This window comes from Schistocerca gregaria, chromosome 8, assembly GCF_023897955.1.
Source record: "Schistocerca gregaria isolate iqSchGreg1 chromosome 8, iqSchGreg1.2, whole genome shotgun sequence".
Classification (NCBI taxonomy): Eukaryota; Metazoa; Arthropoda; class Insecta; order Orthoptera; family Acrididae; genus Schistocerca; species Schistocerca gregaria.
Window position 1 is genome coordinate 99495310 of NC_064927.1, and position 139981 is coordinate 99635290.

The following is a 139981-nucleotide window of genomic DNA, read 5'->3' on the forward strand; positions in this document are numbered from 1 at the left end:
ACCCAAGGACGTGGTAGACCTTCTGGAGGTCAACAGGCGTCTGGAGATAGAGGCGGTACAAGTTTTCGCCAATCGTCTTCACTCGGAAATCGGAGTCAGTGACGTGAATGAGCAGGTCGTGCAGGGATTTGTAGGACTCCGCATATTCGATTGTGAGGGGAGGGGGACGGGTAGGATTGGGGTGGGGAGTTGTGGATGGGGGTGGAGGGGGTGGAGAGGAGTCCGCCGCACCGTCGGAAAGCGCCGCAAATTGATTGTGCACCGGGAGGACCGGCGTCTTGACAATGCGGCGGCGGGGTGCCGTCTTCCTGGGGACGGCGAAGCCCTCAGCGTCGGCGGCGGCCTTCTGCTTCTTCCCACGAGCGACCTCGGAGGGGGCAGCTTCGGAGTCGGAAGAGGCGGCCGCTGGTTTCCTCTTACGCGACTCCATCTCGCATTGCATGGCGTCGCCGTCGGCGTCAGCGGCAGCGGCGTTAGGGAAGAGAATCCGCGCCCGCAGAGCGGGGTCACAGGGCAGTCCCTCCTCTTCCGCGGCGTCGCGGAGGGCGATAAGACTCTCTTCTAGGCCCTCCGCGATGTCGCTGTCGTCGATGTAGCCAGTGACGGAGTCACTGTCCGACTCAGAGACGCAGACGGCATCGGAAATGTCTGGCATATCGAGTGGGGCGGGCGAGGGGCGGGGGACACTCGTGGAACACTGCCTTTGCCTCGGCGCGCGCGGGCTGGTCCCACGTGAAGGGGGCCCTGACGCGCCATTTGCCCTATCTAACTCCCTAAGGGCGGCTTCATCGATTCCTGAATCGATGCCGCATCGCCCAGTTGTGACGTCCAGTGTAGGCTGCGACGGCGGCAGTTCGCCGCCGGGGGACGCAGCACTTCCTTCTGCAGCTGGAAGAACCGGAGAATCGTCCAATTCGTGAGCCGGGTGAATGCGCCGGGTTGTCTTCAGTGGGGGGCCGGATGGGGCCGCCGACGAAGCAAGCTCCGCCTGGCGGCGATCCGCCACACCCTCAGCTCCTGTACATGCGTTCGATTGGTTCGACATCGCAGCTCGGAATCGGGGCCCGCGCGCCCCGGTGCTGCGCTTATATGCCCTCGGTGCGCGGTGGTGGGGTGAGGGGAGGGCGGGCCGCGGGGCCCCAGAGTCTATATAGGGGGGCGGCGCGCGCGCTGGGCGCCACAACCGTAGCCGACTCGCTAGCGCCGGGTGAGGAGCTTGCCTTGCTTTCTGTTTTTTATATTATTGTGGTTGAGACGCTTGAAGAAGAAGAATGACAGGCCGCGGCAAGGGAGGAAAGGGGCTCGGCAAGGGTGGCGCCAAGCGGCACCGCAAGGTGTTGCGCGACAACATCCAGGGCATCACGAAGCCCGCGATCCGCCGCCTGGCGCGTATACAGGCAGGGGTACCCCAAGGAAGCATCCTAGGGCCCTTACTGTTTAACCTCTACATTAACGACCTCCCAGATACACATAACACGACGATGGCAATCTACGCGGATGACACTGCCATCCTAGCGCAAGATTGGAAGCCGTCTAACATTAACTCACGACTACAGACCGCACTCAGAACGGCAGAGCCCTGGTTGGTGAAGTGGCGTGTCAGAGTAAACGTCGACAAGTGCGAAGCCGTTCTGTTCACCAGAAGACCGAAACAACTGCGCAAACATCAACACTGCAATCAAATAACACTACACGCACGCCCAATACGTTTCCGGGAGAAGGTCAAATACCTCGGTGTCTGGCTGGACCGGAAACTACTCTGGGGGGACCACATCCAACACGTGACCAACAAAGCAAACGCGAGGCTCAAACAACTCTACCCTATGCTTAACAGGCGTAGCACACTGAATAGGAGGGTGTCCAGGTCCATGTACACCACACTTATCAGACCTCTGATGACGTATGCTGCTCCCGTCTGGGGATACGCTGCGCCCACACGTGTGCGCCGTCTGCAGCTCATACAGAACAAAGTACTCAGAATCATAAGCAACGCTCCGCGCTACACGCGCACCGCGGACCTTCACCGGGAATATCGGCTAGATACTATCTTGCAGGTATTCCAAAAACTCTCCACACGACTCTACAGGAACACAAGACAGTCGCATAACCCGTTTATTCTTTCTCTGGGTAACTACGACCACAACCATAGATGGAAACATAATAGACCAAAAACACTATTAGCACGAAACTAAACATCTATGGTCCATAGCACGCTAACATGACAGTACTGGCGAGCCCCTGCAACTCAGCTACTACTGGCAACCCCAGATGATTAACCCGCCGAAATACCGGCAACCGCAGGGAAACCGTACTGCACACAGCACGCAAACCAGCCACACACACCCCCCACACTGTGAGCTGATCTATGACCGATCGCCCACTAATATATGATGACAATGTCATGTTTCAGGGACGCAGCAGCAGCAGATCCTGGAACGAACGCCAGCAACGACAACGGTAACGATGAACGATACCTCGCACTAACATAACCACACCTTGCATGCGCTGTCGCAGCTAGTAATCCGCTACTGCCCTTACTACCCGTCCTACTATCGCAGAGGTTTTTTTCCCTTGGCGCTTGCCTTGGCACTTTTTTCCCTCTGCCCTTAAAAACCGCTACCCTTCAATCGCTTTCGACCACTTCTATCTCCTGATGGACCATGTAAATGAGTAATCTTACCCAGACGCATGGATAACATCACAGCCTGCATCCTGTGACTCTTGATTCTAAAAACTAACATGTTATACGGAGGTGACAGTAGAACTTTTGGTTTGGTCACCACGTTGATGCGGGCGTGGAGGGGCCCCATCCTATTGCAAAAAGCGCGCTGGGCGCCACAACCGTAGCCGACTCGCTAGCGCCGGGTGAGGAGCTTGCCTTGCTTTCTGTTTTTTATATTATTGTGGTTGAGACGCTTGAAGAAGAAGAATGACAGGCCGCGGCAAGGGAGGAAAGGGGCTCGGCAAGGGTGGCGCCAAGCGGCACCGCAAGGTGTTGCGCGACAACATCCAGGGCATCACGAAGCCCGCGATCCGCCGCCTGGCGCGCAGGGGCGGCGTGAAGCGCATCTCTGGTCTGATCTACGAGGAGACGCGCGGAGTGCTGAAGGTGTTCCTGGAGAACGTGATCCGCGACGCGGTGACGTACACTGAGCACGCCAAGCGCAAGACTGTGACGGCCATGGACGTGGTGTACGCCCTGAAGAGGCAGGGGCGCACCCTGTACGGTTTCGGCGGTTAGGCGGTGTGAGACCGAAGGAAGGAAAGAGAGATTGAAAAACGGCCCTTTTCAGGGCCACCACAGTGTTCGGAAGTTGAAAAGTGCGAAAGAGTCTGTGTTGCTGTTTTTTTTTTTTTCTTTTCCTTTTTAGTCTACTTGGCCTTTTAGTTTTGTTTGGAGTTTTTTTGACGTGGTGTGCGGTGCGGTTGGGAGGGAAGGAAGCGTGCCCTTGCGTTGTGTGAGCTCCTTCCTTCCTTCCTTCCTTCCTTCCTTCCTTCCTTCCTTCCTTCCTTCCCCTCCCTCTTTGCTTGTATGCTTCTTGTCGGTGGATGGGCTGTGTGTTGCGGCGCGGCTGAGTGCCGAGGGGTTATTTTTGAGGTGTGTTGTTGTGCGCCACGTGTGCTGGTTAATGGTCGCGAGACTGTGCGTGCGTGGAGTGGAGTGGAGGAGGTGGCCAAGTACGTGTGTACAAGATGGCGGCGCCTGTGTGTGTAAGAAGGAAAAAAAAAACCGTACACAGAAAGAGAGAGAGAGAGAGAGAGAGAGAGAGAGAGAGAGAAAAGTGGTGCGACGAACGACTGGAATTCTGCTTTGGACGTAGGTTTGTGTGGTGGCCCTGAAAAGGGCCGATTGTGTTTTGTTTTTGAGCCGAGGCGGCAAATGGCGCGCTGCGTGCCAAGGGAGCACGCGGCGGTTGCCGATTGCGCTGTCTCTCTTTTAGGCCTTCTTCTCGGTCTTCTTTGGCAGCAGGACGGCCTGGATGTTGGGCAGGACACCTCCCTGTGCGATGGTGACGCCCGACAAGAGCTTGTTGAGCTCCTCGTCGTTGCGTATGGCGAGCTGCAGGTGGCGCGGGATGATGCGCGTCTTCTTGTTGTCGCGGGCCGCGTTTCCGGCCAGCTCGAGCACCTCAGCCGCGAGGTACTCCATGACGGCGGCGAGGTAGACGGGCGCCCCGGCGCCGACGCGCTCGGCGTAATTTCCCTTGCGCAGGAGGCGGTGGATTCTGCCGACCGGGAACTGGAGCCCAGCCCTGCTTGAGCGGGACTTTGACTTGCCCTTGACTTTGCCTCCCTTTCCGCGTCCGGACATGGCGATGGGCTAGTTTCGAAAGAAGCGAGAAAGAAAAGCACAACGCCCCAAACGGTGCGAGCCGCAGCGAGTCGAGCAGCGGAGTGCGTGCCGGCGCCGGCGGGGTGGGGGTCCTTTATGGGCTCGGGTGCGGCGGCCGGTTGCGCGCGCGCCCCATTGGTCGGCGGCCGCAGCAGGGCGAGCTGGTAAAGGTGCGGCGGCGGCGTGCGGCGGGTGCCACTGTGTGGGGAGACGCTGACTGGAGCGGAGCGCCTGACTGACTGACTGACTGCGCGTGCCTGCCTGCCTGTTTGTTCGTGATGCCGCCCAAGACTAGCGGGAAAGCCGCCAAGAAGGCTGGCAAGGCGCAGAAGAACATTTCGAAGGGCGACAAGAAGAAGAAGCGCAAGAGGAAGGAGAGCTATGCCATCTACATCTACAAGGTGCTGAAGCAGGTGCACCCTGACACGGGCATCTCTTCGAAGGCGATGAGCATCATGAACAGCTTCGTGAACGACATTTTCGAGCGCATTGCGGCCGAGGCTTCTCGCCTGGCGCACTACAACAAGCGCTCGACCATCACGTCCCGCGAGATCCAGACCGCTGTGCGGCTCTTGCTGCCTGGCGAGCTGGCCAAGCACGCGGTGAGCGAGGGCACGAAGGCGGTGACCAAGTACACGAGCTCCAAGTAAGGAGGTGGCTCTTGGAAATAGGAGGCTCGTCCGCGGCCCGGCGAAGAAAAGAAAAAACGGCCCTTTTCAGGGCCTCCAAAATCCCTTTGCGGGAAGGGCGGAATTGTTGTTGTTGTTGTTGTTGTTGTGAGCGGGTGGACGGCGGCACAGCTGTAGCTGTAGCTTGTGGTGTGGTGCGGCGCCGGCGCCTTTGGTTTTGGTGTGACGTTGGGATACGCACTTTAGCCACAGCCGGGTCGTGGGCGTGGGTGTTTCGAGACGTGTTGGTGTTAGGGGGGCGGATCGCTGGAATTGGCTTGTTTGATATATTTTTTTTTTTGTCCCCTTTGTATGGTATGGCCGGAGGTGTGGAACGGAAAGCAAACCGCGATTGTCGGATGTCACACCGTTGGTGGCGAGGGTGAGAAACACGTTGCCGCCTACAGCTGCTTCTACGCCGAGCGGGTGGGTTAAGTTAGTTGGTTGGTTGGGCGACGTAAAAGTGGAGCGTGGAGGTGTGTGTGAACGTGAGGAGACACGCATTGCATTGTATTTGTACGCGCGAGGTGAGTTAGGAGACCACGCGCCACGACGTACGGTGCCCTCTTTCTACCTGACGTCTGACGTCTGGTTTTTGTTTGTGGAGGCGGTGTCGTCATTCTGGATGTACGTGTATTTTCCGCTCAGTTGAGTGAGGTGACGCGAGACGACGGCGTCGGTGGTGTTTTTTTTTTTTTTTTGTTTTGTTGTTGGCGCCCCGGGGATGAAGAGGGGCACCCGACGGTAACGAGAGGTTGCACTTTGTGATCGGTCGAATGTCCGGGGAGCGAGGAATAGGGTGGGGGGTTGAAAAGAAACGCCCAGTGTAGGGCAACGGGACGGTGAACGTTCCCGTGGTGTCGGTGGTGTGCAGTGGGGGGGGGGGGGAGGAAAAAAAAAAAAAGCGCGTGACGGCGCGGCTGCCGTGGTGGAAACGTTCTCTCCAACTTTGGTGGTGTCCCCTGTGTGTTTTGTTGTTCTCTATATCGTGTGTCCCCTCGCACAAGACGCTCTCTGGGCGGGTTTGATTCATTCATTTTTGCATAGTCACGTAGCGTAGAATGGAATGCGCAAGAGTTGAGTGAGACTGGCGACGGTATATGGTCTGAGCAGCGTCAGCTGCACTGCACTCCCCGGAAAAGAATCTTGGATGCCGTGCTAACTGAAATTTGGTGGACGGGGTTCTCAAGGCTGTTTTCCTATTTTGTTGTTTGTCTCTAGTTAAGATGGTGAAATGACGTCGAAGAAGCAGTATTGTGCTCACAGAAACGGAAACAAACTGTTATGGAAATGCCCTAGTTTGATGAAAGGAAATGTGTGTTGAATACAGGATGGTAAAGACCAAGTGCGTTGAAAGAATCGTTGTGAAGGAACGAACGTTCCCTGAATTGGTTTCTTTTTGTTCCCGAGTTGTGTACAATGGACGACGGTTGTGCCATATCGCAGCATTGCATCATCCCCAGGTTTTATTTCAATTGAGCGATAAAAAAAGGAAAAAGAGAAGAACAAGAACACTATCGAAATGGTCTATGGTGTGTGACCCACAATTGTTGTCTTTAAATCACTTACCCAACCATGTCGTAAAAATATTTTTTTTTTTTTTTTTTTTACAGTGGCTGCCCAATGACCTAGATATAACAGAGAGAGAGAAACACATGGCGTGTCAGATGTTTGTTTTGTTTTCTTTTCCCCCCCGTCAAGTGGCAAATGCGAACACCGTGAGCTGTAATTGACGATCGACACTAGTATGGCGCGAAAAGGGGGTGCGACCTGTGCAGTTGTGGGTGAAACTTTGGGTGATGGGCTGTCATGCGGCATCGCGTGCGTTCATTACCCCTCGGCGGCGGCGGCGCCGCAGCTCCGTCCAGCTCGCGCTCTCGGAAACAACCCTCTCGTAATGCCGCGTCTCCGTCACTGCAATTTTCAAAGGGAAACCTGTGTGGCCGGTGGGGGTGTGTCAACCGTTGGCCTCAAGCTCCGCCGACAAAAAGTGTTGAGTGTATCCAGTGTGAGAGAGGTTGACGCTTTTCGTGGTGTGTGTGTGTGTGTGTGTGTGTGGCAATGTTTTGAAAAGTTTGCAACGTACGTTAAGAAGTGTTGACGCTGAAACTTGCGGGCTGTGTGGCCCTGGTGGTTGGCTGGCTGGAGACGCGGGCGTGTCCAGTCGGTCGGTTGTTGTGGCTGAAAGGTACGTATACGGTTCCGCCGTCCCGTCGGAACTGCGTCTGTCTGGAAGGTATGACGTGACGTGCAGTTTTTATTAGGTCAGCCTTGTTGTGTATTGTTCCATTTGTTGCTCACTCGTCACCCGTATTTGGTGTGGCGATGTATGTGGGCGTACTGCTGGATCAGTGTCAGGGTTTCCGTGGGAGGTGTTGGTTGGGTTGGATTTGCCTGACACGGCTGAGTCCGCAATTGGCCTGCCGTTCATTGATGCGATATGTGGGTTCTGAGGAAGAATGTGTACGAGATAGTTGCCCCTGCCCTGCCCTGCCCTTTCTTTCGCGTTCGTGTGTGCCCCCCTTGTTGTGTAGTGTGGGTTGAACATGGTTCTTTACCGAGTGGGGGGGAATGGGATGGACGGATCCGTTGCTGTTGCTGTCACCGTCAAGACAACGCACGCACGCACGCACGCACGCACGCACGCACCCCTGTCCTACGAGAAGGTGTGTCAACCGGGGTTTCGGTAGTCGTGTGTGTAGGGGACGGGGAGAAGCAAAGTGGAGAGTGCGGCACGGGCAGAGAGTGGAATTGGGGCGCGTTGATGTTGGGAAACATCCCCCAAGGGTTGCGGGATGATGTGGCGGTGAGAGCGGGGGGCGGGGGAGAAAAGAAAAGCGAAAAAGAACTAAGGAAGAGGAGGAGGCGTGCGTGTGCGCAGTGGCGGGGCCCCAAAGACCTGTCGTGTGGTGTCGGCCGAACGCGAGCGCGAACGCGAACGCGTGTGCGGGGCAGCGTCGGCACGGAGAAGCGAGGAGGAGAGAGAGAGAGAGAGAGAGAGAGAGAGAGCTGGTCTGATGGGTATTTTTTACCCCCTGTACTCGAAGGACCGGATCTGTCCTTGATCCCTGCCTTCTGTCTGATTATGTTGGGTAACAAAATGATGGGATGATAGGGTCTCTTGGGTGTGTGTAGATGTTTGTTGTTTGAGTGAGTGTTATGGTGTTTGTATTTTATTTTTGTTTATCATGGTATGTTGTAGTTTGTGGTGTTTTGTCGTGATGGGAAATGTCGTTCTTGGGTCGGGTGGATTTTGTCCCAGATTTCTGATGAGTGGGTGGTTCGAATCCGTGGTTTGGTGGAAAAAAAAAAAAACTTTATGGATTTTTCTTTGGATGATTTCCGGGATTTTGAGTATGTTATGGTTTGTGTATATGTCTCGGTTTGTCTGGTACCGGCCGGCATCAGCAGTAATTCTGAAGTATTTGTTCTGCACCCTTTTTTACTCTTGTTATGTTGGTGTCTGCGGCCATTGACCAGATTTTCAGAGCCGTAAATGATGGCTGGTTCCTATGACGGTTTTGAAGATTTTCTTTTTGGCGCGCATATTTATTCTGTTTCCTTTGATGATTGGGTACAGTCTGAATATTGCTGCTGCAGCCTTGTTACAAACGTGTGTAACATGGTCTCTAAATGTCAACCTCTTGTCCAGCTTGATGCCTAGATACTTTATTGTGCCTGACCATGGAAGATTGTTATTTCTGAGGCGTATATGCAGGTTAGGAGGTATTCTTTTTGAATGTGAATCGTATTGTATTGCTTGGGTTTTCTCCGCGTTTATTGTTTTTTTTTTTTTTTTTGTTTCCATTGGTTAGCCCATTTCTGGATGGATTGTAGGTGTTGCTCTATTTTTGTGACTCTATATTGCAGGTTAGAACTGCTGCGGTAGACTGCAGTGTCGTCTGCAAATAGTGACAAGTGTCCTCCCAGCTGTTTGTTTGTGTATATTGAGTAGAGAATGGGCCCCAGCACTGAGCCTTGCGGGACTCCAGCCTCTATGGATCTAGTGTTACTTGCCGCTCCTGGTACATGGACATAGAATGCTCTGTTGCGGAGAAAAGAAGCAATAATGTGGATGGGGCAGTTGTACTGGTGGAGCTTGTAGATAAGGCGTTATCCGAATGCTTTTCCAATGTCAAGCAGGACTGCTCCAGTACTGTGTCTAATGTTTCTGGCCTGACATATGTGCTCGACTAGTCTGGTCACCTGGTGGGTGGTGCTGTGTTCTTCGCGGAATCGGAATTGTTGTGGGATGATTATGTTGTTATCGTTTAAGAATTGAATTTCTTCAGTTCAGTTTGAATGAGCTTTCCGAGAACCTTTCCAAGGAAGTTGGCCTATAGTTTTGCGGAAATAATAAGTCCTTGTTTGGCTTTGGTAATGTGATGACTCGGGCCTGTTTCCAAGTAGTTTAGTCTGAAGCAAGCATTATATATTGATGTTAGATAGATAATTGATAGTTGCTGGAGGTAGGTGATGTAGTAGTTGCGGTTTGATGGAATCTGGGCCTGATGCCTTCTTAGGATGTGTGTATGTTTGTGATGTGATAAGATATGGGGTTTCTGCGTTTATTGGATTGTGAAAGATGTTCTGGTCGGGGCACTTAGGATGCGGTTTTACCCTTCTGAGTACCATTTCCTGGTGGTCATCAGTTTCGTCATCTACCGCTTCTGGTGCTTGGAATTGCCTTTCTAGTGAATCCGCCAGTGCTTCAGCTCGGTCTGTGGGGTCGTTCCTTCCCCATGTAGATGTAGATGTTTCGTGTTTAGTTTACGAGTTTTAAGAAATTTCCAGAATTTTTCCTGGTCCCTTTCTGCTTCTCGTAACGTTTCCTCCCACGCCTCGCTACGGTGGTTTTCGGAGCTCTCTTTTTGATCCTCCCGGCCAATTGCTCTGATTTTCGTCGGTCGGCTGGGTCCCTGTAGTTTTGCCATCTCTTTCTGGCGCGCGCGGGCTGCGGTTGGCGCCTTTGGTGGCAACGGCCGGGGCAAGCAGCGGTGTGTGGTGTGGTGCGGGGCGGGCAGGGGCAGGGGCAGGGGCAGTGGCAGTGGTGGTTGACGGATGGCCTGGGGGCCGAAAAACGGGCCGGCCGGCGGACGGCGGACGGCGGACGGCGGACGGATGTTGAGAGAGGCGGCGCGCACGCGTCTCGCGCGGACACAGGCGCCACAGCGTTGATTGGAAGGAGGTGCGGTGCGGGGATGGGCCCAGGAAAAAAGACGGTCGTGGCCCCTGTCTTGGGTGCGTGTCGACGTCAGCACCGTCGGTGTGGTGTGGTGTGGGCAGGGAGGGGGGGAAAAGCGGGCTGCGGCCTGCGGAGGGAATGGTGGTGGGGAGTAGGCACACATGTGGGCGGGCGCAAAATCGGCCGGTGCCCGTAAACCGCGGCGGGATATTGGGTGGAAAAGAGGGAAATTGTAGAAAGGAAAACAAGCGGAGGGGGCGAATGTGGTGGGGTGGGGGGACGGGCGGGGGCGAGGCGACAGCTTGCTTTTTCTTTTTTATTTTATTTTGTTGTAGTGTTTTTGTTTTTTTGTTTTTTTTGCGTGTGTGTGGCCTTGGAGAGGCTGGTCTTGTCTGGCTTACGCTTTGGGTGCGTGTGTTGGTACTTTTTCGTTTTTTCTTGTTCTGCAGAGCAGGGGCGGGGCGGTGGGAACGGCTGGCTGGCTGTGCCCAGAGGAGGAGGAGACGCTGGCGGCGGGCCCGGCTCCTGGGGCTGCTGTTGCATGCGCTGTGCAAAGAAAGGAAGAGTGGGTTTGTTTGGCTGGTGAAGTGCATTATTTAAGTGTGGGCTTGCCGGCCTGGCTCCGATGCGCAGGTAGATAGATGCCGGCGGCGACCGCAGGCAGGCGCGTTGTGTGTACAGAGGGACGAGCCATGTGTTTTGCAAGCAGGACGTGGCGTGCCGAGTGGAGAGGAGGCGGCGGCTCGGCTCGGTTCGGCCCGGCCCGGCGGTGCCGCGCTGTTGTCGCGGACGTGAGCGCCCCCTGGCGGGCGGGTGGTTGGCGGCGGCGTGGTGGACGCGTGTGGCAGTTGTGTGCACGGGTTGCTTGGGCGAGTGAGCAGTGGCTGGCGGTGTTGGCGCGTCGTCGGGGAGGTATGTGTTGCGGCCGCGTCTGCTGCGCGCTGCGTCGTTGTGTCGACTGTGTGTGGGCGTGGGCACGTGTGCTCTGCCGAGGGCGTCGTAAAAAAGTGGGTCGCGGTGTGCGTGCGTAGCCCGTGATGATGTATTGTGCGTCGCGTCGTTGTGTGCGAAACGGATGCCGAGAGGTGTGTGGTAAGTGCGAAGCGCGAATGTGCGGCGTTTGGCGGTTTCGGTGTGTTTTCTGTTTTTGCGGCGTGAGAGTGGGGCTGGCTGGCTGGCTGGCTGGCTGGCTGGCTGGCTGGCTGTTGTTGGTTGCCTTGTGTGTGTAGGTTGATGGCGCGACGCGGAGGGGACGCCGTTTGCTGCGTGCCTTGCCTCGCGTGTGTTGGCGCGCCGTGCATGTGTTTGGGTCGTGGGGGCGGTGTTTTTGTTTGTATTTGGATTTTCATTTTTTGGCGTGTTGTGTCGTGTATGGCAAGGGCGAGAGGAGTAGTGCGGTAGTGGTAGTGCAGTAGTGTCGTTGCGGCACGGGCGTCTGGTGGGGCTGTGCGTCGTGGCGTGGAAGGTGTGTAGGTTGCGGCGATGCGGCGAGCCCAGCCCGTCGTTTGACGGTGTGCCGGGTGAGTTGCGCTGCGAATCGAGTGTGGCGGGAAGGGAGCTGCGTGGCGCCTGCGTCCGTTGGCAGCAGGGGCTGTGCTTTTGAGAGTTTGTTTGATTTCGGGACGACGACGACGACGACGACGACGACTGGTTGGTTGGTTGGTTGGTTGGTGGGTGGGGTGGCGTGCGCGTTTGTCGTACTGGGCGAGTCGATTGCCTGCCGGCTGGCGAAAGGTGCGCCGCCGCCCGTCTCGCGCTCTGTGTTGTTTTTTTTTTTTTTTTTCTGTGTGTGTCGGCTGCGTTTTGTTTGCGGTGCGCGCGAAAACGGTGGTGCCGAAAGTGTGCCGGCGTGGCGTTGCGACCGCGACCGCGACGAGCCGCGGGCGCGCCATTTGGCTGGTGTTGCGTGAAGAGCGGCTGTGTACGGGTAGTGGCTGTAGCCGTACGTGTACGTGCATCCGGCCCGGCCGCCAGCCCAGCCCAGCCGAGTCGGGTGAGCGGAGGCCGACACGTGGTGGTGCTGTGCTCTCTCGGCTCGGGGGGGTTTGTGTGTGTGCGTGCGTGTGTGTCTCGTTCGCTCTCCGGAATCTGCTCGTTCTGCTGATCCCCGCCTGTCGGCGTCGTTTATTTTTACTTATTTATTTTTTACCTGTTGTTTGTTTTTCGACGTCGTCTTGCAGTTTTGTCCTTTGCGGCGTGCCGACGACCCGCCGCGCGACCTTATGAAACCCCAAAGCGTGGCGTGGCGTGGCGTGGCGTGGCCGAGCCGCAGCAGCTAAGGGGGTGCGGCCGCCTCGACGCCTTAACCTCCTAAACTTCTTTAAGCCCCTTAACGCAGCCACCTAAACTAACGTAACCTAACCTAAGCTCTTAGGCCAACCCCCAAGTCGCCTTAACCTAACGTACGTGACCGCAACCTTAGCTTAACGCCTACGTTAAGACGTGACGTCACGTCAACGCTTAACCTAACCCTGACGCCTTCTTAGCCTAACCTGACGTAACCTAAGGTAAGGTAACCGTTGAAAGAAAGAAACCACCTTTGTTTTGACGTTGAGGCGTGTAAGGTCGGCTGTGAGGGCAGATTCGGTGTGTCTGTAGTTGGGGCTGGCTGGTAATTTATTTTGTTTGTTTGTTTATCGTTGTTTTGTTTTGTTTTGTTTTGTTTTCGCCTGTGGCGGGGGGGTTGGCGCTCCGTCGGCCGGTGCCATGTTGCGCAGGCGGCGATCGTAAAAAAGTAAAAAAAAAAAAGAAAAAAGAAAAAAAAATGTGTTGGAAGGGCTGTGGGTGTTGGCGGGCGAGGCGAGAGGAGGAGGACGGCCCGCGGCCGTGGCCCGACGGCTGCGGGCCGATCGGGAAAACGGCGGAAGGCGATGGGGCGGCGGAGGTGCGTTTGTGCACGGCCGTCATCGCCGCACGACTCGGCTCGTGTGGCTGTGGCGCCGGCCGCGGTGGCCGGGCTGCCGCGGCGACGGTGTGGGAGTTTTGACGAAGGTTTGGCCATTGTGGCGGGTCGTCGGCTGGGGCTGTGGGGGCGGCATTTGGGCGGGGGCGGCGATTCTCGGCGGGCCGACCCAGGCTGTGGCGCGCGGTGGCTGCAGTTTGGCCGTGGTTTGCGGCGCCGCCGCGGCGACTGGTTGGCGACCGTGGTGTCGGTGTGTGTAGCCCCATCCTCGGTGGTTTGAATGGCGCGGGTGGTTGCGGCGCAGGTTGGGGGCTGCTCCGCGCAGGCTGTCGGACGTTGGGCGGTAGCAAGCGCGGGAGGCGCGGCGCGGCGGCGCGGCGGCGCGCCGAGTGGCGGCCGCTCTCTCGGCCGTCCGCGCCCGCCCGCGACACTGGCTGGGCCAGGCGCGTGCGCGGCTATTCTCTGCTGCGCGCCCCTCGCTGTTGTGCGTCGTCGAAGGAGAGAAGGAAGCGAAACCAAGGGGAAAAAAGAAAAGAGAACAAGCAAAAGATGGCAGACCAGGCGTCTACGAACGAGACTGCCGCGGCACCCGCCGCCACCGGCACTACGAAGAAGGCCAAGTCTGCGTCGTCTGCGAAGAAGCCGCGCGCCAAGCCTGCGCACCCGCGCACCTCTGAGATGGTGACGGCCGCCATCAAGAGTCTGAAGGAGCGCGGCGGGTCGTCGCTGCAGGCGATCAAGAAGTACATTGCCGCGCACTACAAGCTGGACGTGGAGAAGCTGGCGCCCTTTATCAAGAAGTACCTCAAGTCGGCCGTCGTGGCTGGCGAGCTGGTGCAGACGAAGGGGAAGGGCGCGTCGGGCTCTTTCAAGCTTGCCGGCGCCGGCGGCGGGGCGGCCGAGGGCGGCAAGGCTCGTGGTGGCGGCGGTGGTGCGAAGAAGAAGCGCGCCGCTCCGGCCAGCAAGGAGAAGAAGGGGGCCCGTGCGGCCGGCGCAAAGAAGGCTGGCGGCGTGAAGGCGGCGACCGGTCGGAAGGCGGGCGCCGCCAAGAAGGCGTCTGCGGCGTCGGCCGCTCCCGCGGGTGCGAAGAAGGCGGCTGCGGCCAAGCCGGCCAAGGCCAAGTCGCCGTCGAAGGCGAAGAAGGCCGCCAAGGTTCCGACGAAGAAGCCGAAGGCGCCGCGCCCGAAGAAGGCGACGGCGACGCCGTCTAAGGCGAAGGCTTCGCCCAAGAAGAAGAAGTAAAAAGGGCAGGGAAGGGTTGGCGGTTGACACCGTCGCCTGGTGGCCGGCGCGCAACCAGAGGCTGTCGCGCGGTCCCGGACAAAAACAAAAACGGCCCTTCTCAGGGCCATCAAAGCATGTCGGGAAGGTGTTGATTGTCGTGTCGTGGTCGGTCGGTTGCCTTGTTGTCTGTCTGTCTGTCTGTCTTGCTTGCTGGCGTTTGTTTGTTTCATGTGTGGATGGTGTTTGCGTGCCGCGGTGGTTGGATTGTGGGGTCGTTGGCGGGCGTGGGCGGCGGCGCGCGGTTGGTGTTACATAAAGTGTATTTTACTTTTATTATTTTTACCTATTTATTTTGCGCCGCGTTTGTTTGTTTGTCTTGGTGGTGGTTTTGGAATAGTCTTTTTTGGCTTTGCTTTCCGGGCGTCACGTTTTGTGCCGTGGCCTGTGTGGGTGGCGCTATTGACGCTTGCGACTTGGCTCGGCCGGTGCGGTGCTTTTTTTTTTTTTTTTTTTGGAAACGGCGGCGCCGGGCCGTGGGTGGGACGACTGGACTGGAGAGTGAGTGGGGAACTAGTCGTTGCGACCGACAAAGTTTTGCTCGCGACGGAGAGACGTTAGTGGCCCTGAAAAGGGCCGTTTTGTTTGTTTGGCGGTGTGCGGGTTTAGGCGCGCTCGCCGCGGATGCGGCGCGCGAGCTGGATGTCCTTGGGCATGATGGTGACTCGCTTGGCGTGGATTGCGCACAGGTTGGTGTCTTCGAAGAGGCCGACGAGGTAGGCCTCGCTGGCCTCCTGCAGGGCCATGACTGCGGAGCTCTGGAAGCGCAGGTCGGTCTTGAAGTCCTGGGCGATCTCGCGCACTAGGCGCTGGAATGGCAGCTTGCGGATGAGCAGCTCTGTGCTCTTCTGGTAGCGCCTGATTTCTCGCAGGGCGACGGTGCCCGGCCTGTAGCGGTGGGGCTTCTTGACGCCGCCGGTGGCGGGCGCGCTCTTCCTCGCCGCCTTGGTGGCGAGCTGTTTGCGCGGCGCCTTTCCGCCGGTGGACTTGCGGGCCGTTTGCTTTGTCCGGGCCATGGCTACTGCGGATGCGGATGCGGCGTGGATATGCGTGCGCGACGGCGTCCGGTGCTGCCTTGACAACGGGCCCGCGCGCCCCGGTGCTGCGCTTATATGCCCTCGGTGCGCGGTGGTGGGAGGAGGGGAGGGCGGGCCGCGGGGCCCCAGAGTCTATATAGGGGGGCGGCGCGCGCGCTGGGCGCCACACACCACACGCACGCGACGCACTCCGCGCTGAGCCGTCGTAGCGAGAGGACGCACTGGCTCCGCGCTGCGCTTTGTCTCGCTTGCGCCTTTGTTCACGCGTGCCTTTGTCCGCGCGCCTTTGTTAAGGCCCGCGCGTCGACGGCGGCCACGTGGCAAAAGCTGCAGCGAACTGCTCCAGCTAACAACTCGCTCGCGAGTGTGGTTAGCGGCAAAATTGCGTGTTTACTTGGCTGCGAATCAAATCGATTCAGAAATCGATTTGTGCCGCGCCTAGGGACCGTTAGGGCAAGCCGTGAGTCAGGACCCCCTTCACGTGGGACCAGTCCGCGCTCACTCGACTAGCTTTTTCCCCTATTTTTCCTACCTCGTGATGGAAGCAGGTAACGGCGCCCCACCTATGACGAACCGGCTACCGACCACTGACAATGACGGAACACACTCTCACAGCAATGACTTGCACTCTCGTGACAGAGCGTTCATCCTTATGAACAAGCTCGCTCACGGGGGTTTCTACCAAGGGAGAGAGGCGGATGAGGAGGCCATACTTGCCTTCTGCAACATACGCAAAGTTGCGATTTCGCACACGAGGCAAGAAGAATCAGGTGTGCCACCGAGAGCCCCGCCGGTCGCACTGCAAGAGTTTGCGGTCCCGGCGGCGGCGGCCTCGGCGGGTGTTGCGCAGCTGGCCTCGACCACGCAAGAGGTCGATGTGCCCCCGGTTGCCCCACTGGCCCCACTGACACGTGAAGAGCCCGTGGCTGCGCTTGTCTCTGCCCCGTCCTGCGCTGGTGTAGCACCCGCGGTCTGGACGGAGACGCAGTCAACAGGACAGACCACCGAAATGGACACAGTCGACCTGCCAGACGCGAACCTAGCCGAGGCCATAGCCGAGGCGGAACGTCGCGACACTGACACAGACGCTACCCGCGCGCCCAGAAAGCGCCGGGCACTGACTACCGACGACTCGGACGCAACATCACAGGCATCTGACGCTGCGAGACCGCGGAAGAAGGCCCCTAGAGCCTCCCGCGTCCCTGCCGCCGTGTCTGGGAACACCGCTGCGGGCTCCTCCCGGAGCACCGCCAACCAGAGACCGAAGAAGAAAACACAGCGACCCCCAAGTTCGTCAGCTGCCTCACGGCTGCCTGACGCGGAGGGCTTTGTTGCCCCACCTAGGCGGCACACTGCCAGGGCCGCTGCACTGCAGCAAACGGAGCCGTTGCCGACGGCCAACATGTTCGCGGCCGCCAACATTGATGACGAAGATGAGGGCGACGCGCCGCCGGCGCCGCCCCAGAAGAAACCGCCGCCTATTGTTGTCCAATGGGACGGCAACTACAAAGAATTCCAAAACAAACTTGACAGAGTGGCCACGACCACGACTGTCAAGAACGCCGGACGTGACCTTTACAAGGTCACGGTCGCCACAAATGAAGAGTACCGCGCGGTGATGGACACCGTCTGCAAGGACGGCCTCCCGTGCTATACGCACCCCTCCGAGCCACTCAAACTCCTGAAGGTGGTATTCCGCCACCTTCCCCTCAAGTTCGGAGCGGACTATCTTCGTGAGGAGCTCGAAGACATGGGCTTCGGCGTCAGGTCCACGGGCCTGATGAAATCGCCGCGCACCCACCGCGACATGCCGCTGTACCAGGTTGTCCTTGTTGACAACCTGGAAAATCGAAAGATTTTCCAAGTGCAGCGTGTGGGTCGAGTGCAAGTGACGGTGGAACCACTTCGGGCCAAAGGCAAGAGATGCCAGTGTTTCTCCTGCCAGCGGCTCGACCACGTCTCCCGCTACTGCTCCATGTTGCCCCGCTGCGTCAAGTGCGCGGGACAGCATGAGAGCAAATCTTGCGGGCTGAGCAGAGAGGAGAAGCCGACGTGCTGCAACTGTGGTGGGCCGCATGTTGCCAGCTACAGAGGCTGTTCGGCCTTTAAAAGGGGTCGAGCGCAACAGAGAAGAGGAACTGCTCCTTCCCGCAAGACGCGCCCGTCAACGAGCTTTGCCGCCGCCACCAAGGGCGGTCCACCAGCCGCCTCCACCCGCCGACCGGAGCAGGACACGGGCGAGAAGCAGCAGCCGACTGCGTCGTCCACGGCTTCGCCTGCGGGGGTGGCAAACCCCGCACCCACGCCTGGGGAGCGGGATGCCGCCCCGCGCAGGCGTCGCCGGCGCACGGCCCGAGCCTCCCCAGCCGCCACGCAACGACCTGCCGCCGACACCTTGCCGCAGCAGACGTCAGCAGATCGTGCTGAGCCGCGACCGCGACCGACCGCCGATGCTCCACGACGGTCGTCAACCCCGGAGCAGCTGCAGCCAGCTGCTCCAGTGGCGGAGGCCGCCCCAGCGGCCCCCACCGCCTCCATTGCTCCCGATGCAGCTGAACTCCGGTCGCTTCTGCGGTCGTTGAGCCAGCTGCTCGAGCAACTGCCGGTGCTCGTCACCGCAGTCACGACGGCCCTCCAGGCCGGCGCTGTCACCGGAGCAGGCCATGGATATTAATCACCATATCCATGGCCTCACCGTTTGCGTCTTCAACGCGAACAGCTTGGTTCCTCAACAGGGAGAATTCAGGGAGTTCTTGCGCGACGAGGCGGTCGACATCTGCCTCGTGTGCGAGACCTTCCTGAAACCAGGAGTCCACGTTAAGGCGGCCAACTATCGGTGCTATCGCACAGATAGGTTGACCCACGGCGGAGGGACGGCCGTCTACGTCAAGTCGTCCTTAAAACATCATGAGGTGCAGCTTCCGCCCCTTGCAGCGGTGGAGGCCACTGGGGTGGCTGTTACCACCACTGCGGGGGTCATCACCTTCGTTGCGGCATACAGGTCGCCGAGGGGACTGCTTCAGGAGGCTGACCTCGACGCCCTGCTCGTGGTACGCGGGAATGTTTTCATTGCGGGTGACTTTAATGCAAAGCACACACAGTGGAACTCCCGCATCACCAACACCAGCGGCCGCCGCCTCCTACGCGCCACGCAGCGGCATGGCGCTATCGTACTGGGGCCCTATGAGCACACCGTTTTCCCCAACAGAGGCCAGTCCGACGTGCTGGACATCGCCGTGATCAAAGGCGTCGGGCACTTCACGTCGGCCACCGTCAGACACGCCATGTCGTCTGATCACCTCCCGGTGATCTTCGACATGGATGTCATCGGTGCCTCGATGCCACCCGACCGCCGCAACTACCGCGGCATCGACGAGGCGCGCTTCTGCGCCGAGATCGTGGACCGCCTCGCGGGCGCTCCCGACCCAGCTGTGCATGGGGCAGAGGAAGCTCTGGAGTTCTTCACTCGGCACACACTGGGTGCGGCGGAGGTGGCCACCCCCAGACGGCCGGGACGGCCACGTGAGATGTCGCGGCAACTCCCGCCGCACATACTTGAGGCGATCACTGACAAGAACCACCTCTTTCGTGAGTGGCAGCTCACACGCCTGCCCGAGACGAAGCGCCGCCTCAACAGGGCGCGGCGCGAAATCCGGGCAGCCATCGAGGAGCACAGAAATCGGGACTGGGCTGGTCTTGTGGCCACCCTCACAACGACGGACGGCAGTGCTTGGCGGACGGCCAAGCGCTTCCTTCGTCGCCGCCAGCGTGTCCCGCCACTACACATGGGCGCGAACGTCGTCTGCGAGCCGGACGCCAAAGCCGGTATCCTCGCGGACACGTTTGCCGAGAATTTTCAGCCTGCCCCTGGCGTGGTGGATGCCGCCCACGTCCGTCTGGTTGAGGAGCGACTACCAGTCTTCCTGGCGGCCAGAGAGGAGGACGATGTCATAGAGGAGATTACGGCTGCAGAAGTGGACCTGCAGCTACGTCGACTCCACCCCCAAAAGGCGGGTGGCACGGATGGAGTCACAAATCGCCTGTTGAGGATGCTGCCGCCAGAGGTACACCAGTCTCTGGCGGACATCTTCAACGCCATACTCCGCTCTGGGACCTTCCCTTCCGCGTGGAAACACGCGGAAGTGGTTGCCATCCCCAAGAGCGGCAAGGACCCGAGGCTCGCAGCCAACTACCGGCCGATTAGCCTGCTCCCCTCACTCTCAAAGGTTTTTGAGAGGCTGTACGCGGTGCGCCTACTCCGCCACGTGTCTGAGAACAACCTCATCCCCGAGGAACAGTTCGGGTTCCGGAGCGGCCACTCCACCACACAGCAGCTGTTGCGCCTCGTGGAACAGGCGATGCGAGCGCTGGAGACGCGGGAGTACCTCGGGGCGGTGCTCCTCGACGTCTCCAAGGCCTTCGACTGCGTGTGGCATGACGGCCTCGTGTACAAACTTTTTGCGCACGGGGTACCGACGTCGCACGCAGTCCTGCTGCGCTCGTACCTCACGGAACGCTCATTCCACGTCCGAGCAGACGGAGGCACCTCCACCGACCGGCGAATCCGTGCGGGAGTGCCGCAGGGATCGGTCCTCGGTCCCCTGTTGTACTCCCTGTACACCGCCGATGCGCCGCGGGTGGCACGCGTGGAGTTAGCGCTTTACGCGGATGACACGGCGTTGTACACCCGCAGCATGAACGCGGCCGAGATGCGCCGCCGCCTCCAGCTCGGATGTGATGTCCTGGGCGCCTGGTCCACGAAATGGCGCCTGAAGTTTAACGCTGCTAAGAGCCAGGCTGTGGTTTTCAGCAGGAAGAGGCTACCTCCGGACCTGCCGCCGGTCACGATCATGGGAGGCCCCATCCCATGGTCGCGGACCGGCAAATACCTCGGGGTCACCTTGGACCATCACCTGACGTGGCTGCCCCACGTCCGAGATGTCAGAGGAAGAGCAGTGGGGCGTCTTAGGGCGCTGTACCCACTGCTCAATCCCTCGACCACCCTCCCACCACGCCACGGTCTCACCATGTACCTCGCCTTGGTACGGCCGGTACTGGAATACGCGGCCGTGGTATGGGGAAACGCCGCCGAGACGCATATTGCGTCTCTACAACGATTACAGAATAGGGCGCTACGTCTAGCGCTACATAAGCCGCCTCGCTACCCGACGAGGCTGCTTCACGAGGAAGCGGGCATCCCGTACCTCCGGGATCGGTTTCGCCACACTGCCAGAGTGTTCTACAACAAGGCAGAACACTCTGGCAACCGCCTAATACGTGGGCTGGGCCGTCAGGCTCATCACAGGCAGACTACACGTTGGCCTGACCTACTGCGGGACTAGTGAAGTCTCGCGGTCCCGATGACGGCGAACAGAGCGTCCTTACCCCAAGAGACGCTCAGTGAGGTCAGCTCGAAACGTGAGGACCCACAAATCAAGAAAATAGGTACTCGCAGGAACAGCAGCTCCGCTGCTTAACCTGCCTATACACCTGGCATATGCCGCCAGTGTTTGAAAGAAGGAAGGAAGCTGGGCGCCACAACCGTAGCCGACTCGCTAGCGCCGGGTGAGGAGCTTGCCTTGCTTTCTGTTTTTTATATTATTGTGGTTGAGACGCTTGAAGAAGAAGAATGACAGGCCGCGGCAAGGGAGGAAAGGGGCTCGGCAAGGGTGGCGCCAAGCGGCACCGCAAGGTGTTGCGCGACAACATCCAGGGCATCACGAAGCCCGCGATCCGCCGCCTGGCGCGCAGGGGCGGCGTGAAGCGCATCTCTGGTCTGATCTACGAGGAGACGCGCGGAGTGCTGAAGGTGTTCCTGGAGAACGTGATCCGCGACGCGGTGACGTACACTGAGCACGCCAAGCGCAAGACTGTGACGGCCATGGACGTGGTGTACGCCCTGAAGAGGCAGGGGCGCACCCTGTACGGTTTCGGCGGTTAGGCGGTGTGAGACCGAAGGAAGGAAAGAGAGATTGAAAAACGGCCCTTTTCAGGGCCACCACAGTGTTCGGAAGTTGAAAAGTGCGAAAGAGTCTGTGTTGCTGTTTTTTTTTTTTCTTTTCCTTTTTAGTCTACTTGGCCTTTTAGTTTTGTTTGGAGTTTTTTTGACGTGGTGTGCGGTGCGGTTGGGAGGGAAGGAAGCGTGCCCTTGCGTTGTGTGAGCTCCTTCCTTCCTTCCTTCCTTCCTTCCTTCCTTCCTTCCTTCCTTCCTTCCCCTCCCTCTTTGCTTGTATGCTTCTTGTCGGTGGATGGGCTGTGTGTTGCGGCGCGGCTGAGTGCCGAGGGGTTATTTTTGAGGTGTGTTGTTGTGCGCCACGTGTGCTGGTTAATGGTCGCGAGACTGTGCGTGCGTGGAGTGGAGTGGAGGAGGTGGCCAAGTACGTGTGTACAAGATGGCGGCGCCTGTGTGTGTAAGAAGGAAAAAAAAAAACCGTACACAGAAAGAGAGAGAGAGAGAGAGAGAGAGAGAGAGAGAGAGAAAAGTGGTGCGACGAACGACTGGAATTCTGCTTTGGACGTAGGTTTGTGTGGTGGCCCTGAAAAGGGCCGATTGTGTTTTGTTTTTGAGCCGAGGCGGCAAATGGCGCGCTGCGTGCCAAGGGAGCACGCGGCGGTTGCCGATTGCGCTGTCTCTCTTTTAGGCCTTCTTCTCGGTCTTCTTTGGCAGCAGGACGGCCTGGATGTTGGGCAGGACACCTCCCTGTGCGATGGTGACGCCCGACAAGAGCTTGTTGAGCTCCTCGTCGTTGCGTATGGCGAGCTGCAGGTGGCGCGGGATGATGCGCGTCTTCTTGTTGTCGCGGGCCGCGTTTCCGGCCAGCTCGAGCACCTCAGCCGCGAGGTACTCCATGACGGCGGCGAGGTAGACGGGCGCCCCGGCGCCGACGCGCTCGGCGTAGTTTCCCTTGCGCAGGAGGCGGTGGATTCTGCCGACCGGGAACTGGAGCCCAGCCCTGCTTGAGCGGGACTTTGACTTGCCCTTGACTTTGCCTCCCTTTCCGCGTCCGGACATGGCGATGGGCTAGTTTCGAAAGAAGCGAGAAAGAAAAGCACAACGCCCCAAACGGTGCGAGCCGCAGCGAGTCGAGCAGCGGAGTGCGTGCCGGCGCCGGCGGGGTGGGGGTCCTTTATGGGCTCGGGTGCGGCGGCCGGTTGCGCGCGCGCCCCATTGGTCGGCGGCCGCAGCAGGGCGAGCTGGTAAAGGTGCGGCGGCGGCGTGCGGCGGGTGCCACTGTGTGGGGAGACGCTGACTGGAGCGGAGCGCCTGACTGACTGACTGACTGCGCGTGCCTGCCTGCCTGTTTGTTCGTGATGCCGCCCAAGACTAGCGGGAAAGCCGCCAAGAAGGCTGGCAAGGCGCAGAAGAACATTTCGAAGGGCGACAAGAAGAAGAAGCGCAAGAGGAAGGAGAGCTATGCCATCTACATCTACAAGGTGCTGAAGCAGGTGCACCCTGACACGGGCATCTCTTCGAAGGCGATGAGCATCATGAACAGCTTCGTGAACGACATTTTCGAGCGCATTGCGGCCGAGGCTTCTCGCCTGGCGCACTACAACAAGCGCTCGACCATCACGTCCCGCGAGATCCAGACCGCTGTGCGGCTCTTGCTGCCTGGCGAGCTGGCCAAGCACGCGGTGAGCGAGGGCACGAAGGCGGTGACCAAGTACACGAGCTCCAAGTAAGGAGGTGGCTCTTGGAAATAGGAGGCTCGTCCGCGGCGCGGCGAAGAAAAGAAAAAACGGCCCTTTTCAGGGCCACCAAAATGCCTTTGCGGGAAGGGCGGAATTGTTGTTGTTGTTGTTGTTGTTGTGAGCGGGTGGACGGCGGCACAGCTGTAGCTGTAGCTTGTGGTGTGGTGCGGCGCCGGCGCCTTTGGTTTTGGTGTGACGTTGGGATACGCACTTTAGCCACAGCCGGGTCGTGGGCGTGGGTGTTTCGAGACGTGTTGGTGTTAGGGGGGCGGATCGCTGGAGTTGGCTTGTTTGATATATTTTTTTTTGTCCCCTTTGTATGGTATGGCCGGAGGTGTGGAACGGAAAGCAAACCGCGATTGTCGGATGTCACACCGTTGGTGGCGAGGGTGAGAAACACGTTGCCACCTACAGCTGCTTCTACGCCGAGCGGGTGGGTTAAGTTAGTTGGTTGGTTGGGCGACGTAAAAGTGGAGCGTGGAGGTGTGTGTGAACGTGAGGAGACACGCATTGCATTGTATTTGTACGCGCGAGGTGAGTTAGGAGACCACGCGCCACGACGTACGGTGCCCTCTTTCGACCTGACGTCTGACGTCTGGTTTTTGTTTGTGGAGGCGGTGTCGTCATTCTGGATGTACGTGTATTTTCCGCTCAGTTGAGTGAGGTGACGCGAGACGACGGCGTCGGTGGTGTTTTTTTTTTTTTTTTTTTGTTTTGTTGTTGGCGCCCCGGGGATGAAGAGGGGCACCCGACGGTAACGAGAGGTTGCACTTTGTGATCGGTCGAATGTCCGGGGAGCGAGGAATAGGGTGGGGGGTTGAAAAGAAACGCCCAGTGTAGGGCAACGGGACGGTGAACGTTCCCGTGGTGTCGGAGGTGTGCAGTGGGGGGGGGAGGAAAAAAAAAAAGCGCGTGACGGCGCGGCTGCCGTGGTGGAAACGTTCTCTCCAACTTTGGTGGTGTCCCCTGTGTGTTTTGTTGTTCTCTATATCGTGTGTCCCCTCGCACAAGACGCTCTCTGGGCGGGTTTGATTCATTCATTTTTGCATAGTCACGTAGCGTAGAATGGAATGCGCAAGAGTTGAGTGAGACTGGCGACGGTATATGGTCTGAGCAGCGTCAGCTGCACTGCACTCCCCGGAAAAGAATCTTGGATGCCGTGCTAACTGAAATTTGGTGGACGGGGTTCTCAAGGCTGTTTTCCTATTTTGTTGTTTGTCTCTAGTTAAGATGGTGAAATGACGTCGAAGAAGCAGTATTGTGCTCACAGAAACGGAAACAAACTGTTATGGAAATGCCCTAGTTTGATGAAAGGAAATGTGTGTTGAATACAGGATGGTAAAGACCAAGTGCGTTGAAAGAAACGTTGTGAAGGAACGAACGTTCCCTGAATTGGTTTCTTTTTGTTCCCGAGTTGTGTACAATGGACGACGGTTGTGCCATATCGCAGCATTGCATCATCCCCAGGTTTTATTTCAATTGAGCGATAAAAAAAGGAAAAAGAGAAGAACAAGAACACTATCGAAATGGTCTATGGTGTGTGACCCACAATTGTTGTCTTTAAATCACTTACCCAACCATGTCGTAAAAATATTTTTTTTTTTTTTTTTTTACAGTGGCTGCCCAATGACCTAGATATAACAGAGAGAGAGAAACACATGGCGTGTCAGATGTTTGTTTTGTTTTCTTTTCCCCCCCGTCAAGTGGCAAATGCGAACACCGTGAGCTGTAATTGACGATCGACACTAGTATGGCGCGAAAAGGGGGTGCGACCTGTGCAGTTGTGGGTGAAACTTTGGGTGATGGGCTGTCATGCGGCATCGCGTGCGTTCATTACCCCTCGGCGGCGGCGGCGCCGCAGCTCCGTCCAGCTCGCGCTCTCGGAAACAACCCTCTCGTAATGCCGCGTCTCCGTCACTGCAATTTTCAAAGGGAAACCTGTGTGGCCGGTGGGGGTGTGTCAACCGTTGGCCTCAAGCTCCGCCGACAAAAAGTGTTGAGTGTATCCAGTGTGAGAGAGGTTGACGCTTTTCGTGGTGTGTGTGTGTGTGTGTGTGTGTGGCAATGTTTTGAAAAGTTTGCAACGTACGTTAAGAAGTGTTGACGCTGAAACTTGCGGGCTGTGTGGCCCTGGTGGTTGGCTGGCTGGAGACGCGGGCGTGTCCAGTCGGTCGGTTGTTGTGGCTGAAAGGTACGTATACGGTTCCGCCGTCCCGTCGGAACTGCGTCTGTCTGGAAGGTATGACGTGACGTGCAGTTTTTATTAGGTCAGCCTTGTTGTGTATTGTTCCATTTGTTGCTCACTCGTCACCCGTATTTGGTGTGGCGATGTATGTGGACGTACTGCTGGATCAGTGTCAGGGTTTCCGTGGGAGGTGTTGGTTGGGTTGGATTTGCCTGACACGGCTGAGTCCGCAATTGGCCTGCCGTTCGTTGATGCGATATGTGGGTTCTGAGGAAGAATGTGTACGAGATAGTTGCCCCTGCCCTGCCCTGCCCTTTCTTTCGCGTTCGTGTGTGCCCCCCTTGTTGTGTAGTGTGGGTTGAACATGGTTCTTTACCGAGTGGGGGGGAATGGGATGGACGGATCCGTTGCTGTTGCTGTCACCGTCAAGACAACGCACTCACGCACGCACGCACGCACGCACGCACGCTCGCACCCCTGTCCTACGAGAAGGTGTGTCAACCGGGGTTTCGGTAGTCGTGTGTGTAGGGGACGGGGAGAAGCAAAGTGGAGAGTGCGGCACGGGCAGAGAGTGGAATTGGGGCGCGTTGATGTTGGGAAACATCCCCCAAGGGTTGCGGGATGATGTGGCGGTGAGAGCGGGGGCCGGGGGAGAAAAGAAAAGCGAAAAAGACCTAAGGAAGAGGAGGAGGCGTGCGTGTGCGCAGTGGCGGGGCCCCAAAGACCTGTCGTGTGGTGTCGGCCGAACGCGAGCGCGAACGCGAACGCGTGTGCGGGGCAGCGTCGGCACGGAGAAGCGAGGAGGAGAGAGAGAGAGAGAGAGAGAGAGAGAGCTGGTCTGATGGGTATTTTTTACCCCCTGTACTCGAAGGACCGGATCTGTCCTTGATCCCTGCCTTCTGTCTGATTATGTTGGGTAACAAAATGATGGGATGATAGGGTCTCTTGGGTGTGTGTAGATGTTTGTTGTTTGAGTGAGTGTTATGGTGTTTGTATTTTATTTTTGTTTATCATGGTATGTCGTAGTTTGTGGTGTTTTGTCGTGATGGGAAATGTCGTTCTTGGGTCGGGTGGATTTTGTCCCAGATTTCTGATGAGTGGGTGGTTCGAATCCGTGGTTTGGTGGAAAAAAAAAACTTTATGGATTTTTCTTTGGATGATTTCCGGGATTTTGAGTATGTTATGGTTTGTGTATATGTCTCGGTTTGTCTGGTACCGGCCGGCATCAGCAGTAATTCTGAAGTATTTGTTCTGCACCCTTTTTTACTCTTGTTATGTTGGTGTCTGCGGCCATTGACCAGATTTTCAGAGCCGTAAGTGATGGCTGGTTCCTATGACGGTTTTGAAGATTTTCTTTTTGGCGCGCATATTTATTCTGTTTCCTTTGATGATTGGGTACAGTCTGAATATTGCTGCTGCAGCCTTGTTACAAACGTGTGTAACATGGTCTCTAAATGTCAACCTCTTGTCCAGCTTGATGCCTAGATACTTTATTGTGCCTGACCATGGAAGATTGTTATTTCTGAGGCGTATATGCAGGTTAGGAGGTATTCTTTTTGAATGTGAATCGTATTGTATTGCTTGGGTTTTCTCCGCGTTTATTGTTTTTTTTTTTTTGTTTCCATTGGTTAGCCCATTTCTGGATGGATTGTAGGTGTTGCTCTATTTTTGTGACTCTATATTGCAGGTTAGAACTGCTGCGGTAGACTGCAGTGTCGTCTGCAAATAGTGACAAGTGTCCTCCCAGCTGTTTGTTTGTGTATATTGAGTAGAGAATGGGCCCCAGCACTGAGCCTTGCGGGACTCCAGCCTCTATGGATCTAGTGTTACTTGCCGCTCCTGGTACATGGACATAGAATGCTCTGTTGCGGAGAAAAGAAGCAATAATGTGGATGGGGCAGTTGTACTGGTGGAGCTTGTAGATAAGGCGTTATCCGAATGCTTTTCCAATGTCAAGCAGGACTGCTCCAGTACTGTGTCTAATGTTTCTGGCCTGACATATGTGCTCGACTAGTCTGGTCACCTGGTGGGTGGTGCTGTGTTCTTCGCGGAATCGGAATTGTTGTGGGATGATTATGTTGTTATCGTTTAAGAATTGAATTTCTTCAGTTCAGTTTGAATGAGCTTTCCGAGAACCTTTCCAAGGAAGTTGGCCTATAGTTTTGCGGAAATAATAAGTCCTTGTTTGGCTTTGGTAATGTGATGACTCGGGCCTGTTTCCAAGTAGTTTAGTCTGAAGCAAGCATTATATATTGATGTTAGATAGATAATTGATAGTTGCTGGAGGTAGGTGATGTAGTAGTTGCGGTTTGATGGAATCTGGGCCTGATGCCTTCTTAGGATGTGTGTATGTTTGTGATGTGATAAGATATGGGGTTTCTGCGTTTATTGGATTGTGAAAGATGTTCTGGTCGGGGCACTTAGGATGCGGTTTTACCCTTCTGAGTACCATTTCCTGGTGGTCATCAGTTTCGTCATCTACCGCTTCTGGTGCTTGGAATTGCCTTTCTAGTGAATCCGCCAGTGCTTCAGCTCGGTCTGTGGGGTCGTTCCTTCCCCATGTAGATGTAGATGTTTCGTGTTTAGTTTACGAGTTTTAAGAAATTTCCAGAATTTTTCCTGGTCCCTTTCTGCTTCTCGTAACGTTTCCTCCCACGCCTCGCTACGGTGGTTTTCGGAGCTCTCTTTTTGATCCTCCCGGCCAATTGCTCTGATTTTCGTCGGTCGGCTGGGTCCCTGTAGTTTTGCCATCTCTTTCTGGCGCGCGCGGGCTGCGGTTGGCGCCTTTGGTGGCAACGGCCGGGGCAAGCAGCGGTGTGTGGTGTGGTGCGGGGCGGGCAGGGGCAGGGGCAGGGGCAGTGGCAGTGGTGGTTGACGGATGGCCTGGGGGCCGAAAAACGGGCCGGCCGGCGGACGGCGGACGGCGGACGGCGGACGGATGTTGAGAGAGGCGGCGCGCACGCGTCTCGCGCGGACACAGGCGCCACAGCGTTGATTGGAAGGAGGTGCGGTGCGGGGATGGGCCCAGGAAAAAAGACGGTCGTGGCCCCTGTCTTGGGTGCGTGTCGACGTCAGCACCGTCGGTGTGGTGTGGTGTGGGCAGGGAGGGGGGGAAAAGCGGGCTGCGGGCTGCGGAGGGAATGGTGGTGGGGAGTAGGCACACATGTGGGCGGGCGCAAAATCGGCCGGTGCCCGTAAACCGCGGCGGGATATTGGGTGGAAAAGAGGGAAATTGTAGAAAGGAAAACAAGCGGAGGGGGCGAATGTGGTGGGGTGGGGGGACGGGCGGGGGCGAGGCGACAGCTTGCTTTTTCTTTTTTATTTTATTTTGTTGTAGTGTTTTTGTTTTTTTGTTTTTTTTGCGTGTGTGTGGCCTTGGAGAGGCTGGTCTTGTCTGGCTTACGCTTTGGGTGCGTGTGTTGGTACTTTTTCGTTTTTTCTTGTTCTGCAGAGCAGGGGCGGGGCGGTGGGAACGGCTGGCTGGCTGTGCCCAGAGGAGGAGGAGACGCTGGCGGCGGGCCCGGCTCCTGGGGCTACTGTTGCATGCGCTGTGCAAAGAAAGGAAGAGTGGGTTTGTTTGGCTGGTGAAGTGCATTATTTAAGTGTGGGCTTGCCGGCCTGGCTCCGATGCGCAGGTAGATAGATGCCGGCGGCGACCGCAGGCAGGCGCGTTGTGTGTACAGAGGGACGAGCCATGTGTTTTGCAAGCAGGACGTGGCGTGCCGAGTGGAGAGGAGGCGGCGGCTCGGCTCGGTTCGGCCCGGCCCGGCGGTGCCGCGCTGTTGTCGCGGACGTGAGCGCCCCCTGGCGGGCGGGTGGTTGGCGGCGGCGTGGTGGACGCGTGTGGCAGTTGTGTGCACGGGTTGCTTGGGCGAGTGAGCAGTGGCTGGCGGTGTTGGCGCGTCGTCGGGGAGGTATGTGTTGCGGCCGCGTCTGCTGCGCGCTGCGTCGTTGTGTCGACTGTGTGTGGGCGTGGGCACGTGTGCTCTGCCGAGGGCGTCGTAAAAAAGTGGGTCGCGGTGTGCGTGCGTAGCCCGTGATGATGTATTGTGCGTCGCGTCGTTGTGTGCGAAACGGATGCCGAGAGGTGTGTGGTAAGTGCGAAGCGCGAATGTGCGGCGTTTGGCGGTTTCGGTGTGTTTTCTGTTTTTGCGGCGTGAGAGTGGGGCTGGCTGGCTGGCTGGCTGGCTGGCTGGCTGGCTGGCTGGCTGTTGTTGGTTGCCTTGTGTGTGTAGGTTGATGGCGCGACGCGGAGGGGACGCCGTTTGCTGCGTGCCTTGCCTCGCGTGTGTTGGCGCGCCGTGCATGTGTTTGGGTCGTGGGGGCGGTGTTTTTGTTTGTATTTGGATTTTCATTTTTTGGCGTGTTGTGTCGTGTATGGCAAGGGCGAGAGGAGTAGTGCGGTAGTGGTAGTGCAGTAGTGTCGTTGCGGCACGGGCGTCTGGTGGGGCTGTGCGTCGTGGCGTGGAAGGTGTGTAGGTTGCGGCGATGCGGCGAGCCCAGCCCGTCGTTTGACGGTGTGCCGGGTGAGTTGCGCTGCGAATCGAGTGTGGCGGGAAGGGAGCTGCGTGGCGCCTGCGTCCGTTGGCAGCAGGGGCTGTGCTTTTGAGAGTTTGTTTGATTTCGGGACGACGACGACGACGACGACTGGTTGGTTGGTTGGTTGGTTGGTGGGTGGGGTGGCGTGCGCGTTTGTCGTACTGGGCGAGTCGATTGCCTGCCGGCTGGCGAAAGGTGCGCCGCCGCCCGTCTCGCGCTCTGTGTTGTTTTTTTTTTTTTTTTTCTGTGTGTGTCGGCTGCGTTTTGTTTGCGGTGCGCGCGAAAACGGTGGTGCCGAAAGTGTGCCGGCGTGGCGTTGCGACCGCGACCGCGACGAGCCGCGGGCGCGCCATTTGGCTGGTGTTGCGTGAAGAGCGGCTGTGTACGGGTAGTGGCTGTAGCCGTACGTGTACGTGCATCCGGCCCGGCCGCCAGCCCAGCCCAGCCGAGTCGGGTGAGCGGAGGCCGACACGTGGTGGTGCTGTGCTCTCTCGGCTCGGGGGGGTTTGTGTGTGTGCGTGCGTGTGTGTCTCGTTCGCTCTCCGGAATCTGCTCGTTCTGCTGATCCCCGCCTGTCGGCGTCGTTTATTTTTACTTATTTATTTTTTACCTGTTGTTTGTTTTTCAACGTCGTCTTGCAGTTTTGTCCTTTGCGGCGTGCCGACGACCCGCCGCGCGACCTTATGAAACCCCAAAGCGTGGCGTGGCGTGGCGTGGCGTGGCCGAGCCGCAGCAGCTAAGGGGGTGCGGCCGCCTCGACGCCTTAACCTCCTAAACTTCTTTAAGCCCCTTAACGCAGCCACCTAAACTAACGTAACCTAACCTAAGCTCTTAGGCCAACCCCCAAGTCGCCTTAACCTAACGTACGTGACCGCAACCTTAGCTTAACGCCTACGTTAAGACGTGACGTCACGTCAACGCTTAACCTAACCCTGACGCCTTCTTAGCCTAACCTGACGTAACCTAAGGTAAGGTAACCGTTGAAAGAAAGAAACCACCTTTGTTTTGACGTTGAGGCGTGTAAGGTCGGCTGTGAGGGCAGATTCGGTGTGTCTGTAGTTGGGGCTGGCTGGTAATTTATTTTGTTTGTTTGTTTATCGTTGTTTTGTTTTGTTTTGTTTTGTTTTCGCCTGTGGCGGGGGGGTTGGCGCTCCGTCGGCCGGTGCCATGTTGCGCAGGCGGCGATCGTAAAAAAGTAAAAAAAAAAGAAAAAAGAAAAAAAAAATGTGTTGGAAGGGCTGTGGGTGTTGGCGGGCGAGGCGAGAGGAGGAGGACGGCCCGCGGCCGTGGCCCGACGGCTGCGGGCCGATCGGGAAAACGGCGGAAGGCGATGGGGCGGCGGAGGTGCGTTTGTGCACGGCCGTCATCGCCGCACGACTCGGCTCGTGTGGCTGTGGCGCCGGCCGCGGTGGCCGGGCTGCCGCGGCGATGGTGTGGGAGTTTTGACGAAGGTTTGGCCATTGTGGCGGGTCGTCGGCTGGGGCTGTGGGGGCGGCATTTGGGCGGGGGCGGCGATTCTCGGCGGGCCGACCCAGGCTGTGGCGCGCGGTGGCTGCAGTTTGGCCGTGGTTTGCGGCGCCGCCGCGGCGACTGGTTGGCGACCGTGGTGTCGGTGTGTGTAGCCCCATCCTCGGTGGTTTGAATGGCGCGGGTGGTTGCGGCGCAGGTTGGGGGCTGCTCCGCGCAGGCTGTCGGACGTTGGGCGGTAGCAAGCGCGGGAGGCGCGGCGCGGCGGCGCGGCGGCGCGCCGAGTGGCGGCCGCTCTCTCGGCCGTCCGCGCCCGCCCGCGACACTGGCTGGGCCAGGCGCGTGCGCGGCTATTCTCTGCTGCGCGCCCCTCGCTGTTGTGCGTCGTCGAAGGAGAGAAGGAAGCGAAACCAAGGGGAAAAAAGAAAAGAGAACAAGCAAAAGATGGCAGACCAGGCGGCTACGAACGAGACTGCCGCGGCACCCGCCGCCACCGGCACTACGAAGAAGGCCAAGTCTGCGTCGTCTGCGAAGAAGCCGCGCGCCAAGCCTGCGCACCCGCGCACCTCTGAGATGGTGACGGCCGCCATCAAGAGTCTGAAGGAGCGCGGCGGGTCGTCGCTGCAGGCGATCAAGAAGTACATTGCCGCGCACTACAAGCTGGACGCGGAGAAGCTGGCGCCCTTTATCAAGAAGTACCTCAAGTCGGCCGTCGTGGCTGGCGAGCTGGTGCAGACGAAGGGGAAGGGCGCGTCGGGCTCTTTCAAGCTTGCCGGCGCCGGCGGCGGGGCGGCCGAGGGCGGCAAGGCTCGTGGTGGCGGCGGTGGTGCGAAGAAGAAGCGCGCCGCTCCGGCCAGCAAGGAGAAGAAGGGGGCCCGTGCGGCCGGCGCAAAGAAGGCTGGCGGCGTGAAGGCGGCGACCGGTCGGAAGGCGGGCGCCGCCAAGAAGGCGTCTGCGGCGTCGGCCGCTCCCGCGGGTGCGAAGAAGGCGGCTGCGGCCAAGCCGGCCAAGGCCAAGTCGCCGTCGAAGGCGAAGAAGGCCGCCAAGGTTCCGACGAAGAAGCCGAAGGCGCCGCGCCCGAAGAAGGCGACGGCGACGCCGTCTAAGGCGAAGGCTTCGCCCAAGAAGAAGAAGTAAAAAGGGCAGGGAAGGGTTGGCGGTTGACACCGTCGCCTGGTGGCCGGCGCGCAACCAGAGGCTGTCGCGCGGTCCCGGACAAAAACAAAAACGGCCCTTCTCAGGGCCATCAAAGCACGTCGGGAAGGTGTTGATTGTCGTGTCGTGGTCGGTCGGTTGCCTTGTTGTCTGTCTGTCTGTCTGTCTTGCTTGCTGGCGTTTGTTTGTTTCATGTGTGGATGGTGTTTGCGTGCCGCGGTGGTTGGATTGTGGGGTCGTTGGCGGGCGTGGGCGGCGGCGCGCGGTTGGTGTTACATAAAGTGTATTTTACTTTTATTATTTTTACCTATTTATTTTGCGCCGCGTTTGTTTGTTTGTCTTGGTGGTGGTTTTGGAATAGTCTTTTTTGGCTTTGCTTTCCGGGCGTCACGTTTTGTGCCGTGGCCTGTGTGGGTGGCGCTATTGACGCTTGCGACTTGGCTCGGCCGGTGCGGTGCTTTTTTTTTTTTTTTTTTTTTTTTTTGGAAACGGCGGCGCCGGGCCGGGGGTGGGACGACTGGACTGGAGAGTGAGTGGGGAACTAGTCGTTGCGACCGACAAAGTTTTGCTCGCGACGGAGAGACGTTAGTGGCCCTGAAAAGGGCCGTTTTGTTTGTTTGGCGGTGTGCGGGTTTAGGCGCGCTCGCCGCGGATGCGGCGCGCGAGCTGGATGTCCTTGGGCATGATGGTGACTCGCTTGGCGTGGATTGCGCACAGGTTGGTGTCTTCGAAGAGGCCAACGAGGTAGGCCTCGCTGGCCTCCTGCAGGGCCATGACTGCGGAGCTCTGGAAGCGCAGGTCGGTCTTGAAGTCCTGGGCGATCTCGCGCACTAGGCACTGGAATGGCAGCTTGCGGATGAGCAGCTCTGTGCTCTTCTGGTAGCGCCTGATTTCTCGCAGGGCGACGGTGCCCGGCCTGTAGCGGTGGGGCTTCTTGACGCCGCCGGTGGCGGGCGCGCTCTTCCTCGCCGCCTTGGTGGCGAGCTGTTTGCGCGGCGCCTTTCCGCCGGTGGACTTGCGGGCCGTTTGCTTTGTCCGGGCCATGGCTACTGCGGATGCGGATGCGGCGTGGATATGCGTGCGCGACGGCGTCCGGTGCTGCCTTGACAACGGGCCCGCGCGCCACGCCACGCCACGCCACGCTGCACAGGAGAGGGTGGTCCCTCGACTCGTGTAGGAAGTACTAGCGCTGGCGCGCTTCGCCTTCCTCTTGACGGGTGGTGAAGAAGTGGACTTGGCGGGATGGTTTGCTTGACGTTGTGCATTTTGGGTTTTTTTTTTTTTTTTTTTTTTTTTTTTAATAAGATGAAAGAATAGTGAGAGGGATAGTTAGAGAAGCAGGAAAACGAAAGGCCCAATTGACTGGCCGTTGCACGGTAATTAACAGTAACAGGTGACAGAACAGTAAAAGGAATAGTGAGAGATAGAGGAAAACGAACGGCTCCATTGACTAGCCGGAAAAGAAACGTTGAGTGACAGACGAAAGAATAGTGAAAGATGACAGGAAGAGGATGAAGAAAACGAAAGGCCTTCGTCCTGGCCAGATCTTCTTGGCGACGGCGATGACGGTGGCGGCAGATATTTCAGGATGGGGTGACAAAAAAGGAGAAGTGGTAGGAAGAGGAAGAAGTAACAGGACGGGGGGGGGGTGGATGGGAGGTGTCAGGGGGGGCGGGAAAGGAGGTCGGGCCAGCGAGTGGTGGCCAGGCGATGGAGGCGGGTGCCAAGAGAGACAATGAGTGGATTGGGGGAATGACAGGATTGGTCATAGAAGGAGATGGCGGAGGATCGGACACGGTCTTGAAGGAGGGGGATATTGGCAAGGAGGTGAAGTTCACGGGTTGGGAAACGGTAAGGGAGGCGAAGGGCAATTCGAAGGGCACGATTCTGTACCGTCTGCAGGCGGTGGAGATGCGTAGGCGCGGCATTGCCCCACACAACCGAGGCATACTCCAGGAGGGGGCGGATGAGGGATGTGTAGAGGAGGAGGGCAAGAGGAATGGGAAGGGTAGAGGTAGGGTTCATAAAAGGGTAGAGTTGGCCGATGCGCCCCAAGGCCTTCCGCCGGATGGCCTCTATGTGGGGACGCCAGGTGAGGGCCCTATCCAGGGTGACCCCCAGGTACATAGCTGTTCTGGCCCAGGGGGCGGGGGTGCCGAGCACAGTGACAGGGGGATAGGCGACCGGCCACCGCCGCCGACAAATGATGAGTGCCTGCGTCTTTGCCGGGTTGAAGGCCAGGCGCCAACGTTTGGCATAATCGACAACAGAGTCGATGGCCTGTTGTAGTTTCTGCCGGAGGAGCGCCTTGCTCCGGGAGCGAGCAAAAACCGCGGTATCATCCGCATACAGGGCGAGATGCACACGAGGCACGGTGGGCGTGTCAGCTGTGAACAGACTGTATAGAACAGGGCCGAGCACGCTCCCCTGTGGAACACCCGCCCTGATACGACGCCTGGTGGAGGTACCTCCCGGGATCCGGACATGGAATGTACGACCTTCTAAGTAGGTGGCGATGAGGCGCACATGGGAGATGGAGAAGCCGTGCCCGAAGAGCTTGTAAAGTAGCCCCTCGTGCCAGACAGAATCGAACGCCCGGGAGACATCGAGGAAGACGGCCCCGAAGTACTCCCGACGCTCAATGGCCTCCAGTGCTTCCTCAACAAGACGGAGGAGTTGGTGGGTGGTGGAGTGTCCTCGCCGGAAGCCAAACTGAACGTCGGGGAGTACCCGCTCCCGAGCGACGTGGATCAGGACACGTTTGAGATACAGCCTCTCAAACAGCTTGGAGAGGGCGGGAAGGAGGCTGATGGGACGATAGCTGGAAGGGGATCGAGGGTCTTTCCCAGGTTTGGGGATGGCAATCACCTCCGCGTGTTTCCACACGGAAGGAAACTGCCTAGAGGAGAGGATGGAATTGAAAGTAGAAGTAAGGACGGGAACAGAGGCTGGGGGAAGCTGCTTGAGAAGCTGATTGGTGAGTCTGTCTGGGCCACCGGCTTTTCGGGAGTGGAGGGACTTAAGCTCCCGGGCAATCTCCTCATCCGTGACGGGGGTGATATGGTCTTCTGGATCCTGGGCGGTGAGGAACTGGTGGACTCGTGCGGTGACCATTTGGATATGGTCGGGGTCAACGGGGTCGGTGACAGGGGTGAAGCTGCGTGCGAACACATCAGCCAAGGCATTGGCCTTAGCATCAGGATCGCACACAGCCTCAGCGCCGACCAGGAGGGGGGGAATTTGCGGGCGTTTGTGGATGATGCGGGAGACCAGGCGCCATGCGGATGCATCGCTCAGGTCAAGGGCGGAGATTTTTCGCTCCCAGTCCTGACTGCGGTGGGTCCGAATGGCAGCACGGATCTCCCGCTGCATGCGATTTATCCGGCGCTTAGTGGCAGGGTCTCGTGTTCTTTGCCATTCGCGGATGACCCTGTTTTTCTCGGTGATGAGTGCGCGAAGGGCTAGGGGGAGAGGGCGCACATGGGTCGGAGGGCGCGGGGGATGTGGAGGCGTTGCTGCAACTGCAGCAGTGATGGCGGCGTCCGTGAACTGTGCGAGGGTGAGGTCAGCCCCCACCCTGGCGGCGTCAGGTATGGTAGGGAGTGCTGCCTCGACCCGTCTCCGATAAGACGCCCAGTCGATGCCACGGAGGTCCAAGGTGTCACGTGGTGGCACTAGGGAGCCGACAAGGTCGACCGTGCAAATTACTGGGACGTGGTCGGAGGCAAGGGCAGCACGGGTAGTGGCAGTGATAGGGAGGGGGAGTCCTTTAACCAATGCAATGTCAAGGACGTCAGGAGGGCCATTTGTCGGGAAGATGGTGGGGTCGAAGGGGGCAACAACATGGGCGGCGTGGGCTTCCACCACACGGAGGAGGCGACGGCCATCGTTGTTGGTTAGGCGACTGTGCCAGGCGGCATGCTTGGCATTACAGTCGCCCCCAACGAAGAGGGAGTGGCCAAGTGACAGGACCTGAGCAAAGTCAGGGCCGTGGAGAACGCCGCGGTGGGGCGGCCTGTAAAGCGCCACAAAGGTGATGGGGCCACGCACGGTGTGCACCACGACACCAGTGGCCTCTATTGTGGCAAGGGCAGGGAGGGTGTCGGGGTGGTGGCGGAGGGAGGCACGTACGTATACTGCCGTGCCGCCTCGTGCTGTCGGCCGGTCTGACCGGTAGCAGCAGAAGTTTGGTACCCTGGCGTTCACCCCAGGTTTAAGGTGGGTTTCGGCAACAAGACAGATGTCTACCCCCTCATCAAGGAGGAACTGCCGAAACTCACCTTGCTGGCGGTAGATGCCATTGGCATTCCAGATTAGTACGGTAAGGCCATGGAGTCTAATGGCCATGTTGGGTGGTGGGGAGGGCGGTGGTGATGGGGGAGATGGAATGGGAAAGGGCAGTAGCAATCTGCTGGGGAATGGAGGTGAGGATGGTGTCTAGTGCCCCAGTGAGTGCAGAGGTCAATGCCTCCACAACACTGGAAATGAGGTCACCAAAGACCGGGTGGACAGGGGAGGAGGGTGGAGGGTGCGGGGAAGGACCGGGATGGACGTGAGGAAGGAGGGGAGGGGGTGGGGGGGGGAATTGGGGTGGATACGGAGTGTTGGGGGTAGGGACAGGGGGTGTGGGAGTCAGGAGGGGGGATGGGGATAGAGAGGAGTGGGGGCGGGGCAGGGTGGTATGATCGTGGGAAACGGGGGGGGGCGGGGGGTATGGGCGGGAGAGGGTTCCGACCGACCAAGGGCAGTCGCATAAGTAAGTCCACGACGCTCCATCGTTGGAGGGGCGACGGAGCGACGCAGATTGGCGCGGTGGGCTTTGACTGCCGGACAACCCAAGTAGTTGCCCGTGTGCGCCCCATTACAGCGAGCACAGGTAGGGGGGACCTCGCGGGGTTTGACGCAAGTGGAGGAGGCGTGGCCGCCGGCGCACTTGACACAGCGCACCGCACGAGTACAATTACTCGCAAAGTGCGCCAGGCCCTGGCACCGGTAGCATATTAGAATGAGGCGCCTGGAACGGGGCTTCTCCATGGTGACCGTGCAATTGTCAATGGAGGTCAGGTGCATAAGGACTTGGTTGGCTGGGGTATCGTCGGCTGAGACGAAGAAAAGGGGGGTGGGGAGTTTAGTGCGGGGGGAGACTACTCGGGAAATGACAGCAGGAGTAATATTGAGAGCTGTCAGCGCTTCCCAGAGGTCGTCGTCCGTATATTTAAAGGGGAGCCCGCGGACGACGACCCTAATCCGTTTGGACCTCTCAGGGGGGGTGCTGTAGCCGATGCTGTGGGACCCAAGGACGTGGTAGACCTTCTGGAGGTCAACAGGCGTCTGGAGATAGAGGCGGTACAAGTTTTCGCCAATCGTCTTCACTCGGAAATCGGAGTCAGTGACGTGAATGAGCAGGTCGTGCAGGGATTTGTAGGACTCCGCATATTCGATTGTGAGGGGAGGGGGACGGGTAGGATTGGGGTGGGGAGTTGTGGATGGGGGTGGAGGGGGTGGAGAGGAGTCCGCCGCACCGTCGGAAAGCGCCGCAAATTGATTGTGCACCGGGAGGACCGGCGTCTTGACAATGCGGCGGCGGGGTGCCGTCTTCCTGGGGACGGCGAAGCCCTCAGCGTCGGCGGCGGCCTTCTGCTTCTTCCCACGAGCGGCCTCGGAGGGGGCAGCTTCGGAGTCGGAAGAGGCGGCCGCTGGTTTCCTCTTACGCGACTCCATCTCGCATTGCATGGCGTCGCCGTCGGCGTCAGCGGCAGCGGCGTTAGGGAAGAGAATCCGCGCCCGCAGAGCGGGGTCACAGGGCGGTCCCTCCTCTTCCGCGGCGTCGCGGAGGGCGATAAGACTCTCTCCTAGGCCCTCCGCGATGTCGCTGTCGTCGATGTAGCCAGTGACGGAGTCACTGTCCGACTCAGAGACGCAGACGGCATCGGAAATGTCTGGCATATCGAGTGGGGCGGGCGAGGGGCGGGGGACACTCGTGGAACACTGCCTTTGCCTCGGCGCGCGCGGGCTGGTCCCACGTGAAGGGGGCCCTGACGCGCCATTTGCCCTATCTAACTCCCTAAGGGCGGCTTCATCGATTCCTGAATCGATGCCGCATCGCCCAGTTGTGACGTCCAGTGTAGGCTGCGACGGCGGCAGTTCGCCGCCGGGGGACGCAGCACTTCCTTCTGCAGCTGGAAGAACCGGAGAATCGTCCAATTCGTGAGCCGGGTGAATGCGCCGGGTTGTCTTCAGTGGGGGGCCGGATGGGGCCGCCGACGAAGCAAGCTCCGCCTGGCGGCGATCCGCCACACCCTCAGCTCCTGTACATGCGTTCGATTGGTTCGACATCGCAGCTCGGAATCGGGGCCCGCGCGCCCCGGTGCTGCGCTTATATGCCCTCGGTGCGCGGTGGTGGGGTGAGGGGAGGGCGGGCCGCGGGGCCCCAGAGTCTATATAGGGGGGCGGCGCGCGCGCTGGGCGCCACAACCGTAGCCGACTCGCTAGCGCCGGGTGAGGAGCTTGCCTTGCTTTCTGTTTTTTATATTATTGTGGTTGAGACGCTTGAAGAAGAAGAATGACAGGCCGCGGCAAGGGAGGAAAGGGGCTCGGCAAGGGTGGCGCCAAGCGGCACCGCAAGGTGTTGCGCGACAACATCCAGGGCATCACGAAGCCCGCGATCCGCCGCCTGGCGCGCAGGGGCGGCGTGAAGCGCATCTCTGGTCTGATCTACGAGGAGACGCGCGGAGTGCTGAAGGTGTTCCTGGAGAACGTGATCCGCGACGCGGTGACGTACACTGAGCACGCCAAGCGCAAGACTGTGACGGCCATGGACGTGGTGTACGCCCTGAAGAGGCAGGGGCGCACCCTGTACGGTTTCGGCGGTTAGGCGGTGTGAGACCGAAGGAAGGAAAGAGAGATTGAAAAACGGCCCTTTTCAGGGCCACCACAGTGTTCGGAAGTTGAAAAGTGCGAAAGAGTCTGTGTTGCTGGTTTTTTTTTTTCTTTTCCTTTTTAGTCTACTTGGCCTTTTAGTTTTGTTTGGAGTTTTTTTGACGTGGTGTGCGGTGCGGTTGGGAGGGAAGGAAGCGTGCCCTTGCGTTGTGTGAGCTCCTTCCTTCCTTCCTTCCTTCCTTCCTTCCCCTCCCTCTTTGCTTGTATGCTTCTTGTCGGTGGATGGGCTGTGTGTTGCGGCGCGGCTGAGTGCCGAGGGGTTATTTTTGAGGTGTGTTGTTGTGCGCCACGTGTGCTGGTTAATGGTCGCGAGACTGTGCGTGCGTGGAGTGGAGTGGAGGAGGTGGCCAAGTACGTGTGTACAAGATGGCGGCGCCTGTGTGTGTAAGAAGGAAAAAAAAAAAAAAAAACCGTACACAGAAAGAGAGAGAGAGAGAGAGAGAGAGAGAAAAGTGGTGCGACGAATGACTGGAATTCTGCTTTGGACGTAGGTTTGTGTGGTGGCCCTGAAAAGGGCCGATTGTGTTTTGTTTTTGAGCCGAGGCGGCAAATGGCGCGCTGCATGCCAAGGGAGCACGCGGCGGTTGCCGATTGCGCTGTCTCTCTTTTAGGCCTTCTTCTCGGTCTTCTTTGGCAGCAGGACGGCCTGGATGTTGGGCAGGACACCTCCCTGTGCGATGGTGACGCCCGACAAGAGCTTGTTGAGCTCCTCGTCGTTGCGTATGGCGAGCTGCAGGTGGCGCGGGATGATGCGCGTCTTCTTGTTGTCGCGGGCCGCGTTTCCGGCCAGCTCGAGCACCTCAGCCGCGAGGTACTCCATGACGGCGGCGAGGTAGACGGGCGCCCCGGCGCCGACGCGCTCGGCGTAGTTTCCCTTGCGCAGGAGGCGGTGGATTCTGCCGACCGGGAACTGGAGCCCAGCCCTGCTTGAGCGGGACTTTGACTTGCCCTTGACTTTGCCTCCCTTTCCGCGTCCGGACATGGCGATGGGCTAGTTTGGAAAGAAGCGAGAAAGAAAAGCACAACGCAAACGGTGCGAGCCGCAGCGAGTCGAGCAGCGGAGTGCGTGCCGGCGCCGGCGGGGTGGGGGTCCTTTATGGGCTCGGGTGCGGCGGCCGGTTGCGCGCGCGCCCCATTGGTCGGCGGCCGCAGCAGGGCGAGCTGGTAAAGGTGCGGCGGCGGCGTGCGGCGGGTGCCACTGTGTGGGGAGACGCTGACTGGAGCGGAGCGCCTGACTGACTGACTGACTGCGCGTGCCTGCCTGCCTGTTTGTTCGTGATGCCGCCCAAGACTAGCGGGAAAGCCGCCAAGAAGGCTGGCAAGGCGCAGAAGAACATTTCGAAGGGCGACAAGAAGAAGAAGCGCAAGAGGAAGGAGAGCTATGCCATCTACATCTACAAGGTGCTGAAGCAGGTGCACCCTGACACGGGCATCTCTTCGAAGGCGATGAGCATCATGAACAGCTTCGTGAACGACATTTTCGAGCGCATTGCGGCCGAGGCTTCTCGCCTGGCGCACTACAACAAGCGCTCGACCATCACGTCCCGCGAGATCCAGACCGCTGTGCGGCTCTTGCTGCCTGGCGAGCTGGCCAAGCACGCGGTGAGCGAGGGCACGAAGGCGGTGACCAAGTACACGAGCTCCAAGTAAGGAGGTGGCTCTTGGAAATAGGAGGCTCGTCCGCGGCGCGGCGAAGAAAAGAAAAAACGGCCCTTTTCAGGGCCACCAAAATGCCTTTGCGGGAAGGGCGGAATTGTTGTTGTTGTTGTTGTTGTTGTGAGCGGGTGGACGGCGGCACAGCTGTAGCTGTAGCTTGTGGTGTGGTGCGGCGCCGGCGCCTTTGGTTTTGGTGTGACGTTGGGATACGCACTTTAGCCACAGCCGGGTCGTGGGCGTGGGTGTTTCGAGACGTGTTGGTGTTAGGGGGGCGGATCGCTGGAGTTGGCTTGTTTGATATATTTTTTTTTGTCCCCTTTGTATGGTATGGCCGGAGGTGTGGAACGGAAAGCAAACCGCGATTGTCGGATGTCACACCGTTGGTGGCGAGGGTGAGAAACACGTTGCCGCCTACAGCTGCTTCTACGCCGAGCGGGTGGGTTAAGTTAGTTGGTTGGTTGGGCGACGTAAAAGTGGAGCGTGGAGGTGTGTGTGAACGTGAGGAGACACGCATTGCATTGTATTTGTACGCGCGAGGTGAGTTAGGAGACCACGCGCCACGACGTACGGTGCCCTCTTTCGACCTGACGTCTGACGTCTGGTTTTTGTTTGTAGAGGCGGTGTCGTCATTCTGGATGTACGTGTATTTTCCGCTCAGTTGAGTGAGGTGACGCGAGACGACGGCGTCGGTGGTGTTTTTTTTTTTTTTTTTGTTTTGTTGTTGGCGCCCCGGGGATGAAGAGGGGCACCCGACGGTAACGAGAGGTTGCACTTTGTGATCGGTCGAATGTCCGGGGAGCGAGGAATAAGGTGGGGGGTTGAAAAGAAACGCCCAGTGTAGGGCAACGGGACGGTGAACGTTCCCGTGGTGTCGGAGGTGTGCAGTGGGGGGGGGGAGGAAAAAAAAAAAAGCGCGTGACGGCGCGGCTGCCGTGGTGGAAACGTTCTCTCCAACTTTGGTGGTGTCCCCTGTGTGTTTTGTTGTTCTCTATATCGTGTGTCCCCTCGCACAAGACGCTCTCTGGGCGGGTTTGATTCATTCATTTTTGCATAGTCACGTAGCGTAGAATGGAATGCGCAAGAGTTGAGTGAGACTGGCGACGGTATATGGTCTGAGCAGCGTCAGCTGCACTGCACTCCCCGGAAAAGAATCTTGGATGCCGTGCTAACTGAAATTTGGTGGACGGGGTTCTCAAGGCTGTTTTCCTATTTTGTTGTTTGTCTCTAGTTAAGATGGTGAAATGACGTCGAAGAAGCAGTATTGTGCTCACAGAAACGGAAACAAACTGTTATGGAAATGCCCTAGTTTGATGAAAGGAAATGTGTGTTGAATACAGGATGGTAAAGACCAAGTGCGTTGAAAGAAACGTTGTGAAGGAACGAACGTTCCCTGAATTGGTTTCTTTTTGTTCCCGAGTTGTGTACAATGGACGACGGTTGTGCCATATCGCAGCATTGCATCATCCCCAGGTTTTATTTCAATTGAGCGATAAAAAAAGGAAAAAGAGAAGAACAAGAACACTATCGAAATGGTCTATGGTGTGTGACCCACAATTGTTGTCTTTAAATCACTTACCCAACCATGTCGTAAAAATATTTTTTTTTTTTTTTTTTACAGTGGCTGCCCAATGACCTAGATATAACAGAGAGAGAGAAACACATGGCGTGTCAGATGTTTGTTTTGTTTTGTTTTCTTTTCCCCCCCGTCAAGTGGCAAATGCGAACACCGTGAGCTGTAATTGACGATCGACACTAGTATGGCGCGAAAAGGGGGTGCGACCTGTGCAGTTGTGGGTGAAACTTTGGGTGATGGGCTGTCATGCGGCATCGCGTGCGTTCATTACCCCTCGGCGGCGGCGGCGCCGCAGCTCCGTCCAGCTCGCGCTCTCGGAAACAACCCTCTCGTAATGCCGCGTCTCCGTCACTGCAATTTTCAAAGGGAAACCTGTGTGGCCGGTGGCGGTGTGTCAACCGTTGGCCTCAAGCTCCGCCGACAAAAAGTGTTGAGTGTATCCAGTGTGAGAGAGGTTGACGCTTTTCGTGGTGTGAGTGTGTGGCAATGTTTTGAAAAGTTTGCAACGTACGTTAAGAAGTGTTGACGCTGAAACTTGCGGGCTGTGTGGCCCTGGTGGTTGGCTGGCTGGAGACGCGGGCGTGTCCAGTCGGTCGGTTGTTGTGGCTGAAAGGTACGTATACGGTTCCGCCGTCCCGTCGGAACTGCGTCTGTCTGGAAGGTATGACGTGACGTGCAGTTTTTATTAGGTCAGCCTTGTTGTGTATTGTTCCATTTGTTGCTCACTCGTCACCCGTATTTGGTGTGGCGATGTATGTGGACGTACTGCTGGATCAGTGTCAGGGTTTCCGTGGGAGGTGTTGGTTGGGTTGGATTTGCCTGACACGGCTGAGTCCGCAATTGGCCTGCCGTTCGTTGATGCGATATGTGGGTTCTGAGGAAGAATGTGTACGAGATAGTTGCCCCTGCCCTGCCCTGCCCTTTCTTTCGCGTTCGTGTGTGCCCCCCTTGTTGTGTAGTGTGGGTTGAACATGGTTCTTTACCGAGTGGGGGGGAATGGGATGGACGGATCCGTTGCTGTTGCTGTCACCGTCAAGACAACGCACGCACGCACGCACGCACGCACGCACGCACCCCTGTCCTACGAGAAGGTGTGTCAACCGGGGTTTCGGTAGTCGTGTGTGTAGGGGACGGGGAGAAGCAAAGTGGAGAGTGCGGCACGGGCAGAGAGTGGAATTGGGGCGCGTTGATGTTGGGAAACATCCCCCAAGGGTTGCGGGATGATGTGGCGGTGAGAGCGGGGGGCGGGGGAGAAAAGAAAAGCGAAAAAGAACTAAGGAAGAGGAGGAGGCGTGCGTGTGCGCAGTGGCGGGGCCCCAAAGACCTGTCGTGTGGTGTCGGCCGAACGCGAGCGCGAACGCGAACGCGTGTGCGGGGCAGCGTCGGCACGGAGAAGCGAGGAGGAGAGAGAGAGAGAGAGAGAGAGAGAGAGAGAGCTGGTCTGATGGGTATTTTTTACCCCCTGTACTCGAAGGACCGGATCTGTCCTTGATCCCTGCCTTCTGTCTGATTATGTTGGGTAACAAAATGATGGGATGATAGGGTCTCTTGGGTGTGTGTAGATGTTTGTTGTTTGAGTGAGTGTTATGGTGTTTGTATTTTATTTTTGTTTATCATGGTATGTTGTAGTTTGTGGTGTTTTGTCGTGATGGGAAATGTCGTTCTTGGGTCGGGTGGATTTTGTCCCAGATTTCTGATGAGTGGGTGGTTCGAATCCGTGGTTTGGTGGAAAAAAAAAAAAAACTTTATGGATTTTTCTTTGGATGATTTCCGGGATTTTGAGTATGTTATGGTTTGTGTATATGTCTCGGTTTGTCTGGTACCGGCCGGCATCAGCAGTAATTCTGAAGTATTTGTTCTGCACCCTTTTTTACTCTTGTTATGTTGGTGTCTGCGGCCATTGACCAGATTTTCAGAGCCGTAAGTGATGGCTGGTTCCTATGACGGTTTTGAAGATTTTCTTTTTGGCGCGCATATTTATTCTGTTTCCTTTGATGATTGGGTACAGTCTGAATATTGCTGCTGCAGCCTTGTTACAAACGTGTGTAACATGGTCTCTAAATGTCAACCTCTTGTCCAGCTTGATGCCTAGATACTTTATTGTGCCTGACCATGGAAGATTGTTATTTCTGAGGCGTATATGCAGGTTAGGAGGTATTCTTTTTGAATGTGAATCGTATTGTATTGCTTGGGTTTTCTCCGCGTTTATTGTTTTTTTTTTTTTTGTTTCCATTGGTTAGCCCATTTCTGGATGGATTGTAGGTGTTGCTCTATTTTTGTGACTCTATATTGCAGGTTAGAACTGCTGCGGTAGACTGCAGTGTCGTCTGCAAATAGTGACAAGTGTCCTCCCAGCTGTTTGTTTGTGTATATTGAGTAGAGAATGGGCCCCAGCACTGAGCCTTGCGGGACTCCAGCCTCTATGGATCTAGTGTTACTTGCCGCTCCTGGTACATGGACATAGAATGCTCTGTTGCGGAGAAAAGAAGCAATAATGTGGATGGGGCAGTTGTACTGGTGGAGCTTGTAGATAAGGCGTTATCCGAATGCTTTTCCAATGTCAAGCAGGACTGCTCCAGTACTGTGTCTAATGTTTCTGGCCTGACATATGTGCTCGACTAGTCTGGTCACCTGGTGGGTGGTGCTGTGTTCTTCGCGGAATCGGAATTGTTGTGGGATGATTATGTTGTTATCCTTTAAGAATTGAATTTCTTCAGTTCAGTTTGAATGAGCTTTCCGAGAACCTTTCCAAGGAAGTTGGCCTATAGTTTTGCGGAAATAATAAGTCCTTGTTTGGCTTTGGTAATGTGATGACTCGGGCCTGTTTCCAAGTAGTTTAGTCTGAAGCAAGCATTATATATTGATGTTAGATAGATAATTGATAGTTGCTGGAGGTAGGTGATGTAGTAGTTGCGGTTTGATGGAATCTGGGCCTGATGCCTTCTTAGGATGTGTGTATGTTTGTGATGTGATAAGATATGGGGTTTCTGCGTTTATTGGATTGTGAAAGATGTTCTGATCGGGGCACTTAGGATGCGGTTTTACCCTTCTGAGTACCATTTCCTGGTGGTCATCAGTTTCGTCATCTACCGCTTCTGGTGCTTGGAATTGCCTTTCTAGTGAATCCGCCAGTGCTTCAGCTCGGTCTGTGGGGTCGTTCCTTCCCCATGTAGATGTAGATGTTTCGTGTTTAGTTTACGAGTTTTAAGAAATTTCCAGAATTTTTCCTGGTCCCTTTCTGCTTCTCGTAACGTTTCCTCCCACGCCTCGCTACGGTGGTTTTCGGAGCTCTCTTTTTGATCCTCCCGGCCAATTGCTCTGATTTTCGTCGGTCGGCTGGGTCCCTGTAGTTTTGCCATCTCTTTCTGGCGCGCGCGGGCTGCGGTTGGCGCCTTTGGTGGCAACGGCCGGGGCAAGCAGCGGTGTGTGGTGTGGTGCGGGGCGGGCAGGGGCAGGGGCAGGGGCAGTGGCAGTGGTGGTTGACGGATGGCCTGGGGGCCGAAAAACGGGCCGGCCGGCGGACGGCGGACGGCGGACGGATGTTGAGAGAGGCGGCGCGCACGCGTCTCGCGCGGACACAGGCGCCACAGCGTTGACTGGAAGGAGGTGCGGTGCGGGGATGGGCCCAGGAAAAAAGACGGTCGTGGCCCCTGTCTTGGGTGCGTGTCGACGTCAGCACCGTCGGTGTGGTGTGGTGTGGGCAGGGAGGGGGGGAAAAGCGGGCTGCGGGCTGCGGAGGGAATGGTGGTGGGGAGTAGGCACACATGTGGGCGGGCGCAAAATCGGCCGGTGCCCGTAAACCGCGGCGGGATATTGGGTGGAAAAGAGGGAAATTGTAGAAAGGAAAACAAGCGGAGGGGGCGAATGTGGTGGGGTGGGGGGACGGGCGGGGGCGAGGCGACAGCTTGCTTTTTCTTTTTTATTTTATTTTGTTGTAGTGTTTTTGTTCTTTTGTTTTTTTTTGCGTGTGTGTGGCCTTGGAGAGGCTGGTCTTGTCTGGCTTACGCTTTGGGTGCGTGTGTTGGTACTTTTTCGTTTTTTCTTGTTCTGCAGAGCAGGGGCGGGGCGGTGGGAACGGCTGGCTGGCTGTGCCCAGAGGAGGAGGAGACGCTGGCGGCGGGCCCGGCTCCTGGGGCTGCTGTTGCATGCGCTGTGCAAAGAAAGGAAGAGTGGGTTTGTTTGGCTGGTGAAGTGCATTATTTAAGTGTGGGCTTGCCGGCCTGGCTCCGATGCGCAGGTAGATAGATGCCGGCGGCGACCGCAGGCAGGCGCGTTGTGTGTACAGAGGGACGAGCCATGTGTTTTGCAAGCAGGACGTGGCGTGCCGAGTGGAGAGGAGGCGGCGGCTCGGCTCGGTTCGGCCCGGCCCGGCGGTGCCGCGCTGTTGTCGCGGACGTGAGCGCCCCCTGGCGGGCGGGTGGTTGGCGGCGGCGTGGTGGACGCGTGTGGCAGTTGTGTGCACGGGTTGCTTGGGCGAGTGAGCAGTGGCTGGCGGTGTTGGCGCGTCGTCGGGGAGGTATGTGTTGCGGCCGCGTCTGCTGCGCGCTGCGTCGTTGTGTCGACTGTGTGTGGGCGTGGGCACGTGTGCTCTGCCGAGGGCGTCGTAAAAAAGTGGGTCGCGGTGTGCGTGCGTAGCCCGTGATGATGTATTGTGCGTCGCGTCGTTGTGTGCGAAACGGATGCCGAGAGGTGTGTGGTAAGTGCGAAGCGCGAATGTGCGGCGTTTGGCGGTTTCGGTGTGTTTTCTGTTTTTGCGGCGTGAGAGTGGGGCTGGCTGGCTGGCTGGCTGGCTGGCTGGCTGGCTGGCTGGCTGTTGTTGGTTGCCTTGTGTGTGTAGGTTGATGGCGCGACGCGGAGGGGACGCCGTTTGCTGCGTGCCTTGCCTCGCGTGTGTTGGCGCGCCGTGCATGTGTTTGGGTCGTGGGGGCGGTGTTTTTGTTTGTATTTGGATTTTCATTTTTTGGCGTGTTGTGTCGTGTATGGCAAGGGCGAGAGGAGTAGTGCGGTAGTGGTAGTGCAGTAGTGTCGTTGCGGCACGGGCGTCTGGTGGGGCTGTGCGTCGTGGCGTGGAAGGTGTGTAGGTTGCGGCGATGCGGCGAGCCCAGCCCGTCGTTTGACGGTGTGCCGGGTGAGTTGCGCTGCGAATCGAGTGTGGCGGGAAGGGAGCTGCGTGGCGCCTGCGTCCGTTGGCAGCAGGGGCTGTGCTTTTGAGAGTTTGTTTGATTTCGGGACGACGACGACGACGACGACGACGACTGGTTGGTTGGTTGGTTGGTTGGTGGGTGGGGTGGCGTGCGCGTTTGTCGTACTGGGCGAGTCGATTGCCTGCCGGCTGGCGAAAGGTGCGCCGCCGCCCGTCTCGCGCTCTGTGTTGTTTTTTTTTTTTTCTGTGTGTGTCGGCTGCGTTTTGTTTGCGGTGCGCGCGAAAACGGTGGTGCCGAAAGTGTGCCGGCGTGGCGTTGCGACCGCGACCGCGACGAGCCGCGGGCGCGCCATTTGGCTGGTGTTGCGTGAAGAGCGGCTGTGTACGGGTAGTGGCTGTAGCCGTACGTGTACGTGCATCCGGCCCGGCCGCCAGCCCAGCCCAGCCGAGTCGGGTGAGCGGAGGCCGACACGTGGTGGTGCTGTGCTCTCTCGGCTCGGGGGGGTTTGTGTGTGTGCGTCCGTGTGTGTCTCGTTCGCTCTCCGGAATCTGCTCGTTCTGCTGATCCCCGCCTGTCGGCGTCGTTTATTTTTACTTATTTATTTTTTACCTGTTGTTTGTTTTTCGACGTCGTCTTGCAGTTTTGTCCTTTGCGGCGTGCCGACGACCCGCCGCGCGACCTTATGAAACCCCAAAGCGTGGCGTGGCGTGGCGTGGCGTGGCCGAGCCGCAGCAGCTAAGGGGGTGCGGCCGCCTCGACGCCTTAACCTCCTAAACTTCTTTAAGCCCCTTAACGCAGCCACCTAAACTAACGTAACCTAACCTAAGCTCTTAGGCCAACCCCCAAGTCGCCTTAACCTAACGTACGTGACCGCAACCTTAGCTTAACGCCTACGTTAAGACGTGACGTCACGTCAACGCTTAACCTAACCCTGACGCCTTCTTAGCCTAACCTGACGTAACCTAAGGTAAGGTAACCGTTGAAAGAAAGAAACCACCTTTGTTTTGACGTTGAGGCGTGTAAGGTCGGCTGTGAGGGCAGATTCGGTGTGTCTGTAGTTGGGGCTGGCTGGTAATTTATTTTGTTTGTTTGTTTATCGTTGTTTTGTTTTGTTTTGTTTTGTTTTCGCCTGTGGCGGGGGGGTTGGCGCTCCGTCGGCCGGTGCCATGTTGCGCAGGCGGCGATCGTAAAAAAAGTAAAAAAAAAAGAAAAAAGAAAAAAAAATGTGTTGGAAGGGCTGTGGGTGTTGGCGGGCGAGGCGAGAGGAGGAGGACGGCCCGCGGCCGTGGCCCGACGGCTGCGGGCCGATCGGGAAAACGGCGGAAGGCGATGGGGCGGCGGAGGTGCGTTTGTGCACGGCCGTCATCGCCGCACGACTCGGCTCGTGTGGCTGTGGCGCCGGCCGCGGTGGCCGGGCTGCCGCGGCGACGGTGTGGGAGTTTTGACGAAGGTTTGGCCATTGTGGCGGGTCGTCGGCTGGGGCTGTGGGGGCGGCATTTGGGCGGGGGCGGCGATTCTCGGCGGGCCGACCCAGGCTGTGGCGCGCGGTGGCTGCAGTTTGGCCGTGGTTTGCGGCGCCGCCGCGGCGACTGGTTGGCGACCGTGGTGTCGGTGTGTGTAGCCCCATCCTCGGTGGTTTGAATGGCGCGGGTGGTTGCGGCGCAGGTTGGGGGCTGCTCCGCGCAGGCTGTCGGACGTTGGGCGGTAGCAAGCGCGGGAGGCGCGGCGCGGCGGCGCGGCGGCGCGCCGAGTGGCGGCCGCTCTCTCGGCCGTCCGCGCCCGCCCGCGACACTGGCTGGGCCAGGCGCGTGCGCGGCATTCCGAGTTAGGATGCCGAGCGAGGAGGACCGCGTTACGCAGGCGCAGGGAGCGGCGGACTGCCGCGCGGCGGGACTACCTCGGGCAACCGAGGCAGCTCTGTCGGCGGCTGCATCCGCCCCCCCACGTATGACGACGCTGCAATCGACTGCGGACTGCGCTGCGGTACACCCAATGCGCACTAGCCCGCTCACACCAGAGCAGGTGTACCTAGTTGTACACCGACTATCGCGGGGCATTGTGTACCCTGAACAGGAAGCCGACGAACGAGCACTCCGCGCGTTCCAACAGCACCTGAGGTCACTTGGCTGCGAGGTATTCGAAGATGTGAGCGTACCGTCGGGAGCCAGTGAAGAGACCTCAGATACGCCGTTTGCTGTACCGTCAGGCGCGACGACAGAGCACGCCACTGCCCTGCCACGAGACAGCACAATCCCAGAGGCCAACCTTGGCGAACTGCTCGAGGCGGAAACCATGGATACAGCGCAGCCCTCTAGAAAGAGGCCTGCAGCTGCGGAGGAGGAAGATTCCGCCGCCATCTCTGATTCTACCTGCATGCAAAGTCAGAAGAAGAAGACGCCAGAAGCTGCTGCCCACTCGGAGGCAGATCAGGGGACCGACGACGGCTTCGTTGTCCCGAAGCGGCGGCACACTGCTCGGGCCAAACGGCTTGAGAGAGTGCAGCCGCTGCCGACAGCGAACTCATTCGTCGACGTTCCTGACGAGCCGGAGCCCATGGACGACGCTGAGGCACCCAAGAGGCGGGCACCCGCCCCGCCACCGATTACAGTATCGTGGAAGGACACATACCAGTCCTTCCTCGAGAAGTTCCAGACGGTATCGTCCACTGCCAAGATCAAATGTGAAGGTCGGGACTTGTACAGAGTTTCGATCGGCACAATGGAGGAGTACCGGGCTGCCATGCGGCTCATAGAGAAGGAGAAGCTGCATTGCTACACCCACAATGCCGAGCCAATGAAGCAGCTGAAGGTGGTTTTTCGCCGCCTCCCGCTGAAAATGGAGACCGACCACCTCAAGGGTGAACTAGCTGGGCTGGGCTACATGGCCAGCTCGGTCACGCTCATGAAGTCGCCCAGGACGAGGAGGCCCATGCCACTGTTCTTGGTTGTCCTCCCGGACAACCTCGAAAACCGCAAAATTTTCCAGGTGCAGATGGTGGCCAGGATTGCAGTGGAAGTGGAGCCGCTCAAGGCCAAGGGGAGGCGCGCCCAGTGCTTCTCCTGCCAAGGGCTTGACCACGTGGCGCGCTACTGCACGATGCCGGCCCGCTGCGTCAAGTGCGCCGACTCCCACCAGAGTCGAGACTGCACAAAGAAGAGGGAGGAGGCGCCCAAGTGCTGCAACTGTAGCGAGCCACATGTGGCGAGCTACAGAGGCTGCGCCGCCTTCAAACGCGGCCCACGGCAGCAAGGACGTGCGGCACCGGCACGAAAGGGGCAACCAGGCACCAGCTTCGCCTCTGCCACCAAGGGGGAGTCCTCGGACGCCCCCAGGGGGCGGCGGACGGACGTCGCGACCACCAAGGCGCCCAACCAGGCAACTGGCGCCCAGGACGACCAACACCAGGGCGGACGGCTAAACCGTCCCCCCACCTCAGACAGGCCGCAAGCTGCTAGGCGTGCGGTCCCGCTAACGGACGCAGCCACTCCGCTGCGCCCCGCCGCCCACGCACCCGCAACCGCGGCACCTCCTGCAGCAATTCCGCGACCAGAAGCAGCAGACCTGGGAGCAATGTTGAGCTCCCTCTCTGCCCTGCTACAGCAACTGCCGGTGCTCGTCACCGCCGTAACGGGGGCCCTCCAGGCCGCTACCGTCGCCACGAAACCACACCATGGATAACGTCCTTATCCACGGTCTGACCATCTGTGGTTTCAATGCCAACAGCCTGTTTCCACAACAGGGTGAGTTTCGTCAGTTCATGCAGGACGAGGCCATCGACCTGTGCCTGATCTGCGAAACTCACCTCAAGCCAGGAGTTCACGTGAAGGTAGCAAACTATGTTTGCTACCGCAACGACAGGCCGACGGCAGGCGGGGGTACCGCCATCTACGTCCGCGCCTCACTCCGGCACCACCAGGTGCTGCTCCCCGCCATGGCCACCCTGGAAGTCACCGGGGTGAACGTCACGACGGCTGTGGGGCAAATAACCTTCGTGGCTGCATACAGGCCACCACGTGGACACCTCCAGGAGGCAGACGTCGACGCACTGCTGGCGATTGGGGGGAGGGTCTTCATTGCGGGTGACTTCAATGCGAAACACCCGGAATGGAACTCCCGCCTCACGAACGTCAGTGGCCGCCGACTTCTTCGCGCAGCCCAGAGGAATGGCGCCCTGGTACTGGGCCCACAGGAACACACCATCTTCCCGGCCAGGGGGCGGTCGGACGTGCTCGACGTTGCCGTCATCAAAGGCATCGGGCACCACACGACCGCTACCACGAGGTGTGCGATGTCGTCCGACCACCTGCCGGTGGTCTATGGAATCGACATCGCTGGAGCCACGCTCCCGCCACGTCGGCAGACGTACCGGCGCCTGGACAGCGATCGATTTCAGGACAACATCCTGGCATCACTGGCGGACTCACCTGACCCCGCGGCAGTGGGGGCGGATGCCGCCCTTCAATTCTTCACGCGTCAGCTGCTGCAGGCAGCTGATGCGGCCTCCCCTGCCCCTCCACAGGGTACCAGGGACTTCTCCCGTAACCTGCCGCCTCCCATCCGGGACGCAATACGGGAGAAGAACCGCCTCTTCCGGGAGTGGCAGCTCACGCGCCAACCCGCAACGAAACGGCGCCTCAACCGCATGCGGAGAGACATCAAAGCGGCGGCTGAGGCGCACAGGAACAACGTATGGGCAGACTTCGTCGCCTCCCTCAACACCGAGGACGGCAGCGCGTGGCGGACTGTGAAGTCCTTTCTACGCAGAAGGCAGCGCGTCCCGCCGCTACTCGTCGGACAAGATGTCGTCTGCAGCCCGGACGGCAAGGCAGGCGCCCTGGCGGACCACTTCGAGCTGTCATTCACCCCGGTGGATGATAACATTGACGAGGAGCACCTCCACCGGGTTGAGGAGCAGCTCCCAGTGTTCCTGGAAGCCAGGGACGCAGCAGACGAGATCGACCCCATCACCGAGGAGGAGGTGGCCGTGCAGATAACGGCGCTCAACACCAAGAAGGCTGGCGGGGCTGACGGCGTCACCAACCATCTGCTGAAGAGCCTGCCGGCGGGTGCACACCCATTCCTGGCGGGCATCTTCAACCAGGTCCTTCGCTCTGGGGTCTACCCCTCTGTATGGAAACATGCAGAGGTGGTGGCAATCCCCAAGGCGAACAAGGACCCACGGGACGCCGCCAACTATCGGCCAATCAGTCTGCTGCCGGCACTCTCGAAGGTGTTCGAGCGCCTGTACGCCAGACGCCTACTCCGCCACGTGACAGCAGAAGGCATCATACCCGACGAGCAGTTCGGCTTTAGGAGGGGCCATTCCACCGTCCACCAGCTGATGCGGTTGGTAGAAGAAGCCATGCGCGCCCTGGAGACTCGGGAATACCTTGGGGCGGTGTTCCTGGACGTCTCTAGGGCATTCGACTCCGTGTGGCACGACGGCCTCGTGTACAAACTTTTTGTGCACGGGGTACCGACGTCACACGGAGTCCTCCTCCGGTCATACCTAGCCGAGCGGTCCTTCCATGTCAGGCTGGAAGATGGGACATCCACCCACCGATACATCCGTGCTGGAGTGCCGCAGGGGTCCGTTCTTGGGCCCCTACTGTACTCCCTATACACCGCCGACGCTCCGCGCGTGACGCCGGTGAAGTTGGCACTATATGCTGACGACACTGCGCTGTTCGTGCGGAGCATGAAGGCGGTCGAGATGCGCCGCCTTCTCCAACGAGGTTGCGAGGCCCTTGGCGCCTGGTCGACCAAGTGGCGCCTCAAGCAAAACGCGGCGAAGAGCCAGGCGGTGGTGTTCACTAGACGACCACTGCCGCCCGATCTTCCGCCAGTCACCGTCATGGGCAGCCCCGTCCCATGGAGCAAGACCGGCCGCTACCTGGGTGTCACATTGGACCACAAGCTGACATGGAAGCCGCACATCGAGGACGTCAGGGGCAGAGCAATAGGGCGCCTACGCGTCCTGTACCCTCTGCTCAATCCATCGTCTGCGCTGCCGCCTCATCACGGCATCACGCTGTACCTGGCGCTGGTACGTCCAGTGCTGGAATACGCGGCTGTGGTGTGGGGCAACGCGGCCGAGACACACATCAGCAAGCTGCAGAGGGTGCAGAACAGGGCGCTCAAGCTCGCTCTGCGCCTGCCGAGGCTATACTCGACCGCTCGGCTACACGAGCAGACCGGAATAACCCTCCTCCGCGACCGCTTCAAGCAATCAGCGCGGGCCTTCTACGAGCGGGCCGAACGGTCCGACAACCGGCTCATCAGGGGTCTGGGCCATCCTGCGCACCACAGGCCAACAACACGCTGGCCTGACCTGTTGCAGGAGTGAAAACTTCCGCAACAGAGAAAGGACATCCCCACCCAGAAAGAAACCAACCAGAGGCCAACCCAAGAAGAGAGTTAGTCACTCCGAAACGAAAGGCTTCCGTAGGAATAGCAGTTGACTGCTTAGCCTGCTCCTGCATGGGTCAGGGCAGACCCGTAAGGTCGAACAGTGAGTGAGTGAGTGCGTGCGCGGCTATTCTCTGCTGCGCGCCCCTCGCTGTTGTGCGTCGTCGAAGGAGAGAAGGAAGCGAAACCAAGGGGAAAAAAGAAAAGAGAACAAGCAAAAGATGGCAGACCAGGCGGCTACGAACGAGACTGCCGCGGCACCCGCCGCCACCGGCACTACGAAGAAGGCCAAGTCTGCGTCGTCTGCGAAGAAGCCGCGCGCCAAGCCTGCGCACCCGCGCACCTCTGAGATGGTGACGGCCGCCATCAAGAGTCTGAAGGAGCGCGGCGGGTCGTCGCTGCAGGCGATCAAGAAGTACATTGCCACGCACTACAAGCTGGACGCGGAGAAGCTGGCGCCCTTTATCAAGAAGTACCTCAAGTCGGCCGTCGTGGCTGGCGAGCTGGTGCAGACGAAGGGGAAGGGCGCGTCGGGCTCTTTCAAGCTTGCCGGCGCCGGCGGCGGGGCGGCCGAGGGCGGCAAGGCTCGTGGTGGCGGCGGTGGTGCGAAGAAGAAGCGCGCCGCTCCGGCCAGCAAGGAGAAGAAGGGGGCCCGTGCGGCCGGCGCAAAGAAGGCTGGCGGCGTGAAGGCGGCGACCGGTCGGAAGGCGGGCGCCGCCAAGAAGGCGTCTGCGGCGTCGGCCGCTCCCGCGGGTGCGAAGAAGGCGGCTGCGGCCAAGCCGGCCAAGGCCAAGTCGCCGTTGAAGGCGAAGAAGGCCGCAAAGGTTCCGACGAAGAAGCCGAAGGCGCCGCGCCCGAAGAAGGCGACGGCGACGCCGTCTAAGGCGAAGGCTTCGCCCAAGAAGAAGAAGTAAAAAGGGCAGGGAAGGGTTGGCGGTTGACACCGTCGCCTGGTGGCCGGCGCGCAACCAGAGGCTGTCGCGCGGTCCCGGACAAAAACAAAAACGGCCCTTCTCAGGGCCATCAAAGCACGTCGGGAAGGTGTTGATTGTCGTGTCGTGGTCGGTCGGTTGCCTTGTTGTCTGTCTGTCTGTCTTGCTTGCTGGCGTTTGTTTGTTTCATGTGTGGATGGTGTTTGCGTGCCGCGGTGGTTGGATTGTGGGGTCGTTGGCGGGCGTGGGCAGCGGCGCGCGGTTGGTGTTACATAAAGTGTATTTTACTTTTATTATTTTTACCTATTTATTTTGCGCCGCGTTTGTTTGTTTGTCTTGGTGGTGGTTTTGGAATAGTCTTTTTTGGCTTTGCTTTCCGGGCGTCACGTTTTGTGCCGTGGCCTGTGTGGGTGGCGCTATTGACGCTTGCGACTTGGCTCGGCCGGTGCGGTGCTTTTTTTTTTTTTTTTTGGAAACGGCGGCGCCGGGCCGGGGGTGGGACGACTGGACTGGAGAGTGAGTGGGGAACTAGTCGTTGCGACCGACAAAGTTTTGCTCGCGACGGAGAGACGTTAGTGGCCCTGAAAAGGGCCGTTTTGTTTGTTTGGCGGTGTGCGGGTTTAGGCGCGCTCGCCGCGGATGCGGCGCGCGAGCTGGATGTCCTTGGGCATGATGGTGACTCGCTTGGCGTGGATTGCGCACAGGTTGGTGTCTTCGAAGAGGCCGACGAGGTAGGCCTCGCTGGCCTCCTGCAGGGCCATGACTGCGGAGCTCTGGAAGCGCAGGTCGGTCTTGAAGTCCTGGGCGATCTCGCGCACTAGGCGCTGGAATGGCAGCTTGCGGATGAGCAGCTCTGTGCTCTTCTGGTAGCGCCTGATTTCTCGCAGGGCGACGGTGCCCGGCCTGTAGCGGTGGGGCTTCTTGACGCCGCCGGTGGCGGGCGCGCTCTTCCTCGCCGCCTTGGTGGCGAGCTGTTTGCGCGGCGCCTTTCCGCCGGTGGACTTGCGGGCCGTTTGCTTTGTCCGGGCCATGGCTACTGCGGATGCGGATGCGGCGTGGATATGCGTGCGCGACGGCGTCCGGTGCTGCCTTGACAACGGGCCCGCGCGCCCCGGTGCTGCGCTTATATGCCCTCGGTGCGCGGTGGTGGGGGGAGGGGAGGGCGGGCCGCGGGGCCCCAGAGTCTATATAGGGGGGCGGCGCGCGCGCTGGGCGCCACAACCGTAGCCGACTCGCTAGCGCCGGGTGAGGTGCTTGCCTTGCTTTCTGTTTTTTATATTATTGTGGTTGAGACGCTTGAAGAAGAAGAATGACAGGCCGCGGCAAGGGAGGAAAGGGGCTCGGCAAGGGTGGCGCCAAGCGGCACCGCAAGGTGTTGCGCGACAACATCCAGGGCATCACGAAGCCCGCGATCCGCCGCCTGGCGCGCAGGGGCGGCGTGAAGCGCATCTCTGGTCTGATCTACGAGGAGACGCGCGGAGTGCTGAAGGTGTTCCTGGAGAACGTGATCCGCGACGCGGTGACGTACACTGAGCACGCCAAGCGCAAAACTGTGACGGCCATGGACGTGGTGTACGCCCTGAAGAGGCAGGGGCGCACCCTGTACGGTTTCGGCGGTTAGGCGGTGTGAGACCGAAGGAAGGAAAGAGAGATTGAAAAACGGCCCTTTTCAGGGCCACCACAGTGTTCGGAAGTTGAAAAGTGCGAAAGAGTCTGTGTTGCTGGTTTTTTTTTTTTCTTTTCCTTTTTAGTCTACTTGGCCTTTTAGTTTTGTTTGGAGTTTTTTTGACATGGTGTGCGGTGCGGTTGGGAGGGAAGGAAGCGTGCCCTTGCGTTGTGTGAGCTCCTTCCTTCCTTCCTTCCTTCCTTCCTTCCTTCCTTCCTTCCCCTCCCTCTTTGCTTGTATGCTTCTTGTCGGTGGATGGGCTGTGTGTTGCGGCGCGGCTGAGTGCCGAGGGGTTATTTTTGAGGTGTGTTGTTGTGCGCCACGTGTGCTGGTTAATGGTCGCGAGACTGTGCGTGCGTGGAGTGGAGTGGAGGAGGTGGCCAAGTACGTGTGTACAAGATGGCGGCGCCTGTGTGTGTAAGAAGGAAAAAAAAAACCGTACACAGAAAGAGAGAGAGAGAGAGAGAGAGAGAGAGAGAGAAAAGTGGTGCGACGAACGACTGGAATTCTGCTTTGGACGTAGGTTTGTGTGGTGGCCCTGAAAAGGGCCGATTGTGTTTTGTTTTTGAGCCGAGGCTGCAAATGGCGCGCTGCGTGCCAAGGGAGCACGCGGCGGTTGCCGATTGCGCTGTCTCTCTTTTAGGCCTTCTTCTCGGTCTTCTTTGGCAGCAGGACGGCCTGGATGTTGGGCAGGACACCTCCCTGTGCGATGGTGACGCCCGACAAGAGCTTGTTGAGCTCCTCGTCGTTGCGTATGGCGAGCTGCAGGTGGCGCGGGATGATGCGCGTCTTCTTGTTGTCGCGGGCCGCGTTTCCGGCCAGCTCGAGCACCTCAGCCGCGAGGTACTCCATGACGGCGGCGAGGTAGACGGGCGCCCCGGCGCCGACGCGCTCGGCGTAGTTTCCCTTGCGCAGGAGGCGGTGGATTCTGCCGACCGGGAACTGGAGCCCAGCCCTGCTTGAGCGGGACTTTGACTTGCCCTTGACTTTGCCTCCCTTTCCGCGTCCGGACATGGCGATGGGCTAGTTTCGAAAGAAGCGAGAAAGAAAAGCACAACGCCCCAAACGGTGCGAGCCGCAGCGAGTCGAGCAGCGGAGTGCGTGCCGGCGCCGGCGCGCTTCGCATATTTTGACATGCTCGGACTTTGAGCAGTCTTGTGGTGGAGGTTTGTTGTCCTTTGACATTTGCTCCAAACAAGTATGTTCTTCGTTTTTGCATTTGTCATGCACCTTACTTTTTGATTTTGGCCTAACTTTTAATGCGATTTTTAATAAACCACTGTTGTCTGTTGGTGTTTGATTGTTAATCGTTTTTTAGTGTAGGATGCACTTTGGCCTCCTGTATTTGAGATTATCGGTGGGATAATTCCCGAGGCTATTTATCAGGTCGTTTTCAGAGTGACTCGCGGTTTGGTAGAATGCTACCGCGAGTTCTCTGAATCTTTCGGTTAGTGCTTTCACTTCCGTTGCTTCATGGGTGTCTGCAGTGGGGAAGCGCGTCCTGACATGAATTGCCCGTCTGAGTGCTCTATTTTGTACTCTCTGCAGTCTCAGCAGGTGAGATTTGGCTGCATAGCCCCAGACTGGGCAGGCATACTCAATGATAGGGCGGACAAGCGTACAGTACAGCCTTACTCCTGTAGTTGCCGCCAAGCTGCTTTCAATGTTGAGGAGGGGGTAAATGTTGTTGAGTCTGGCGCTGGTCTTCCTCCTAATGTCTTCGATGTGTGTGCGCCAAGTCAGTCTTTTGTCAAGGGTGACACCCAGGTATTTGGCTGTGGCCCTCCATGGGATGTCACGTCTGTGCAGTCTTAGTGGTCTGTTGTCACGTAGGCGGTGGGCAGGGTTTCGTTTGCCTTTTCTTTGGGTGAGCATCAATGCTTGTGTTTTCTCCCCGTTTATTGTTATTCGCCATTTCCTGGCCCAAGCTTCTGTCTGATGTAGTATGTTTTGGAGTCTCGCTGTAACCACCCTCCTATTTGTACTGACGGCGAAGAATGCCGTGTCGTCGGCGTATTGGGCTGTATGGGTCTGTGGGGCAGACGGTGTGTCGGCCGTGTATAGGTTATACAGTACTGGGCCTAGCACCGAGCCCTGTGGTACTCCGGCCCTGACGGTGCGTTTCGAGGACCTCGCAGTGTCCACTTTGACACAAAATGTGCGGTTGGCTAGGTAGCTCTTCAGGAGCTTAACGACATGGCCAGGGAAACCTAATGTGTACAATTTGTACAGTAGTCCAGTGTGCCACACACTGTCGAACGCCTTGGCTACGTCTAGCAGCACTAGACCACAGTAGCCTTTCCGGTTAAAGGCTTCTGTGGCGGCTTCGACCACTCGCATGAGTTGTTGGGGTGCTGAGTGTTGGTTGCGAAATCCGAACTGGAATTTGGGGAGCATGTTCTCTCTTTTTATGTGCCTGTCAATGTGCACTAAGAGGAGGCGCTCGTACAGCTTACTCAGCGTTGGGAGTAAGCTTATGGGGCGATGGTGCTGGGGAAAGATGGGGTCTTTTCCAGGCTTAGCGATCGCGACCACTTCCGCGTGTTTCCACTGTTTCGGGAATTTTTGTGATCGCGTGATTTCATTGAACGTTTCTGTCAGTTTTTCTATCGCTAGCTGGGGCAGGTGCTTAAGCAGTTCATTGGTGAGGAGATCGTGACCTGGGGCTTTCTTGTTGGGCAGCGATTTGATGGCTACCGCTACCTCCTCCGTTGAGAAGGTAGGTGGAACTTCATCGACGTCATCGTCTGCTGCCAGAAATGCGGTTAGTTGTCTGCGGACCATTCTTTCATGTTCGTGGTCCTGCGCCTCTGCTGGTGTGAATTGCTTCTCGGAGACGTCGGCGAGTGCGTTGGCTTTGTCTTGAGCGCTGAACACTAGTCCTCTCTCGCCGTGCAGAGGCGGCATCCTTGCGCGTCTTTTAGTGAACTGCTTAGTTGCTTGCCAAAGGCTGTTGTCCTGCACTTTGAGAGATGTAAGGCGGTTTGACCATTGCTGGTTTCTGTGCTCAGTGAGCGCGACCTTAAGTTCTCTCTGTAATCTATTGAGCAGCCTCCTGGTGTCCGGGTTTCGCGTAAGTTTCCATTCCTTCGCGGTCCTGTTTTTGTGCCCTGAGCTGCTTGGAGGACCGTGTCGGTGAAACTACTCAGCGTTTGTTCGGTGTCCTCTGTCGGGAGCGGGGTGTTGGTGAATTCTTCCATTACATGTGTTTGAAATTTTTCCCAATCGATGCGTTTGTACGAGGTTGGGCGCTGGATTGGCGGTAGCCAGCCGCCCACGTCAATCTCGAATGTAACAGGATTGTGATCAGACGACATTCTATTTAGTGAAATCGCCGTCACGAATCCTGCGAGACCTTTGGTGATTGCTACGTCGATTACGTCCGGGTTATTCCCATTTCTGGGAAAGTGTGTGGGCTCCTCTGGGGCCCATACGTGCATGTGGTGGATGCGCGCGATGCTTTTTAATTGTCGGCCAGCTTGGTTCGTCCTCCTGGAGTTCCAGTCAGAGTGCTTGGAGTTAAGATCTCCTCCAAGTATCAGCTTGCCTCCAATTTGTCCTAATTTGACGATGTCGTCTTTAACTAACCTGTGGGTGTTGGGTTGTCGATATGCTGACACCACAGTTACCGGACCTGTGGATGTCTGTACCTCTAGTGCTACTGTTTCCAACTGTGTCATTTCTGGCGTATGAATCTGGTGGTGCGGAATCCCCCTTTTTATGTATATTGCTACCCCGCCCCCTGCAGTTGGTCGGTCTCGTCTGTAGCAGAGGTAGTTTGGTGCAGAAACTCTGATTCCCGGTTTCAGGTTGGTCTCCTGCACCATGCATATGTCTATTTCTTCTTCCGCCAGGAATTGTCTGAATTCTAGACCCTGGGGGAAGAGGCTCATGGCATTAAACGTGCATAGTTTAAAACCCTGAATTGCTGGCCTAGCCATGATGAGGTGTTGTGACACTTGTTGTCGCAGTGGGCTGCGAGGGCCTAACTGCCGATGAAATTTCGGCGGATAATTTATCGAAGTTTTTTGTCATGGTCTGCATCAGCTTGTCCATGAGCTTGATTACTTCCGTCAGGGCTTGGGAGAAGTGGTGTATTGGTGTATTTTGTGTGCTGTTTGTTTGTGTTGTTGTTGCTGGCTTTGTTGTTTCTACTTTGGGGGTCTGTGCGGGGGATACTGCTCTTGCATAGGATCTTGTAGCGTCCTGTGTTCGTGTGCTTGTGCCGGGTGTTTGCGTGTTTGTGTTGTCGTCTTTCTCTTTGTTTCGTGTTTTTGTTTTGGTGTCTTCTGTTTGCGTGTTTTGAGTGGTGTTGGTTGGTTTTTTGGTGTTGTTACGTGTTTGTGCTTGTTTTACGTTTTTTGTGTTTGTGATCTGCCCAGTTTGTCGGGCCTTGGCTCTTTTGTGTGCTGGACAGCCTTGGTAGCTGGCCGTGTGGGCGCCGCTGCAGTTAGCGCATTTTGGCTTGTCCTGGGGTGACATTTTGCACTCCCTGGACGCGTGGCCTCCAGCGCATCGCACGCAGCGTGGCGGCATGTCGCAGTAATAATTTACGTGGCCGATCACTTGACAGTTAAAGCACTGTGGTGCTCTAGCTCTTTGTTTCAGTGGTTCGGTCGTTATTCCAAGGCCCATTAGTCGGGTTTCCTGGAACAACTTCCGATGCTGTGGTGTGTCGATTAACGTTGCACAATACAGTGGGTCTCTGTTGTTCGAGCCCTGTTTGCGCACCGACCTTACGTCGTATCCTTTCGCCGTTATGGCGTCCTTGATGTCGGCGGGGTCGGTGCGTGTGGGGAAGCCTCGCCGGCGCCGGCGGGGTGGGGGTCCTTTATGGGCTCGGGTGCGGCGGCCGGTTGCGCGCGCGCCCCATTGGTCGGCGGCCGCAGCAGGGCGAGCTGGTAAAGGTGCGGCGGCGGCGTGCGGCGGGTGCCACTGTGTGGGGAGACGCTGACTGGAGCGGAGCGCCTGACTGACTGACTGACTGCGCGTGCCTGCCTGCCTGTTTGTTCGTGATGCCGCCCAAGACTAGCGGGAAAGCCGCCAAGAAGGCTGGCAAGGCGCAGAAGAACATTTCGAAGGGCGACAAGAAGAAGAAGCGCAAGAGGAAGGAGAGCTATGCCATCTACATCTACAAGGTGCTGAAGCAGGTGCACCCTGACACGGGCATCTCTTCGAAGGCGATGAGCATCATGAACAGCTTCGTGAACGACATTTTCGAGCGCATTGCGGCCGAGGCTTCTCGCCTGGCGCACTACAACAAGCGCTCGACCATCACGTCCCGCGAGATCCAGACCGCTGTGCGGCTCTTGCTGCCTGGCGAGCTGGCCAAGCACGCGGTGAGCGAGGGCACGAAGGCGGTGACCAAGTACACGAGCTCCAAGTAAGGAGGTGGCTCTTGGAAATAGGAGGCTCGTCCGCGGCGCGGCGAAGAAAAGAAAAAACGGCCCTTTTCAGGGCCACCAAAATGCCTTTGCGGGAAGGGCGGAATTGTTGTTGTTGTTGTTGTTGTTGTGAGCGGGTGGACTGCGGCACAGCTGTAGCTGTAGCTTGTGGTGTGGTGCGGCGCCGGCGCCTTTGGTTTTGGTGTGACGTTGGGATACGCACTTTAGCCACAGCCGGGTCGTGGGCGTGGGTGTTTCGAGACGTGTTGGTGTTAGGGGGGCGGATCGCTGGAGTTGGCTTGTTTGATATATTTTTTTTTTGTCCCCTTTGTATGGTATGGCCGGAGGTGTGGAACGGAAAGCAAACCGCGATTGTCGGATGTCACACCGTTGGTGGCGAGGGTGAGAAACACGTTGCCGCCTACAGCTGCTTCTACGCCGAGCGGGTGGGTTAAGTTAGTTGGTTGGTTGGGCGACGTAAAAGTGGAGCGTGGAGGTGTGTGTGAACGTGAGGAGACACGCATTGCATTGTATTTGTACGCGCGAGGTGAGTTAGGAGACCACGCGCCACGACGTACGGTGCCCTCTTTCGACCTGACGTCTGACGTCTGGTTTTTGTTTGTGGAGGCGGTGTCGTCATTCTGGATGTACGTGTATTTTCCGCTCAGTTGAGTGAGGTGACGCGAGACGACGGCGTCGGTGGTGTTTTTTTTTTTTTTTTTTGTTTTGTTGTTGGCGCCCCGGGGATGAAGAGGGGCACCCGACGGTAACGAGAGGTTGCACTTTGTGATCGGTCGAATGTCCGGGGAGCGAGGAATAGGGTGGGGGGTTGAAAAGAAACGCCCAGTGTAGGGCAACGGGACGGTGAACGTTCCCGTGGTCTCGGAGGTGTGCAGTGGGGGGGGGGAGGAAAAAAAAAAAAGCGCGTGACGGCGCGGCTGCCGTGGTGGAAACGTTCTCTCCAACTTTGGTGGTGTCCCCTGTGTGTTTTGTTGTTCTCTATATCGTGTGTCCCCTCGCACAAGACGCTCTCTGGGCGGGTTTGATTCATTCATTTTTGCATAGTCACGTAGCGTAGAATGGAATGCGCAAGAGTTGAGTGAGACTGGCGACGGTATATGGTCTGAGCAGCGTCAGCTGCACTGCACTCCCCGGAAAAGAATCTTGGATGCCGTGCTAACTGAAATTTGGTGGACGGGGTTCTCAAGGCTGTTTTCCTATTTTGTTGTTTGTCTCTAGTTAAGATGGTGAAATGACGTCGAAGAAGCAGTATTGTGCTCACAGAAACGGAAACAAACTGTTATGGAAATGCCCTAGTTTGATGAAAGGAAATGTGTGTTGAATACAGGATGGTAAAGACCAAGTGCGTTGAAAGAAACGTTGTGAAGGAACGAACGTTCCCTGAATTGGTTTCTTTTTGTTCCCGAGTTGTGTACAATGGACGACGGTTGTGCCATATCGCAGCATTGCATCATCCCCAGGTTTTATTTCAATTGAGCGATAAAAAAAGGAAAAAGAGAAGAACAAGAACACTATCGAAATGGTCTATGGTGTGTGACCCACAATTGTTGTCTTTAAATCACTTACCCAACCATGTCGTAAAAATATTTTTTTTTTTTTTTTTTACAGTGGCTGCCCAATGACCTAGATATAACAGAGAGAGAGAAACACATGGCGTGTCAGATGTTTGTTTTGTTTTGTTTTCTTTTCCCCCCCGTCAAGTGGCAAATGCGAACACCGTGAGCTGTAATTGACGATCGACACTAGTATGGCGCGAAAAGGGGGTGCGACCTGTGCAGTTGTGGGTGAAACTTTGGGTGATGGGCTGTCATGCGGCATCGCGTGCGTTCATTACCCCTCGGCGGCGGCGGCGCCGCAGCTCCGTCCAGCTCGCGCTCTCGGAAACAACCCTCTCGTAATGCCGCGTCTCCGTCACTGCAATTTTCAAAGGGAAACCTGTGTGGCCGGTGGGGGTGTGTCAACCGTTGGCCTCAAGCTCCGCCGACAAAAAGTGTTGAGTGTATCCAGTGTGAGAGAGGTTGACGCTTTTCGTGGTGTGTGTGTGTGTGTGTGTGTGTGGCAATGTTTTGAAAAGTTTGCAACGTACGTTAAGAAGTGTTGACGCTGAAACTTGCGGGCTGTGTGGCCCTGGTGGTTGGCTGGCTGGAGACGCGGGCGTGTCGAGTCGGTCGGTTGTTGTGGCTGAAAGGTACGTATACGGTTCCGCCGTCCCGTCGGAACTGCGTCTGTCTGGAAGGTATGACGTGACGTGCAGTTTTTATTAGGTCAGCCTTGTTGTGTATTGTTCCATTTGTTGCTCACTCGTCACCCGTATTTGGTGTGGCGATGTATGTGGACGTACTGCTGGATCAGTGTCAGGGTTTCCGTGGGAGGTGTTGGTTGGGTTGGATTTGCCTGACACGGCTGAGTCCGCAATTGGCCTGCCGTTCGTTGATGCGATATGTGGGTTCTGAGGAAGAATGTGTACGAGATAGTTGCCCCTGCCCTGCCCTGCCCTTTCTTTCGCGTTCGTGTGTGCCCCCCTTGTTGTGTAGTGTGGGTTGAACATGGTTCTTTACCGAGTGGGGGGGAATGGGATGGACGGATCCGTTGCTGTTGCTGTCACCGTCAAGACAACGCACGCACGCACGCACGCACGCACGCACGCACCCCTGTCCTACGAGAAGGTGTGTCAACCGGGGTTTCGGTAGTCGTGTGTGTAGGGGACGGGGAGAAGCAAAGTGGAGAGTGCGGCACGGGCAGAGAGTGGAATTGGGGCGCGTTGATGTTGGGAAACATCCCCCAAGGGTTGCGGGATGATGTGGCGGTGAGAGCGGGGGGCGGGGGAGAAAAGAAAAGCGAAAAAGAACTAAGGAAGAGGAGGAGGCGTGCGTGTGCGCAGTGGCGGGGCCCCAAAGACCTGTCGTGTGGTGTCGGCCGAACGCGAGCGCGAACGCGAACGCGTGTGCGGGGCAGCGTCGGCACGGAGAAGCGAGGAGGAGAGAGAGAGAGAGAGAGAGAGAGAGCCTGTCTGATGGGTATTTTTTACCCCCTGTACTCGAAGGACCGGATCTGTCCTTGATCCCTGCCTTCTGTCTGATTATGTTGGGTAACAAAATGATGGGATGATAGGGTCTCTTGGGTGTGTGTAGATGTTTGTTGTTTGAGTGAGTGTTATGGTGTTTGTATTTTATTTTTGTTTATCATGGTATGTTGTAGTTTGTGGTGTTTTGTCGTGATGGGAAATGTCGTTCTTGGGTCGGGTGGATTTTGTCCCAGATTTCTGATGAGTGGGTGGTTCGAATCCGTGGTTTGGTGGAAAAAAAAAAAAACTTTATGGATTTTTCTTTGGATGATTTCCGGGATTTTGAGTATGTTATGGTTTGTGTATATGTCTCGGTTTGTCTGGTACCGGCCGGCATCAGCAGTAATTCTGAAGTATTTGTTCTGCACCCTTTTTTACTCTTGTTATGTTGGTGTCTGCGGCCATTGACCAGATTTTCAGAGCCGTAAGTGATGGCTGGTTCCTATGACGGTTTTGAAGATTTTCTTTTTGGCGCGCATATTTATTCTGTTTCCTTTGATGATTGGGTACAGTCTGAATATTGCTGCTGCAGCCTTGTTACAAACGTGTGTAACATGGTCTCTAAATGTCAACCTCTTGTCCAGCTTGATGCCTAGATACTTTATTGTGCCTGACCATGGAAGATTGTTATTTCTGAGGCGTATATGCAGGTTAGGAGGTATTCTTTTTGAATGTGAATCGTATTGTATTGCTTGGGTTTTCTCCGCGTTTATTGTTTTTTTTTTTTTTTTTCCATTGGTTAGCCCATTTCTGGATGGATTGTAGGTGTTGCTCTATTTTTGTGACTCTATATTGCAGGTTAGAACTGCTGCGGTAGACTGCAGTGTCGTCTGCAAATAGTGACAAGTGTCCTCCCAGCTGTTTGTTTGTGTATATTGAGTAGAGAATGGGCCCCAGCACTGAGCCTTGCGGGACTCCAGCCTCTATGGATCTAGTGTTACTTGCCGCTCCTGGTACATGGACATAGAATGCTCTGTTGCGGAGAAAAGAAGCAATAATGTGGATGGGGCAGTTGTACTGGTGGAGCTTGTAGATAAGGCGTTATCCAAATGCTTTTCCAATGTCAAGCAGGACTGCTCCAGTACTGTGTCTAATGTTTCTGGCCTGACATATGTGCTCGACTAGTCTGGTCACCTGGTGGGTGGTGCTGTGTTCTTCGCGGAATCGGAATTGTTGTGGGATGATTATGTTGTTATCCTTTAAGAATTGAATTTCTTCAGTTCAGTTTGAATGAGCTTTCCGAGAACCTTTCCAAGGAAGTTGGCCTATAGTTTTGCGGAAATAATAAGTCCTTGTTTGGCTTTGGTAATGTGATGACTCGGGCCTGTTTCCAAGTAGTTTAGTCTGAAGCAAGCATTATATATTGATGTTAGATAGATAATTGATAGTTGCTGGAGGTAGGTGATGTAGTAGTTGCGGTTTGATGGAATCTGGGCCTGATGCCTTCTTAGGATGTGTGTATGTTTGTGATGTGATAAGATATGGGGTTTCTGCGTTTATTGGATTGTGAAAGATGTTCTGATCGGGGCACTTAGGATGCGGTTTTACCCTTCTGAGTACCATTTCCTGGTGGTCATCAGTTTCGTCATCTACCGCTTCTGGTGCTTGGAATTGCCTTTCTAGTGAATCCGCCAGTGCTTCAGCTCGGTCTGTGGGGTCGTTCCTTCCCCATGTAGATGTAGATGTTTCGTGTTTAGTTTACGAGTTTTAAGAAATTTCCAGAATTTTTCCTGGTCCCTTTCTGCTTCTCGTAACGTTTCCTCCCACGCCTCGCTACGGTGGTTTTCGGAGCTCTCTTTTTGATCCTCCCGGCCAATTGCTCTGATTTTCGTCGGTCGGCTGGGTCCCTGTAGTTTTGCCATCTCTTTCTGGCGCGCGCGGGCTGCGGTTGGCGCCTTTGGTGGCAACGGCCGGGGCAAGCAGCGGTGTGTGGTGTGGTGCGGGGCGGGCAGGGGCAGGGGCAGGGGCAGTGGCAGTGGTGGTTGACGGATGGCCTGGGGGCCGAAAAACGGGCCGGCCGGCGGACGGCGGACGGCGGACGGCGGACGGATGTTGAGAGAGGCGGCGCGCACGCGGACACAGGCGCCACAGCGTTGATTGGAAGGAGGTGCGGTGCGGTGCGGTGCGGGGATGGGCCCAGGAAAAAAGACGGTCGTGGCCCCTGTCTTGGGTGCGTGTCGACGTCAGCACCGTCGGTGTGGTGCGGTGTGGGCAGGGAGGGGGGAAAAGCGGGCTGCGGGCTGCGGAGGGAATGGTGGTGGGGAGTAGGCACACATGTGGGCGGGCGCAAAATCGGCCGGTGCCCGTAAACCGCGGCGGGATATTGGGTGGAAAAGAGGGAAATTGTAGAAAGGAAAACAAGCGGAGGGGGCGAATGTGGTGGGGTGGGGGGACGGGCGGGGGCGAGGCGACAGCTTGCTTTTTCTTTTTTATTTTATTTTGTTGTAGTGTTTTTGTTTTTTTGTTTTTTTTGCGTGTGTGTGGCCTTGGAGAGGCTGGTCTTGTCTGGCTTACGCTTTGGGTGCGTGTGTTGGTACTTTTTCGTTTTTTCTTGTTCTGCAGAGCAGGGGCGGGGCGGTGGGAACGGCTGGCTGGCTGTGCCCAGAGGAGGAGGAGACGCTGGCGGCGGGCCCGGCTTCTGGGGTTGCTGTTGCATGCGCTGTGCAAAGAAAGGAAGAGTGGGTTTGTTTGGCTGGTGAAGTGCATTATTTAAGTGTGGGCTTGCCGGCCTGGCTCCGATGCGCAGGTAGATAGATGCCGGCGGCGACCGCAGGCAGGCGCGTTGTGTGTACAGAGGGACGAGCCATGTGTTTTGCAAGCAGGACGTGGCGTGCCGAGTGGAGAGGAGGCGGCGGCTCGGCTCGGTTCGGCCCGGCCCGGCGGTGCCGCGCTATTGTCGCGGACGTGAGCGCCCCCTGGCGGGCGGGTGGTTGGCGGCGGCGTGGTGGACGCGTGTGGCAGTTGTGTGCACGGGTTGCTTGGGCGAGTGAGCAGTGGCTGGCGGTGTTGGCGCGTCGTCGGGGAGGTATGTGTTGCGGCCGCGTCTGCTGCGCGCTGCGTCGTTGTGTCGACTGTGTGTGGGCGTGGGCACGTGTGCTCTGCCGAGGGCGTCGTAAAAAAGTGGGTCGCGGTGTGCGTGCGTAGCCCGTGATGATGTATTGTGCGTCGCGTCGTTGTGTGCGAAACGGATGCCGAGAGGTGTGTGGTAAGTGCGAAGCGCGAATGTGCGGCGTTTGGCGGTTTCGGTGTGTTTTCTGTTTTTGCGGCGTGAGAGTGGGGCTGGCTGGCTGGCTGGCTGGCTGGCTGGCTGGCTGGCTGGCTGTTGTTGGTTGCCTTGTGTGTGTAGGTTGATGGCGCGACGCGGAGGGGACGCCGTTTGCTGCGTGCCTTGCCTCGCGTGTGTTGGCGCGCCGTGCATGTGTTTGGGTCGTGGGGGCGGTGTTTTTGTTTGTATTTGGATTTTCATTTTTTGGCGTGTTGTGTCGTGTATGGCAAGGGCGAGAGGAGTAGTGCGGTAGTGGTAGTGCAGTAGTGTCGTTGCGGCACGGGCGTCTGGTGGGGCTGTGCGTCGTGGCGTGGAAGGTGTGTAGGTTGCGGCGATGCGGCGAGCCCAGCCCGTCGTTTGACGGTGTGCCGGGTGAGTTGCGCTGCGAATCGAGTGTGGCGGGAAGGGAGCTGCGTGGCGCCTGCGTCCGTTGGCAGCAGGGGCTGTGCTTTTGAGGGTTTGTTTGATTTCGGGACGACGACGACGACGACGACGACGACTGGTTGGTTGGTTGGTTGGTTGGTGGGTGGGGTGGCGTGCGCGTTTGTCGTACTGGGCGAGTCGATTGCCTGCCGGCTGGCGAAAGGTGCGCCGCCGCCCGTCTCGCGCTCTGTGTTGTTTTTTTTTTTTTTTTTTTTTTTTCTGTGTGTGTCGGCTGTGTTTTGTTTGCGGTGCGCGCGAAAACGGTGGTGCCGAAAGTGTGCCGGCGTGGCGTTGCGACCGCGACCGCGACGAGCCGCGGGCGCGCCATTTGGCTGGTGTTGCGTGAAGAGCGGCTGTGTACGGGTAGTGGCTGTAGCCGTACGTGTACGTGCATCCGGCCCGGCCGCCAGCCCAGCCCAGCCGAGTCGGGTGAGCGGAGGCCGACACGTGGTGGTGCTGTGCTCTCTCGGCTCGGGGGGGTTTGTGTGTGTGCGTGCGTGTGTGTCTCGTTCGCTCTCCGGAATCTGCTCGTTCTGCTGATCCCCGCCTGTCGGCGTCGTTTATTTTTACTTATTTATTTTTTACCTGTTGTTTGTTTTTCGACGTCGTCTTGCAGTTTTGTCCTTTGCGGCGTGCCGACGACCCGCCGCGCGACCTTATGAAACCCCAAAGCGTGGCGTGGCGTGGCGTGGCGTGGCGTGGCCGAGCCGCAGCAGCTAAGGGGGTGCGGCCGCCTCGACGCCTTAACCTCCTAAACTTCTTTAAGCCCTTAACGCAGCCACCTAACCTAACCTAAACTAAACTAACGTAACCTAACCTAAGCTCTTAGGCCAACCCCCAAGTCGCCTTAACCTAACGTACGTGACCGCAACCTTAGCTTAACGCCTACGTTAAGACGTGACGTCACGTCAACGCTTAACCTAACCCTGACGCCTTCTTAGCCTAACCTGACGTAACCTAAGGTAAGGTAACCGTTGAAAGAAAGAAACCACCTTTGTTTTGACGTTGAGGCGTGTAAGGTCGGCTGTGAGGGCAGATTCGGTGTGTCTGTAGTTGGGGCTGGCTGGTGATTTATTTTGTTTGTTTGTTTATCGTTGTTTTGTTTTGTTTTGTTTTGTTTTCGCCTGTGGCGGGGGGGTTGGCGCTCCGTCGGCCGGTGCCATGTTGCGCAGGCGGCGATCGTAAAAAAGTAAAAAAAAAAGAAAAAAGGAAAAAAAAAATGTGTTGGAAGGGCTGTGGGTGTTGGCGGGCGAGGCGAGAGGAGGAGGACGGCCCGCGGCCGTGGCCCGACGGCTGCGGGCCGATCGGGAAAACGGCGGAAGGCGATGGGGCGGCGGAGGTGCGTTTGTGCACGGCCGTCATCGCCGCACGACTCGGCTCGTGTGGCTGTGGCGCCGGCCGCGGTGGCCGGGCTGCCGCGGCGACGGTGTGGGAGTTTTGACGAAGGTTTGGCCATTGTGGCGGGTCGTCGGCTGGGGCTGTGGGGGCGGCATTTGGGCGGGGGCGGCGATTCTCGGCGGGCCGACCCAGGCTGTGGCGCGCGGTGGCTGCAGTTTGGCCGTGGTTTGCGGCGCCGCCGCGGCGACTGGTTGGCGACCGTGGTGTCGGTGTGTGTAGCCCCATCCTCGGTGGTTTGAATGGCGCGGGTGGTTGCGGCGCAGGTTGGGGGCTGCTCCGCGCAGGCTGTCGGACGTTGGGCGGTAGCAAGCGCGGGAGGCGCGGCGCGGCGGCGCGGCGGCGCGCCAAGTGGCGGCCGCTCTCTCGGCCGTCCGCGCCCGCCCGCGACACTGGCTGGGCCAGGCGCGTGCGCGGCTATTCTCTGCTGCGCGCCCCTCGCTGTTGTGCGTCGTCGAAGGAGAGAAGGAAGCGAAACCAAGGGGAAAAAAGAAAAGAGAACAAGCAAAAGATGGCAGACCAGGCGGCTACGAACGAGACTGCCGCGGCACCCGCCGCCATCGGCACTACGAAGAAGGCCAAGTCTGCGTCGTCTGCGAAGAAGCCGCGCGCCAAGCCTGCGCACCCGCGCACCTCTGAGATGGTGACGGCCGCCATCAAGAGTCTGAAGGAGCGCGGCGGGTCGTCGCTGCAGGCGATCAAGAAGTACATTGCCGCGCACTACAAGCTGGACGCGGAGAAGCTGGCGCCCTTTATCAAGAAGTACCTCAAGTCGGCCGTCGTGGCTGGCGAGCTGGTGCAGACGAAGGGGAAGGGCGCGTCGGGCTCTTTCAAGCTTGCCGGCGCCGGCGGCGGGGCGGCCGAGGGCGGCAAGGCTCGTGGTGGCGGCGGTGGTGCGAAGAAGAAGCGCGCCGCTCCGGCCAGCAAGGAGAAGAAGGGGGCCCGTGCGGCCGGCGCAAAGAAGGCTGGCGGCGTGAAGGCGGCGACCGGTCGGAAGGCGGGCGCCGCCAAGAAGGCGTCTGCGGCGTCGGCCGCTCCCGCGGGTGCGAAGAAGGCGGCTGCGGCCAAGCCGGCCAAGGCCAAGTCGCCGTCGAAGGCGAAGAAGGCCGCCAAGGTTCCGACGAAGAAGCCGAAGGCGCCGCGCCCGAAGAAGGCGACGGCGACGCCGTCTAAGGCGAAGGCTTCGCCCAAGAAGAAGAAGTAAAAAGGGCAGGGAAGGGTTGGCGGTTGACACCGTCGCCTGGTGGCCGGCGCGCAACCAGAGGCTGTCGCGCGGTCCCGGACAAAAACAAAAACGGCCCTTCTCAGGGCCATCAAAGCACGTCGGGAAGGTGTTGATTGTCGTGTCGTGGTCGGTCGGTTGCCTTGTTGTCTGTCTGTCTGTCTGTCTTGCTTGCTGGCGTTTGTTTGTTTCATGTGTGGATGGTGTTTGCGTGCCGCGGTGGTTGGATTGTGGGGTCGTTGGCGGGCGTGGGCGGCGGCGCGCGGTTGGTGTTACATAAAGTGTATTTTACTTTTATTATTTTTACCTATTTATTTTGCGCTGCGTTTGTTTGTTTGTCTTGGTGGTGGTTTTGGAATAGTCTTTTTTGGCTTTGCTTTCCGGGCGTCACGTTTTGTGCCGTGGCCTGTGTGGGTGGCGCTATTGACGCTTGCGACTTGGCTCGGCCGGTGCGGTGCTTTTTTTTTTTTTTTTTTTTTTTGGAAACGGCGGCGCCGTGCCGGGGGTGGGACGACTGGACTGGAGAGTGAGTGGGGAACTAGTCGTTGCGACCGACAAAGTTTTGCTCGCGACGGAGAGACGTTAGTGGCCCTGAAAAGGGCCGTTTTGTTTGTTTGGCGGTGTGCGGGTTTAGGCGCGCTCGCCGCGGATGCGGCGCGCGAGCTGGATGTCCTTGGGCATGATGGTGACTCGCTTGGCGTGGATTGCGCACAGGTTGGTGTCTTCGAAGAGGCCGACGAGGTAGGCCTCGCTGGCCTCCTGCAGGGCCATGACTGCGGAGCTCTGGAAGCGCAGGTCGGTCTTGAAGTCCTGGGCGATCTCGCGCACTAGGCGCTGGAATGGCAGCTTGCGGATGAGCAGCTCTGTGCTCTTCTGGTAGCGCCTGATTTCTCGCAGGGCGACGGTGCCCGGCCTGTAGCGGTGGGGCTTCTTGACGCCGCCGGTGGCGGGCGCGCTCTTCCTCGCCGCCTTGGTGGCGAGCTGTTTGCGCGGCGCCTTTCCGCCGGTGGACTTGCGGGCCGTTTGCTTTGTCCGGGCCATGGCTACTGCGGATGCGGATGCGGCGTGGATATGCGTGCGCGACGGCGTCCGGTGCTGCCTTGACAACGGGCCCGCGCGCCCCGGTGCTGCGCTTATATGCCCTCGGTGCGCGGTGGTGGGGGGAGGGGAGGGCGGGCCGCGGGGCCCCAGAGTCTATATAGGGGGGCGGCGCGCGCGCTGGGCGCCACAACCGTAGCCGACTCGCTAGCGCCGGGTGAGGAGCTTGCCTTGCTTTCTGTTTTTTATATTATTGTGGTTGAGACGCTTGAAGAAGAAGAATGACAGGCCGCGGCAAGGGAGGAAAGGGGCTCGGCAAGGGTGGCGCCAAGCGGCACCGCAAGGTGTTGCGCGACAACATCCAGGGCATCACGAAGCCCGCGATCCGCCGCCTGGCGCGCAGGGGCGGCGTGAAGCGCATCTCTGGTCTGATCTACGAGGAGACGCGCGGAGTGCTGAAGGTGTTCCTGGAGAACGTGATCCGCGACGCGGTGACGTACACTGAGCACGCCAAGCGCAAGACTGTGACGGCCATGGACGTGGTGTACGCCCTGAAGAGGCAGGGGCGCACCCTGTACGGTTTCGGCGGTTAGGCGGTGTGAGACCGAAGGAAGGAAAGAGAGATTGAAAAACGGCCCTTTTCAGGGCCACCACAGTGTTCGGAAGTTGAAAAGTGCGAAAGAGTCTGTGTTGCTGGTTTTTTTTTTTTTCTTTTCCTTTTTAGTCTACTTGGCCTTTTAGTTTTGTTTGGAGTTTTTTTGACGTGGTGTGCGGTGCGGTTGGGAGGGAAGGAAGCGTGCCCTTGCGTTGTGTGAGCTCCTTCCTTCCTTCCTTCCTTCCTTCCTTCCTTCCTTCCTTCCTTCCTTCCTTCCCCTCCCTCTTTGCTTGTATGCTTCTTGTCGGTGGATGGGCTGTGTGTTGCGGCGCGGCTGAGTGCCGAGGGGTTATTTTTGAGGTGTGTTGTTGTGCGCCACGTGTGCTGGTTAATGGTCGCGAGACTGTGCGTGCGTGGAGTGGAGTGGAGGAGGTGGCCAAGTACGTGTGTACAAGATGGCGGCGCCTGTGTGTGTAAGAAGGAAAAAAAAAACCGTACACAGAAAGAGAGAGAGAGAGAGAGAGAGAGAGAGAGAGAGAAAAGTGGTGCGACGAACGACTGGAATTCTGCTTTGGACGTAGGTTTTTTTTAAAAAAAAAAAAAAAAAAAAAAATCTTTATTTCTTACAAAATATTTTATACAATAAAACCCACCACCTTATTAATTAGTGGGTCATGATATAATACATTACTTAGGTACAGCTTATACATTTCTAATTATAATCTACAGACAGTGTGTTTGTTGAATGGGCAGACCTACTAATTAACAAATCTGCTACTCCTAGTATTACTACTTACACTAGTCTCTACTGCCTGCAGCGTTACAAACATGCCAATAAATATACAATCCTACTTGTGTGCCTTGCTCACCGAGCTAACCCCGGTGAACGCGCCCTGGCACAGGGCAGGCCAATACTTTTATTCGCTGCAGGTTTCTATTTTAATTCCTATTCTAATTTCCTAACCTAATGAACTATTCTAAGTCAGAATCGGTGCGTTGTCAAATCCGGTATGGTCGCCCCTCTCCCCCTATCCTGCGCGTGGCGGATTCCAACTTTACCAGTCGACCAGTCCACGCACAGGCGGTACGGGATTGGGGCATTGACCTAGTATGTTAATTTTTAAGTCTTAAAGCTCTCTCAGATATTGAGTTAGGACCTTTCGTGATACCTCATTTGCCAACTGATTTAGCAGTCGAAAGGTCTCTTCTTTTCTTAATAACATATACGTGTCATAGTTGGGTAGTTGCTGTCTAAGTGTAGTTGCTACATCATCGAAAAGGGGGCACTCGTAGACCACATGGTCGGGAGTTCCCTCCGATGCACCACAGTCACACGTAGGCGTTGCCCTCTTCCCAAACCGACATAGATACGTCGGGTAAGGCCCATGTCCAGTGAGAAAGTGGAACAAACCCCTAGTTGGTTCAAAATAACCTATGCTCATTCTTTCCCTCACATTCGGCAGGAAGCTGAAAGTTCTTCTGCCGGATTCCTCTGCCTCCCAAACTTCTTGCCATAGCTCTTCACCCCTCTTCCGTATCTCGCCCTTATCCCTAACCCTAACTCCCAAGATGTCTTCTACTTTTTCTATGTCCCCTTTCTTTGCCCAATACCAAGCACCCTGTTCCCTGAGTTTGATATCCAGAGGACAAAGCCCCATTATTACTAGTAGGGCCCCTCCCGGAGATGTTCTGTATGCCCCCACAGATCTTAATATCATGTTCCTTTGAACCCTTCTCACCGACATGGCGGGCACAACCCTCGTGAGCCTGTGTGCCCAGACTCCCGCGCCGTAACCCACTATTGATGTTAGTATGCTGTTATGATACAATTTGATAAGGTGAGGGGGGAGATGAAATCTTTTATGACCTATGGTGATAAGGTTATTGAGAATTTGCAGAGCTCTTTGTGTCATGGTTTCAATGTGCTTTCCGAAGTTCCACCTTTCATCGATGATGATCCCTAAGTAACGTCCCTCTCGTCGTCGGAGTACTGGTGTGCCCTCAATTCTTACAGTCGGGTTTCTTATTAACTGTCCCTTTAGTAATAGATAGGTTGATTTAGTCGGTGAGATGGTCATCTTGGTATTACGGCACCATGATAGTAGTTGCGTCATGGCTCTATCTATTTTTGGTTCAATGTCCTCGCGACTTCGGCCGCCAACCAGTAGAAGGAGGTCATCAGCGTAGGCTATCACCTCTAGCACATCTTCATTTTGTTGCAATGCATTTAAGAGTGGCTCCATGTGGATATCCCAAAATAGGGGACCTAAGACGGAACCCTGGGGACATCCCTTTGTTATGGGTTTTCCAATCCTCCCGCTAGGGGATGATAGCCAGACCTCCCGATCTACGCAATAGCTCCTAAGGCAACCGTATAGCGGCCCTGGGCACTCTTTCTCCCGCAAGCAGGAGAAGAGCGAAGGCCACCACAGGTTGTCAAAGGCGCCACTAATGTCCACCATGATGCCGACGATGTACTTGCACGGGGCCGAACCACAGACCTCGGCCGCCAGGGCGATCGCATCAGATGCGGAACGCCCAGGCCTGAAGCCAAACTGTCTGTCGCTCATCCCGTGCAGCACTCGGTGGGCAGTCAGCCTATCAGCAAGCAGCTTTTCAAGGATTTTCCCGAGCACATCCAGAAGGCAGATGGGTCTGTAAGACTTTGCCTCAGCTGGATCTTTATCGGGGCCTTTTTTAATGATTACAACGTTTGCTGCCTTCCAGATCCTCGGGAATTTACCTTGCCGAAGGCACTCGTTGTACAGCTGGGTCAAAGGAGCGACCAGTTGTGGGGCCAAGAACTGCACCACCTCCGCCACAATGCCGTCTGGCCCAGGGGCTTTCCCTCTCTTTATTGTCTTTATGAGGGCAGCGACCTCTTCCTCCGAGAAGGGGAGGACTGCCTCATCATTTGTATAGTCGCCCAGATCTAAATCTCGCAACCGTCGCTGTTCCTCAGTATCCTCTGTTCTGTCGTCGTCAGGCAACAGGGATCGGAGTAGGACCTCAGCAGTCTCCTGCCATGAGTCCGTCATCCCATCCCCATGCCTGACTGTGGACAGCATCATAGGGGAGCGGATCTTTTCTCTTACTAGTTTATACGGAATCCCCCATGGATCCAAGGCCAGCTGATTGGTCACGAATGTCTCCCAGCTTCTAACTCGGACCGCTTTTAATTCTTTTTGAAATGTTTCCTTTGCCTCCCGGTATAGCAGTAACCATCTCTGCTTCTCCCACCAGACGACACTGCGCTGGTAGTGCCTTCGCAGCCTTCTGACAGACTGACGCAGCTCCTGCAGCTCAGGAGACCATGGTGTCGGCGAGGCCGCCATGGCCCTCCTCCTAGTTGGCACGGCCGCCTTCATCGCTCTAGTCACTGCACACACCAGTTCCTCAGCTCTGTTGTCGATGTCAATTTGTCTGTCACCATCCGGTAACGGAGGAATGTCACACTCTCTGGCTAAGCGTTCCCAGTTGGCTTTCCTGAAGTTCAACTGCACCTCCCACCCCATGGCCCAGTGGCACTCCCTGCTCCCTAAGGTAAAAGTGATAAGGTTGTGATCGCTTGTGGTGGCACTGTCTATCACCTTCCAGTTCTGTATTAGGTTTGCCGCATTTGGCGTGACCAAGGTCACGTCGATGTTCGTGCCTTGCCCCCCTCCCGCCGCATAGGTGGGAGAGTTTCCCGGTTTGTTTGCCACCACAAGCTGCAACGACATAATCACTTCTTCCACCTTTCCACCATTTTCGTCCCTTGTGCCACTGTACCATAGGGGGGACTTCGCATTTATATCCGCAGTTATGACAACTCTTCGTCCCTGCAACGCCATAGCCACTCTTGTTAGGTGGTCTAAATGTATGTCGATATCATCTCCATATTGAAAATACATGTTAATGAGTGTTATAGTGCCTGCTGGAGATTGCAGTTCTATGACGTTGCAGTGACTGTTTGAGTACTGCGAAAGTAAGGTTGCCTGCAGTTTTTTGTTGGTGATTACCACAGCTGCTTTGGGGGCATCCCCACAGCTGATGACTTGCCATGTAGTGGCCACAAAAGCAATTTTGCCAGCCAGAGAGTAAGGCTCCTGCAAACAGAGTACATCCAGTCTCCTCTCCTCCACTTCCCTACGGAGTTCCTGCATCACAAGTCGACTGTTGTGCGTATTTAGTTGGCCGACAGATGTCCTAGTCGTCATGGATAATATGTGTGTACACGGTCATATGGCCAGGTCTTGTTCGGATCGAAAGTTATTCTTCCGTTTGCCAGCACTGACTGGACGTATATATCCTCTAAATCAAATTTCTCTCCTCGTCTTTCAAACAGTTTCTTTAGCAGGTCACGCAGGGCTCCGAAGTCCGTGGGGAGATTCACCGACTTTAGCTGTATTCTATCTACAGCCTCCATCACCGAGAAGGTTACCTTTCTGCCGTTCTCATGTCCAATTCGGACCACATGTCTCAAGGCAGTGGTCAGGGTTGCCGGCTGCTCCAGTCTTGCCAGCTGCATCGTAAATTCGAGGTTTGGGTACACCCTCACCGGATCGACAGGCGGAAGCCTGACAATTGATGTATCAGAGGTGCAACCCACACTCGAACTTGTGACTATATTTTCCTGTATGGATGGTTTTTCAATTTTATCCTTGGGGGTTGCCGCTACCACAGGATGCCCTTGCCGTGGATGGTCTGTTTTCGGCTCAGATCCCCGGCTTCGAGGGGAGGGAGCCTTGAGTGGCATGGGAAATTCTGTTTGCTGTCCTTTATCTACCATGAATACCTCTGTCTGGACAGCAGTGTCTGCTGTTTCGACTTCTGAGCTCGATAGCGATCTCAGAAATTCCCTGAATTTGTGAGCCCTCATAGCATCCCTCCTTCTCTTGCTCGGGGATTTTCGCTTTGGCATCCTGTAGGTTGTGTCAGACTCAACCATAATCAATTCTGGATATTAGGCGTTGTTCTAACATCCTGTATGTAGGGCAACTCCGTCCTGTAGCTCCACATGGTTTTTTCCCTCTGCTCTTACAGGGAATACAAACACTGGCAGCCTTGCAGTCCTTTCGTACGTGTCCATTGTCACCGCACTTGGAGCACGCCGACCCCCTGGTGCAGTGCCTGAGAATGTGGTCCAAGTCCCCACAATTGTGGCAACGAGGTACCACGATGTAATCCCTTACATTAATTGCATGAAACCCAACATATAGTCTGCCCATTCCAGTAATTTGCTTCCACATTTGTGGATTTACCTCGGCCACGTGATGGACAACGTCCCGATCACGGGGTCCTGTTTTGAATTTGAGTTTGAATTTATTATTGAATTCTTCCGCGTTCATGCTTTCAAAATTTTGTCCCCTTATTGTCTCACTTAACTCGTCGTTAGTCATTATAGTTGGCACGTCATATAATATCACCAAAGGATTCCTTTTCCGTGGAGGTTCACATTTCATTACTGCATTCAGTTTTTGGTTTTTTAGTAGTTTTTCCTTATCTTCTTCTGAGGCTACTTCTACTATTACAGAGTTCTTGCTGGGTTTAACTTTCTTGATTCTTATTTTGTCCTTTACAGGATCTATTGTGGTAGTTAAAAGTTCTTGTAGCTTTTTTACACTTGTGTCCTGTCCTGGCAGCGTCCGAAGAAAAACTGCCGTGTCTTGTCTCTTTGCTACCCTGTCGATTGTATCTTTTGTGGTAGTTGGCTTAATGGGCGCTTGCGCAGCCACTGCCGCCCAGGATTTGGCTGGTTGTTTTCGCAGCCTGCTGTTTTCTTTTTCTAGTTCTTCTAAACGGCCTTCTAATTTTGCATGGGCAATAGCCCAGGCCGAAAGTTCATTCTTAATAATGGTCAAGGCAGCCTGACTGATCTTGCCATTTTTCACGTTCTGGTCAATCAACAGGGCGATTCTGTTATGCCTCTGTGCGACGGTTTCAGTATCAACATCTGCCTGCCCCACCTCGTCTTGTGGAGAGGGATCAGGCACAGCGGAAGCCCTCCAAAGCGCACTCGAATCACTCGTTATAGTTGTAGCCATGATTAACGAGTGATAAAGAAGAAAGTGGGAGCCCGTCTCTTGCCCCGGACCGGCTCCTCTGGCATGGGGGGGGGACTTCTTGCAGCTCGCCCACCGACCTCGCCCCAAGGTCAAGGGCCCTATCGAACTGCCGGGTTCAGCACGCCGTTGCCAGCGCACTGGTCCCCATCGATGGCTTCGTCATCGGCGATTTCACGCGACGCTCCTCGGCAATTGCACCCCGCACTCCGGAGAGGCGGATGCACCTCTCGCCCTTCGCCGCCTACTAGCCCGAGTTTCCACCTTACGGCCAAGGACCCACTCCTACTCAGGTGGCGGGCCGGTCCCCCAGACGTTCGGCGGTCTGGACCCAGTTAACCTGGCCCAGGCGATGTCACCACCTCCTGGGTTTGGCAGAACACGCCCCGGTTACCCAGGGGCGCGGCGAAGCACCCTTGCCGACTCGCGCCGCGATCCCACGCCGACAAACGAAGTCGCCGGCATGCAGGGCTCCTGCTGGTCTGGGCCCTGCGAACAGAAAGGGACAGATGTTCGTCCCTCGACACAGCTCCCCCTGTGCCACGCACCCTTCGCTTTCGCATCGGGTTGGGTCGCAGCTCTCCCTTTTGTCGCACGGCAAAATGCCGAGCTTAACGTCTGGCACCACGGGAAGGCGGAAAGAGCCACTTGGGAAGGAGAGGTTGTAAGAGACACATCACTTCCCCTGTGAGGAGTGCCGCGGCACGCCCGTCTGGAAGCGATACGCCCCAGTGCGAGCCTCCGTGCCTTACGGCGCGCCGGCTACGGGCGGGCCCGCGCCGAACGCGCCGTCGAGCGACCGACCTCACCCCAGACTTGGACGTAGGTTTGTGTGGTGGCCCTGAAAAGGGCCGATTGTGTTTTGTTTTTGAGCCGAGGCGGCAAATGGCGCGCTGCGTGCCAAGGGAGCACGCGGCGGTTGCCGATTGCGCTGTCTCTCTTTTAGGCTTTCTTCTCGGTCTTCTTTGGCAGCAGGACGGCCTGGATGTTGGGCAGGACACCTCCCTGTGCGATGGTGACGCCCGACAAGAGCTTGTTGAGCTCCTCGTCGTTGCGTATGGCGAGCTGCAGGTGGCGCGGGATGATGCGCGTCTTCTTGTTGTCGCGGGCCGCGTTTCCGGCCAGCTCGAGCACCTCAGCCGCGAGGTACTCCATGACGGCGGCGAGGTAGACGGGCGCCCCGGCGCCGACGCGCTCGGCGTAGTTTCCCTTGCGCAGGAGGCGGTGGATTCTGCCGACCGGGAACTGGAGCCCAGCCCTGCTTGAGCGGGACTTTGACTTGCCCTTGACTTTGCCTCCCTTTCCGCGTCCGGACATGGCGATGGGCTAGTTTCGAAAGAAGCGAGAAAGAAAAGCACAACGCCCCAAACGGTGCGAGCCGCAGCGAGTCGAGCAGCGGAGTGCGTGCCGGCGCCGCTCGCTCGCTGGAAAACGCTGGCTTCATATGCCAGGTGTAGGGGCAGGTTAAGCAGCGGTGCTGCTGTTCCTGCAGTGACATCTTCAGGGTGCGTGCCGGCGCCGGCGGGGTGGGGGTCCTTTATGGGCTCGGGTGCGGCGGCCGGTTGCGCGCGCGCCCCATTGGTCGGCGGCCGCAGCAGGGCGAGCTGGTAAAGGTGCGGCGGCGGCGTGCGGCGGGTGCCACTGTATCAAAGAAAACATAAGGACATCACACGAAGAGATAAGAAGCCAGGAAGAAATGGATAAACTGAATGATCACATTAAGACAGTAATCAGTGATGCCATCGAAATAAGCGCCCCAACACGAAGACTTACAGAAGGAGGAGAAAGGATTCCTGCAAACATACTCGAACTGATAAAACAAAAACGAAAAGTATACACGCAATTCAAAGAAAACCGTGACCCAACAATAAAAAATCAGTGGAACCGATTAAATGACCAGGTTAAATTCCTACTGAGACAACACAGAGCCAGAACCCTCAACAACAAAATTCAGAAACTAAATCCAAAGAACCCAGCAGAATTCTGGAAAAAATTCAAACACATCACAAACGAAAAGCAAAACCAAGACCCACCACTGATCATAAACGGCGAAATTATACCATGCGAAGAGAAGAAAGCCAACGAATTTATGAAAGTGCTCAAGGAAATATATACACATCCTCAAGACGAGAGGTTTAACGATGAAGCAGAAAAAATAATAGAAACCGAAACAACAAGAGCACTAAAGGAGCCGCAAGACACTGTATATGATGAAGATCAAACAAAACTCATACAAGACATCACATCAAAGGAAATAGAAATAGCGATAGCATGCGGGAAAGTAACGGCACCCGGCGCAGACGGCATCACACGACACCACCTAAGGCTGATACCACAGGAAATCATCATACCACCACTCAAAAACTTATTCAACGCCGCACTCAAACTGCAGAAAACACCACAACAGTGGAAGGATGCACAAGTTAAGATGTTACCGAAGCCCCTAAAACCAAAACATGACCCAAGGTCATACCGCCCTATAACATTACTGCCAGTAATAGGTAAAACATTCGAATCGATACTCACCAATAGAATACAAAAATTTGCAGAAAAACGCAAAATTCTACCTAACGAACAAAGCGGATTTAGGAAAAATAAAAGTACAATAGACCCAATTTTCCGCCTTATCAGCAATAGCACCGAAGCCATAAATACAGGAAACGTAGTGGCAGCACTGATGCTCGACATAGAGAGGGCGTTCGATAAAGTATGGCATTTAGGGCTCATACACAAACTAATCAAAAACGCCATCCCAATAGAAATAGTAGAACTAATAAAAAACATAATAACAGAAAGAAACATCAAAATAAAAGTAGGGGACAAACTTTCAGAAACACTAAGACCACTGGCAGGAGTGCCACAAGGGGCAATCATATCGCCACTATTATATAATATTTACACATCAGATATACCGAAGCCTGTCGGGCTAAACGAAGAACTTGCCCTATATGCCGATGACACTGCGTTCTGGTGCCACGCCCCAACAACCGAAATGCTATCCGAGAAAACTAACAGATACATAAAAACACTAGAAAAATGGATGTCTGCATGGAGAATTAGGCCAAACCCGGACAAATCGCAACTACTAATAATCCACCACAGAAACCTCACACAGCAAAAACAACAAAACCCTGAAGACATGGAAATAGTACTCTGGGGACAAAAAGTAGAACCAAAGAAGACAGTCAAATACCTAGGACTAGAGATTGATAACCTACTCAATTGGAACATCAACACAACACAAAAAATAGGAATAGCCAGTACAAAACTAGCCAAAATCAAGCTACTACAACATAGAAACGGAGGTGCAGCAACACCAATAGTGCTACATATATATAAAATGTATATAAGACCAATACTAGAGTATGCAGGAATAGCATGGTGCGGAAACATAACACAATGTAACCGAATTAAATCCACAGATAGAAGAATGCTAAGGACACTAGCAAGAAAACCACGAGAAAGAACAGCAACACTGCACACAACCCTCGATACAGACTCAATGGAAGAGCGATTAATAAAGCAGATAGCTACATATGGTGACAATAGACTAATCACAAGTGAGACCATAAAGGACATAATCATCAAACCGCCATTTCACCTAAATCTACCACGCTACAAGTACCCTTACCCACCACAAATCGTCGCAATAGCAACAGAGCAAATTCACACCGGAAAACACAAAGAAGTAGAAACAGTTACAACAGGAAAACAACTGCCAGAGCACCTGCAACTCCACATCACTCCAGACTAAATAAAAGACAAAAAGAAACAGGAAAAACACCCAACCCTGGCTGAGGTTTTATGGGGTTTCCCTCAGCTGTAAGACAAATGTCAGGGTTGTGTATAGTCCCCAAATACAGAAAATGAACTAATAAAATAACGATAGATTAAAACAATAAAAATTAATAACAATATATATATATAAGAATAGAAAATAGTAAAATAGGACCAAAAATACCAAATAAAAAGTGCCACAACAGAATAACATAAGTATAAGCTAAGGCTCCAAAGCGGCATTAAGCCCTCCATGAGCCCGCCCCACCCTTCCGGTGGAGGAATGAAAGTATCAAAAAAAAAAAAAAAAAAAAAAAAAAAAAAAAAAAAAAAAAAAAACTGTGTGGGGAGACGCTGACTGGAGCGGAGCGCCTGACTGACTGACTGACTGCGCGTGCCTGCCCGCCTGTTTGTTCGTGATGCCGCCCAAGACTAGCGGGAAAGCCGTCAAGAAGGCTGGCAAGGCGCAGAAGAACATTTCGAAGGGCGACAAGAAGAAGAAGCGCAAGAGGAAGGAGAGCTATGCCATCTACATCTACAAGGTGCTGAAGCAGGTGCACCCTGACACGGGCATCTCTTCGAAGGCGATGAGCATCATGAACAGCTTCGTGAACGACATTTTCGAGCGCATTGCGGCCGAGGCTTCTCGCCTGGCGCACTACAACAAGCGCTCGACCATCACGTCCCGCGAGATCCAGACCGCTGTGCGGCTCTTGCTGCCTGGCGAGCTGGCCAAGCACGCGGTGAGCGAGGGCACGAAGGCGGTGACCAAGTACACGAGCTCCAAGTAAGGAGGTGGCTCTTGGAAATAGGAGGCTCGTCCGCGGCGCGGCGAAGAAAAGAAAAAACGGCCCTTTTCAGGGCCACCAAAATGCCTTTGCGGGAAGGGCGGAATTGTTGTTGTTGTTGTTGTTGTTGTGAGCGGGTGGACGGCGGCACAGCTGTAGCTGTAGCTTGTGGTGTGGTGCGGCGCCGGCGCCTTTGGTTTTGGTGTGACGTTGGGATACGCACTTTAGCCACAGCCGGGTCGTGGGCGTGGGTGTTTCGAGACGTGTTGGTGTTAGGGGGGCGGATCGCTGGAGTTGGCTTGTTTGATATATTTTTTTTTTGTCCCCTTTGTATGGTATGGCCGGAGGTGTGGAACGGAAAGCAAACCGCGATTGTCGGATGTCACACCGTTGGTGGCGAGGGTGAGAAACACGTTGCCGCCTACAGCTGCTTCTACGCCGAGCGGGTGGGTTAAGTTAGTTGGTTGGTTGGGCGACGTAAAAGTGGAGCGTGGAGGTGTGTGTGAACGTGAGGAGACACGCATTGCATTGTATTTGTACGCGCGAGGTGAGTTAGGAGACCACGCGCCACGACGTACGGTGCCCTCTTTCGACCTGACGTCTGACGTCTGGTTTTTGTTTGTGGAGGCGGTGTCGTCATTCTGGATGTACGTGTATTTTCCGCTCAGTTGAGTGAGGTGACGCGAGACGACGGCGTCGGTGGTGTTTTTTTTTTTTTTTTTTGTTTTGTTGTTGGCGCCCCGGGGATGAAGAGGGGCACCCGACGGTAACGAGAGGTTGCACTTTGTGATCGGTCGAATGTCCGGGGAGCGAGGAATAGGGTGGGGGGTTGAAAAGAAACGCCCAGTGTAGGGCAACGGGACGGTGAACGTTCCCGTGGTGTCGGAGGTGTGCAGTGGGGGGGGGGGGGGGGGAGGAAAAAAAAAAGCGCGTGACGGCGCGGCTGCCGTGGTGGAAACGTTCTCTCCAACTTTGGTGGTGTCCCCTGTGTGTTTTGTTGTTCTCTATATCGTGTGTCCCCTCGCACAAGACGCTCTCTGGGCGGGTTTGATTCATTCATTTTTGCATAGTCACGTAGCGTAGAATGGAATGCGCAAGAGTTGAGTGAGACTGGCGACGGTATATGGTCTGAGCAGCGTCAGCTGCACTGCACTCCCCGGAAAAGAATCTTGGATGCCGTGCTAACTGAAATTTGGTGGACGGGGTTCTCAAGGCTGTTTTCCTATTTTGTTGTTTGTCTCTAGTTAAGATGGTGAAATGACGTCGAAGAAGCAGTATTGTGCTCACAGAAACGGAAACAAACTGTTATGGAAATGCCCTAGTTTGATGAAAGGAAATGTGTGTTGAATACAGGATGGTAAAGACCAAGTGCGTTGAAAGAAACGTTGTGAAGGAACGAACGTTCCCTGAATTGGTTTCTTTTTGTTCCCGAGTTGTGTACAATGGACGACGGTTGTGCCATATCGCAGCATTGCATCATCCCCAGGTTTTATTTCAATTGAGCGATAAAAAAAGGAAAAAGAGAAGAACAAGAACACTATCGAAATGGTCTATGGTGTGTGACCCACAATTGTTGTCTTTAAATCACTTACCCAACCATGTCGTAAAAATATTTTTTTTTTTTTTTTTTTTTTTTTTACAGTGGCTGCCCAATGACCTAGATATAACAGAGAGAGAGAAACACATGGCGTGTCAGATGTTTGTTTTGTTTTCTTTTCCCCCCCGTCAAGTGGCAAATGCGAACACCGTGAGCTGTAATTGACGATCGACACTAGTATGGCGCGAAAAGGGGGTGCGACCTGTGCAGTTGTGGGTGAAACTTTGGGTGATGGGCTGTCATGCGGCATCGCGTGCGTTCATTACCCCTCGGCGGCGGCGGCGCCGCAGCTCCGTCCAGCTCGCGCTCTCGGAAACAACCCTCTCGTAATGCCGCGTCTCCGTCACTGCAATTTTCAAAGGGAAACCTGTGTGGCCGGTGGGGGTGTGTCAACCGTTGGCCTCAAGCTCCGCCGACAAAAAGTGTTGAGTGTATCCAGTGTGAGAGAGGTTGACGCTTTTCGTGGTGTGTGTGTGTGTGTGTGGCAATGTTTTGAAAAGTTTGCAACGTACGTTAAGAAGTGTTGACGCTGAAACTTGCGGGCTGTGTGGCCCTGGTGGTTGGCTGGCTGGAGACGCGGGCGTGTCCAGTCGGTCGGTTGTTGTGGCTGAAAGGTACGTATACGGTTCCGCCGTCCCGTCGGAACTGCGTCTGTCTGGAAGGTATGACGTGACGTGCAGTTTTTATTAGGTCAGCCTTGTTGTGTATTGTTCCATTTGTTGCTCACTCGTCACCCGTATTTGGTGTGGCGATGTATGTGGACGTACTGCTGGATCAGTGTCAGGGTTTCCGTGGGAGGTGTTGGTTGGGTTGGATTTGCCTGACACGGCTGAGTCCGCAATTGGCCTGCCGTTCGTTGATGCGATATGTGGGTTCTGAGGAAGAATGTGTACGAGATAGTTGCCCCTGCCCTGCCCTGCCCTTTCTTTCGCGTTCGTGTGTGCCCCCCTTGTTGTGTAGTGTGGGTTGAACATGGTTCTTTACCGAGTGGGGGGGAATGGGATGGACGGATCCGTTGCTGTTGCTGTCACCGTCAAGACAACGCACGCACGCACCCCTGTCCTACGAGAAGGTGTGTCAACCGGGGTTTCGGTAGTCGTGTGTGTAGGGGACGGGGAGAAGCAAAGTGGAGAGTGCGGCACGGGCAGAGAGTGGAATTGGGGCGCGTTGATGGGAAACATCCCCCAAGGGTTGCGGGATGATGTGGCGGTGAGAGCGGGGGGCGGGGGAGAAAAGAAAAGCGAAAAAGAACTAAGGAAGAGGAGGAGGCGTGGGTGTGCGCAGTGGCGGGGCCCCAAAGACCTGTCGTGTGGTGTCGGCCGAACGCGAGCGCGAACGCGAACGCGTGTGCGGGGCAGCGTCGGCACGGAGAAGCGAGGAGGAGAGAGAGAGAGAGAGAGAGAGAGAGAGCTGGTCTGATGGGTATTTTTTACCCCCTGTACTCGAAGGACCGGATCTGTCCTTGATCCCTGCCTTCTGTCTGATTATGTTGGGTAACAAAATGATGGGATGATAGGGTCTCTTGGGTGTGTGTAGATGTTTGTTGTTTGAGTGAGTGTTATGGTGTTTGTATTTTATTTTTGTTTATCATGGTATGTTGTAGTTTGTGGTGTTTTGTCGTGATGGGAAATGTCGTTCTTGGGTCGGGTGGATTTTGTCCCAGATTTCTGATGAGTGGGTGGTTCGAATCCGTGGTTTGGTGGAAAAAAAAAAAACTTTATGGATTTTTCTTTGGATGATTTCCGGGATTTTGAGTATGTTATGGTTTGTGTATATGTCTCGGTTTGTCTGGTACCGGCCGGCATCAACAGTAATTCTGAAGTATTTGTTCTGCACCCTTTTTTACTCTTGTTATGTTGGTGTCTGCGGCCATTGACCAGATTTTCAGAGCCGTAAGTGATGGCTGGTTCCTATGACGGTTTTGAAGATTTTCTTTTTGGCGCGCATATTTATTCTGTTTCCTTTGATGATTGGGTACAGTCTGAATATTGCTGCTGCAGCCTTGTTACAAACGTGTGTAACATGGTCTCTAAATGTCAACCTCTTGTCCAGCTTGATGCCTAGATACTTTATTGTGCCTGACCATGGAAGATTGTTATTTCTGAGGCGTATATGCAGGTTAGGAGGTATTCTTTTTGAATATGAATCGTATTGTACTGGTGGAGCTTGTAGATAAGGCGTTATCCGAATGCTTTTCCAATGTCAAGCAGGACTGCTCCAGTACTGTGTCTAATGTTTCTGGCCTGACATATGTGCTCGACTAGTCTGGTCACCTGGTGGGTGGTGCTGTGTTCTTCGCGGAATCGGAATTGTTGTGGGATGATTATGTTGTTATCCTTTAAGAATTGAATTTCTTCAGTTCAGTTTGAATGAGCTTTCCGAGAACCTTTCCAAGGAAGTTGGCCTATAGTTTTGCGGAAATAATAAGTCCTTGTTTGGCTTTGGTAATGTGATGACTCGGGCCTGTTTCCAAGTAGTTTAGTCTGAAGCAAGCATTATATATTGATGTTAGATAGATAATTGATAGTTGCTGGAGGTAGGTGATGTAGTAGTTGCGGTTTGATGGAATCTGGGCCTGATGCCTTCTTAGGATGTGTGTATGTTTGTGATGTGATAAGATATGGGGTTTCTGCGTTTATTGGATTGTGAAAGATGTTCTGATCGGGGCACTTAGGATGCGGTTTTACCCTTCTGAGTACCATTTCCTGGTGGTCATCAGTTTCGTCATCTACCGCTTCTGGTGCTTGGAATTGCCTTTCTAGTGAATCCGCCAGTGCTTCAGCTCGGTCTGTGGGGTCGTTCCTTCCCCATGTAGATGTAGATGTTTCGTGTTTAGTTTACGAGTTTTAAGAAATTTCCAGAATTTTTCCTGGTCCCTTTCTGCTTCTCGTAACGTTTCCTCCCACGCCTCGCTACGGTGGTTTTCGGAGCTCTCTTTTTGATCCTCCCGGCCAATTGCTCTGATTTTCGTCGGTCGGCTGGGTCCCTGTAGTTTTGCCATCTCTTTCTGGCGCGCGCGGGCTGCGGTTGGCGCCTTTGGTGGCAACGGCCGGGGCAAGCAGCGGTGTGTGGTGTGGTGCGGGGCGGGCAGGGGCAGGGGCAGGGGCAGGGGCAGTGGTGGTTGACGGATGGCCTGGGGGCCGAAAAACGGGCCGGCCGGCGGACGGCGGACGGATGTTGAGAGAGGCGGCGCGCACGCGTCTCGCGCGGACACAGGCGCCACAGCGTTGATTGGAAGGAGGTGCGGTGCGGTGCGGGGATGGGCCCAGGAAAAAAGACGGTCGTGGCCCCTGTCTTGGGTGCGTGTCGACGTCAGCACCGTCGGTGTGGTGTGGTGTGGGCAGGGAGGGGGGGAAAAGCGGGCTGCGGGCTGCGGAGGGAATGGTGGTGGGGAGTAGGCACACATGTGGGCGGGCGCAAAATCGGCCGGTGCCCGTAAACCGCGGCGGGATATTGGGTGGAAAAGAGGGAAATTGTAGAAAGGAAAACAAGCGGAGGGGGCGAATGTGGTGGGGTGGGGGGACGGGCGGGGGCGAGGCGACAGCTTGCTTTTTCTTTTTTATTTTATTTTGTTGTAGTGTTTTTGTTTTTTTGTTTTTTTTGCGTGTGTGTGGCCTTGGAGAGGCTGGTCTTGTCTGGCTTACGCGTTGGGTGCGTGTGTTGGTACTTTTTCGTTTTTTCTTGTTCTGCAGAGCAGGGGCGGGGCGGTGGGAACGGCTGGCTGGCTGTGCCCAGAGGAGGAGGAGACGCTGGCGGCGGGCCCGGCTCCTGGGGCTGCTGTTGCATGCGCTGTGCAAAGAAAGGAAGAGTGGGTTTGTTTGGCTGGTGAAGTGCATTATTTAAGTGTGGGCTTGCCGGCCTGGCTCCGATGCGCAGGTAGATAGATGCCGGCGGCGACCGCAGGCAGGCGCGTTGTGTGTACAGAGGGACGAGCCATGTGTTTTGCAAGCAGGACGTGGCGTGCCGAGTGGAGAGGAGGCGGCGGCTCGGCTCGGTTCGGCCCGGCCCGGCGGTGCCGCGCTGTTGTCGCGGACGTGAGCGCCCCCTGGCGGGCGGGTGGTTGGCGGCGGCGTGGTGGACGCGTGTGGCAGTTGTGTGCACGGGTTGCTTGGGCGAGTGAGCAGTGGCTGGCGGTGTTGGCGCGTCGTCGGGGAGGTATGTGTTGCGGCCGCGTCTGCTGCGCGCTGCGTCGTTGTGTCGACTGTGTGTGGGCGTGGGCACGTGTGCTCTGCCGAGGGCGTCGTAAAAAAGTGGGTCGCGGTGTGCGTGCGTAGCCCGTGATGATGTATTGTGCGTCGCGTCGTTGTGTGCGAAACGGATGCCGAGAGGTGTGTGGTAAGTGCGAAGCGCGAATGTGCGGCGTTTGGCGGTTTCGGTGTGTTTTCTGTTTTTGCGGCGTGAGAGTGGGGCTGGCTGGCTGGCTGGCTGGCTGGCTGGCTGGCTGGCTGTTGTTGGTTGCCTTGTGTGTGTAGGTTGATGGCGCGACGCGGAGGGGACGCCGTTTGCTGCGTGCCTTGCCTCGCGTGTGTTGGCGCGCCGTGCATGTGTTTGGGTCGTGGGGGCGGTGTTTTTGTTTGTATTTGGATTTTCATTTTTTGGCGTGTTGTGTCGTGTATGGCAAGGGCGAGAGGAGTAGTGCGGTAGTGGTAGTGCAGTAGTGTCGTTGCGGCACGGGCGTCTGGTGGGGCTGTGCGTCGTGGCGTGGAAGGTGTGTAGGTTGCGGCGATGCGGCGAGCCCAGCCCGTCGTTTGACGGTGTGCCGGGTGAGTTGCGCTGCGAATCGAGTGTGGCGGGAAGGGAGCTGCGTGGCGCCTGCGTCCGTTGGCAGCAGGGGCTGTGCTTTTGAGAGTTTGTTTGATTTCGGGACGACGACGACGACGACGACGACGACTGGTTGGTTGGTTGGTTGGTTGGTGGGTGGGGTGGCGTGCGCGTTTGTCGTACTGGGCGAGTCGATTGCCTGCCGGCTGGCGAAAGGTGCGCCGCCGCCCGTCTCGCGCTCTGTCTTGTTTTTTTTTTTTTTTTTTCTGTGTGTGTCGGCTGCGTTTTGTTTGCGGTGCGCGCGAAAACGGTGGTGCCGAAAGTGTGCCGGCGTGGCGTTGCGACCGCGACCGCGACGAGCCGCGGGCGCGCCATTTGGCTGGTGTTGCGTGAAGAGCGGCTGTGTACGGGTAGTGGCTGTAGCCGTACGTGTACGTGCATCCGGCCCGGCCGCCAGCCCAGCCCAGCCGAGTCGGGTGAGCGGAGGCCGACACGTGGTGGTGCTGTGCTCTCTCGGCTCGGGGGGGTTTGTGTGTGTGCGTGCGTGTGTGTCTCGTTCGCTCTCCGGAATCTGCTCGTTCTGCTGATCCCCGCCTGTCGGCGTCGTTTATTTTTACTTATTTATTTTTTACCTGTTGTTTGTTTTTCGACGTCGTCTTGCAGTTTTGTCCTTTGAGGCGTGCCGACGACCCGCCGCGCGACCTTATGAAACCCCAAAGCGTGGCGTGGCGTGGCGTGGCGTGGCGTGGCGTGGCCGAGCCGCAGCAGCTAAGGGGGTGCGGCCGCCTCGACGCCTTAACCTCCTAAACTTCTTTAAGCCCCTTAACGCAGCCACCTAAACTAACGTAACCTAACCTAAGCTCTTAGGCCAACCCCCAAGTCGCCTTAACCTAACGTACGTGACCGCAACCTTAGCTTAACGCCTACGTTAAGACGTGACGTCACGTCAACGCTTAACCTAACCCTGACGCCTTCTTAGCCTAACCTGACGTAACCTAAGGTAAGGTAACCGTTGAAAGAAAGAAACCACCTTTGTTTTGACGTTGAGGCGTGTAAGGTCGGCTGTGAGGGCAGATTCGGTGTGTCTGTAGTTGGGGCTGGCTGGTAATTTATTTTGTTTGTTTGTTTATCGTTGTTTTGTTTTGTTTTCGCCTGTGGCGGGGGGGTTGGCGCTCCGTCGGCCGGTGCCATGTTGCGCAGGCGGCGATCGTAAAAAAGTAAAAAAAAAAAGAAAAAAGAAAAAAAATGTGTTGGAAGGGCTGTGGGTGTTGGCGGGCGAGGCGAGAGGAGGAGGACGGCCCGCGGCCGTGGCCCGACGGCTGCGGGCCGATCGGGAAAACGGCGGAAGGCGATGGGGCGGCGGAGGTGCGTTTGTGCACGGCCGTCATCGCCGCACGACTCGGCTCGTGTGGCTGTGGCGCCGGCCGCGGTGGCCGGGCTGCCGCGGCGACGGTGTGGGAGTTTTGACGAAGGTTTGGCCATTGTGGCGGGTCGTCGGCTGGGGCTGTGGGGGCGGCATTTGGGCGGGGGCGGCGATTCTCGGCGGGCCGACCCAGGCTGTGGCGCGCGGTGGCTGCAGTTTGGCCGTGGTTTGCGGCGCCGCCGCGGCGACTGGTTGGCGACCGTGGTGTCGGTGTGTGTAGCCCCATCCTCGGTGGTTTGAATGGCGCGGGTGGTTGCGGCGCAGGTTGGGGGCTGCTCCGCGCAGGCTGTCGGACGTTGGGCGGTAGCAAGCGCGGGAGGCGCGGCGCGGCGGCGCGGCGGCGCGCCGAGTGGCGGCCGCTCTCTCGGCCGTCCGCGCCCGCCCGCGACACTGGCTGGGCCAGGCGCGTGCGCGGCTATTCTCTGCTGCGCGCCCCTCGCTGTTGTGCGTCGTCGAAGGAGAGAAGGAAGCGAAACCAAGGGGAAAAAAGAAAAGAGAACAAGCAAAAGATGGCAGACCAGGCGGCTACGAACGAGACTGCCGCGGCACCCGCCGCCACCGGCACTACGAAGAAGGCCAAGTCTGCGTCGTCTGCGAAGAAGCCGCGCGCCAAGCCTGCGCACCCGCGCACCTCTGAGATGGTGACGGCCGCCATCAAGAGTCTGAAGGAGCGCGGCGGGTCGTCGCTGCAGGCGATCAAGAAGTACATTGCCGCGCACTACAAGCTGGACGCGGAGAAGCTGGCGCCCTTTATCAAGAAGTACCTCAAGTCGGCCGTCGTGGCTGGCGAGCTGGTGCAGACGAAGGGGAAGGGCGCGTCGGGCTCTTTCAAGCTTGCCGGCGCCGGCGGCGGGGCGGCCGAGGGCGGCAAGGCTCGTGGTGGCGGCGGTGGTGCGAAGAAGAAGCGCGCCGCTCCGGCCAGCAAGGAGAAGAAGGGGGCCCGTGCGGCCGGCGCAAAGAAGGCTGGCGGCGTGAAGGCGGCGACCGGTCGGAAGGCGGGCGCCGCCAAGAAGGCGTCTGCGGCGTCGGCCGCTCCCGCGGGTGCGAAGAAGGCGGCTGCGGCCAAGCCGGCCAAGGCCAAGTCGCCGTCGAAGGCGAAGAAGGCCGCCAAGGTTCCGACGAAGAAGCCGAAGGCGCCGCGCCCGAAGAAGGCGACGGCGACGCCGTCTAAGGCGAAGGCTTCGCCCAAGAAGAAGAAGTAAAAAGGGCAGGGAAGGGTTGGCGGTTGACACCGTCGCCTGGTGGCCGGCGCGCAACCAGAGGCTGTCGCGCGGTCCCGGACAAAAACAAAAACGGCCCTTCTCAGGGCCATCAAAGCACGTCGGGAAGGTGTTGATTGTCGTGTCGTGGTCGGTCGGTTGCCTTGTTGTCTGTCTGTCTGTCTGTCTTGCTTGCTGGCGTTTGTTTGTTTCATGTGTGGATGGTGTTTGCGTGCCGCGGTGGTTGGATTGTGGGGTCGTTGGCGGGCGTGGGCCGTTTTGTTTGTTTGGCGGTGTGCGGGTTTAGGCGCGCTCGCCGCGGATGCGGCGCGCGAGCTGGATGTCCTTGGGCATGATGGTGACTCGCTTGGCGTGGATTGCGCACAGGTTGGTGTCTTCGAAGAGGCCGACGAGGTAGGCCTCGCTGGCCTCCTGCAGGGCCATGACTGCGGAGCTCTGGAAGCGCAGGTCGGTCTTGAAGTCCTGGGCGATCTCGCGCACTAGGCGCTGGAATGGCAGCTTGCGGATGAGCAGCTCTGTGCTCTTCTGGTAGCGCCTGATTTCTCGCAGGGCGACGGTGCCCGGCCTGTAGCGGTGGGGCTTCTTGACGCCGCCGGTGGCGGGCGCGCTCTTCCACGCCGCCTTGGTGGCGAGCTGTTTGCGCGGCGCCTTTCCGCCGGTGGACTTGCGGGCCGTTTGCTTTGTCCGGGCCATGGCTACTGCGGATGCGGCGTGGATATGCGTGCGCGACGGCGTCCGGTGCTGCCTTGACAACGGGCCCGCGCGCCACGCCACCACGCTGCACAGGAGAGGGTGGTCCCTCGACTCGTGTAGGAAGTACTAGCGCTGGCGCGCTTCGCCTTCCTCTTGACGGGTGGTGAAGAAGTGGACTTGGCGGTATGATTTTCTTGACGTTGTGCATTTTGGGTTTTTTTTTTTTTTTTTTTTTTTTTAATAAGATGAAAGAATAGTGAGAGGGATAGTTAGAGAAGCAGGAAAACGAAAGGCCCAATTGACTGGCCGTTGCACGGGCCCGCGCGCCCCGGTGCTGCGCTTATATGCCCTCGGTGCGCGGTGGTGGGGGAAGGGGAGGGCGGGCCGCGGGGCCCCAGAGTCTATATAGGGGGGCGGCGCGCGCGCTGGGCGCCACAACCGTAGCCGACTCGCTAGCGCCGGGTGAGGAGCTTGCCTTGCTTTCTGTTTTTTATATTATTGTGGTTGAGACGCTTGAAGAAGAAGAATGACAGGCCGCGGCAAGGGAGGAAAGGGGCTCGGCAAGGGTGGCGCCAAGCGGCACCGCAAGGTGTTGCGCGACAACATCCAGGGCATCACGAAGCCCGCGATCCGCCGCCTGGCGCGCAGGGGCGGCGTGAAGCGCATCTCTGGTCTGATCTACGAGGAGACGCGCGGAGTGCTGAAGGTGTTCCTGGAGAACGTGATCCGCGACGCGGTGACGTACACTGAGCACGCCAAGCGCAAGACTGTGACGGCCATGGACGTGGTGTACGCCCTGAAGAGGCAGGGGCGCACCCTGTACGGTTTCGGCGGTTAGGCGGTGTGAGACCGAAGGAAGGAAAGAGAGATTGAAAAACGGCCCTTTTCAGGGCCACCACAGTGTTCGGAAGTTGAAAAGTGCGAAAGAGTCTGTGTTGCTGGTTTTTTTTTTTCTTTTCCTTTTTAGTCTACTTGGCCTTTTAGTTTTGTTTGGAGTTTTTTTGACGTGGTGTGCGGTGCGGTTGGGAGGGAAGGAAGCGTGCCCTTGCGTTGTGTGAGCTCCTTCCTTCCTTCCTTCCTTCCTTCCTTCCTTCCTTCCTTCCCCTCCCTCTTTGCTTGTATGCTTCTTGTCGGTGGATGGGCTGTGTGTTGCGGCGCGGCTGAGTGCCGAGGGGTTATTTTTGAGGTGTGTTGTTGTGCGCCACGTGTGCTGGTTAATGGTCGCGAGACTGTGCGTGCGTGGAGTGGAGTGGAGGAGGTGGCCAAGTACGTGTGTACAAGATGGCGGCGCCTGTGTGTGTAAGAAGGAAAAAAAAACCGTACACAGAAAGAGAGAGAGAGAGAGAGAGAGAGAAAAGTGGTGCGACGAACGACTGGAATTCTGCTTTGGACGTAGGTTTGTGTGGTGGCCCTGAAAAGGGCCGATTGTGTTTTGTTTTTGAGCCGAGGCGGCAAATGGCGCGCTGCGTGCCAAGGGAGCACGCGGCGGTTGCCGATTGCGCTGTCTCTCTTTTAGGCCTTCTTCTCGGTCTTCTTTGGCAGCAGGACGGCCTGGATGTTGGGCAGGACACCTCCCTGTGCGATGCTGACGCCCGACAAGAGCTTGTTGAGCTCCTCGTCGTTGCGTATGGCGAGCTGCAGGTGGCGCGGGATGATGCGCGTCTTCTTGTTGTCGCGGGCCGCGTTTCCGGCCAGCTCGAGCACCTCAGCCGCGAGGTACTCCATGACGGCGGCGAGGTAGACGGGCGCCCCGGCGCCGACGCGCTCGGCGTAGTTTCCCTTGCGCAGGAGGCGGTGGATTCTGCCGACCGGGAACTGGAGCCCAGCCCTGCTTGAGCGGGACTTTGACTTGCCCTTGACTTTGCCTCCCTTTCCGCGTCCGGACATGGCGATGGGCTAGTTTCGAAAGAAGCGAGAAAGAAAAGCACAACGCCCCAAACGGTGCGAGCCGCAGCGAGTCGAGCAGCGGAGTGCGTGCCGGCGCCTTTGTGCCTTAAGTTGGAGTCTTCACAGTTTTGCAACCGCGTGACACCTGGTTTTGGAGAAGTCTTTAATAGCTTTCTTAGCTATTTTTCCTTCTAATATGCGGTGTGATTCTTATTAGTGTCATTCTTATGGTTGTCTAAGTTGCTCTGCACAGGAGCTTCGAGATGATTCTTTTTTCATGGCTTGGCTTTACTCCAGCCGTAATAAGTCTGGCCACCTGGTCGTGTTTTGCCAGTGCGGCCATTGTCCGAGCTCGCGAATTAGCGGGTTGCTAGCTCGCTCGGTATTTTCGTAAAATTTCGTGGCCGTTTCCTTGAACCGGTCGCGAAGTGGCAGTATGTCAGCGATGACGTGCAGATCCACTGACGGAAAGTCTCGTGGTAAGTGGAGTGCCAGCTTCAGTGCCTTGTTTTGTATCGCCTGAAGGTAGCGTAGGTTGTACTCAGCTGTGTTGCCCCACACTACCGCTGCATATTCCAGCAGGGGCCGTATGGTTGCTTTATACAGCGTGAGTCCTAGGTGTGCAGGAAGCGTCGATGTTGGGTTCAGCACTGGGTACAGTAGCCGTAGCCTACCCTGTGCTTTCGCCCTCACCTCTTCTGTGTGTTGGCGCCACGTCAGACGTTTGTCCAGCGTGACGCCAAGGTACTTGACACTTGTACTCCAGTCTACTGGTCGTCCACGTACTGAGATGCGTTGGAGACCCAGTGGGATGTGTCGCCTTGTGACAATAATAGCTTGCGACTTGTCCGCATTGTAAGACAATCGCCATTTGACGGCCCATTCTGTCAGGTCGTCGGTGGCAGTTTGGAGTCGCCTCTGAAGGATGGCCGCGCTCCTGCTGCGGCCGTAGACTGCGGTGTCGTCGGCGTACAGAGCAAGTTTGATGGGCTCTGTACGCGGCAGGTCCGCTGTGTATAACGAATAGAGGGTCGGGCCAATGACCGAGCCTTGAGGTACACCCGCGAGTATCCGACGCTCCGTGGAAATTCCACTGGCAGCCCGAACGTGAAACGACCTATCCTGCAGAGAGCTCTGCAGGAGACTCACGTGCGACGTCGGAACCCCCAGTACAAAAAGTTTGTAAAGGAGGCCGTCGTGCCACACGGAGTCGAAGGCGCGAGACACGTCGAGCAGAAGAGCGCCGAAATACTCACGTCGGTCGATGGCTCCGAACGCCTCTTCCGTTAGACGCAGCAGTTGGTGGACCGTCGAGTGTCCCTGACGGAAGCCGAACTGCTCGTTTGGTAGGATGCCCTCGTCTTTGATGTGCTGATGGAGGCGCTGGATGTATAGACGCTCAAAGACTTTGGAGAGTGCTGGCAGTAGGCTGATGGGGCGGTAGTTCCTCGCCAAGCGGATGTCTTTCCCTGGCTTGGGGAGGGCTACCACCTCAGCGTGTTTCCAGCAGGCTGGAAAGGTCCCTGTCTCCATTATGTTATTGAATATATCTGCCAGAACATCCGCCGCTGTGGCCGGCAGTTGGATCAGCAGGACGTTGGTTATTAAGTCAGGGCCTCCTGCCTTTCTGCTGTTGAGTTCGCGGAGTTGCGCGGCGACTTCGGCTGCGCTGATTTGCGTGATGACGTCGTCCTCATTCCTCTCGGCCAGGAAGACGGGAAGGCGTTCCCGGACGAGCTGCATGTGGTCGGCGTCCACGGGGTCTTCGATCGGCACGAAGTTAGCGGCGAAAGCGTCTGCCGAGGCGTTTGCCTTCGCATTCGGCTCGCTAACGTAATCCGCGCCGACCTGCAACGGTGGAATTTTCATGGAGCGCCGCAGGAAGCTTTTCACTGTCTTCCAGGCGGTACCGTCTTCAGTGTTCAGCTGCGCAATTTTGTCTGCCCACTGTTGGAATCTGTGTGCATCCACAGCCGCCTTGATGTGGCGTCGCATCCTGTTTAGCGACCTTTTAATTGCAGGATTTCTTGTTCTGACCCACTCCCGGTGGAGGCGGTTCTTGGCTGTTATATCGTCCAGGAGATGTTGTGGTAGCTGCGGAGATTGACTGAGAGTGCCGTTGTTTTCTCTCCTCGCCGGTACGGCAGCTGTAGCGGCTTGGACGATGCCTCTCGTTAGATGCTGGATGGCAGCTTCTGCTCCTGCGAGCGCTGGGTCTGGAGTTTCCTCTATTGTTTCCGCTACTAGCTCCTTGTAGCGAGGCCACTCTATCCTCCTCAGGTCCAACCCTCTGCGGTCTGGCGGTGCCACATCGGTGTCCAGTTCAAAAATCACTGGGAGGTGGTCGGACGACATAGCCGTCCTGGTGCTGGCGGTTATGTTCCGCCGTATTCCCTTTACCACGATGATGTCCAGCACGTCAGGCTGGCCACGTGAGGGAAATATCGTTGGTTCATAAGGGCCTATCACTACTGCATTGTGTCGTTCAGCGAGACTCTGTAGTCGGCGGCCGCTTATGTTCGTCAGCCGCGAGTTCCATATGCCATTCTTTGCGTTCAGATCACCTCCCAGCAACACTTGGCCTGGAAGTGCTAGTAATTTGTCGAAGTCGTTGCGGTCAAGGTGACCCCGTGGTGGCCTGTAGACGGCAACGAACGTGATACGGCCTTGAACGGTTTCGACGGCTACTGCGTTTGCCTCCGTTGCTGTCAGCACCGGCAGTTGTACTTCGTGGTGTTTTAGGCTTCTTCGAATGTAGACTGCCGTTCCGCCTCCTGCTGTTGGTCGGTCGTATCTGTAGCAAACGTAATTTGCTACGCCGACTCTGACCCCAGGCTTCAAATGTGTCTCTGAGACTAGGCAAATATCTATGCACTCGTCTCGGAGCATTTGCCGGAATTCTGCGTCTTGTGTACGCAGGCCATTTGCATTAAACACACACAGCTTAATACCTCGCAGCGGCTCCGCCATGCTGTTGTTGTTTAAAATTCGTTGAGAAGGCCTGGTTGACAGCGGCCGTCATTCTGGCTGGGAGCTCGCTGATCGCGTCAAGGACGCGCGTCATAAGGTGCTCCATCAAGCCGAACATGCGCTCGAAGAAAGCGCAGTATTGCCCAAATGAGTCTGGGCGCTCATTTTGTTGTGCGCCGTCAACGGCTTTTGCAGGCTGTGCGGCAGTGAGGGCGCCATTGTAGTTTCCTACGCTATGGCGGTCAGCTGCCTGGGTGCTGCCGGGATGTCGTCCGGGGCGTTCCCGTAGAGCCGGGAAGTCCGCCATGCTGTCCCGGAGAGGCGCGTTGCTGTTGCCAACTTTCTTCTCTGGAGCAGCGGCGGCCGGGCGAGGTGCGACTGGGTTGGCTGCCGCGTTTCGGCGGGGAGCGGTAGGCGGGGCTGGCTGCGCAGAGCTTGGAGCAGAAGGCGGGGGCGCCCCCCATTGGCTGCGCGCAGTAGGCGGAGCTACCTGCGACCGGCCGGGCGCAGAGCGTGGTGCTGCCGGCGGTTGACTCGGCGCGGTGGGCGGAGCTACCTGCGTGCGAGGCTGGTCGTCTGCAGACCCTTGTGCGGCCATAGCTGCGGAGGGTGGAGCTTGTCCACCATTTTGTAGCGACGCCGGCGCATGCTGCTGCCTGGGAACAGGCTGCGGGGCGGAGTTACCTTTTTGCGATGGCGACTGCTTTCTCCCGCCGCGTCGTGCTCGTCGCGCGCGCCGCTTCTTTGTTCCGGCTGCGGCGCCGCTCTGTCTGCCGTTTCCCGCCAAACGGCTGTTTCCCGCCGAAACTGCTCCTTTCTTCGGGGTTTCTGCGCTGAGGAGGCGATCGGCAAATTCCTGGTGTTTGATGCATCCGCGAAACGTCGCAACATGCTCGCCACCACACAGTTTGCACTTCGGCGTAAAGTCTCTATGCGGTACTCCTTTTTTGTCACACGCACTGGCTGGATGCGGTTCAGCACACCGTACGCAATATTCCTGCATTGAGCAGTATCGTTGTACGTGGCCGAGAGCGAGGCAACGGAAGCACTGAGCGTGACCGCTCCTTTGGCGTAGGTTCTCAGGTGAAACTTCACAAGGCCCTATCATCTTTACTTTAAAGAGTTCTCGGTTATGGTCCGTATTTGCGGCCGTAACGAGCACTAGAGGGCCGCGACTGTTTGTTTTAGGATCCCTCATTTTCACTACGGAGTATACAACGAAGCCTTGTTGTTCCAAGTCTTCTTTAACATGCTCGTTGCTGTGTTTCATTGGAATACCCTTGAACACCACTTTTATGGGCCGCTTTCGGCTCGCAGAATACGTGTAGTATGGGAGACCTAACTGAGGCGCTTCGTTAGTTAGTTTTATGTAATGCTCAGTGGTCGTCACACGAATTCTGTAGAGTTCGTTTCCGCATACGCGCACGCGGTAATTGTTTTTTCCTAGCACTTTGTTTAGTACTAGTTCCAGGCTGCGAAATTCGTGCTTGTATTCCAACACTACAGGTGGCGGAGCACGTTTAGAGGCGGTGTTTGGCGGCATTTCTTTGTCTCCTTCGTCCTCCGAAAGGGCGTTGAATTGATTTGCCGTCTCCACCGGTTTCTGCGACGTCGTGGCCGCAGGTCTGGCAGTCTTAGTTGCGGCCACGAAGCCGTCAGCGTCGACTGTTTTTGCGCGAGTTGCTCGTAATCTACCACGCGATTTGGCGGTCTGTTCTCTAGTGCTACTTTTCACTTTTCTGAATTTGTGCACTTCACTCATACCTTCATCCGATTGGGCGCGTTTGCGGGACGTTGCCGCTGCAGCTGTTGGTGCCGTTGTGTCGTCCTCCATTGGCTCCATAGCTGGCGCTGCTGCATCTGGTGAGGCGGCGGTTTGTGGCATCATGGCCACAAGAAATTGTAGCGCATCCTCGCTGCGCTGTTGATTGGAGACGCCTGGCGGCTGCTCCTGATGTGTGTCGGTCGTAGCACACGATTCTGACACGAACTCCGTATCGCGCGCGAGAGTATCGAGCGATACACTGTTACGTCTAACACTCCCGACTCCGTCACTTCTTTGAGGAGGAGTACTACCAGAGGGGCGTGGGTGCACCTCTGGCGTACTCGACTCGACTCCGTTCGCGTGCAGGGACGCGGCCCTGTCCGCGGAAGCGACGCGAGTTGTCTCAGCTTGCGGCGCTGCGGAGCGCTCGGCGCGTGCAACCTGCCCGCGCGGCATCGCTGACTCGAGTGCCGGCGCCGTCTCGTCTCGTCTCGCTTAATTCTCGGACATCCTCTGTCCGGAGATGATGGAGGCTAAGCAGCGGTGCTGCTGATCCTCCTTTCTCCTCTGTGTTGTGGTGTGGATGGCCTCACGATTTGAAAGGGCCTCTGGCTACCCCGCTGAATTTAAAGCAGCGAAGTAGTTGGTGGCTGGCATGTCCTCTGGGGCAGGTTTACGCCTGCCGGAGCGCCACTCCTCTTTCACCCACTTCTCTGCGACCTGGTAGATGTGTTCCCAGTCGGAGGGGGTGAAGATGGGGCGGCTGTTGAGCAGGATTAGCTCCTTCCTTGTTACCACCTCACGCAACATGCCTCGCGTGTGGCGAAGATCGCACGGTTGGTGAGGCAGTGATGGTTTTGCGTGTGCCGGCGTGAAGGGGTACGGGTTGTCCCCATGAGGATACGACCCGTCCTTCAGCGACGCCACGATCTTTTTCAGGAAGGGCTGCACGCTCCGCTCGTCCGGAAGCGGAAGGGGCAGTTCTTCGACGGTTTCCTCTTCTTCGACTTGCGAAGAAGCCGGCGGCATCTCTTCCTCGGATTGTGCTGCTTCTTCCACGTCTGTCTCCGAGGGAGTGGACAGCGCAGGCGTCCAGACGTCGACTTCCATGCTCGAAGCCGCCTGCATCGTTGCAGGAGGCGAGTCAGTGGACGTCTGTGTGGCGGCGTCTACCCCCACTGGCCGCCTCACGGGGGCGGCGGGCGCAGGGACAGGCCGCGCCTTCTTGAAAAGTCGCAGCTCCTCTCGCAACTCTTGCAGCTGCCGGTGGAGACCGACGATCTCCTTCTGCATGGCCGCTCTCTCTGCCGCCATCGCGGTTTTGAGGGCTGCCACGGCGTCGTCGGTAGCGGCGCTGGGCGAGATTGCGGCCGCCCCGTTGCCCCCCTTGGGCGGGGGTGGCGGAACGGCCGCCTCTTCTTCGTGTACCGCTTTCTTGGCGGTTGTTGTTGGTGGTCTCCGCTGCTTCAGATATGCGCACCTGCGTGCGTTTGCGGCGTGCGAGCCGCCGCAGTTTACGCACGTCGGCGCGACGTCTGAAGGCTTGTCGCAGTCACGTGTATCGTGTGCCTTTGCACATTTCAAACACGCAACTGCTTCCCTGCACGACCTGGCGACGTGACCCATCTTCTGGCAGCGGTAGCACTGCCTCTTGTGCTGCGGTCGGCTGCGATTCTTCTTCTTGTTGCTGCCGCGGCCGTCTCCTGCCAGCGTGAGCAGAAGCTTTGCCACAGCAGCAAGTTTGCCTCCCTTTCCGCGTCCGGACATGAGTGCCGGCGCCGGCGGGGTGGGGGTCCTTTATGGGCTCGGGTGCGGCGGCCGGTTGCGCGCGCGCCCCATTGGTCGGCGGCCGCAGCAGGGCGAGCTGGTAAAGGTGCGGCGGCGGCGTGCGGCGAGTGCCACTGTGTGGGGAGACGCTGACTGGAGCGGAGCGCCTGACTGACTGACTGACTGCGCGTGCCTGCCTGCCTGTTTGTTCGTGATGCCGCCCAAGACTAGCGGGAAAGCCGCCAAGAAGGCTGGCAAGGCGCAGAAGAACATTTCGAAGGGCGACAAGAAGAAGAAGCGCAAGAGGAAGGAGAGCTATGCCATCTACATCTACAAGGTGCTGAAGCAGGTGCACCCTGACACGGGCATCTCTTCGAAGGCGATGAGCATCATGAACAGCTTCGTGAACGACATTTTCGAGCGCATTGCGGCCGAGGCTTCTCGCCTGGCGCACTACAACAAGCGCTCGACCATCACGTCCCGCGAGATCCAGACCGCTGTGCGGCTCTTGCTGCCTGGCGAGCTGGCCAAGCACGCGGTGAGCGAGGGCACGAAGGCGGTGACCAAGTACACGAGCTCCAAGTAAGGAGGTTGCTCTTGGAAATAGGAGGCTCGTCCGCGGCGCGGCGAAGAAAAGAAAAAAAAAACGGCCCTTTTCAGGGCCACCAAAATGCCTTTGCGGGAAGGGCGGAATTGTTGTTGTTGTTGTTGTTGTTGTGAGCGGGTGGACGGCGGCACAGCTGTAGCTGTAGCTTGTGGTGTGGTGCGGCGCCGGCGCCTTTGGTTTTGGTGTGACGTTGGGATACGCACTTTAGCCACAGCCGGGTCGTGGGCGTGGGTGTTTCGAGACGTGTTGGTGTTAGGGGGGCGGATCGCTGGAGTTGGCTTGTTTGATATATTTTTTTTTGTCCCCTTTGTATGGTATGGCCGGAGGTGTGGAACGGAAAGCAAACCGCGATTGTCGGATGTCACACCGTTGGTGGCGAGGGTGAGAAACACGTTGCCGCCTACAGCTGCTTCTACGCCGAGCGGGTGGGTTAAGTTAGTTGGTTGGTTGGGCGACGTAAAAGTGGAGCGTGGAGGTGTGTGTGAACGTGAGGAGACACGCATTGCATTGTATTTGTACGCGCGAGGTGAGTTAGGAGACCACGCGCCACGACGTACGGTGCCCTCTTTCGACCTGACGTCTGGTTTTTGTTTGTGGAGGCGGTGTCGTCATTCTGGATGTACGTGTATTTTCCGCTCAGTTGAGTGAGGTGACGCGAGACGACGGCGTCGGTGGTGTTCTTTTTTTTTTTTTTTTGTTTTGTTGTTGGCGCCCCGGGGATGAAGAGGGGCACCCGACGGTAACGAGAGGTTGCACTTTGTGATCGGTCGAATGTCCGGGGAGCGAGGAATAGGGTGGGGGGTTGAAAAGAAACGCCCAGTGTAGGGCAACGGGACGGTGAACGTTCCCGTGGTGTCGGAGGTGTGCAGTGGTGTGCAGTGGGGGGGGGGGGGAGGAAAAAAAAAAAAGCGCGTGACGGCGCGGCTGCCGTGGTGGAAACGTTCTCTCCAACTTTGGTGGTGTCCCCTGTGTGTTTTGTTGTTCTCTATATCGTGTGTCCCCTCGCACAAGACGCTCTCTGGGCGGGTTTGATTCATTCATTTTTGCATAGTCACGTAGCGTAGAATGGAATGCGCAAGAGTTGAGTGAGACTGGCGACGGTATATGGTCTGAGCAGCGTCAGCTGCACTGCACTCCCCGGAAAAGAATCTTGGATGCCGTGCTAACTGAAATTTGGTGGACGGGGTTCTCAAGGCTGTTTTCCTATTTTGTTGTTTGTCTCTAGTTAAGATGGTGAAATGACGTCGAAGAAGCAGTATTGTGCTCACAGAAACGGAAACAAACTGTTATGGAAATGCCCTAGTTTGATGAAAGGAAATGTGTGTTGAATACAGGATGGTAAAGACCAAGTGCGTTGAAAGAAACGTTGTGAAGGAACGAACGTTCCCTGAATTGGTTTCTTTTTGTTCCCGAGTTGTGTACAATGGACGACGGTTGTGCCATATCGCAGCATTGCATCATCCCCAGGTTTTATTTCAATTGAGCGATAAAAAAAGGAAAAAGAGAAGAACAAGAACACTATCGAAATGGTCTATGGTGTGTGACCCACAATTGTTGTCTTTAAATCACTTACCCAACCATGTCGTAAAAATATTTTTTTTTTTTTTTTTTTTTTTTTTACAGTGGCTGCCCAATGACCTAGATATAACAGAGAGAGAGAAACACATGGCGTGTCAGATGTTTGTTTTGTTTTCTTTTCCCCCCCGTCAAGTGGCAAATGCGAACACCGTGAGCTGTAATTGACGATCGACACTAGTATGGCGCGAAAAGGGGGTGCGACCTGTGCAGTTGTGGGTGAAACTTTGGGTGATGGGCTGTCATGCGGCATCGCGTGCGTTCATTACCCCTCGGCGGCGGCGGCGCCGCAGCTCCGTCCAGCTCGCGCTCTCGGAAACATCCCTCTCGTAATGCCGCGTCTCCGTCACTGCAATTTTCAAAGGGAAACCTGTGTGGCCGGTGGGGGTGTGTCAACCGTTGGCCTCAAGCTCCGCCGACAAAAAGTGTTGAGTGTATCCAGTGTGAGAGAGGTTGACGCTTTTCGTGGTGTGTGTGTGTGTGTGTGTGTGTGTGTGGCAATGTTTTGAAAAGTTTGCAACGTACGTTAAGAAGTGTTGACGCTGAAACTTGCGGGCTGTGTGGCCCTGGTGGTTGGCTGGCTGGAGACGCGGGCGTGTCCAGTCGGTCGGTTGTTGTGGCTGAAAGGTACGTATACGGTTCCGCCGTCCCGTCGGAACTGCGTCTGTCTGGAAGGTATGACGTGACGTGCAGTTTTTATTAGGTCAGCCTTGTTGTGTATTGTTCCATTTGTTGCTCACTCGTCACCCGTATTTGGTGTGGCGATGTATGTGGACGTACTGCTGGATCAGTGTCAGGGTTTCCGTGGGAGGTGTTGGTTGGGTTGGATTTGCCTGACACGGCTGAGTCCGCAATTGGCCTGCCGTTCGTTGATGCGATATGTGGGTTCTGAGGAAGAATGTGTACGAGATAGTTGCCCCTGCCCTGCCCTGCCCTTTCTTTCGCGTTCGTGTGTGCCCCCCTTGTTGTGTAGTGTGGGTTGAACATGGTTCTTTACCGAGTGGGGGGGAATGGGATGGACGGATCCGTTGCTGTTGCTGTCACCGTCAAGACAACGCACGCACGCACGCACGCACGCACGCACGCACCCCTGTCCTACGAGAAGGTGTGTCAACCGGGGTTTCGGTGGTCGTGTGTGTAGGGGACGGGGAGAAGCAAAGTGGAGAGTGCGGCACGGGCAGAGAGTGGAATTGGGGCGCGTTGATGTTGGGAAACATCCCCCAAGGGTTGCGGGATGATGTGGCGGTGAGAGCGGGGGGCGGGGGAGAAAAGAAAAGCGAAAAAGAACTAAGGAAGAGGAGGAGGCGTGCGTGTGCGCAGTGGCGGGGCCCCAAAGACCTGTCGTGTGGTGTCGGCCGAACGCGAGCGCGAACGCGAACGCGTGTGCGGGGCAGCGTCGGCACGGAGAAGCGAGGAGGAGAGAGAGAGAGAGAGAGAGAGAGAGAGAGAGAGCTGGTCTGATGGGTATTTTTTACCCCCTGTACTCGAAGGACCGGATCTGTCCTTGATCCCTGCCTTCTGTCTGATTATGTTGGGTAACAAAATGATGGGATGATAGGGTCTCTTGGGTGTGTGTAGATGTTTGTTGTTTGAGTGAGTGTTATGGTGTTTGTATTTTATTTTTGTTTATCATGGTATGTTGTAGTTTGTGGTGTTTTGTCGTGATGGGAAATGTCGTTCTTGGGTCGGGTGGATTTTGTCCCAGATTTCTGATGAGTGGGTGGTTCGAATCCGTGGTTTGGTGGAAAAAAAAAAAAACTTTATGGATTTTTCTTTGGATGATTTCCGGGATTTTGAGTATGTTATGGTTTGTGTATATGTCTCGGTTTGTCTTGTACCGGCCGGCATCAGCAGTAATTCTGAAGTATTTGTTCTGCACCCTTTTTTACTCTTGTTATGTTGGTGTCTGCGGCCATTGACCAGATTTTCAGAGCCGTAAGTGATGGCTGGTTCCTATGACGGTTTTGAAGATTTTCTTTTTGGCGCGCATATTTATTCTGTTTCCTTTGATGATTGGGTACAGTCTGAATATTGCTGCTGCAGCCTTGTTACAAACGTGTGTAACATGGTCTCTAAATGTCAACCTCTTGTCCAGCTTGATGCCTAGATACTTTATTGTGCCTGACCATGGAAGATTGTTATTTCTGAGGCGTATATGCAGGTTAGGAGGTATTCTTTTTGAATGTGAATCGTATTGTATTGCTTGGGTTTTCTCCGCGTTTATTGTTTTTTTTTTTTTTGTTTCCATTGGTTAGCCCATTTCTGGATGGATTGTAGGTGTTGCTCTATTTTTGTGACTCTATATTGCAGGTTAGAACTGCTGCGGTAGACTGCAGTGTCGTCTGCAAATAGTGACAAGTGTCCTCCCAGCTGTTTGTTTGTGTATATTGAGTAGAGAATGGGCCCCAGCACTGAGCCTTGCGGGACTCCAGCCTCTATGGATCTAGTGTTACTTGCCGCTCCTGGTACATGGACATAGAATGCTCTGTTGCGGAGAAAAGAAGCAATAATGTGGATGGGGCAGTTGTACTGGTGGAGCTTGTAGATAAGGCGTTATCCGAATGCTTTTCCAATGTCAAGCAGGACTGCTCCAGTACTGTGTCTAATGTTTCTGGCCTGACATATGTGCTCGACTAGTCTGGTCACCTGGTGGGTGGTGCTGTGTTCTTCGCGGAATCGGAATTGTTGTGGGATGATTATGTTGTTATCCTTTAAGAATTGAATTTCTTCAGTTCAGTTTGAATGAGCTTTCCGAGAACCTTTCCAAGGAAGTTGGCCTATAGTTTTGCGGAAATAATAAGTCCTTGTTTGGCTTTGGTAATGTGATGACTCGGGCCTGTTTCCAAGTAGTTTAGTCTGAAGCAAGCATTATATATTGATGTTAGATAGATAATTGATAGTTGCTGGAGGTAGGTGATGTAGTAGTTGCGGTTTGATGGAATCTGGGCCTGATGCCTTCTTAGGATGTGTGTATGTTTGTGATGTGATAAGATATGGGGTTTCTGCGTTTATTGGATTGTGAAAGATGTTCTGATCGGGGCACTTAGGATGCGGTTTTACCCTTCTGAGTACCATTTCCTGGTGGTCATCAGTTTCGTCATCTACCGCTTCTGGTGCTTGGAATTGCCTTTCTAGTGAATCCGCCAGTGCTTCAGCTCGGTCTGTGGGGTCGTTCCTTCCCCATGTAGATGTAGATGTTTCGTGTTTAGTTTACGAGTTTTAAGAAATTTCCAGAATTTTTCCTGGTCCCTTTCTGCTTCTCGTAACGTTTCCTCCCACGCCTCGCTACGGTGGTTTTCGGAGCTCTCTTTTTGATCCTCCCGGCCAATTGCTCTGATTTTCGTCGGTCGGATGGGTCCCTGTAGTTTTGCCATCTCTTTCTGGCGCGCGCGGGCTGCGGTTGGCGCCTTTGGTGGCAACGGCCGGGGCAAGCAGCGGTGTGTGGTGTGGTGCGGGGCGGGCAGGGGCAGGGGCAGGGGCAGGGGCAGTGGTGGTTGACGGATGGCCTGGGGGCCGAAAAACGGGCCGGCCGGCGGACGGCGGACGGCGGACGGCGGACGGATGTTGAGAGAGGCGGCGCGCACGCGTCTCGCGCGGACACAGGCGCCACAGCGTTGATTGGAAGGAGGTGCGGGTCGGGGATGGGCCCAGGAAAAAAGACGGTCGTGGCCCCTGTCTTGGGTGCGTGTCGACGTCAGCACCGTCGGTGTGGTGTGGTGTGGGCAGGGAGGGGGGGAAAAGCGGGCTGCGGGCTGCGGAGGGAATGGTGGTGGGGAGTAGGCACACATGTGGGCGGGCGCAAAATCGGCCGGTGCCCGTAAACCGCGGCGGGATATTGGGTGGAAAAGAGGGAAATTGTAGAAAGGAAAACAAGCGGAGGGGGCGAATGTGGTGGGGTGGGGGGACGGGCGGGGGCGAGGCGACAGCTTGCTTTTTCTTTTTTATTTTATTTTGTTGTAGTGTTTTTGTTTTTTTGTTTTTTTTTGCGTGTGTGTGGCCTTGGAGAGGCTGGTCTTGTCTGGCTTACGCTTTGGGTGCGTGTGTTGGTACTTTTTCGTTTTTTCTTGTTCTGCAGAGCAGGGGCGGGGCGGTGGGAACGGCTGGCTGGCTGTGCCCAGAGGAGGAGGAGACGCTGGCGGCGGGCCCGGCTCCTGGGGCTGCTGTTGCATGCGCTGTGCAAAGAAAGGAAGAGTGGGTTTGTTTGGCTGGTGAAGTGCATTATTTAAGTGTGGGCTTGCCGGCCTGGCTCCGATGCGCAGGTAGATAGATGCCGGCGGCGACCGCAGGCAGGCGCGTTGTGTGTACAGAGGGACGAGCCATGTGTTTTGCAAGCAGGACGTGGCGTGCCGAGTGGAGAGGAGGCGGCGGCTCGGCTCGGTTCGGCCCGGCCCGGCGGTGCCGCGCTGTTGTCGCGGACGTGAGCGCCCCCTGGCGGGCGGGTGGTTGGCGGCGGCGTGGTGGACGCGTGTGGCAGTTGTGTGCACGGGTTGCTTGGGCGAGTGAGCAGTGGCTGGCGGTGTTGGCGCGTCGTCGGGGAGGTATGTGTTGCGGCCGCGTCTGCTGCGCGCTGCGTCGTTGTGTCGACTGTGTGTGGGCGTGGGCACATGTGCTCTGCCGAGGGCGTCGTAAAAAAGTGGGTCGCGGTGTGCGTGCGTAGCCCGTGATGATGTATTGTGCGTCGCGTCGTTGTGTGCGAAACGGATGCCGAGAGGTGTGTGGTAAGTGCGAAGCGCGAATGTGCGGCGTTTGGCGGTTTCGGTGTGTTTTCTGTTTTTGCGGCGTGAGAGTGGGGCTGGCTGGCTGGCTGGCTGGCTGGCTGGCTGGCTGGCTGTTGTTGGTTGCCTTGTGTGTGTAGGTTGATGGCGCGACGCGGAGGGGACGCCGTTTGCTGCGTGCCTTGCCTCGCGTGTGTTGGCGCGCCGTGCATGTGTTTGGGTCGTGGGGGCGGTGTTTTTGTTTGTATTTGGATTTTCATTTTTTGGCGTGTTGTGTCGTGTATGGCAAGGGCGAGAGGAGTAGTGCGGTAGTGGTAGTGCAGTAGTGTCGTTGCGGCACGGGCGTCTGGTGGGGCTGTGCGTCGTGGCGTGGAAGGTGTGTAGGTTGCGGCGATGCGGCGAGCCCAGCCCGTCGTTTGACGGTGTGCCGGGTGAGTTGCGCTGCGAATCGAGTGTGGCGGGAAGGGAGCTGCGTGGCGCCTGCGTCCGTTGGCAGCAGGGGCTGTGCTTTTGAGAGTTTGTTTGATTTCGGGACGACGACGACGACGACGACGACGACTGGTTGGTTGGTTGGTTGGTTGGTGGGTGGGGTGGCGTGCGCGTTTGTCGTACTGGGCGAGTCGATTGCCTGCCGGCTGGCGAAAGGTGCGCCGCCGCCCGTCTCGCGCTCTGTGTTGTTTTTTTTTTTTCTGTGTGTGTCGGCTGCGTTTTGTTTGCGGTGCGCGCGAAAACGGTGGTGCCGAAAGTGTGCCGGCGTGGCGTTGCGACCGCGACCGCGACGAGCCGCGGGCGCGCCATTTGGCTGGTGTTGCGTGAAGAGCGGCTGTGTACGGGTAGTGGCTGTAGCCGTACGTGTACGTGCATCCGGCCCGGCCGCCAGCCCAGCCCAGCCGAGTCGGGTGAGCGGAGGCCGACACGTGGTGGTGCTGTGCTCTCTCGGCTCGGGGGGGTTTGTGTGTGTGCGTGCGTGTGTGTCTCGTTCGCTCTCCGGAATCTGCTCGTTCTGCTGATCCCCGCCTGTCGGCGTCGTTTATTTTTACTTATTTATTTTTTACCTGTTGTTTGTTTTTCGACGTCGTCTTGCAGTTTTGTCCTTTGCGGCGTGCCGACGACCCGCCGCGCGACCTTATGAAACCCCAAAGCGTGGTCGTGGCGTGGCGTGGCGTGGCGTGGCGTGGCGTGGCCGAGCCGCAGCAGCTAAGGGGGTGCGGCCGCCTCGACGCCTTAACCTCCTAAACTTCTTTAAGCCCCTTAACGCAGCCACCTAAACTAACGTAACCTAACCTAAGCTCTTAGGCCAACCCCCAAGTCGCCTTAACCTAACGTACGTGACCGCAACCTTAGCTTAACGCCTACGTTAAGACGTGACGTCACGTCAACGCTTAACCTAACCCTGACGCCTTCTTAGCCTAACCTGACGTAACCTAAGGTAAGGTAACCATTGAAAGAAAGAAACGACCTTTGTTTTGACGTTGAGGCGTGTAACGTCGGCTGTGAGGGCAGATTCGGTGTGTCTGTAGTTGGGGCTGGCTGGTAATTTATTTTGTTTGTTTGTTTATCGTTGTTTTGTTTTCGCCTGTGGCGGGGGGGTTGGCGCTCCGTCGGCCGGTGCCATGTTGCGCAGGCGGCGATCGTAAAAAAGTAAAAAAAAAAAAGAAAAAAGAAAAGAAAAATGTGTTGGAAGGGCTGTGGGTGTTGGCGGGCGAGGCGAGAGGAGGAGGACGGCCCGCGGCCGTGGCCCGACGGCTGCGGGCCGATCGGGAAAACGGTGGAAGGCGATGGGGCGGCGGAGGTGCGTTTGTGCACGGCCGTCATCGCCGCACGACTCGGCTCGTGTGGCTGTGGCGCCGGCCGCGGTGGCCGGGCTGCCGCGGCGACGGTGTGGGAGTTTTGACGAAGGTTTGGCCATTGTGGCGGGTCGTCGGCTGGGGCTGTGGGGGCGGCATTTGGGCGGGGGCGGCGATTCTCGGCGGGCCGACCCAGGCTGTGGCGCGCGGTGGCTGCAGTTTGGCCGTGGTTTGCGGCGCCGCCGCGGCGACTGGTTGGCGACCGTGGTGTCGGTGTGTGTAGCCCCATCCTCGGTGGTTTGAATGGCGCGGGTGGTTGCGGCGCAGGTTGGGGGCTGCTCCGCGCAGGCTGTCGGACGTTGGGCGGTAGCAAGCGCGGGAGGCGCGGCGCGGCGGCGCGGCGGCGCGCCGAGTGGCGGCCGCTCTCTCGGCCGTCCGCGCCCGCCCGCGACACTGGCTGGGCCAGGCGCGTGCGCGGCTATTCTCTGCTGCGCGCCCCTCGCTGTTGTGCGTCGTCGAAGGAGAGAAGGAAGCGAAACCAAGGGGAAAAAAGAAAAGAGAACAAGCAAAAGATGGCAGACCAGGCGGCTACGAACGAGACTGCCGCGGCACCCGCCGCCACCGGCACTACGAAGAAGGCCAAGTCTGCGTCGTCTGCGAAGAAGCCGCGCGCCAAGCCTGCGCACCCGCGCACCTCTGAGATGGTGACGGCCGCCATCAAGAGTCTGAAGGAGCGCGGCGGGTCGTCGCTGCAGGCGATCAAGAAGTACATTGCCGCGCACTACAAGCTGGACGCGGAGAAGCTGGCGCCCTTTATCAAGAAGTACCTCAAGTCGGCCGTCGTGGCTGGCGAGCTGGTGCAGACGAAGGGGAAGGGCGCGTCGGGCTCTTTCAAGCTTGCCGGCGCCGGCGGCGGGGCGGCCGAGGGCGGCAAGGCTCGTGGTGGCGGCGGTGGTGCGAAGAAGAAGCGCGCCGCTCCGGCCAGCAAGGAGAAGAAGGGGGCCCGTGCGGCCGGCGCAAAGAAGGCTGGCGGCGTGAAGGCGGCGACCGGTCGGAAGGCGGGCGCCGCCAAGAAGGCGTCTGCGGCGTCGGCCGCTCCCGCGGGTGCGAAGAAGGCGGCTGCGGCCAAGCCGGCCAAGGCCAAGTCGCCGTCGAAGGCGAAGAAGGCCGCCAAGGTTCCGACGAAGAAGCCGAAGGCGCCGCGCCCGAAGAAGGCGACGGCGACGCCGTCTAAGGCGAAGGCTTCGCCCAAGAAGAAGAAGTAAAAAGGGCAGGGAAGGGTTGGCGGTTGACACCGTCGCCTGGTGGCCGGCGCGCAACCAGAGGCTGCCGCGCGGTCCCGGACAAAAACAAAAACGGCCCTTCTCAGGGCCATCAAAGCACGTCGGGAAGGTGTTGATTGTCGTGTCGTGGTCGGTCGGTTGCCTTGTTGTCTGTCTGTCTTGCTTGCTGGCGTTTGTTTGTTTCATGTGTGGATGGTGTTTGCGTGCCGCGGTGGTTGGATTGTGGGGTCGTTGGCGGGCGTGGGCGGCGGCGCGCGGTTGGTGTTACATAAAGTGTATTTTACTTTTATTATTTTTACCTATTTATTTTGCGCCGCGTTTGTTTGTTTGTCTTGGTGGTGGTTTTGGAATAGTCTTTTTTGGCTTTGCTTTCCGGGCGTCACGTTTTGTGCCGTGGCCTGTGTGGGTGGCGCTATTGACGCTTGCGACTTGGCTCGGCCGGTGCGGTGCTTTTTTTTTTTTTTTTTTTTTTGGAAACGGCGGCGCCCGGCCGGGGGTGGGACGACTGGACTGGAGAGTGAGTGGGGAACTAGTCGTTGCGACCGACAAAGTTTTGCTCGCGACGGAGAGACGTTAGTGGCCCTGAAAAGGGCCGTTTTGTTTGTTTGGCGGTGTGCGGGTTTAGGCGCGCTCGCCGCGGATGCGGCGCGCGAGCTGGATGTCCTTGGGCATGATGGTGACTCGCTTGGCGTGGATTGCGCACAGGTTGGTGTCTTCGAAGAGGCCGACGAGGTAGGCCTCGCTGGCCTCCTGCAGGGCCATGACTGCGGAGCTCTGGAAGCGCAGGTCGGTCTTGAAGTCCTGGGCGATCTCGCGCACTAGGCGCTGGAATGGCAGCTTGCGGATGAGCAGCTCTGTGCTCTTCTGGTAGCGCCTGATTTCTCGCAGGGCGACGGTGCCCGGCCTGTAGCGGTGGGGCTTCTTGACGCCGCCGGTGGCGGGCGCGCTCTTCCTCGCCGCCTTGGTGGCGAGCTGTTTGCGCGGCGCCTTTCCGCCGGTGGACTTGCGGGCCGTTTGCTTTGTCCGGGCCATGGCTACTGCGGATGCGGATGCGGCGTGGATATGCGTGCGCGACGGCGTCCGGTGCTGCCTTGACAACGGGCCCGCGCGCCCCGGTGCTGCGCTTATATGCCCTCGGTGCGCGGTGGTGGGGGGAGGGGAGGGCGGGCCGCGGGGCCCCAGAGTCTATATAGGGGGGCGGCGCGCGCGCTGGGCGCCACAACCGTAGCCGACTCGCTAGCGCCGGGTGAGGAGCTTGCCTTGCTTTCTGTTTTTTATATTATTGTGGTTGAGACGCTTGAAGAAGAAGAATGACAGGCCGCGGCAAGGGAGGAAAGGGGCTCGGCAAGGGTGGCGCCAAGCGGCACCGCAAGGTGTTGCGCGACAACATCCAGGGCATCACGAAGCCCGCGATCCGCCGCCTGGCGCGCAGGGGCGGCGTGAAGCGCATCTCTGGTCTGATCTACGAGGAGACGCGCGGAGTGCTGAAGGTGTTCCTGGAGAACGTGATCCGCGACGCGGTGACGTACACTGAGCACGCCCAAGCGCAAGACTGTGACGGCCATGGACGTGGTGTACGCCCTGAAGAGGCAGGGGCGCACCCTGTACGGTTTCGGCGGTTAGGCGGTGTGAGACCGAAGGAAGGAAAGAGAGATTGAAAAACGGCCCTTTTCAGGGCCACCACAGTGTTCGGAAGTTGAAAAGTGCGAAAGAGTCTGTGTTGCTGGTTTTTTTTTTTTTTCTTTTCCTTTTTAGTCTACTTGGCCTTTTAGTTTTGTTTGGAGTTTTTTTGACGTGGTGTGCGGTGCGGTTGGGAGGGAAGGAAGCGTGCCCTTGCGTTGTGTGAGCTCCTTCCTTCCTTCCTTCCTTCCTTCCTTCCTTCCTTCCTTCCTTCCTTCCCCTCCCTCTTTGCTTGTATGCTTCTTGTCGGTGGATGGGCTGTGTGTTGCGGCGCGGCTGAGTGCCGAGTGGTTATTTTTGAGGTGTGTTGTTGTGCGCCACGTGTGCTGGTTAATGGTCGCGAGACTGTGCGTGCGTGGAGTGGAGTGGAGGAGGTGGCCAAGTACGTGTGTACAAGATGGCGGCGCCTGTGTGTGTAAGAAGGAAAAAAAAAACCGTACACAGAAAGAGAGAGAGAGAGAGAGAGAGAGAGAGAGAGAGAAAAGTGGTGCGACGAACGACTGGAATTCTGCTTTGGACGTAGGTTTGTGTGGTGGCCCTGAAAAGGGCCGATTGTGTTTTGTTTTTGAGCCGAGGCGGCAAATGGCGCGCTGCGTGCCAAGGGAGCACGCGGCGGTTGCCGATTGCGCTGTCTCTCTTTTAGGCCTTCTTCTCGGTCTTCTTTGGCAGCAGGACGGCCTGGATGTTGGGCAGGACACCTCCCTGTGCGATGGTGACGCCCGACAAGAGCTTGTTGAGCTCCTCGTCGTTGCGTATGGCGAGCTGCAGGTGGCGCGGGATGATGCGCGTCTTCTTGTTGTCGCGGGCCGCGTTTCCGGCCAGCTCGAGCACCTCAGCCGCGAGGTACTCCATGACGGCGGCGAGGTAGACGGGCGCCCCGGCGCCGACGCGCTCGGCGTAGTTTCCCTTGCGCAGGAGGCGGTGGATTCTGCCGACCGGGAACTGGAGCCCAGCCCTGCTTGAGCGGGACTTTGACTTGCCCTTGACTTTGCCTCCCTTTCCGCGTCCGGACATGGCGATGGGCTAGTTTCGAAAGAAGCGAGAAAGAAAAGCACAACGCCCCAAACGGTGCGAGCCGCAGCGAGTCGAGCAGCGGAGTGCGTGCCGGCGCCGCTCGCTCGCTCGCTCGCTCGCTCGCTGTAAAACGCTGGCTTCATATGCCAGGTGTAGGGGCAGGATAAGCAGCGGTGCTGCTGTTCCTGCAGTGACATCTTCAGGGTGCTTTTATTCCTAACAGAGTGAGCTGTCCTCACTAGGCGTCAGTCATTGCGACGCCATTTTTGTTACCGACATCGTGCTGCGAGAGAAATTACTCTCGCAGTAGATCTTACCATCGAGTCGTTGGCCTGTGGTGGACCTGGCGGCCCAGACCACGAATCAGGCGACTGGCAGAGTGTTCTGCATCGCTGTAGAACACCCTGGCGATTTGCCGGAAGCGATCCCGTAGGAAAGGGATGCCCGCTTCCTCATGGAGCAGCCTTGCTGGGTAGCGAGGCGGCTTGTGGAGCGCAAGTCGCAGCGCCCTATTTTGCACGCGTTGAAGCGTCGCAATGTGCGTCGCTGCCGCGTTACCCCACACCACGGCCGCATATTCCAGTACCGGTCGGACGAGGGACAGATACATGGTGAGGCCGTGGCGTGGAGGAAGCGTCGATGAGGGATTGAGGAATGGGTAAAGCGCACGAAGGCGCCACACTGCCCGCCCTCTGACGTCGCGGATGTGTGGCAGCCACGTCAGGTGTCTGTCCAATGTCACCCCGAGATATTTGCCGGTCCGCAACCATGGAATGGGGCCCCCCATGATCGTGACCGGCGGTAGGTCCGGTGGCATCATCCTTCTGCTAAAGATGACAGCCTGGCTCTTCGCAGCGTTAAACTTAAGGCGCCATTTCGTGGACCAGGCACCCAGGACGTCACATCCGAGCTGGAGGCGGCGGCGCATCTCGGCCGCGTTCATGCTGCGGGTGAACAGCGCCGTGTCGTCAGCATAAAGCGCCAACTCCACGCGTGCCACCCGCGGGGCGTCGGCGGTGTACAGGGAGTACAGCAGGGGACCGAGGACCGACCCCTGCGGCACTCCCGCCCGAATCTGCCGGTCGGTGGATGTGCCCTCATCAGCTCGGACGTGGAAAGTGCGCCCCGAGAGATACGAGCGCAGCAGGACCACGTGCGACGTCGGTACCCCCGTGCACAAAAAGTTTGTACACGAGGCCGTCGTGCCACACGCAGTCGAAGGCTTTGGAGACGTCGAGAAGTACCGCCCCTAGGTACTCTCGCGTCTCCAGCGCACGCATCGCCTGCTCCACGAGGCGCAACAGCTGCTGTGTGGTAGAGTGGCCCCGCCGGAAACCAAACTGCTCCTCGGGAAGGAGTTGCTGCTCTGTCACGATGCGCAGCAGCCGCTCCACGTACAACCTCTCAAACACTTTTGAGAGGGACGGGAGCAGACTGATCGGCCTGTAGTGCGCTGCCAGTCGCGGATCCTTGCCGCTCTTGGGGATGGCAACCACTTCCGCATGTTTCCATGCGGAAGGGAAGGTCCCAGTGCGGAGGATACTGTTAAAGATGTCCGCCAGAGATTGGTGTACCTCCGGCGGTATCATCCTCAACAGGTGGTTGGTGACACCATCGGTGCCACCCGCCTTCCTCGGATTGAGGCGACGGAGCTGCAGGTCCACTTCCTCGGGTGTTATCTCCTCGATCACATCGTCAGCCTCCCTTGCAGCGAGGAAGACCGGCAGGCGATCCTCCACCAGACGAACATGATCGGGATCGAGCACACCATCAACAGGACGAAAATTTTCTGCGAACGTGTCCGCGAGGATGCTGGCTTTAGCATCCGGCTCGCAGACAACGTCCGCGCCCGCATGGAGAGGCGGGACTCGCTGGCGACGACGAAGGAAGCGCTTGGCGGTCCGCCAGGCACTACCATCCGTCGTAGTTAGGGTGGCCACCAAGCCCGCCCAGTCCCGATTCCGATGTTCATCGATGGCTGCCCGAATCTCGCGTCGCGCCCTGTTGAGGCGGCGCTTCGTTTCTGGCTGCCGTGTGAGCTGCCACTCCCGGAAGAGGCGATTCTTGTTTGTTATCGCCTCCAGGATAGGCGGCGGGAGTTGGCGCGACATGTCTCGCGGCCGGTCCGGCCGCCTGGGGGTGGCCGCCTCCGCCGCAGCTAGTGTGTGCCGCGTGAAGAAGGCTAACGCTTCTTCAGCCCCATGCACAGCGGGATCTGGCGCGCCCTCGAGTCGGGCAAGGACCTCGTCACGGAAGCGCGTCTCGTCGATGCCACGGAAGTTGCGGCGGACGGACGGCAGAGATGCACCGATGACGTCCATGTCGAAGACCACCGGGAGGTGATCGGACGACATGGCACATCGAACGGTGGCCAAAGTGAAGTGCCCAACACCTTTGAGCACGGCGATGTCGAGCACATCTGACTGGCCTCGATGGGGGAAGACAGTGTGATCATAAGGCCCCAGTACTATCGCGCCATGCCGCTGTGTGGCGCGGAGGAGTCGGCGGCCGCTGGCATTGGTAACGCGGGAGTTCCACTGCGTGTGCTTGGCATTCAAGTCACCCGCAATGAAGACTTTCCCGCGCAGAGCCAGCAGGGCGTCGATGTCGGCCTCCTGAAGCAGTCCCCTCGGCGGCCTGTAGGCCGCAACGAAGGTGATCACCCCTGCCGTCGTGGTGACAGCCACCCCAGTGGCCTCCACTGCAGTGAGGGGCGGAAGCGGGACGTCATGGTGCTTGAGGGACGCCTTGATATAAATAGCCGTCCCCCCGCCATGCGTCAACCTGTCGGTGCGGTAGCACCGATAGTTGGCCACCTTGACATGTATCCCCGGCTTCAGAAAGGTCTCGCACACGAGGCAGATGTCAATTGCCTCGTCGCGCAAGAACTCCCTGAATTCCCCTTGTTGGGGGACCAAACTGTTTGCGTTGAAAGCGCAAACGGTGAGGCCATGGATGTGGCGATTATCCATGACGCGGCGGGGTTGCAACGCCGGCCTGAAGGGCCGACGTGACCGCGGTGACGAGCACCGGTAGCTGCTCTAGCAGCTGGCTCAACGACCGCAAGAGCGAACGGAGCTCGGCTGCATCGGTGGCCGAGGGGGCGGCGGTGGCCGCTGGGGCGGCCTCCGCCACTGGGGAGGCCGGTTGCGGCAACTCCGTAGTAGACGACTGCCGCGGAGCGTCGGCAGCCGGTTGCGGCGTAGCACGAGGTGCTGTCGTCTGTTGCGGCAGTGTGTCATCGGCAGTCCGGCGTGCAGCGGCATGGGTGGCCCGGCCCGCGCGCCGGCGACGCCTGCGCGGGGCGGCAACCCGCGCGCTCTGCGTGGGTGTTGGGTTGGCCTCCCCCCCGGGCGAAGCCGGGGACGGCGCGGCCGGTTGCCTCGTCTCGCCCGCCGCCAGTTCCGAACGTCGGGCGGTGGCGGTTGATGGTCCGCCCTTGGTGGCGGCAGCAAAGCTGGTGGATGGGTGCACCTTACGAGAGGGAGCAGCCCCTCCGCTCCGGTGGTTTCGGCCCCTTTTAAAGGCCGAACAGCCTCTGTAGCTGGCAACGTGCGCGCCGCCGCAGTTGCAGCACGTCGGCTTCTCTTCCTTGGCAAGTCCGCAAGACTTGCTCTCGTGCTGTCCCGCGCATTTGACGCAGCGGGGCAACATAGAGCAGTAGCGGGAGACATGGTCGAGCCTCTGGCAGGAAAAGCACTGGGCCCTCTTGCCTTTGGCTCGGAGAGGTTCCACCGCGACCCTGACCCGGCTGACTCGCTGCACCTGGAAAATCTTCCGATTTTCCAGGTTGTCGACGAGGACAACCTGGTACAGTGGCATGTCGCGGTGCGTGCGTGGGGACTTCATCAGTCCGGTGGACCGGACGCCGAAGCCCATGTCTTCGAGTTCTTCTCTAAGATAGTCCGCCCCAAACTTGAGTGGAAGGTGGCGGAACACCACCTTCAGAAGTTTGAGCGGCTCAGAGGGGTGCGTGTAGCACGGGAGGCCATCTCTGGAGATGGTGTCCATCACCGCGCGGTACTCCTCGTTGGAGGACACCGTGACCTTGTAGAGGTCACGGCCAGCCGTCTTGACAGTGGCGGACGTGGCCGCCCTGTCTAGTTTTTGCTGGAACTCCTTGTACCCTCCCGCCCATTGGATGACGATGGGCGGGGGCTTCTTTTGGGCCGACACAGGAGGCGCGGCACCATCTTCAGTCGCGTCCACACTGGCCCCCGCGAACGCGTTGGCGGTCGGCAGCGGCGTCGGTTGCTGCAGCGCAGCAGCCCTGGCAGTGCGCCGCCTGGGAGGGGCGACAAAACCATCCTCATCCGGCTGCCGGGAGGTGGCAGGTGGACGAGTGGGCCGCCGCGTCTTCGTCGGTCTCGGCGAGGCGGCGCTCGCGGAGGAGCCCGCGACAGTCGTCCCAGACTCCGTGGTGGAAGGGCGGGAAGCCCTCGAGGCCTTCTTCCGCGGCCTCGCTGTGTCGGACGTCTGAGAGGGAGTGTCGGAGTCGTCATGCGTCATAGCCCGGCGCTTTCTGGGCGCACGGGCAGCGTCAGAGTCAGTGTCACGGCGCTCTGACTCGGCAATGGCCTCAGCCAAATTTGCGTCAGGCAGGTCGATATCCTGCATCTCGGCGGCCGCAGCTAGCGTAGCCACGGGCTCTTCTCGTGTCTTGGGGACCAGGGGTGCAGCCGGGGGCACATCGACCTCTTCAGTGGTCGAGGCCAGCGGCGCAACTCCCGCCGAGGCCGCCACCGCCGGGACCGCAGACTCGCGCGATTCAACCGGCGGGGCTCTCGGTGGCACACCCGACACTTGCTGCCTCGTGTACGGCAGAGTGGCACCCTTCCGAATGTGACAGAAGGCGAGTATAGTCGCCTCGTCGTCCTTTCGACCCGGGTAGGAACCCCCGTGAGCGAGTTTGTTCATAAGGATGAACACTCGATCACGAGAGAGCACATCAGAATCCGAAGAGTCATTCCTGTCGTGGTCAGTTGTCGTAAGCCGGTTCGTCATAAGTGGGGGGCCGGATGGGGCCGCCACCGGGATCAGCTCAGTCGCCCGAGCTGGCCCCGACGTGCGGCGATCCGCCACACCCTTCGCAGGTAAAGCAACCTCTCTCAACGACATCTCGAACAGCACTCGCGTCGTGCGTCGTGCGTGTGCGTCCGTGTGTGCGTGCGTGCCGGCGCCGGCGGGGTGGGGGTCCTTTATGGGCTCGGGTGCGGCGGCCGGTTGCGCGCGCGCCCCATTGGTCGGCGGCCGCAGCAGGGCGAGCTGGTAAAGGTGCGGCGGCGGCGTGCGGCGGGTGTAGTGAAAGGACGCTGCTGCGCTGCGCTCCGCTACTGCCTGCCCGGCCCGGAAAAACCCACCACGTGCGCCGCCTCGCACAGGTGCTTCCTCTTTGTTTGGAGTCTCGTGTGCTTGGCCGTCGCCTTGTGTGCTTCTCGCTGCATCGCCGTGACTGTTGGCTCGCTGGGTTGTGCGAGGACGTGCTGTTGCTCTGGGCTGGCGGTTCGTGACGACTGGGCGCTTGTCACAAAAAAGCAAATTGTCGTTGGCGAGATTGTTCGTGTTGCCCGCGCCCAGTGTCCGTCCCGTCCGGTTTTGGTTCATCAGTGCCCTCTAAACTCTAGGATGGCATAGTTCCCCGCGAAGATAGACGTTTTCGCGCCGCCAGCAAGATAAGGAGTGAAGAGGAAGAGGCGTCGAACAAAGAAAACTTTCCGAGAATTTTGTGCTGCAGGCGATAGGGTAAATAGCGGTCCAGGGACCCGTTGCGCTCCGTGGCTGACTGTTTAAGCCACGCAGCGGTTAGCGGTATCCCGCGCCCGCCCTGAGTAGGGAAATCCGACCAGCACAAAATTGTCGGAATATAGGGACCCAAATTCTTTAGGAAAGCAACATCACGCGGATGCCCCACCATGGTACACCCGCAGGATCCACCTCCATCCGCTGATCAGCGAGAAAAAAACCCCAAACCACTCCCTGCACCCTGCCAGTCACCACCGCCATCACCACTCTCATCATCATCATCATCATCAGACGACGACTCTGCCACTGGAAATAGTCAGTCATCGCGCAGTCTCGTCATTGATACTGACGCCGACTCGGCTTCAGACGGTGAGACCCACGACTCACCGCTGTATAAGGTCCCACGACGCAGTCGCAGGCTCCTAAAATACAACTCAGAAGAATCATCAAGCGCCACTGGCATACCAAAGCCGGCACCAGAGCAGGCAGCGCAAAAGAACACGACTACAGACTCAAGACAACCATCAAGGACCGGTAGCGCTAGCATAACACCAAAAGAATCGACCCACGGGCCAACAGGTGCACCCACGAAGGCAAATCAGCAGGCAACCCAGCCACAAACTAAGCAATCGAAAGAGACAGCTGTCATTACCACCAAAGTGAGCGCACCACTTAAACCAAACGAAATAAGTTTGCAAGGCACACAACCAGCAAGCGCCCCTGAACAGTTGGTAAAATCTCCATCCATACCGCCTTCACAAAACACAAGGACAGGAACCACACAAACCTCACGACCACTACAAAAACGAGGAAGAAGAGTTCCACCAATAACGGTATATGAAACTAAAGGGTACACCACCCTAATAGGACAAATTCAGAGGAAACTAACTGGTGCTCTTAGCACAACGTACAAAGGGGACCATATAGTCTACCAGGCGACCAACGCAGAAGACTTTCTCTATCTAAAACAAGAATTCCGAAAACGAAAGTTTGAATTTTTCACTTACAGCGATGACCCGAGAGGCACGCTAAAAGTAGTCATAAAACGCCTCACACCCCACTGGACTACAGAAGAAGTTAAAGAAGCACTTATTGCCAAAGGCTTCCCAGTCAAGGAGGTATACCAAATGGCAAAACCAGTTACCATCACCACAGAAACGGGCGACGTCATCCCACAACCCCGAAATAAAATGGCAAATTTTCAAATAAACCTGCCAAACACTGCAGATGCACAGAAAATCTTTAAACTCGACAGACTACTGCACATGACGGTTTCAGTCGAAAGATTTCGGAAACCAAGTGGCCCTACCCAATGTTATCTCTGCCAGAGGTTTGGCCATGGCGCAAAACAATGTGATCTAACACCAAGATGTGTAAAATGCGCCGGTCCCCATCTCTCCAACGCCTGCACCAGGAAGCCTAGTGACCCACTAGTCTGTGCAAACTGCTCTGGAAACCATCCAGCTTCATTCAGGGGATGTCCAGTTAGACTCAAAATCGCCGATGCGCGAGCCCAACGTACAGCAGCTACTGCAAGGGAACACCAAGTCCCCACCTCAAGACAGCAAAGACCACCAACCATAGCTCACCAGGGGATAAGCAACAACAGACCCCAAACTCCACCTATGCCTCCAAGCCTAGCAGAGGAGAGATGCCGCCCTCTGCCACCCAGAGTAGAAGAAAACCCGCCAGGGACACAAACCGAAGCTCATGAAACTTCACCCCAAGGAGTTAAAACGATGGCGCAAATAGTAAAGGCTTCCACCTCAATCTGCACACCCTCCATCAGACCTCACCCACAATCGCGCCGACAATCAAGACCAGAAGTCGTGAAGCAGCAAGCGAAAGCAAATGTGAAAATGGCCCCCCCCACCAATAGCTCAAAGCACATCATCGTCATCAGTTCTTCCCCTACCCCTGCAAACCTGCACCAAGCAGACGAAAGCCACAATACTACCCCCAAACCCAAATCAAGAGCAAAGAAAAACCACCCAACATCAGGCAAAAGAAGAAGCTGCTCTCCCAACCAGTAACACGGCAGAAACGACGGAAACAACCACTCTTCAGGCGAATACCACCACACCTGAGCAACCGACCGAGCAAACAGACGAAAACGGGAGCACAGCAAACTCCACCTCAGAACAAGAAACTCAATCCACCCCACAAACCCGTGAGCAGACACAAGAACAGACACAAGATGCTGAACCAAAGCAAATCTTGGAACAAATCTGGGACTTCCTCAAGTCACTAACCAAAATAAACTTCAGAGTCATATTTGGCAAACTAAAAGACGCCTTCACACAGATCATGGCCGCCCCAGACATGATGACAAAATTCACCCTGCTTTTCACCACCATCTTGCCAATCTTCTGCAGTGGAGGATAGAAGCAAACACCCACAAATAACCATTTGGAACGCCAATGGCATATACCAACAACGACACGAGCTGGAACTCTTCTTGGAGGAACATGGAGTGGACATAGCTCTCATAAATGAAACCCATCTGACCCCAAACCAAAATTTCCAGATCCGTAACTACGTCACACACAGAACAGACCGGCCAAACCGCCCAGGTGGTGGGACAGCAATCCTTGTAAAACAGAGGATATGCCATCAGAGAATAACTCTGCCTCAGCTCCAAGTCGTAGAAGCAACCGGAATCGAACTCCTCATAGAAGGCCACGTCACCCATCTCATCGCTGCATACAATCCACCTCACCATAACATCCCTACCATAGATCTAGACGCCTTATTAAACGGAAACCACAGAGTCATTATAGGGGGGGACCTAAACTCAAAGCACAGAGCCTGGGGTTGCCGCACCACGAACACCAGTGGTAGAACACTCTTAAGATACCTGGACAATGATCCAGACATTGAAATAGTCGCTCCAGAAGAGCCCACTCACTTCCACTACGACTCCAGATGCCGGCCAGATATACTGGACGTCTACCTACACAAGAACATCTCTCTGGCCATAACAACTGAAGTAGTGAATGCCCTTGACTCGGATCATAACCCGGTTATCCTTAGATTCGAGGACGATTGGGATGGTCCGGAGACGAGAAGGAGAGTTACATACCATACCAACTGGGAGCGCTACAAGACGCTCATCGCCCAACACATACCTAACATTGCTCCAGAGATGCCCCGTAAAAAGGACATCGACCAAGCTATTCAAGAATTCACCCATATAGTGTCCTCATGTAGCAAAATCGCAACGATAAAGATCACACATGAGCAAGGAAGAGGCGATTTACCACCTGACCTGGCCCAGCTCATTGCGGACAAGAAGAGAATCCGAAAGCTCTGGCAACGATTCCGAGATCCTCAAGACAGAAGAAACATGGAAAGGATGGCCAGAGAAATACGGCAGAGACTGCAAATGCTCAGAAATTCCCGCTGGGAAAGAAGCCTGCAGGAGGCAAACACAAACCCGGACCACCTCTGGAGCAAAATTAGAGCCAGAAGGCAACCCCGGAAGGCCATCAATCCTCTACACGGAGAAAATGGTATCGTGTACTCGCCAGAGGAAAAGGCAGACGCCATGTCGAGCACGCTCGAGCGCCAATTCAGAGAAAACATAGCGGATGAAGACGAAGAGGAAGTAGAGAGGAACGAAAGAAGGGTCCGCCGCTATCTCAACAGAAAACTTCGACAGAGACAAGACACCTTCTTCACCCCAGTCAGTGAACGTGCAGTTGGCGCTCTTATCAGGCGAATCGGCAACTCCAAAGCCCCTGGTCCCGACAGTATCAAACCTCCCTTCCTCAAAAACCTTCCTGAACCCGCTATATCACATCTCACAGCCATACTAAACAACTGCCTAAAAATAAACTATTTCCCTTCAGCCTGGAAGGTTGCAAAAATCATCTCAATCCCTAAACCCAATAAAAACCATCTATTCCCACAAAACTACCGGCCAATCTCCCTGTTAAACCACCTCTCTAAAATCCTAGAAATCTTAATACAGATCCCATTGTTGCACTACCTCCAAACAAACAACATCCTCTGCCCCGAGCAATTCGGTTTTCGTGCTGGACATAGCACCATACATCAGGCCATTCGCCTGATAGAGCACATCTGTACAGAGAAATCCCAAGGACATAGCACAGCTGCAATATTTCTAGATATTGAAAAGGCGTTTGATCGAGTTTGGCATGGCGGCTTGCTCTACAAAATGTTCCAAGTAAACATCCCAACCCACATAGTAAAAATTATTAGATCCTTCCTCACAAACAGGAAGTTTTACTCAACAATAGAAGGCGCTGAAAGTGCACCGAAAACAATAGAAGCAGGGGTACCACAGGGTTCTGTGCTTGGTCCCCTCCTATACCTCTTATATACTAACGATGTACCTAAAGCACCAAGAGGAAATATAGCGCTGTATGCAGATGACACAGCGCTATATCACAGCGGCAGAAATTTAAATTACATAGTGGCCAGCCTGCAACGACACTTAGAAGATATGATCAAATGGTGCAACATCTGGAAAACGAAGATAAACCCTGACAAGTGCCAGGCAATAATATTCACAACCAAACGCAAACAGCCACTTAGGAACTTAACAGTAAACAACCAAAATCTACCGTGGAGAGAGACAGTCCAGTACCTAGGCCTAAAATTGGATAAACACCTGACATTCAAACAGCATTTAAATGAGGCGTGCAACAAGGGCGCTGCACGCCTCTTCCAGCTGTACCCCCTGTTAAAAGGAAGGGGTCTCACGACAGCAACGAAAATCAAGACATGGAAGGCAATTATCCTACCGGTTATACTATACGGATCGGAGGCATGGAGTATGGCCGCTGACACAAATTTAACAAAAATCGAAACGTTACAAAACAAAGCATTTCGCATCATAGCCGAAGCAAACCGCTATACCAGCAATGAAGAAATCCGAAACATGTTAGGACAACCCACCATCTATCATATCATCCAACAAAAATCAATCAACTTTTATGAGGCTGCACGCACATCACAATACCAACTCATCAACACCCTTGGCAGGGAAATCCACCCCCAAATTAAAACCCCAAAAACAACCATCAACCGAATCTTTAGGATCTAGATCTAACAAAGTTCAACCTCCTTACAAACACCACCATCTAAGCCCCTCACAAAAATATCTTACCTACATCACTCATTAGGAAGGAGACCCCAAAATAATTACCAAATAAGTTAAAGCTCCGAAACACAAAAGAAAAGAGGAGAAGACAGAGTGCAAAAGGCACTGGTTCTTCTAAAACATGGGGGAAACCCAGCTAATTCGACTCGGCGGCGGGTGCCACTGTGTGGGGAGACGCTGACTGGAGCGGAGCGCCTGACTGACTGACTGACTGCGCGTGCCTGCCTGCCTGTTTGTTCGTGATGCCGCCCAAGACTAGCGGGAAAGCCGCCAAGAAGGCTGGCAAGGCGCAGAAGAACATTTCGAAGGGCGACAAGAAGAAGAAGCGCAAGAGGAAGGAGAGCTATGCCATCTACATCTACAAGGTGCTGAAGCAGGTGCACCCTGACACGGGCATCTCTTCGAAGGCGATGAGCATCATGAACAGCTTCGTGAACGACATTTTCGAGCGCATTGCGGCCGAGGCTTCTCGCCTGGCGCACTACAACAAGCGCTCGACCATCACGTCCCGCGAGATCCAGACCGCTGTGCGGCTCTTGCTGCCTGGCGAGCTGGCCAAGCACGCGGTGAGCGAGGGCACGAAGGCGGTGACCAAGTACACGAGCTCCAAGTAAGGAGGTGGCTCTTGGAAATAGGAGGCTCGTCCGCGGCGCGGCGAAGAAAAGAAAAAACGGCCCTTTTCAGGGCCACCAAAATGCCTTTGCGGGAAGGGCGGAATTGTTGTTGTTGTTGTTGTTGTTGTGAGCGGGTGGACGGCGGCACAGCTGTAGCTGTAGCTTGTGGTGTGGTGCGGCGCCGGCGCCTTTGGTTTTGGTGTGACGTTGGGATACGCACTTTAGCCACAGCCGGGTCGTGGGCGTGGGTGTTTCGAGACGTATTGGTGTTAGGGGGGCGGATCGCTGGAGTTGGCTTGTTCGATATATTTTTTTTTGTCCCCTTTGTATGGTATGGCCGGAGGTGTGGAACGGAAAGCAAACCGCGATTGTCGGATGTCACACCGTTGGTGGCGAGGGTGAGAAACACGTTGCCGCCTACAGCTGCTTCTACGCCGAGCGGGTGGGTTAAGTTAGTTGGTTGGTTGGGCGACGTAAAAGTGGAGCGTGGAGGTGTGTGTGAACGTGAGGAGACACGCATTGCATTGTATTTGTACGCGCGAGGTGAGTTAGGAGACCACGCGCCACGACGTACGGTGCCCTCTTTCGACCTGACGTCTGACGTCTGGTTTTTGTTTGTGGAGGCGGTGTCGTCATTCTGGATGTACGTGTATTTTCCGCTCAGTTGAGTGAGGTGACGCGAGACGACGGCGTCGGTGGTGTTTTTTTTTTTTTTTTGTTTTGTTGTTGGCGCCCCGGGGATGAAGAGGGGCACCCGACGGTAACGAGAGGTTGCACTTTGTGATCGGTCGAATGTCTGGGGAGCGAGGAATAGGGTGGGGGGTTGAAAAGAAACGCCCAGTGTAGGGCAACGGGACGGTGAACGTTCCCGTGGTGTCGGAGGTGTGCAGTGGGGGGGGGGAGGAAAAAAAAAAAAGCGCGTGACGGCGCGGCTGCCGTGGTGGAAACGTTCTCTCCAACTTTGGTGGTGTCCCCTGTGTGTTTTGTTGTTCTCTATATCGTGTGTCCCCTCGCACAAGACGCTCTCTGGGCGGGTTTGATTCATTCATTTTTGCATAGTCACGTAGCGTAGAATGGAATGCGCAAGAGTTGAGTGAGACTGGCGACGGTATATGGTCTGAGCAGCGTCAGCTGCACTGCACTCCCCGGAAAAGAATCTTGGATGCCGTGCTAACTGAAATTTGGTGGACGGGGTTCTCAAGGCTGTTTTCCTATTTTGTTGTTTGTCTCTAGTTAAGATGGTGAAATGACGTCGAAGAAGCAGTATTGTGCTCACAGAAACGGAAACAAACTGTTATGGAAATGCCCTAGTTTGATGAAAGGAAATGTGTGTTGAATACAGGATGGTAAAGACCAAGTGCGTTGAAAGAAACGTTGTGAAGGAACGAACGTTCCCTGAATTGGTTTCTTTTTGTTCCCGAGTTGTGTACAATGGACGACGGTTGTGCCATATCGCAGCATTGCATCATCCCCAGGTTTTATTTCAATTGAGCGATAAAAAAAGGAAAAAGAGAAGAACAAGAACACTATCGAAATGGTCTATGGTGTGTGACCCACAATTGTTGTCTTTAAATCACTTACCCAACCATGTCGTAAAAATATTTTTTTTTTTTTTTTTTTTTTACAGTGGCTGCCCAATGACCTAGATATAACAGAGAGAGAGAAACACATGGCGTGTCAGATGTTTGTTTTGTTTTCTTTTCCCCCCCGTCAAGTGGCAAATGCGAACACCGTGAGCTGTAATTGACGATCGACACTAGTATGGCGCGAAAAGGGGGTGCGACCTGTGCAGTTGTGGGTGAAACTTTGGGTGATGGGCTGTCATGCGGCATCGCGTGCGTTCATTACCCCTCGGCGGCGGCGGCGCCGCAGCTCCGTCCAGCTCGCGCTCTCGGAAACATCCCTCTCGTAATGCCGCGTCTCCGTCACTGCAATTTTCAAAGGGAAACCTGTGTGGCCGGTGGGGGTGTGTCAACCGTTGGCCTCAAGCTCCGCCGACAAAAAGTGTTGAGTGTATCCAGTGTGAGAGAGGTTGACGCTTTTCGTGGTGTGTGTGTGTGTGTGTGTGTGTGTGTGTGTGTGTGGCAATGTTTTGAAAAGTTTGCAACGTACGTTAAGAAGTGTTGACGCTGAAACTTGCGGGCTGTGTGGCCCTGGTGGTTGGCTGGCTGGAGACGCGGGCGTGTCCAGTCGGTCGGTTGTTGTGGCTGAAAGGTACGTATACGGTTCCGCCGTCCCGTCGGAACTGCGTCTGTCTGGAAGGTATGACGTGACGTGCAGTTTTTATTAGGTCAGCCTTGTTGTGTATTGTTCCATTTGTTGCTCACTCGTCACCCGTATTTGGTGTGGCGATGTATGTGGACGTACTGCTGGATCAATGTCAGGGTTTCCGTGGGAGGTGTTGGTTGGGTTGGATTTGCCTGACACGGCTGAGTCCGCAATTGGCCTGCCGTTCGTTGATGCGATATGTGGGTTCTGAGGAAGAATGTGTACGAGATAGTTGCCCCTGCCCTGCCCTGCCCTTTCTTTCGCGTTCGTGTGTGCCCCCCTTGTTGTGTAGTGTGGGTTGAACATGGTTCTTTACCGAGTGGGGGGGAATGGGATGGACGGATCCGTTGCTGTTGCTGTCACCGTCAAGACAACGCACGCACGCACGCACGCACGCACGCACGCACCCCTGTCCTACGAGAAGGTGTGTCAACCGGGGTTTGGGTAGTCGTGTGTGTAGGGGACGGGGAGAAGCAAAGTGGAGAGTGCGGCACGGGCAGAGAGTGGAATTGGGGCGCGTTGATGTTGGGAAACATCCCCCAAGGGTTGCGGGATGATGTGGCGGTGAGAGCGGGGGGCGGGGGAGAAAAGAAAAGCGAAAAAGAACTAAGGAAGAGGAGGAGGCGTGCGTGTGCGCAGTGGCGGGGCCCCAAAGACCTGTCGTGTGGTGTCGGCCGAACGCGAGCGCGAACGCGAACGCGTGTGCGGGGCAGCGTCGGCACGGAGAAGCGAGGAGGAGAGAGAGAGAGAGAGAGAGAGAGAGAGCTGGTCTGATGGGTATTTTTTACCCCCTGTACTCGAAGGACCGGATCTGTCCTTGATCCCTGCCTTCTGTCTGATTATGTTGGGTAACAAAATGATGGGATGATAGGGTCTCTTGGGTGTGTGTAGATGTTTGTTGTTTGAGTGAGTGTTATGGTGTTTGTATTTTATTTTTGTTTATCATGGTATGTTGTAGTTTGTGGTGTTTTGTCGTGATGGGAAATGTCGTTCTTGGGTCGGGTGGATTTTGTCCCAGATTTCTGATGAGTGGGTGGTTCGAATCCGTGGTTTGGTGGAAAAAAAAAAAAAAACTTTATGGATTTTTCTTTGGATGATTTCCGGGATTTTGAGTATGTTATGGTTTGTGTATATGTCTCGGTTTGTCTGGTACCGGCCGGCATCAGCAGTAATTCTGAAGTATTTGTTCTGCACCCTTTTTTACTCTTGTTATGTTGGTGTCTGCGGCCATTGACCAGATTTTCAGAGCCGTAAGTGATGGCTGGTTCCTATGACGGTTTTGAAGATTTTCTTTTTGGCGCGCATATTTATTCTGTTTCCTTTGATGATTGGGTACAGTCTGAATATTGCTGCTGCAGCCTTGTTACAAACGTGTGTAACATGGTCTCTAAATGTCAACCTCTTGTCCAGCTTGATGCCTAGATACTTTATTGTGCCTGACCATGGAAGATTGTTATTTCTGAGGCGTATATGCAGGTTAGGAGGTATTCTTTTTGAATGTGAATCGTATTGTATTGCTTGGGTTTTCTCCGCGTTTATTGTTTTTTTTTTTTGTTTCCATTGGTTAGCCCATTTCTGGATGGATTGTAGGTGTTGCTCTATTTTTGTGACTCTATATTGCAGGTTAGAACTGCTGCGGTAGACTGCAGTGTCGTCTGCAAATAGTGACAAGTGTCCTCCCAGCTGTTTGTTTGTGTATATTGAGTAGAGAATGGGCCCCAGCACTGAGCCTTGCGGGACTCCAGCCTCTATGGATCTAGTGTTACTTGCCGCTCCTGGTACATGTTGCGGAGAAAAGAAGCCAATAATGTGGATGGGGCAGTTGTAGTGGTGGAGCTTGTAGATAAGGCGTTATCCGAATGCTTTTCCAATGTCAAGCAGGACTGCTCCAGTACTGTGTCTAATGTTTCTGGCCTGACATATGTGCTCGACTAGTCTGGTCACCTGGTGGGTGGTGCTGTGTTCTTCGCGGAATCGGAATTGTTGTGGGATGATTATGTTGTTATCCTTTAAGAATTGAATTTCTTCAGTTCAGTTTGAATGAGCTTTCCGAGAACCTTTCCAAGGAAGTTGGCCTATAGTTTTGCGGAAATAATAAGTCCTTGTTTGGCTTTGGTAATGTGATGACTCGGGCCTGTTTCCAAGTAGTTTAGTCTGAAGCAAGCATTATATATTGATGTTAGATAGATAATTGATAGTTGCTGGAGGTAGGTGATGTAGTAGTTGCGGTTTGATGGAATCTGGGCCTGATGCCTTCTTAGGATGTGTGTATGTTTGTGATGTGATAAGATATGGGGTTTCTGCGTTTATTGGATTGTGAAAGATGTTCTGATCGGGGCACTTAGGATGCGGTTTTACCCTTCTGAGTACCATTTCCTGGTGGTCATCAGTTTCGTCATCTACCGCTTCTGGTGCTTGGAATTGCCTTTCTAGTGAATCCGCCAGTGCTTCAGCTCGGTCTGTGGGGTCGTTCCTTCCCCATGTAGATGTAGATGTTTCGTGTTTAGTTTACGAGTTTTAAGAAATTTCCAGAATTTTTCCTGGTCCCTTTCTGCTTCTCGTAACGTTTCCTCCCACGCCTCGCTACGGTGGTTTTCGGAGCTCTCTTTTTGATCCTCCCGGCCAATTGCTCTGATTTTCGTCGGTCGGCTGGGTCCCTGTAGTTTTGCCATCTCTTTCTGGCGCGCGCGGGCTGCGGTTGGCGCCTTTGGTGGCAACGGCCGGGGCAAGCAGCGGTGTGTGGTGTGGTGCGGGGCGGGCAGGGGCAGGGGCAGGGGCAGGGGCAGTGGTGGTTGACGGATGGCCTGGGGGCCGAAAAACGGGCCGGCCGGCGGACGGCGGACGGATGTTGAGAGAGGCGGCGCGCACGCGTCTCGCGCGGACACAGGCGCCACAGCGTTTATTGGAAGGAGGTGCGGTGCGGTGCGGGGATGGGCCCAGGAAAAAAGACGGTCGTGGCCCCTGTCTTGGGTGCGTGTCGACGTCAGCACCGTCGGTGTGGTGTGGTGTGGGCAGGGAGGGGGGAAAAGCGGGCTGCGGGCTGCGGGCTGCGGGCTGCGGAGGGAATGGTGGTGGGGAGTAGGCACACATGTGGGCGGGCGCAAAATCGGCCGGTGCCCGTAAACCGCGGCGGGATATTGGGTGGAAAAGAGGGAAATTGTAGAAAGGAAAACAAGCGGAGGGGGCGAATGTGGTGGGGGGGACGGGCGGGGGCGAGGCGACAGGCTTGCTTTTTCTTTTTTTATTTTATTTTGTTGTAGTGTTTTTGTTTTTTTGTTTTTTTTTTTGCGTGTGTGTGGCCTTGGAGAGGCTGGTCTTGTCTGGCTTACGCTTTGGGTGCGTGTGTTGGTACTTTTTCGTTTTTTCTTGTTCTGCAGAGCAGGGGCGGGGCGGTGGGAACGGCTGGCTGGCTGTGCCCAGAGGAGGAGGAGGAGGAGGAGGAGGAGGAGGAGGAGGAGGAGACGCTGGCGGCGGGCCCGGCTCCTGGGGCTGCTGTTGCATGCGCTGTGCAAAGAAAGGAAGAGTGGGTTTGTTTGGCTGGTGAAGTGCATTATTTAAGTGTGGGCTTGCCGGCCTGGCTCCGATGCTCAGGTAGATAGATGCCGGCGGCGACCGCAGGCAGGCGCGTTGTGTGTACAGAGGGACGAGCCATGTGTTTTGCAAGCAGGACGTGGCGTGCCGAGTGGAGAGGAGGCGGCGGCGGCTCGGCTCGGTTCGGCCCGGCCCGGCCCGGCCCGGTCCGGTCCGGTCCGGCGGTGCCGCGCTGTTGTCGCGGACGTGAGCGCCCCCTGGCGGGCGGGTGGTTGGCGGCGGCGTGGTGGACGCGTGTGGCAGTTGTGTGCACGGGTTGCTTGGGCGAGTGAGCAGTGGCTGGCGGTGTTGGCGCGTCGTCGGGGAGGTATGTGTTGCGGCCGCGTCTGCTGCGCGCTGCGTCGTTGTGTCGACTGTGTGTGGGCGTGGGCACGTGTGCTCTGCCGAGGGCGTCGTAAAAAAGTGGGTCGCGGTGTGCGTGCGTAGCCCGTGATGATGTATGTGCGTCGCGTCGTTGTGTGCGAAACGGATGCCGAGAGGTGTGTGGTAAGTGCGAAGCGCGAATGTGCGGCGTTTGGCGGTTTCGGTGTGTTTTCTGTTTTTGCGGCGTGAGAGTGGGGCTGGCTGGCTGGCTGGCTGGCTGGCTGGCTGTTGTTGGTTGCCTTGTGTGTGTAGGTTGATGGCGCGACGCGGAGGGGACGCCGTTTGCTGCGTGCCTTGCCTCGCGTGTGTTGGCGCGCCGTGCATGTGTTTGGGTCGTGGGGGCGGTGTTTTTGTTTGTATTTGGATTTTCATTTTTTGGCGTGTTGTGTCGTGTATGGCAAGGGCGAGAGGAGTAGTGCGGTAGTGGTAGTGCAGTAGTGTCGTTGCGGCACGGGCGTCTGGTGGGGCTGTGCGTCGTGGCGGGGAAGGTGTGTAGGTTGCGGCGATGCGGCGAGCCCAGCCCGTCGTTTGACGGTGTGCCGGGTGAGTTGCGCTGCGAATCGAGTGTGGCGGGAAGGGAGCTGCGTGGCGCCTGCGTCCGTTGGCAGCAGGGGCTGTGCTTTTGAGAGTTTGTTTGATTTCGGGACGACGACGACGACGACGACTGGTTGGTTGGTTGGTTGGTTGGTTGGTGGGTGGGGTGGCGTGCGCGTTTGTCGTACTGGGCGAGTCGATTGCCTGCCGGCTGGCGAAAGGTGCGCCGCCGCCCGTCTCGCGCTCTGTTTTTTTCTTTTTTTTTTTTTCTGTGTGTGTCGGTTGCGTTTTGTTTGCGGTGCGCGCGAAAACGGTGGTGCCGAAAGTGTGCCGGCGTGGCGTTGCGACCGCGACCGCGACCGCGACGAGCCGCGGGCGCGCCATTTGGCTGGTGTTGCGTGAAGAGCGGCTGTGTACGGGTAGTGGCTGTAGCCGTACGTGTACGTGCATCCGGCCCGGCCGCCAGCCCAGCCCAGCCGAGTCGGGTGAGCGGAGGCCGACACGTGGTGGTGCTGTGCTCTCCCGGTTCGGGGGGGTTTGTGTGTGTGCGTGCGTGTGTGTCTCGTTCGCTCTCCGGAATCTGCTCGTTCTGCTTGATCCCCGCCTGTCGGCGTCGTTTATTTTTACTTACTTATTTATTTTTTACCTGTTGTTTGTTTTTCGACGTCGTCTTGCAGTTTTGTCCTTTGCGGCGTGCCGACGACCCGCCGCGCGACCTTATGAAACCCCAAAGCGTGGCGTGGCGTGGCGTGGCCGAGCCGCAGCAGCTAAGGGGGTGCGGCCGCCTCGACGTCTTAACCTCCTAAACTTCTTTAAGCCCTTAACGCAGCCACCTAAACTAACGTAACCTAACCTAAGCTCTTAGGCCAACCCGCAAGTCGCCTTAACCTAACGTACGTGACCGCAACCTTAGCTTAACGCCTACGTTAAGACGTGACGTCACGTCAACGCTTAACCTAACCCTGACGCCTTCTTAGCCTAACCTGACGTAACCTAAGGTAAGGTAACCGTTGAAGGAAAGAAACCACCTTTGTTTTGACGTTGAGGCGTGTAAGGTCGGCTGTGAGGGCAGATTCGGTGTGTCTGTAGTTGGGGCTGGCTGGTAATTTATTTTGTTTGTTTGTTTGTCGTTGTTTTGTTTTGTTTTGTTTTGTTTTCGCCTGTGGCGGGGGGGTTGGCGCTCCGTCGGCCGGTGCCATGTTGCGCAGGCGGCGATCGTAAAAAAGTAAAAAAAAAAAACAAAAAAGAAAAAAAATGTGTTGGAAGGGCTGTGGGTGTTGGCGGGCGAGGCGAGAGGAGGAGGACGGCCCGCGGCCGTGGCCCGACGGCTGCGGGCCGATCGGGAAAACGGCGGAAGGCGATGGGGCGGCGGAGGTGCGTTTGTGCACGGCCGTCATCGCCGCACGACTCGGCTCGTGTGGCTGTGGCGCCGGCCGCGGTGGCCGGGCTGCCGCGGCGACGGTGTGGGAGTTTTGACGAAGGTTTGGCCATTGTGGCGGGTCGTCGGCTGGGGCTGTGGGGGCGGCATTTGGGCGGGGGCGGCGATTCTCGGCGGGCCGACCCAGGCTGTGGCGCGCGGTGGCTGCAGTTTGGCCGTGGGTTGCGGCGCCGCCGCGGCGACTGGTTGGCGACCGTGGTGTCGGTGTGTGTAGCCCCATCCTCGGTGGTTTGAATGGCGCGGGTGGTTGCGGCGCAGGTTGGGGGCTGCTCCGCGCAGGCTGTCGGACGTTGGGCGGTAGCAAGCGCGGGAGGCGCGGCGCGGCGGCGCGGCGGCGCGCCGAGTGGCGGCCGCTCTCTCGGCCGTCCGCGCCCGCCCGCGACACTGGCTGGGCCAGGCGCGTGCGCGGCTATTCTCTGCTGCGCGCCCCTCGCTGTTGTGCGTCGTCGAAGGAGAGAAGGAAGCGAAACCAAGGGGAAAAAAGAAAAGAGAACAAGCAAAAGATGGCAGACCAGGCGGCTACGAACGAGACTGCCGCGGCACCCGCCGCCACCGGCACTACGAAGAAGGCCAAGTCTGCGTCGTCTGCGAAGAAGCCGCGCGCCAAGCCTGCGCACCCGCGCACCTCTGAGATGGTGACGGCCGCCATCAAGAGTCTGAAGGAGCGCGGCGGGTCGTCGCTGCAGGCGATCAAGAAGTACATTGCCGCGCACTACAAGCTGGATGCGGAGAAGCTGGCGCCCTTTATCAAGAAGTACCTTAAGTCGGCCGTCGTGGCTGGCGAGCTGGTGCAGACGAAGGGGAAGGGCGCGTCGGGCTCTTTCAAGCTTGCCGGCGCCGGCGGCGGGGCGGCCGAGGGCGGCAAGGCTCGTGGTGGCGGCGGTGGTGCGAAGAAGAAGCGCGCCGCTCCGGCCAGCAAGGAGAAGAAGGGGGCCCGTGCGGCCGGCGCAAAGAAGGCTGGCGGCGTGAAGGCGGCGACCGGTCGGAAGGCGGGCGCCGCCAAGAAGGCGTCTGCGGCGTCGGCCGCTCCCGCGGGTGCGAAGAAGGCGGCTGCGGCCAAGCCGGCCAAGGCCAAGTCGCCGTCGAAGGCGAAGAAGGCCGCCAAGGTTCCGACGAAGAAGCCGAAGGCGCCGCGCCCGAAGAAGGCGACGGCGACGCCGTCTAAGGCGAAGGCTTCGCCCAAGAAGAAGAAGTAAAAAGGGCAGGGAAGGGTTGGCGGTTGACACCGTCGCCTGGTGGCCGGCGCGCAACCAGAGGCTGTCGCGCGGTCCCGGACAAAAACAAAAACGGCCCTTCTCAGGGCCATCAAAGCACGTCGGGAAGGTGTTGATTGTCGTGTCGTGGTCGGTCGGTTGCCTTGTTGTCTGTCTGTCTGTCTGTCTTGCTTGCTGGCGTTTGTTTGTTTCATGTGTGGATGGTGTTTGCGTGCCGCGGTGGTTGGATTGTGGGGTCGTTGGCGGGCGTGGGCGGCGGCGCGCGGTTGGTGTTACATAAAGTGTATTTTACTTTTATTATTTTTACCTATTTATTTTGCGCCGTGTTTGTTTGTTTGTTTGTCTTGGTGGTGGTTTTGGAATACTCTTTTTTGGCTTTGCTTTCCGGGCGTCACGTTTTGTGCCGTGGCCTGTGTGGGTGGCGCTATTGACGCTTGCGACTTGGCTCGGCCGGTGCGGTGCTTTTTTTTTTTTTTTTTTTTTTTTTTCTTTTTGGAAACGGCGGCGCCGGGCCGGGGGTGGGACGACTGGACTGGAGAGTGAGTGGGGAACTAGTCGTTGCGACCGACAAAGTTTTGCTCGCGACGGAGAGACGTTAGTGGCCCTGAAAAGGGCCGTTTTGTTTGTTTGGCGGCGTGCGGGTTTAGGCGCGCTCGCCGCGGATGCGGCGCGCGAGCTGGATGTCCTTGGGCATGATGGTGACTCGCTTGGCGTGGATTGCGCACAGGTTGGTGTCTTCGAAGAGGCCGACGAGGTAGGCCTCGCTGGCCTCCTGCAGGGCCATGACTGCGGAGCTCTGAAGCGCAGGTCGGTCTTGAAGTCCTGGGCGATCTCGCGCACTAGGCGCTGGAATGGCAGCTTGCGGATGAGCAGCTCTGTGCTCTTCTGGTAGCGCCTGATTTCTCGCAGGGCGACGGTGCCCGGCCTGTAGCGGTGGGGCTTCTTGACGCCGCCGGTGGCGGGCGCGCTCTTCCTCGCCGCCTTGGTGGCGAGCTGTTTGCGCGGCGCCTTTCCGCCGGTGGACTTGCGGGCCGTTTGCTTTGTCCGGGCCATGGCTACTGCGGATGCGGATGCGGCGTGGATATGCGTGCGCGATGGCGTCCGGTGCTGCCTTGACAACAGGCCCGCGCGCCCCGGGTGCTGCGCTTATATGCCCTCGGTGCGCGGTGGTGGGGGGAGGGGAGGGCGGGCCGCGGGGCCCCAGAGTCTATATAGGGGGGCGGCGCGCGCGCTGGGCGCCACAACCGTAGCCGACTCGCTAGCGCCGGGTGAGGAGCTTGCCTTGCTTTCTGTTTTTTATATTATTGTGGTTGAGACGCTTGAAGAAGAAGAATGACAGGCCGCGGCAAGGGAGGAAAGGGGCTCGGCAAGGGTGGCGCCAAGCGGCACCGCAAGGTGTTGCGCGACAACATCCAGGGCATCACGAAGCCCGCGATCCGCCGCCTGGCGCGCAGGGGCGGCGTGAAGCGCATCTCTGGTCTGATCTACGAGGAGACGCGCGGAGTGCTGAAGGTGTTCCTGGAGAACGTGATCCGCGACGCGGTGACGTACACTGAGCACGCCAAGCGCAAGACTGTGACGGCCATGGACGTGGTGTACGCCCTGAAGAGGCAGGGGCGCACCCTGTACGGTTTCGGCGGTTAGGCGGTGTGAGACCGAAGGAAGGAAAGAGAGATTGAAAAACGGCCCTTTTCAGGGCCACCACAGTGTTCGGAAGTTGAAAAGTGCGAAAGAGTCTGTGTTGCTGGTTTTTTTCTTTTTTTTTCCTTTTCCTTTTTAGTCTACTTGGCCTTTTAGTTTTGTTTGGAGTTTTTTTTGACGTGGTGTGCGGTGCGGTTGGGAGGGAAGGAAGCGTGCCCTTGCGTTGTGTGAGCTCCTTCCTTCCTTCCCCTCCCTCTTTGCTTGTATGCTTCTTGTCGGTGGATGGGCTGTGTGTTGCGGCGCGGCTGAGTGCCGAGGGGTTATTTTTGAGGTGTGTTGTTGTGCGCCACGTGTGCTGGTAAATGGTCGCGATACTGTGCGTGCGTGGAGTGGAGTGGAGGAGGTGGCCAAGTACGTGTGTACAAGATGGCGGCGCCTGTGTGCGTAAGAAGGAAAAACCGTACACAGAAAGAGAGAGAGAGAGAGAGAAAAAGAAAGTGGTGCGACGAACGACTGGAATTCTGCTTTGGACGTAGGTTTGTGTGGTGGCCCTGAAAAGGGCCGATTGTGTTTTGTTTTTGAGCCGAGGCGGCAAATGGCGCGCTGCGTGCCAAGGGAGCACGCGGCGGTTGCCGATTGCGCTGTCTCTCTTTTAGGCCTTCTTCTCGGTCTTCTTTGGCAGCAGGACGGCCTGGATGTTGGGCAGGACACCTCCCTGTGCGATGGTGACGCCCGACAGGAGCTTGTTGAGCTCCTCGTCGTTGCGTATGGCGAGCTGCAGGTGGCGCGGGATGATGCGCGTCTTCTTGTTGTCGCGGGCCGCGTTTCCGGCCAGCTCGAGCACCTCAGCCGCGAGGTACTCCATGACGGCGGCGAGGTAGACGGGCGCCCCGGCGCCGACGCGCTCGGCGTAGTTTCCCTTGCGCAGGAGGCGGTGGATTCTGCCGACCGGGAACTGAGTGTTATGGTGTTTGTATTTTATTTTTGTTTATCATGGTATGTTGTAGTTTGTGGTGTTTTGTCGTGATGGGAAATGTCGTTCTTGGGTCGGGTGGATTTTGTCCCAGATTTCTGATGAGTGGGTGGTTCGAATCCGTGGTTTGGTGGAAAAAAAAAAAAAAAAACTTTATGGATTTTTCTTTGGATGATTTCCGGGATTTTGAGTATGTTATGGTTTGTGTATATGTCTCGGTTTGTCTGGTACCGGCCGGCATCAGCAGTAATTCTGAAGTATTTGTTCTGCACCCTTTTTTACTCTTGTTATGTTGGTGTCTGCGGCCATTGACCAGATTTTCAGAGCCGTAAGTGATGGCTGGTTCCTATGACGGTTTTGAAGATTTTCTTTTTGGCGCGCATATTTATTCTGTTTCCTTTGATGATTGGGTACAGTCTGAATATTGCTGCTGCAGCCTTGTTACAAACGTGTGTAACATGGTCTCTAAATGTCAACCTCTTGTCCAGCTTGATGCCTAGATACTTTATTGTGCCTGACCATGGAAGATTGTTATTTCTGAGGCGTATATGCAGGTTAGGAGGTATTCTTTTTGAATGTGAATCGTATTGTATTGCTTGGGTTTTCTCCGCGTTTATTGTTTTTTTTTTTTTTTCCATTGGTTAGCCCATTTCTGGATGGATTGTAGGTGTTGCTCTATTTTTGTGACTCTATATTGCAGGTTAGAACTGCTGCGGTAGACTGCAGTGTCGTCTGCAAATAGTGACAAGTGTCCTCCCAGCTGTTTGTTTGTGTATATTGAGTAGAGAATGGGCCCCAGCACTGAGCCTTGCGGGACTCCAGCCTCTATGGATCTAGTGTTACTTGCCGCTCCTGGTACATGGACATAGAATGCTCTGTTGCGGAGAAAAGAAGCCAATAATGTGGATGGGGCAGTTGTAGTGGTGGAGCTTGTAGATAAGGCGTTATCCGAATGCTTTTCCAATGTCAAGCAGGACTGCTCCAGTACTGTGTCTAATGTTTCTGGCCTGACATATGTGCTCGACTAGTCTGGTCACCTGGTGGGTGGTGCTGTGTTCTTCGCGGAATCGGAATTGTTGTGGGATGATTATGTTGTTATCCTTTAAGAATTGAATTTCTTCAGTTCAGTTTGAATGAGCTTTCCGAGAACCTTTCCAAGGAAGTTGGCCTATAGTTTTGCGGAAATAATAAGTCCTTGTTTGGCTTTGGTAATGTGATGACTCGGGCCTGTTTCCAAGTAGTTTAGTCTGAAGCAAGCATTATATATTGATGTTAGATAGATAATTGATAGTTGCTGGAGGTAGGTGATGTAGTAGTTGCGGTTTGATGGAATCTGGGCCTGATGCCTTCTTAGGATGTGTGTATGTTTGTGATGTGATAAGATATGGGGTTTCTGCGTTTATTGGATTGTGAAAGATGTTCTGATCGGGGCACTTAGGATGCGGTTTTACCCTTCTGAGTACCATTTCCTGGTGGTCATCAGTTTCGTCATCTACCGCTTCTGGTGCTTGGAATTGCCTTTCTAGTGAATCCGCCAGTGCTTCAGCTCGGTCTGTGGGGTCGTTCCTTCCCCATGTAGATGTAGATGTTTCGTGTTTAGTTTACGAGTTTTAAGAAATTTCCAGAATTTTTCCTGGTCCCTTTCTGCTTCTCGTAACGTTTCCTCCCACGCCTCGCTACGGTGGTTTTCGGAGCTCTCTTTTTGATCCTCCCGGCCAATTGCTCTGATTTTCGTCGGTCGGCTGGGTCCCTGTAGTTTTGCCATCTCTTTCTGGCGCGCGCGGGCTGCGGTTGGCGCCTTTGGTGGCAACGGCCGGGGCAAGCAGCGGTGTGTGGTGTGGTGCGGGGCGGGCAGGGGCAGGGGCAGGAGCAGGGGCAGTGGTGGTTGACGGATGGCCTGGGGGCCGAAAAACGGGCCGGCCGGCGGACGGCGGACGGATGTTGAGAGAGGCG